The 142239-nt window shown below is 51.5% G+C and overlaps 1 protein-coding gene and 1 long non-coding RNA gene across 21 annotated transcripts; one reads left to right on the forward strand and one right to left on the reverse strand.

Moving 5' to 3' along the window:
* The first annotated feature begins 21787 nt into the window (after window positions 1-21787).
* Window positions 21788-78313, forward strand: DISP3 (dispatched RND transporter family member 3). Of its 20 annotated transcripts, none has more exons than XR_014805102.1 (21): window positions 21788-22021; window positions 42031-43132; window positions 44053-44272; window positions 56158-56294; window positions 57204-57338; window positions 57774-57934; window positions 59349-59488; window positions 61591-61739; window positions 61984-62148; window positions 63372-63533; window positions 65583-65696; window positions 66486-66622; window positions 67771-67955; window positions 70300-70430; window positions 70508-70680; window positions 71688-71814; window positions 72315-72460; window positions 74828-75238; window positions 75335-75652; window positions 76088-76254; window positions 77070-78313. XR_014805102.1 is itself a non-coding variant. In XM_005664991.4 (21 exons), exons 2-21 carry the CDS (start codon window positions 42034-42036, stop codon window positions 77430-77432), a joined length of 4185 nt encoding a protein of 1394 aa, XP_005665048.2. In that variant the 5' UTR covers window positions 21788-22021; window positions 42031-42033; the 3' UTR covers window positions 77433-78313. The 20 variants fall into 20 exon arrangements, 4 of the variants coding, with proteins under 4 accessions (XP_005665048.2, XP_003127614.2, XP_084815067.1 ...); XR_014805105.1 differs by having other exon boundaries at window positions 71693-71814; window positions 74828-74987; window positions 75539-75652; XR_014805112.1 differs by having other exon boundaries at window positions 67829-67955; window positions 74828-74987; window positions 75539-75652.
* LOC146402558 (uncharacterized) lies at window positions 45002-54428 on the reverse strand. Its single transcript, XR_014805118.1, has 3 exons — window positions 54357-54428; window positions 48318-52944; window positions 45002-48016 (listed from the first exon to the last, which is right to left on the reverse strand). It is a non-coding gene; the product is annotated as an uncharacterized LOC146402558 (long non-coding RNA).
* Window positions 78314-142239: the final 63926 nt, after the last annotated feature.

Genomic DNA, 142239 nt, shown 5'->3' on the forward strand with positions numbered 1-142239 from the left:
GGCTGTGAAGCTTTAATTTATTTAATCAATTCCAGCCCCCAGGCTGGGGAAGGAAAACTGCAGGATATTAAATCTGTCGCTCGCGCCAATCTGTCACAGGGATGTGGGGCGCATTGATTTCCCTCCGCCCGCCTTTATTAACTGCCTCCTCCTGGGGCCGCTGGCTCCACCAGGCTCAGCCTGGACCCTGCCCAGGAGCGGGGAACAGATTGCAGGTGGGAAGGAGGGGGCACAGGGACCTTTCGGGGGACAATTTTAACAAGAAAATGTTTAGAATTGGGAGGCAGGGTCCTTGAAGAGCATTTATCATCCAAATACTTCAGTTTATGGATAAGAAAACAGAATCTCCAAAGCAGGGGGGCAGTTGCCTCAAATAGTACAGCCAGTTGGGGGCAGGACTGGAACCGGAGTCCAAGAGTCCTGATGCCCGGGTCAGGGTTCTTTTTATTCATTGAATCAACATATTTTTCTTGGGTGACTGTTAAGTGGTGACAGTATTGACTGTTCAGCAGGCACTGTATTGGGTTCCTATTATTGCTGTAACAGATCACTACAGCTCAGTGGCTTAAAACAATACAGATTTATTACCCTGCAGTTCTGGAGGTCAGAAGTCTGAAATGGGGAGTTCTCACCGTGGCTCAGCAGGTTAAGAACCCATTGAGTATCCATGAGGATGTGGGTTCGATCCCTGGCCTCATTCAGTGTGTTAAGGATCTGGCGTTGCCGTGAGCTGCAGTGTAGGTTTCAGATGTAGCTCGGATTCCTCATTGCTGTGGCTGTGGCATGGGCTGGCAGCTGCAGCTCCGATGCAACCCTTAGCCAGGTGCAGCCTTAAAAAAAAAAAAAGAAAAAAGGTTTGAAATGGGCCTCATGAGCTAAAGTCAAGGTGGTGGCTGGGCTGTGTTCCTGGAGGCTCTAGGGGAAAGTCCATCTTTGGGCCTTTTCCAGCTTCTCAAGTCTCCCTGCATTCCTTGGCTTGTAGTCTCCTTGCACCTTCAGAGCCAGCCATGGTGGGTTGAATCTTGCTCACACTGCATCACCTTGACTTTGACTCTCCTGCCTCCCTCCTTCTAATGCTCCTTGGAATTATTTTGGACCCACCTGGATAATCCAGCTTCATCTCTGCATCTCAAGGTCAGTTGATGAGCATTTCATTTTATCTGCAAATTTGACCCCCTCTTGCCACATAAGGTACCACATCCACAGGTTCTGTGAGCTTAGACCGTAGACAGCTTTGGAGGCTTTTATTCTGCCCACAACAGGCACATCCTCATAGACCATGCACCGGGCTGAGCATTTACATCCAGCCCCCACTTCATTCTTATGACAATTTGATGAAACCATGGCTAGTTTGTCCTCATTTTACAGAGGACAGAGCCTCAGGAGGTCAAGATTTGTTAAGCCACACAGCTGGTTGGTGGTGGTGCTGCAATTCAGACCTGGGTCCAGTTGAGCCCAAAGGCCCCTGTTCTGCTGCTGGTCGGGGTGGGGGGTTGCAATATGCCACCACCTAGGGAGGGGTAGCTTGGGACCACCTGTTGTGGGTCCAGGCAAGGAAGGCAAGACCCTGCAAGAACCTGTCACTTGCCGTGGCCCACAGAGCCGGGTGAAGAAGCCACACTTTGAAAGAGTGGGGACGTGAACATCCCCCCAGACTTTGGGAGGCACTTTCTGTTCTAAATAATTGAGTGTCCTGCCTGCCTCCCTCTCCCCAGCCCACTCTCTCTCATATGATTTATTTGCTCATAAAATTGAAGGCCTTCTTCTCTGGTACCATTTTCTATTTAGCTTAGACAAATATTTAGCATCCAGACCTGACTGTAATTCCCTTAAATATCAGGGACCCTGGAAGATGGAGAGCCTGCCCAGTGGGTGAGGACCCCAGTAAATCTGGGATGTGGATGCTGCTACCCCTTCCCCGGGGAAGGACCACGTCTCCCTGAGACCAGTCAAGTGCATGGCTTTTCCCTCTTCACCCCAGTGCTCAGGTCTCCCCACCACTGAGGCTGCAAGAAGAGGTGGGATGCAGGTGGCAGGGTTCCAGCCGCTCTTGGTGCCCGTTGGAGCTGGCATTCTGGACCAGGGTCTCTCTGTCCAGGGGCGATGGGGAACCCTCCCCTGGAGAATGTGGGCTTGGGGAACAAGGAAAGGGGAGATGCCGAAGGAAGGGGCTGGGGGGTCTCATTCTGGGGCTGCTGGAGGCTGACCACGCTCATGTGTCCCCTTTTCTTTCCCACACATTCTTTGGCTTATTTCATTCATTGAGATCGTTGAGAAATGTTTCCTGTGCTGGGCCTGGGGAGCAGAAATACAAGTCGAGCGCTGCTTTGCAGGAGCTCACGTCCCGAAAATTGGCCAGCGAGAGGAGGTGTACAGAGTCCTGGATGAAGTGGGGCGGGGAGAGGGGGAAGGTCAGGCTGTCCTTATAGAGGTGACCAAGATGAGTCCAGGAGAATGAGCTCAACAGGCTCCTTGCAAATGGCTACATGTCTGAAGGAGGACACGGGGCCCATAGGCAGCAGGGCTGGGGATCCTGGATGGGGTCCGGGGGAGATGGGGGGGAGGCGGAGCTGGAAGGAACAGCTGGGAAGCCAAACGGTTGGTGCCATCAAGAGATAGGGGCCCTTGGGGTTTATTCTCAGATCCTCCCTCTGAGGTCAGCTGCGAAGTCTGCTTTCCCCTTGCCCGCCCTGCCCCCTCCCCTGCCCCTTCTGTTCTCCCTGTTTGTGTAAGTGGGGCCATTAGGGGAACAAGGTATCTGCAAGCCAGGGGACATGGGGCCGGCCAGCCATCAGGGGAAGCCAGGGAAGAGGCACGGAACAGCTTCTCCCTGAGAGCCTCCAGAAGGACACACTTTGGCCAATGCCTCGACTTTGGAGGCCTGGCCTCCAGAAAGGTCAGAGGACGGATTTCTGTTGCCTGAAGCCACCCAGTTTGTGTCGCTCTGTTACAGCAGCACCAGGAAATGAACGCACCATTGTCGTGCTGCAAAAACTCTGACCCTGTGTCTGGGTACACAGTGGTGCTCACTATCTCCGGCTCCCTCTGGTCTCCTTGGCACTGACCCTCCGCCTTTACCATCTCCTCCTCCTCTCCTGCCACCACCCGCCTCTCTCTGGGCTTTTCAGGCCAGGCCAGTCTGGCCTGGGGGGCGACTCCAGCTGCTGGCCCCACAATGAGGCCCGAGACACCTCATTATCAGTGGAATGCAACGCAATTTCACCCATGGACAGTGCTGAAAGCCTGGCCTTTGCTGGGGTAACGGATGGGCCCGAAGCTGCTATTGGTGGCTCCTGCCCCCCTCCCAGGCCTGGCAAATCTCTGAGGCACCCAGGAAGCTGGCACGCAGCACGCTTCACAGCTGAGGCGCACAGATAAACCTCAACAGAGCGCTGGCTGTTTGGTCCTGGACCTGCAGCAAACGTCAGGAAATTAATGGGTCTTTCTGTGGACAGCGCCCCTTGGCCGCCCTGCCCCAGGCTGCACGTCCACTCCCACCCTTGCTCATCTCCCCCTCCAGGTCTTTCCTTTTCTTCTTTTTTCTCCTTTGTTTCCTGTTTGCGATAAAGATGATTCATGCCAGCCCAGCTGGGCCCTGTCACCCTGCCCAAGGCCAGCTGTATATCTCCGTGATGAGCTGCTGTGGCTGCGGCCCGTCGTGGGCACAGCAGTGGGGGTCCGATGGGAGGTAGCACCAGGGGCGAAGGCAGGGGTGATGCGGGTGCCTCTGGCAGGCAGCGGGTCTCCGTGAGGGGCCGCTGAGCACGGGGCTCCTAAGGGGGACACAGAGAAGTAACTGCAAACAGGCCCTTGGGGATTAACCCTCTCCACCCCGACAGTGCTAAGTAGTTCGGCTCCTGCGTTAGTTCCTCAGGCTGCTGTAATGGCTGCTGTAACAAAGTATCACAAGCTGGGGGCCAAGAAACCCAAAAATGTGTGCTGTCGCTATTCTGGAAGCCCAATATCTAGGCATCAGCGGGGCCCTGAAGACTCCGGGGGAAGGTGCATCCTGGCCTCTCCCAGCTTCTGGCTGTGGCTGTGTGACTCCAGCCTTGGCCTCTGACGGCACGTGGCCCTCCCCACGCAGGTCTGTCTCTACAGGGCTTCTTCCCCCATGCCCATCTTGTCTTCTGATGTAGACACCGGGCATACTGGGTTAAGCCCCCCCCCCCGCCCCCCGACTCCAGGATGACCTCATCTTAACTAATTACACCGGCATTGGTCCCACATCCAGATACGGTCACCGTCAGAGGTAGTGGGTGTTTGGACAGCCGCACATCTCTCTGGGGAACAGGATTCCACCCGCAGAGGCTCCCAAGGGTCCCCAAGGTCTGGTCCCTGCCCCCTTCTCTTGTCACAGCCCCCCCTAACCTGACATCTGCCATCCTGGGTCACTCGCCATCCTCTAGAGGGGCCATGCCTCCATCTGGGTCATTCCTCGGCCGCGACGCCTAACTCCTGTCTAGATGCCCACCTGCCCCCTTGCCTGGCCAGGTGGTGAATGTCTCCTCACCCATCAGGATTAAGCTTGGCTGTCACATCTCCCGGAAGCCTTCGCTGACTCTCTGTCTCCAGGCTCTCTTAATGCCCTGCGCTTCCTTGCACTGCAGCCCAGGGCCAACAGGTGGTCTTGACGCATCTGCCACTGCTCCTCACACCCTTAGCTTAGGGTCCAAGTGGGTGGGGTCTGCATCTCCCCTCTATGTCCCCAGCACACAGCATGGGTGCCTGGCAAATTATTGCATGAAGACTCCTACCCACGAGCATTTACTGAGCACTTATGAGATCCTAATGCAGACACTGTCCTGAGCCCTTCCTTGTATTAACCCATTTAAGCCCCATCATGACCCTACATGGTACATGCTATTGTTATCCCCATTTTATGGATGAACAAACTGAGCTCAGAGCGGTTAAGCCACTTGTCCAAAGTCTAACAATAAACTGAAGAGGTGGAGAAGTGATTCTGGGAACACAAGACGGGACCCCAACCTTCCTGGAAGGGCCATGCAGATGAACAGCAGAGAAGGAGCACATATTCCAGGGTCCGAGGAAAGGCCGGAGCATGGGGGTGTGCTGTGTGCCTGGACTGGGGAGGTGCTATTTTTTTTTTCTTTTTAGAGCCGCACCTGCAGCATATGGAAGTTCCCAGGTTGAATGGGAGCCATAGCCACTGGCCTACACCACCACCAGATCTGAGCCACAACTGCAACCTAAGATGCAGCTTGCCACATCTGCAACCTAAGATGCAGCTTGAGGCAACACCGGATCCTTAACCCACTGAGTGAGGCCAGGGATTGAACCCTCATCCTCATGGCTGCTAGTCAAGTTCTTAACCCACTGAGCCACAGCAGGTACTCCTGGGAGGTGGTATTCTTACATGTCATCCTGCTGGGGGCCTCTATCTTATCCCCGAGACTGTGAGCTCCCTGGGGCAGGCTAGGGCTATGATACCCCTTGCATCCACCTGCCCCCAGCTCTGACAGAGCCCCGCCCACTTCACACGGGCAGAGCCTGGCATCTCCAGGAGTGGGTCCTGAAGAAGCGAACCTCTGTGTCCTCTGTGTCCATCACAAAAGTGGCCAAATCAGTGAGGCTCCGGGAAAGGCAGCTGCAAATTGCCCCAGCTCACCAGGGGAAGCAGGACAGCTTGGCCTTGAGGTCAGACCCAAATCCCAACGCTGCCAGGTACCAGCTGTGTGACCTTGGTGCAGCCACTTGAGCTCTCTGGGCCCTCAGATGTATAGTGGGGAAGCCAAGGAGGGAAACTGCGACAGACAAGCAGGGAGCAGGCCCGAAAGCCAGCAGGCAGGTGACGGCCATTCCCGCCTCTCCTAATCGCTTCCTCCCACGGGGCCCAATACTGTCCTCCGATGATGGAGGCTGCTCCCAGTGCCTTTGCGTTTAACTCGCTGACTTAAATTTTTAACATTTTCTTAAAAGAAATGAAGCAAAACACAGATAAACAGCCATTTAGAATCATGACTCCATAATCCAGGAATTCTCCTTCCGATGCAATCTGTTCAGCAATTATTTTGTGAAGCGGGAGGGAGCGCATTGTGGGAAACTGCAATATGCAGATTCCCAGGGGGCAGGGGAATGCCCAGATTCTCCCCCAGAAATGTAGGCATGTGTCTGGGTTTGGGGCTACGACATCTCGACATCTCAAGTCTCTGTGAGCCGAGTGGGGAGTGGGGGAAGGGGTAGACACGTTAGGACAATGGCTGCAGTTTTTAATCTTATTAAAGTGGCCGGGGAGTTCTCATGGCGCAGTGGTTGACGAATCCGACTAGGGACCATGAGGTTGCCGGTTCAATCCCCGGCCTTGCGCAGTGGGTAAAGGATCTGGCGTTGCCGTGATTGGTGGTAGGTTGCAGATGCAACTCGGATCCCACGTTGCTGTGGCTCTGGTGTAGGCTGGTGGCTACAGCTCCAATTAGACCCCTAGCCTGGGAAACTCCATATGCCACAGGTGCGGCCCTAGAAATGGCAAAAAGACAAAAAAAAAAAAAAAAAAAAAAAAAAAGAGCAGGGACTGCATCTCCTCCTCGCGCCCCACTGTATCTCTCCCACAACTGAACACACAGTAGGTGCTCAGGGTAGACTGAGTGGACCTCGCCCACAGCCTGGCTGAGCACAGCAATGGGAGGCGTACAGGTGGGCAGAAAGGGTGGCCTCTCCACATCCTTGGAACTGGCATTGACGTGTGTACCTGATGACAGTCCTGGCACCTATGTCCCCAGTGCTCTGGGGTCAATAATCTAACTGCACTGCCTCACTAACCTGCCCATTAGCTCCTTGCTGGAGACGCGGGTGTGTTCCCCTCCTCCCAGTTTCCTGGGCAGGAGTCAGGCCAGACGGGCTGTGCACGGCATGTCTCAGCACCATGCCAGGGCCAGCGCTGAACTCTGAGTGACAGAGGCTTGGCAGGTGGGAAGTTGGCCGAGACATGGTTGGATGAGACACAGAAAACACTGTGCCCAGGATGGTACTGCGCCCATGAGGACAACCTGCCCCTCACCACTGGGAATCTGGGTGCTTCATTCAATTGCATTTGACTTGAGCATTTATCCTTACTGGGCTGGGTGCTGGGGATCCTGCTGGTCCCTGGTTTCCAGGAGCCACAGTCCACTGGGGGAGGCAGATTATAATGGAGATGCATGATGCAGGTAGGCAGTGCTCCCATCTTCAAGGAAGCTCGGTGGTCCCTACCTGGAGGTGTGTGTTGGGGGGAGGTCATGGAGAAGGTGACATTTGAGCTGGGCCTTGGTGGCTGCATAAGATTAGTCTAGAAGAGGAGGCAAAGAACAGGTGGGGAAGAGGCTTTGCAAAGTGTGGAGGTGTGAAAGGGCATGAAGCCGGGGGCGGGGTCACCTGCCTTTCGATACATCTTTCTGGCCCATGTGATGCACCAGCTTCTCCATTTCTTAGAACTGGTGGATGAGGAGAGCAAAAGCACCGGTTCCGAAGTCTGAGGCCCCCATCTGCCACTGACTTGGAGATGGAGGCGTTCTCAGGGACCAGGCAGCATATGGGACCACAGAGAGAGGTTAATTTCAGTGCCAACCCAGACCACCTAGGAGGGCTGCACTCCCTGCAGGGCTCTGCTGAGGAAAGCCCTCTGGTCAGCCAGGGATCGGTGGGAAGCAGTGCTGTGATCGATTAGCAATGTCTGCCAGGGGAACACCGGTGGGAGGAGGCAGCCCTGACCTGATCCCTCAGTTTATACTGTGTGGAGACAGAAGCTCAAGGACTCACGGAGCCAGGGGACACACACTTCCTCTCCCAATCCAGGGTTACACCAGTGGTTCTCAGTCTTGGGCATGCGTAGGAATCAACAGGCAAAGCCTGTTAAACCATGGATTCTGGGTTCCACTGCTAGAGTTCCAGATTCTGAAATTTGCTTTTTTTTTTTTGCTTTTTTTTTAGGGCCATGTCAGTGGCATATGGAGGTTCCCAGGATAGGGGTCCAATAGGAGCTCTAGCTGCCAGCCTACACCACAGCCATAGCAACACAGGATCCGAGCTGAGTCTGTGACCTACACTGTAGCTCACGGCAACGCCGGATCCTTAACCCACCGAGCAAGGCCGGGGATCAAACCTGAAATCTCGTGGTTCCCAGCTGGATTCGTTTCTGCTGCGTCACAACGGAAAGTCCTGAAATTTACATTTCTGATAAGCTCTCAGGTGATGCTGCTGCAGTCTGGAGACCTCACCTGGAACACTCCCTGCTCCACACCAACCTGCTGGGTTGAAAAAGGAGAATAACCTCTTTTCTGAAACCATGGGGAGAACCACACCCTCCTGAGCTCCTAGGGCCATGGTAAAGAGCCTATGGGGTCACGTGTAGGGGTGACTCTGGAAGACGAAAGCAGTAGTCAGCCTCGGCTGCACATCTGGATCACCTGCTGGACATGAGAAAGTCCCACTTGAAAAGAAATGGCATGATGGAGGTGTTGGCTGATGTCACAGTGGCCATCACTTTGCAGCATACAAGCGTATCAAGTCAACACACTGTACACCTTAACATTTCATAACGTTAGGTGTCAATTATATCTCAATCAATCCAGAAGTTCCTGTTGTGGCTCAGTGGGTTAAGAACCCAACTTGTATCAATGACGCTGCAGTTTCAATCCCTGGCCTCCATCAGTGGGTTAAGGATCCAGCGATGCCTCGAGCTGTGGCATAGGTTGAAGACACTGCACGAGCCTCGTGTGGCTGTGGCTGTGGCATAGGCTGGCAGCTGCAATTTGACCCCTAGCCTGGGAACGTCCATATGCCACAGGTATAGACCTAAAAAAAAAAAAAAGATCTGGCTGTCCAGGCCACCACTCAAATCAATGAAACCAAAATCCCCAGGGTAGATCCAGGCATGGGTGTTTTCTGAACCTCGCCTGGTGATGAAAACGTGTGGACACACCCTGAGTAAGAGTGGGGGACCTTGTTGAAAATGCAGCTTCGTGGAGTTCCCGTTGTGGTGCAGTGGTTAACGAGTCCCACTAGGAACCATGAGGTTGCGGGTTTGGTCCCTGGCCTTGCTCAGTGGGTTAAGGATCCGGCGTTGCCGTGAGCTGTGGTAGCTTGCAGACGCGGCTCGGATCCCGTGTTGCTGTGGCTCTGGCATAGGCTGGGGGCTGCAGCTCCAACTAGACCCCTAGCCTGGGAACCTCCATATGCCGAGGTTACAGCCCTAGAAATGGCAAAAAGACAAAAAAAAAAAAAAGAAAGAAAATGCACCTTCACATTCAGTAGGTCCAGACAGAACTGAGAATCATTTTTTTACATAAATGCCCAGGTGTCGCCAATGATGCTGATCCATGGACCACGCTTTGAGAAGGAAGGTCCAGAGGAGAGAAAGAACCTGCTGTTATCATCTCTGAGGCTAAGCACATTTTGGGATATTTTAACTGGACAGTTAAGCGTTCATCCTCACGGGTACCGCCCCTCCCTCCCCGTTACCAGTGTTAGTAGCATGCCATCCTGACTGCACTGTTTCCATCCTTCCTGCAGCCCTGATTGGGGGGGAGGTGGGAATGCTCCAGAGCACATTGCCAAGTGCAGCCCCTGCAGGCCCCAAGCTGCTTCATCAGGCAGGAGACAAGTGCTCCATCCGCCACCCCTCATTTCCTTCATCCCCATTCTGGTCTTTAGCAAACAGTGTCAGATATGATAGATTCTTGTTTGCAAACCCAGCCTCGGGGCTGGAAATTGACATCTCCCTCTCTCCTGATGCATCGTTTGTGTCCTGCCGTCTTTTTGCCCATTATACCTCCTTGCCAATTGTCCACGGGGTATTTCAGCCAATTCACGCATCAATTGAGCACCTACTCTATGCAAAGGGAATGACAGTTTACTCTGACTTTGAACGAGTCTTTTACTTATCCTAACTGAGCAGCTTAAGGGTCAGGACCTTATTTTAGTCACCTTGGTGTCCTCAGAGCTTGGTACAATGCCCGGCAAGTCGACTGCTCAACCAGTGTTTGTTGAATGGATGCTACTGAGTGAATGAAGTCGGGACCTCTCGGGACCTTGGGGTTTTTGCCTGTAGAATGGGAGAGGGGAGGCCTGTTTCATAAGAGTATAGTGAGGTTCCTCGTTAGTGGGGAGGCCTCCAGTTTACAGGTAGATAAACTGATGCCAACATGGACAAGAAGCAAATGCCTGGAGGAAGCGAAACTAGAACTCAGGTCTATTATACTCCAGAAACTTCATTCAGGGCAAAAGAGCCATTTACCTTCCAAGGAAGAGTGGCCAGACCAGAAGTGAAGCTAGATCCAGGAGTCGTGGCCAGGCAGGAGGCCCTTTGAGCCAGAGAGGAAAAAGCCAGTGGCAGCTTAAGCCCTGGCAGAGGAAGTGGTCCAGGAGTCAGCCCAGCCCCTTGGCACCTTTGAAAATTGTCTCAGCAGGTAAGGAAGTCATAGGGAGGTGTGAGCCTTCATTTCCTTTCCTGAAATATCTGCTCAGAAAGGTCAGCCAGCAAGAGTGGACACTGATGCCAAACCAGAGGTTGGCATACTGGGGCCTGCCTCCGGGCTCAGAGGAGTCCAGTCCGGGCAAGGCTTCACTGCCAGCCAAATGCAGCCCTTCCAACGCGTGTCCTCGCCATCTACTTCGCCTTCTGAGTATCCTTGTGCTTTCCAGACACTTGCTTGTGTCAGCCCCTTCCAGCACCCCTGCATGTTCTCCTTAGATGCAAGAGTAAGAGGTGCCACATAGGAACACAACCATGAAGGGCTACAGGTTGCTGTCATTGCTGAGACCAGGAAGCCAGGATTATGCATCTCATTGCACTCAGCTCACCTAAGCCAATCCAGCCTAGTGCCTGGTGCTGCAGTAGCTCCTGGTATAGAACAAATGTGCCAGCTCCAGTTGGGGTGCATAAAAGCATCTTGGTTCATCGTCTTCTGCACCCATAGCTCTTGGACCCTCCCCATGTTTGTCTGAGTCATGCTTAATGTCTAAGAACTTCAACTCTCTGAGATTCTAAAACAAATTTATGACTCTAAGCATCCTTGGCTCTAGGTGTCCAAAATTTTATGATTGAAAAAGTTCAAGTTTACTTGGACTCTTTCAGTTGCAAGTGACAGAAAAACAATTCCACCTGGTCTCATAGCTGAAAATTCCAAAGGTAGAACAGAACGTCAGGCATAGCTTGATCCGGGAGCTCAAGTCAGATCTCTAACCCTCAGTTCATGGTGACATTGGCAGTTTTCTTTTCTAGGGCCATTCCCACGGCATATGGAGTTTCCCAGGCTAGGGGTCTAATCGGAGCTGTAGATGCTGGCCTATGCCAGGGCCACAGCAACGCAGGATCCAAGCCGCATCTGCGACCTATGCCATAGCTCATGGCAATGCTGGAACATTAACCCACTGAGCAAGGCCAGGGATCGAACCCGAAACCTCATGGTTCCTAGTCAGATTGGTTAACCACTGCGCCATGAGAGGAACTCCAAGGCACATTTTTTTTTTCTTGGAAATGATGTGGTGGCATTGTGGCTGCTGGTCAGACAAAGCCTATGTCCCCTGAGTTACAAGTCCTTCAGGGCCAACAGTCCATTCCTGGCTTCCTCTAATTCCTCATGTCAGGCCCAGGAATTCTACAAAAAGCCCAGAACTGAATTCTCTTTGGCCTGGGTTGGCCATGAGTCTCTCCCTAAACCAATTCCCATAGGCGAGGGGATGATGGGATACTCTGATTGGCTTAGGCCTGGGTCACTTGTCAATGCCCCCTCACCCAAATCATGTGGCCTGAAGGGGAATGGTGGTTCTCTACTGAAAACTAGTGGACAGCTATCAAAGCCGGAGTGAACAGATGCAGGAAGGCAAATATTAAAAGTGTCCCCACACTGAGATTCTGAGGCTTTACAGATGAGTGAGCCAATGGGAAACTGACTCAAAGCTTTGAAGAATCCCTAAGGCTCACCTCTCAGGTTTGGGACAATGGGTGGGGCCAGGCAGTAGGGGTGAAGGCAACTCTCCATTCTTCCAGGTCAAACAAACTGTGTGCACCTTTATTCTCCCTTTATAGTCAACACATGGAGCCTGGGTGTTCTCTTTACATTTCTTTGCTGTTCCTTTGAAAATAGCACGACTACGTATCTGATGGGGAAGATGAAGAGTGAGCTAAGGGCTCTGTGGGTAGTGGCTGCAGGGAAGGAAGCTGGGAAGACCCTCCTAGTGGCTCTGGGGACAGTCAGTTATTCTCAGTTTGAATCTGTAAGGGGAAAGCACAAGAAGAGCACAGAAGACTGAGTCATTGGCCTCAATTCTTCATTCTCCTGGAGGGACAGCTCACATTCCCTCCCTCTGTGAACTGAGTCTACTTCCTCATCACATGACCTTGAGCTTGGTCAGGTGACTCACTCTGGCCAATGAGACAGTAGCAGGTATAATTAGAGAAGAGGCTTGCCATGTGTCTACACGGTCGTGCTTGCCCTCTTGCACTCCTGCCGTAGCAGGAAAAGGAACTTAACCAGGGTAGCCACAGCCCCAAACATGACGCATGGAGCAGACATGAGCTGGCTCACAACCAAAAGTCGAGCTCTCCAGTCCACATGGAGACCTGTGAGCAAAATATGTGGTAATGTTCAATGCCATTGAGATTTTTTTCCATCCCCCCACTTAATTATTTTGTATTGTTTTTGGTAGTGATAACATTTAATATCTACTCTTTCAACCATCAGTTACATAATACGGTACTCTTCATGATGGACAGCAGTCACCACGCTGTACACCAGACTCCCAGATCTATCCATCTCCTACTTGGAATCTGCTACCCTTTGAACAATATCTTTCCATTTCCCCCATCACTCCAACCCCTGGAAACCACCATTCCACTCTGTTTCAGGAGTTTGGCTGGTTTAGGTTCCTTATAAAAAAGGAGGAACAACGTTGATGGACTTGAAAAGCATTGTGCTGAGTGAGAAAATCTAAGCATGAAAAGATAAGTACTATATGCTATCTATTGTATGTGGAATCTCAACCAGACATTGAGATTTGGAAATGGTTTGTGATACAGCCTTATTGTGGCAATAGCCGACTGATAAAGGTAGCAGGGAGGACTGGAGGCTTTGGGTGATAGAGAGAGTGCGTGCAACAGCCTAGCCCTACACCTGGGACTTTAGAGACCCCAGAGGATTAGGAATTGGGAGCCCAGGGTCTACAGTCTTCCCACAAAGTGCCATAGGATCATGGGAAAGTCATCCCTTCAATGAGCCTCAATAGTCCCATCTCTAAAAGGGGAAGAAGAATGTCTGACTCTGACTTCTGACCTCAGCATCCAGGTCCTGGAGAAGATGGTCCCAGAACTCCAGGCTCTGCTGCTGCTCATGATCTGCCCCTGGCTGCTCCCCCGTCCTAGCCTAGGAAGTGGCCCCCCTGCAGAGTCTTCATGCAACCTCACACTCCATGCACTCTCACACAACAGACTCTATATAGAAAACAAGTCAGACTGTGACAAGTGCAGAAATAGATGTGTGAAGTCGTTCTAGGAGCAAAGAGGAGAGAGAGTCGAAGACTCTTCAGGGGAGGGGGCGGGGGTAGAGCTGGGGATGGCTTCATCTTGGAAGGGATGAGTTGGGCATCAAGGATGAGTAATATTTCAGCTAGTAGAGAAGAGAAAGAGCATTTCAGGCAGATGGAGGGACGTGCGTAAAGGCTGAGCAGCACGAAGGAGCCTGATGTACTTGAGCGATGAGGGGCTCAGTGAGCAATGAGTTGGGGCTGCTGGGGGTGGGGAGGTGGGCTGCCAGTTGACAGAGTTGGAGAGAGGCCATCGAGTGCCACATTCAGGGTCAGGACTGTGTCCTGCAGATGGTGGGGAGGAGTGGAGGCACGGCGCACGGGGAGCAGCAGACCCTCCTGCAGGGAAAGTAGGCATCATCAAGGCTTTCTGGGTGCCCTGGGGGCTGTCCTGGCTTCCCCCCAGCCCCTCATTCCAGGCCTGGGATTGGCTGACCAATATACATTGGGAAAAGAAGGATTAGAAGGTACAGAGAATTTAACAACCCTGGGCGGGGAGATGAAATCAGCTTAAAGTTTCAGAGGAAAATCAAGAGGGAAAAAGCAGTTGCCAATCAAACCACCCAAGGCCAAAAGAGAATGGATTGTACCACCTCTGGCCTTCTGGCCCTACGCGTGATGGGCTACTGCCCCCAGCAGAGCAGAAGGACAAGAGAGTGTGGACTCAGGAGCCACCCGGGCTTTACAAACCCTGACCTCACTGAGTCATATTTTCCTCAAAAGGGAGATGATTACTCTCCAAGGGCTATTGAGAAGATTAAAGAGGATGATGCATGTAAAACACTTGCTATGGGCTTGTCACACAGTAAGTGCTCAATAAATGTTTACTGCGGCCATTATCTAGGAAAGGAACACATGTTAAAGGAGGGAAGGTGGGGAGTCTGGGGACAGACAGGAAAGAAAATAAAGAGGAGGAGAAAAAGGGAGGAGGAGGGTAAGGGAACATACCGTCGGCCCTGTCCCCAGGCACAGCCAGCCATGCTGGCTTGGCTCAGGCTCTGCCCTTAATGGCCATCAAGACTATTCATGCATTCCTCCTGCATCCTCCTGCATCCTCCTGCCACATCTGTCAGATATGGCTCCGGATGCCAGCAAGAACAGCTGTCCCCAGACGTGCCCAGCTGCAAAATGAGGACCAAGTGGTGTCGTGAAGGACACAGAGGCCTTGGAGGGGTGGCCAAGAGGACAGTTCTATCAGGAGGCAACCATACCACCATGATCACTCTGCTGGCCTCAATCTCCCCATTGGTAAATGAGCAGCTTGGAGATGCCCTGGCATTTTGTGTCAGGGGATGCCAATCCCACGATGTGGCCACAGCCAGAGGCCTTGGTCCCTACATCCGATGCTAGAAGATATAGGTGTGACCTTGCTCTCCTGGGTCTGGAAACCACCCTGCCATTTTGCAGGATGGCCCTTCTAGGTTGCGTGGCCGAATCTCATCAGACAAAGCCATTCTAAGATTGGAATGTAAGCTCTGTCTTAGGAAGTTTCCTTTGAAAGACTGAGGCTCAGAGAGAGAGAGAGAGGTGCAAGGAGATAAGTTTAGCTGTGTTTTAGGTCTAGGATGAGACCTAAGTGCCACAGCTCTGAGGGTGGGCATTCAACAGGGACCAAGGTTATCAGGCAGCAGTAGAGTAGAACAGATGAATATTCAATATCAGGCAAATCTTTGTTTGAATCCTCTCCATTGCTGACTCTTTCTGAAATCTTAACCAAGTCCCTTATCCTCTCTGGCCCTCACTTTTTCCACCTGAAAGGTGAGAGTAAAGATGTAGTAAAATAACATCTTGGGCTCTGGAATCTAACTGCCCAGGGTTGAGTCCTCAGTATTTACCTGCTATGTGACTTAAAGGAGCTTACTCTTTGAGCCTCAGTTTCCTAACCTGGAAATGAGGATGCCAGGAGAACTCCCCTCATGGGGTGAGTTTACATGAAGTGATGCATGTAGGGGACCTGGTACTCAATAAATTATAGCATTTTTATTGGTATTGATGTCCTTAGCAGGATCCCTGGATACCTAAAATGTGTTTTAACTGCCTGGGCACTGATGATCTGTCTACCAGCCCTGCAGTCCAGGTTGAGGACCCTGGCCACAGAGTTCTCTGGCACAGAATGTTCCTCGCCCTACCCCCACTGGATGTCCTAGAATAAGAACTGGCACTGGGGCAGCCCATCAGAGCTGCACAAATTCCTGACTGGGAATATGCCAGAAAAGCTCTTTCTTGTTGTCACTGCAGAGGCCCCGATGGAGCCTGGTGGTCAGGGTTAAAGCTGGCCTGCCTCCTGGCGCCAGCCAGCCAGCCAGGCTGGCGGGGGTAGGAGGAGCTCCTGGCCAACTTGTGCCTGGAAGCCGAGGCCAGAGGGACAAAGGGGCAGGGAAGGGCAGAAAGACGGACTTGCCACTCCATGCTGCGTCATGGAAAAGCTCACATACAGGCAGGTGCACCAGGAGCCTTAGGAATTCCTGGTGCACCTGCTAATACATGACCCTTCCCTCCAATGCTTGGGCAGCACTACTGGGCACTCAGAAATCCCCACCAGGTGTAACTGGGTGATTCCTGAGCCTCAGCATTGCTCACATCGAGCATCACAGCACCTCCATCTAACTGAGCGGTCAAAACATCCCTCGTCCCTTTGCCCTTGTCTCAATTATGGCCCAGGTGCTTGGAAGATGGCACCAGCCATTGTCCATGGTCCTGAAACAGCTCCCCACACCGGACTGTGCCGGGGACTTTTACTCAGACTCTCCCAGGAAGTCTGAGCCAGGCAATGGTCTTTATTTCCAGCCTTGATCAAAAGCATGTGGTTTCTTTCACTGATGCAGAACCAATGGACTCCAGGCTTGACTGTTCATGTAACAAGTTTCAGGTATTTTGGCAGTTCCACCACATTTACCATTGCTGCTGCTCCCCCTCTTGACAAACTGGGAATTCCGTATTCCCCACAGCTTCCCACCACTCTAAATGCATTCCCTCTCCTGGAAGGTCACAATTAGAGGAGCTCTAGAACTCATCCAACCTCATGAGTTCTGGGTTGGAACAAGAGGCGGGGGTGGAAGAGGCACCAAGAGCACAGTGTAAGTTACAGCAACCCTGGGGTCAGCATTCAGAGCTCCTAACTCCCCTTCTGTCTCACTCCCCTTGCCTCACACTTCACCCCCCTGCCAAGGGAAAGGGGACCACAGGAAGCATGGACTCCCTTTCTAGAGCTCTTTCCATATAAAACTCAAGAGCTGCTATTTATTTCCTACTTGCTTTCTGCCACTTGTTGTCCTACTGTGTGCTTTTCCTTGTCTTTTTAGGGCTGCACCTGCAGCACGTGGAAGTTCCCAGGCTAGGGGTTGAATTGTAGCTACAGCTGCCGGCCTACACCACAGCCACAGCCACAGCAACGCGGGATCTGAGGCATGTCTGCGACCTACACCACAGCTCACAGAGATGCCGGATCCCCAACCCACTGAACAAGGCCAGGGATCGAACCTGCATCCTCATGGATACTAGTCAGATTCATTTCTGCTGCACCACGTCAGGAACACCCCTACTATGTGCTTCTGCAGCATCTCCCTGCTTGGGAAGGTGTGGCCATTGTCACCAGTTTGCAGGTAAGGAAATGAGCTCGGAGGTATGAAGGGACTTTCCCAAAGCCACATCACCAGTATGCAGCTGAGCCGAGATTAAAACCAGGTCAGGGGGTATATCTGACTTCTCCCTTTCAAGCTAGTTCTAACAATAAACCAGTGGGGAATCTACTTAAAACCTTCCACCTGGAGGCTTACTCTCTCCCCGACAATGAGACAGTCTCTGGCTAATGCCACGGTGTCCAGATCTTTGGCAGGGTCCTGTTCTTCCCTGCCAAGTGCTTCAGTCCTGCCATGTCCAATGCCTCTTGGGGTCTAACCCCTCATTGACTTTCCCTCTTAAAGGCTTTTGCTTGGTCTTCTCCACATGTTCAAGTCAGAGCAAAGGCCCCTAGAACCGTGGATAGGGAACGAGGGGACCGTCGTGTTGGGAGAGGATTAGGCGGTAGCGTGAATATTGATGATGCTGTAATTGGCTCCCTCTTTCAGAGCCCGGGTGTCTGCAGGCCCAGGCGCTGGGGCTAATTGTTGCAGGCAATTAATAACTTGGATCATATTCACTCTGGCACAGGCTGCCTGCTTCCTTGGAGGAGGCAGGCGAGGCTGGGAAAGGAGTGCTAAGCCTGCTGCTCGCGCAATTCTGGAGGAGGCTGGAATGAAGGGCTGCCATCTGTCCAACCTCCCCCAGGCCTTGTCTGCCGTGCTCCCACCCCAGTCTGGCCCTATCACCTTTCCCCAGACCTCTTTTCCTTCTCTTGGACTATTGGCCCCTCTATCCTCTTCCCTGATAAACTCACACTTCCTTCCTGAACAGAACTTCAAGGAGAAGGGGGCCGGGGAGAGGAAAGATGGTGGCTTGGGAGCAGCTCGAGACTGAAACCTGGAGGCCTGGACCCAACCCAAACTCTTCCACTGACTTGCTACATGACTTTGAGTTGAAGAGTTGTTCACCATGAACTTGGGCAAGTTTCCTCAGCTCTTTTGCGTCCGTTATATCACATGATGTACAATCAACCTTGAAAGCCATGGAAACAGGGATGGATCATTCTATCCTATGGCTCTCTCTCTCCAACTACAGTAACTATATATAACTATACATATGACTAATTATCAAATTGTTACCTATAAATCTGGGCCCCATCTCAGCTGAAAAGATAATTGCAGGCATATTACAGGCAGAGCTCATTACAACTCCCATTTTGCAGTGGAGGAAAACTGAGTCTCAGAGGAAAGGAAGTGACCTGCCCAAGGTCATTGCAGTTAGTAAAAGACACACAGGAAAATCAAACTCTGTTTCCTAAATCTGTAACTCTTTGCAGCATGCCCTGGTTCACTTGTCTCTACCCAGCGGCTTCCTGGGAAATACCTCTACTCGCACCTTCTCTAATCTCTTTGGGTTGGGGCCAAGATCAGCATGTTACCAGATTGAAGAGGGAAATGCTTACAGATGTAATGACTCTATTCCCTGATGTGGGGACAATGGGGAAACTATTTTAATCTACTGCATTTAAAAAAATAAACAACAACAACAAAAAAAAACAGCCCCATTCCTCCCCATATACTATTCCCCTTAGCTGCTCATCCATCTAGCAGTAAGACTTGATCTGTGCCCAGTCCCCTTCGCCAGGGGTGAGGAGAAGCAGTGAGAGGTATTATGGTCACCGCTAGGTCATCTCTTTCCTAACAGGTAAGAAGAAGAAGAAGGAGGAGGAGGAGGAGGGGAAGGGGAAGAAAGTGGAAGGAGAAGAAGCGGAAGAAAAAGGAGAAGGAGGAGGAGAAGAAGCAGTTAATATTTATTTGAAGCTTGGTTTGTGCCATGCCTTCTGCTAAATGCTACTTTTGCACTGAAATGCTCTCATCTAATAAACCCTTTAGAGTCACTTCTGTGAGCTAGGTACTTTTACCATCCCCACTTTATAGATGGGGGTTCAGCAAGGTGAAGCGACTTTCCCAAGGTTGCATAGCTGGCAGGGGTAGAACAGAAATACGGCTTTACTGGGAGTCGTGGAATCAGAGGCTGGGCTCAGAGGCCCTGCTTCAGACATGGTTGGAGAGAAAACAGAAATAAAGGGATAAGAGCTAAGGACAAAGCAGCCCTTTATAGCACAAACTCCTTACCAAAGAAGGCTTTTCAATTAGTCGTTAAGACAGAGAACCGGGGAAGCAGCTTATTGGCACCAAGAGGCATTTAAATCAGACCCTGGAAGAACTTCCAACACACAGCGCTGAAGTGGCGGGGGCAGGGAAGCCTAGACCCTCATTCTCTGCTGCCTTGTGTTTGGGTGGGTCATTTGACTACTGGAGTCCCTTATATTAACGTCTGGAGTTAAAGAAGTCTTCACAGAGGTGGCCTGGGGTTGGGCAGGGATCTCCGAGTCCAGCATTCCCAGGTCCCGTCAACAAGCACCCGATGCTGCAGGCAAATCGTGGTGCAGAGGGAACAAGTCTCGGGCCACGGCTTCAGCAGGAGGTTTCTCATGACTTTCCACACCCGTGCCAGCTCCTGCTGCCACCGCCACTTCCACTTTATGGCAGGCATATTTCAAAGGCCCGGTTCCATTTGCATTTTTAAAACCCTGCTGATGGCCTGAGAAAATTGCCTCCTTCCAGTGTTCCTGGGTACCACAATCCCTACCTCCTCCTTCCACTCCATGGGGCCTCTGCCTCTGTAATGTCTGTTCCCAGAAGATTCCCCCATCAAGGGCTGAGCAAACCCAGCTCCCACTGGAGATCATCTGGAGGTCCCAGGAGGCCAGGGAGGGCTTTAGGAGGGTGTGGCTGGCTATGGCCAACTAGACAGCAGGAAGCTAAATCCACTAAAATTAGCTCCCAAGAAGGTGAGAGCTGCATGACCAGGCATGGGCTGAGGGTGGCACAGGGGGCACATCGATGGCACTGCCTGTGGATTTGTCAGACTGGGAAGAACAGCACAGGAACCTTGGAGAACTTTGAGGTGGCTCCTGGAAGCACCTTTCCAACCAATAGAAAAGCGTAAGCCATTCACCCAGCAAAGAAAAAAATCCTCTGCTCTCAGCCGGCACATTTTGTGTCGCCCCTCTTGCTCTCTTAAAAGCAAATATTTTCCTTGTTCTCCGTCCTCCCACCCTCTCCCATGGCGGCACTTCTCTGCCCTCCCTCTGGGATCGTGGCGACTAGGGGTTTGTGGGGCCAGGCTGCGTCTGCTCCTCTGTGCGCATGTGTCAGATCTGGCCTCTGATCTGGGGGCACTAACACACACACTCCCCACTTCTTGGGAGAGGTCACCTGTCTCTCTCCCCTCTCATGGCTCAGGGTGGCACGCTTCACACCGGCGCTGTCCTCAACCCTAATGTTTTCAAGGCCAAATGGGACCCCTAGGAGTCCCCCGATAGACTTGGCCAGCCTGGCAATGACTCCCATAACAATCCTGAGTACATAGGAAGTGAGTACTGGGGTACGAACCCTGACTCGAGCCATTCACTTCTGCGTGGAAGAGCTCTCAGGGCACCCAGAATCACAAATACCAGTGTGTCCAGTTGGCAGCCAGCCAGTGGGTACAGCTCCCAGAGGCTGAACCCTAGAGAGACAGCAGGAGTGGCAGGTGAGGAACGACCAGGAGCTCCACTCAACACTCTGGCCTTAGAGGTGCTCCCAACTCAGTTTTCCTCTTTTAAAAAGAAGGGCTGCGGGAATGGAGTTGAGCCCTAGCATGTGGGAATGGGGCCTGGTGTTTCATTTCAGTGCTCAGCCGTGTTTTTATCTGCCCCATAAGCTGGAAACTTCCTAGAGGCAGGGGTTGTGGTTCACCCACCTCTCTATTTTCTCTGTTCCTCTCTCAGCACACACTCTGAGGATGTATGATCAACTCCTGGCTCACCCTTCACTCAGCAGTAGCAATGGCCTCCCTTCTTTCTAGCTTCTATAAGTAAAACCCCTCTGCTCCTCGGCTGGGGCTGGCAGCAGGTCTTCTTTCGAGGCATCCCCCTTGGCTCTCCCTGAGTGACACCCATGCCAATATCTTCTGAGAAATGAGCCAAACAATAGCCTTGGCTCTCTGGCCCATCCTCCTTGTGGTCCCCGAACCAGGGGTATAGGCAGACCGGTAGTAAAGCTGGAGGGATGCCCAGTCCCAGGGGCTGGCATGTCTCTGGGCTCTGGTGCCAGAGAGGTGAACGGAGGAGGACGGAGCAAGGGACGGCGCCAGGAGCCTGGGCTTGGCAGCTCCCTCAGGAGGAGACCCGGGGATGCCCTCGAGTGTCCAGGAGGCTGGTGGCCTGCCAAAGCTGGGCAGACAGGGAGAGGAGTGCAGGCAAGAAGAAGGGAACCAAGGAAAGTAGGGGGCGGGGCAGGGGGGCCCGGGGCAGGGCTGTTTGCAGAGTCGGGGGCTGACCCCCAGGGGTCGCTGCGCCGCTCGCAGCCCCCGCCCGCTGGCTTTGGGAGCCCGGCTGTACCACCGCGCGGCTCCCGCAGGGGGAGCGGCGGCCACGGCGGCGCCTGGCGGCCGGCTTAGGAGACAAGAGTGCGCGGTGGCGCGCAGGCCCTCGCCGGCTACTGACGCAAGGCCCGCCGGCGCGGGGACGGGCGGCGCCAGGGGCTGGGGGGCGGTGTGGCTTCTGAGCATTTCCCGCACACCCCCACGCCCCATGGTAGGAGCCCAGACCCAAACAAAGGCGGGCGGCGAATAAAAGGCGGCGGCGTCGCCGAGTGCTCCCGGGTTGAGCGCTGGGGACCAGGGTCCGCGCCAGGCAGTGTGCGGTCTGTGCACTCTGGAGCCGAGCGGGGAACCTGGGCCTCCTGCGGCTCGGAAGAGCTTTTCCCAGCGACTCCCGCGAGGAGACAAGTCCACACGGCAGGGCGGCCGCAACCCTCAGCCCCCCTGGCTCACCTCCCTCCCGCGCCCGCGGCTCAGCCAGCTCAGCTTGGCCAGCCCAGCTTGGCCAGCCGAGGTGAGTGCGACGGCTGCTGGGTACTATCCGGGTCGGGACTGGGGGATGCATTGCTCGGTGGAGAGGGACAAGTCCTTTGCGCCGCCCCCACACCGGCCTGCGCGGGGCTGCGTATGAAGTTCTCCTGCTGTCCAGCCAGCCCGGGATGCGGGCCTTGCAACCCCCCTCCCCACCCCATCCGGGGAAAGCTGACTGGTGGGGAGGCAGAGCTCAGAGCTAGCCCCCCGCGGCCGAGCTCCGGCTCCGCACCAACTCCCCGCGGGGCCCGAGCAACCTCGGTCTGCACCGGCCAGTTTGATGTCCGAAAACAGTGTGGCTTCCGACCTCTAGCCCCCTGCTAGTCCCCGCGGGTGGATGACTGATTCCGTAAAAGTTGAGCATCGGTCTGAAGCCGCCTGGACTAGAGCGCAGAGAGGGGACTGGAGAAGATTAACGACCTCTCCATCCGCTCTCTACCTTAGCACACTCATGCTCTCGGTGGGACATTTCTCAAGTCCTGAGGCCCAATTAACCTGGCAGCTGGCCCAGCTCTGGAGCAGACCGGCGGGCGATGGAAGCTGAGCGCGAGAGGGTCCCCAGACCTTGCTGAAGACGCTAGTGAGGGTGGAGGTGGTGTGGGCAAGCGAGCAGTGGTCGGGGGAAGATTCCTAGCGCGAGTGGCTCCTGCGAGCCAACCCTGCCGCCGGGAGAACTTTTCCCAACTCCCTGGGGGCCCTCAGCTAGGCTAGGAAGGCACCACCTAGGAGGCGTCTTTTCTTTGGCCCCCTTTGCTCCATAGTTGGCCTGAGCTTCTCGGGGTTCCTCCTGAGCCTGGGCTCAGGTCCCCGCCCATCCGCGTTTGGGGTCAGCACCGCGGACAGCGCCCAAAGGCGGCCCTGGGGACCCACAACCCCCGCGCACGCGCACCTATGGACCCAAGCACACACAGACCCACAGTCCACGCGCACACTCACAAAGATCTCCCGCAAACCACAGACCCGCAAACAGTCCCCACACAGATTCATAGCCCGCTCACGCAGCATACATCCATGCACACCCCACACAAATCCACACACAGAGGAACGATCTACATGCACGTGGACAAACACAGATCTCCCCACAAGCAGGAGCAAACCGGGCAATATCTCACTGAGGTCCTGCTGTCTCCGGACATCTGACTAAGCCCCAGACTCCAGAGCTCACCTCTGGATAAGCAGAGGGATGCCCAGTGACTCACAGAGCCACTCAGGCTCTCTCCAGCAGACACTGCCCCCCTCCCCAGGCACGTGCGCACAGACCCTTTGGAGGAAGCAGCGGGTCACAAAGCAAACCCTCCCCCCATCCCAGTGCAGACCTGGCAGCAGAACCAGGCCAAATGGAGGGAGTCGCCTGACCCAGTGGAAGCTGCAGGCAGAAGCCCAGCCTTGCAGAATCTTGGTATCAGGCTCAGAGTCCATTTTGCTCAGCTTCCCACCCTTGTGCCTGTTCCTCTGTCTTACTCCAGACAAATCTCCTACCACCAAGGCCCACACCCCAGCAACGTTCTTTCTGTGTCTTTGTTCCCCTATTCTCTTACCCTCCCCCACATTTATCTTTCACCCCCTCTTTTGTCTTTCCCAATTCCTCTTTCCCATCTGCCTTCACTCTCTCCCCAACTTTCCTGCAGCCAGGGCCTGATCCAGTAAGTCTTTGCTCCCATGCGGCTGCAGCTGACCCTTAGGGGGAGCTGACTCCATTCTCCTAGCAGACTCCATGCCCCCATACCTCTCTCTTTAGAAGTCTGGGCCCCCCTCCCCAGGGAAATCTGCAGGCCAGATGCCCCAGATCCCTTGCAGTGTCTCTACGGGGCTGGGATTCCTCACTTCTGGAATCACAGTAGGCCCCCGCCCCACTGGGGATTTTGAAGGATTTGGTATTCATGCCCTTCAGCACCTCCCCCACTGCTGCCTTTAAAATCCAGAAACCAGGTTGAGTCACAGAGGGATTTGGTGGAAGGAACACTATGGTGAAAGGTGTGTGTGGGGGGGTCCTAGTCCCACGTTGGCCATAGGCTCCCAGTGTGTCCATGGGCAAATTCCCTTCTCTGAGCCTCAGGTGTCCCCATATGGACAAAGACAAGGCCGAGGTGACCTTCGAGGGTCCCTATGTGGCCCTAGTAATGCAGGATGCTGGCTCTTTCCTGAGTCTCTTGAGTGTGGGTGGGAGTGGAAATTGTGATTCTAACCCCAGAGTTTGTGGCACCTTTTCCTCTTTCTCAGAGCACCCACCACTGGTGAAGCCATCCTGTGCCCTGAGCAATGGAAGTTCAGATGATTTCCTTTATGGGACCAGAGATATCAAGTAATTTTCTAGAGGTCACATCACTGAAATGCCGTCTCCATTGAGATAGGCATTGATTCTCCTGTCAGTGTATCCTCTGTGTGAACCACTGATTATCCTGGTGGAAGCTTGGTGAATGAATGAATGAATGAATGAATGAGTAGAAGAGTTGGGACTAAAACTGGCATCTTCAGAACCTCAGAATCTTGGAATTATGGTTTAAGCTCTTTTCTCAGATGCTTTACACTTATTTCCCTTATCTCCTCATTTCCCCTTCCACTCACCTGGTCCTTTCAAGGCAGATAGAGTTGTCTGAGTTAAGACCCTTCCTCCCTTAAGACAGATTCTGGGCTGGTTGCAAATGGCCACAGAGAAGAAACTGGCTTTTAGAGGCCATTCTCGGTGGGTAGTGGCTTGGCCATTGGCTCCAAGTCCCTAAGATTTAACCATGTGGGCTGTTTATGGGAAGCTGGCCAGGATCTGAGGCTGGGAGCAAAGATAGTCATTGCTACCATTTGGCCGAGAAGCCACTTCTCGCAGCCCCATGAGCTGGGTGCTGCAAAAATCACCTTTACAGATGAACAAAGCAAGATGCTAAAAGAGGAGGTGGTTTCCTTAAGGGCAATCAGCCAGCCCAGTGTCGGTCATAAAAATAGGCTCCCTAAAGCAGTGGTGGTGGTGGTGGAGGATAATGACATTATTTGTATTGATAATGATGTGATGATGGTGGTGATTAGAAACTCAATGATTGATTGGCCTCTTCCATTCCCTTTCCTCTCTTTGAAATTGTTCCCCACTTGAAACTCTTATATACTCTTCCCCCACCCAAATATGGAGAAACTGCGGGCTGGGACAGTGAGGCAGGGGTGTCTGATCATCTGTCACTCCTAGCTGAGAAAGAAGGCTTGTCATTTGAAATCGGCCTCCTGCCCCTCCCCCCCAACCGCAGCATGTCTTCTGCCAGCGGAGCCCAGAGCAGCGTCAAAGTCTGTCAAAACACCCGTCCAAGCTGGGTTCCAAATGCAAAGCCCAGGGAAAATAAATAAAGAGGGCAGTGTCGGCCCGAAATAGAAACAGGCAGCAACTCACAAATATGCATGTTTTCCAAAAGTCACATTTCACGGGCAAGAAAGACAGTGTGGCTCATGCTCCAGCTGCACCATAAAGGCTAGAGGCAGGGGTGCTGCCAGGACTGGTCCAGGGAGGGAGCGGAGCCTCCCCAGTGAGCTCACTCTCTGCTGGGTCATAGGGAGACCAGCTGGCCATTCCCGCTCCTCACCAGCTGGAAGGCACACGGGTGGGAAGACTGCGACGATGAATGAATGTCTGTGTCATCAGAGCTCTTTGGAAACGGGCACCAGACAAGGCTGATGGCCTTGGCTCCTCTGCCTTCCAGCAGGAACCGCAGGCTTATAATAACAGTCCTGATAATAATAGCTGCCATTTGTTAAGTACCTACTATGTGCCAGGTATCAAGCATTTACATGCACCATCTCACTTAACCTCGAAACCATCTCATGGCATGTGGAGCGTTATCCTCATATAATATCTGGGGAAACCAAGGTTCAGAGAAGAGACCTGCTCAAGGCCACACAGCTAGAAGGGACCAAATTGGAGTCCGATTTTAAAATGGAATTTTTTTCATTGAAATATCATGGATTTACAGTGTTGTATTAATTTGGGGGTCAGAGTTTGATCTGAATGGCGCAAGAGCCCCCATTTTGCCAAGTACTCTGCATTGTTTCTGCTATTCATTCATTTATTCGATATGTATTTTTTGTTAAGACACCCACTTATGTGATGGTTTTCAAAGGGATGTTCATTCCTCTGCTGTCTGGGTCAGGAGTAAAGGCCAGCACTGCCACCTGAGCTTAGCTCTGGCCAGCCCTCGGTGGCTCAGGATGGGTACCCAAGGTTTCTGGGCTGGGGCTGGGAGTGCATCTTGGGCTCTGTCCTCACCCTTGAGAGCCCACACCTGTCTGTCTGGGGGGACGGGCTCAGGCGGGAGCCCCACTGTGAGGCTTGGACTAGGAAAGCCTGTTTAACTCCAGAAGAGGTCAGGGCTGCCTCTGCAGCTGGGGAACTTATTTCAGAGAGGGCAAGTGAGTTGCCCAGCACCACACAGCATATTGGTGGTAGAGCCTGAATCTCAGAATCCCAGGCCGGCATGCCATGTGACCAGGCTGGTCTTGAATGTGTGCGAAGTGTCCAAATGGTTCCAGGGAAGGGAGTGGAATGGATGCAGGCAGTAAACCTAACACTTCCCTTCCAAGCACAGAGGTGAATGCACCCGGGTTTCACCACCAAGTCCTTGCCTCCCCCCTCCCCCATTCAAGAGGGACCCTGCTGACCTCAGGTCCCCACATTTATCACTGTGAAATACAGCACTGGCAGATACAGAGCACTTGCCTTGGGTCAGGTGCTGTACCAAAAGCTTTATGGGCACTAATTGATGTAAATCCCCACAACAACCCTGGAGGCAGATGTACTTATTCCACTTTACAATTGAGGCACCCAGGCTGGAGAGGTTGACTCACTTGCCCAAGGCCACACAGCTAGTAAAGAGGCAGGTGGAGCCCTGCAGAGCCCCGGCTAGCAGGTTTACTCTGGGGATGAAGGGGGAGAAGGTTTGGCACAAAGCCAGGGGAAGGAGGCGCGGATGGGCAGCAGCAGGCTATTTCTATTACACCTCCAGGCCTCGTCACGCTTGCTGGCATTGGTGCCAGCAGAAGCTGAGCCTCTGCCAAAACCTGGAAGGAAGAAGCCCAGTGCAGGGTCCTGGGAACAGCCCCTGGGGTATGTTAGTGGAGCATAGGTTCTGGGTCTGTTTCTTCCTGAGCTCAGGGGGAAGAACCCATAGACATAGGGGACCCCCAGAGATGCCCTTAGTTCCAGCATCTTGCTTTCTCTCCTTGTTCCTCCCTCTGAGGGATCCAGACGAGGAACCTGGACAATTTGGAAAGGGTGTTGGGTGGCAGACTAGGGTCTTGCTGTATCAGTGAGCTTGACCGTTGGGAGTGAGGAGGTGGTGGGGACTATGGGAGGGACTGGCTTTGATTTAGATGCCTGCAGGTGCCATCCAGGTCTCTCATATGGGGGTGCTCCTAGGAACTAGGGACTGATGCCCTGAGAGACAGTATCCAGACAGTATCCAGAAAAAAAAAGCCTTCTCTTGAATCCCCCATCCCACGAGGTTCTGCCTGAGCAGTCCCACTGTGTGCCAGGCATGCAGAAGTGGAAAAGCCTCGGTCTCTGTCCTCGTAGAGCTCACTAGAGTCTCCCATCCCTGCCCCAGCTCCTCCTGCCTGGACCAGAGTGATAAGTGATAAGTGATAACCCACCCCCGGGTCCCTCCAAAGAAGTAGAGGAGGGACCCAGGTGTCCTCTGGGGCTCAGAGAACGTGATCCAGGCAAGTGGTCATTCCAGGGTCCAGAGGACAGTTCCTGGGGGCGGTGCCTACAGTGCATTTGGGTGCCCTCCCCAGCCTGATGTCTTGCTGGGAGACGGTGGCGGGGGCGTGGCTATAGGGAAAGCTCATGCCTGCCCAGCCGTCTGCCCGAGGTATCTGACACACATACTGGCACCTGGATGACGCATCCTTTGCCAAACCTTGTTAAGAGAGGAGACACGACTGCCAGTTGGAAGCCACTCTTGTCAAGCAGGGGAAGGTGGTGATCCTCTGATCTCGGGGGGAAGGCAGCTTGAATGGAGTTGGAATGGTTGTGGCAGACTGGTTTCCTGGGATGTTTCGGGGAGGAGGGGAGGAGTGGGTGTTTTGCCTTCCCTCCCCGCACCGTCTTGGCCTTTGCTCTGTCCTGGGGGACTTCTCGTGTTCTTAGTCGGAAGAGTTCTGCAGAGCGATCACCCAGATCCCGGACGGTCACGATGGTCATTAATGGCCAACATATTTTGACTGTTTACTACCTGCCAAGTACTGGGCTTAGGGCTTTATAGGTACCATCTCATTGCTCCATGAGAGAGCTACCATCATTATTCCACGTTAAGGATGAGACATATGAAGCACAGAGGGACTAAACGGCTGGCTAGTAAGCCACAGAGACAGGACTCAGACCCAGCCTCGATGCTGCGATCACACCCTCATAGGATGGTTGAGGCCCACGCGTTGGCCTTTATATTAACTCGATTTGGGTCTTTACAGGTGGGTGTGATTGAGGTCAAACCACCTTTTGGCTCCTTTAGTAATCGGGGTAATTTGTACAGTGGTCTCGGGCTGCCTTCTGGTGGGCAGGGTGATGTGGGTTGGCCATTTGCTTCTCGACTGCCAATCCACCAAACAGATCACTTTTTTGGATACGCAGATGTGGGCAACATCTGGCAGACTGGCAGGGCTTTTCTGGCTTTCATGCGGAAGTTTCCCCTTTTCCTCCCACACAGATGCAGCTGGGAGGTGCGTCCTCCTGGACATAATCATATCGTGACTCTCTGAAAAATATGTGTTTGTCTTAAAGCATCGTCGTGCGACTTTTCCAAGGCAGGATGTTGGTTTCGGTTCCTCTCTGCGTTCCGCTGAGCTGGAGAGAAACTAGGCTTTGGAAGCATGTCAGCAGCCAGAGGAGAAAAATCCCCCCTTCCCTTCTCCAAGCAGAGAAGCTGGGAAGAAGCTGGCTGGGGAGGAATACTGCAGGCCAGTGGCTGCTGCGTGTATCCCCTGCAGAGGTTCCTGACCTTGTGACCTGGTCTGCCAGAGGCTTTTTGGAGTGGATGATCCCTGAGTAACGGAGCCCGGAATTTGTGATGAACAGGGACGTGTCAGCCAAGAGGCACTCTCGGGCATTGATTAATTAATTTATTTATTAATTAACATGATAATAGATCTAGAGTGGGAAGGCTCATGGAGCCTTCGGGAGATATGGAGTTCAAGACATGCCAAAGTTAAGATAATGATGACTTAACATTTTATTTTATATAGCAAGTGCCAACCAGTGAATGAATGAAGACAATGAATGAATAAATAAGAGAATGCGTGTGTTATGTAGAATTAGTGAGAGGCTTAACATTTTATTTTATATAGCAAGTGCCAACCAGTGAATGAATGAAGACAATGAATGAATAAATAAGAGAATGCGTGTGTTATGTAGAATTAGTGAGAGGGGAGCTGATGGACACTGATGGCCACGGCCTGGATTTCGCAGAACCAGACCCAAGGAATTGCCAAAGTGAAGAATCCTGTTCTTGTCCCCTGGATCACCCTTTAGCTCAGGGTCGGGGAGAAATAGTCTGAATCCTTGAACCCTGCCCTCTCACTCCATACCCCACCCCAGCCCTCTTCTGTAGGACCCTCTGGTCACTGGGCTCCTCTGGCTCCTGGCTGAGGCAGGGACTAGAACTCAGGAGACTGCAAAGCTGTTGGAGGCTGCAGCCCAGCACCCTGAAACATCCACAGCCCTCTTCCCCTTCCCAGCTGCTCTTCTAGCCCTAAGCCATCCCATCTTCTCTGTGATCACACCCTGTGTCCTGGTCCTTCGAGGACATCACAAGACAGTAAACACCTGAAAGCACACTGAGCCCAGCCCTCCCATTTGATGGAAGGGTAGACGGAGGCCCAGGGAGGGAAAAAGACTTGTCTGAGGTCATGAGCACATGGGAGACCAAGCCGCTTTATGGTGGGAGGATTTGTGGGGGGAGTTCCTACGAGACTTCAGACAGCGCTGTACCTCTGAGCAGAGTGGAGGTGGGGTGGAAGGGGTCTGAGATTCTTGAACCCAGGTGGCTTCATTGGGTCTTTCCTGGCCTCTCGGACCAGAAGTGGCAGTTCTAAGTTAGCTGGGATCCTGAATCTCCCAAGAATTTTATGGAAAAGGCAGCAGAGTTGGGGAGGCTGCTACTGGGGTCTGCTTGGCATCTTGGACCCTCTGTCCCAGCAGCTCAGCCTTGACCCTTGATTCCCTGTCTCCGCAGACAGCTGCACCCTCATGGAGGGCAGGCTGAGGCTGACGGCAGTGTCAGTGCCCCACCCTGTCAGTGGCCTCTGTGCTGGCCTCAGGGGTGGGTTGGGGGGTACTGAGTGCACCTCCCAGACTGTCTCCCCCCTCCCTAGTATAAGCACCTGAGCTGTCAGTCAGCAGGGTAACCAGAAAGCCCTTCCCCTGCACAGGCACGGAAGCTGTGTTTCCATCCAGACACCCCAGATGATGAAGCTGGATGTCAGTCCCTCGTGCTTTTCCTCTCCTCCCATTCCTGGAGCCAGTCTGTGCCTCGACTGTGGCCAGAGTGACTTCCGGGGGCAGACTCTGGGGGCGGGGAACATGAGCACAAACGCGGGTGGGGCGCGGATTGGGAGGACTGACTCTAGAAGGCAGAGTTTTCCAAACTATGAGACTCAAATAAAATCTAATCCAGAGGGAGGAATGCTGAGCTTATCGGAAATCAGCTTCAAATAAATCCCGTCCCTTCTTTTAGCCTCCGTTCTCTTGTTTGCAAATTGGAAATAATTCCTGAGACTAGAAAAACCTATATGAAAATGATCTACAAGTTGTAAGTTGCTGCAGAGACACAATATTATTCGGTCCCCTAGGATAGGATGAGAGGATCAAGGACAGGATCAAGGCTCTGGCTTGGGGACACAAGGGGCTGAGCAGCCACCAGGATCTCCTTGCTGTGCCCTTTTTCATCTGGTGCTGTGGCCTCCTTGGTCTTCCACCGGTCCGGGGAAGCCAGGGCTGGGGCAACCCCGAGTTCTCAGAGATGGAGATTTGTCCTCAGGCTCTTGCTTTCTTTCCAGGCAGCGAGGCTAGGGCTCCAGCCCCTTCCTAGGGCTCCATCCCAAAACAGTCGCGGGGTTGGGATGGAAGGGGCCTGGGATTCCTAAGCCCAGGTGGTGGCCCCTCGGAGCATTTGAGTACTTTGCATCGTCTGCTTTTTATCTTTCCGCTTCCAATCTATCCTTAAGCTTCTCTTTTGTGGTATGGGACTGAGAAGAATCTTGCGACGTCCTCGAACCCACAGATGTGGTCTGGGTTTGCAGAGGAAAGGAGGAATAGAGGTCCCCGGAAGCTTTCCCCAAAGCTAAGAACTGGCAGGTTGCCACCTGCTATGACCCAGTGGAGCAGATGGCGCCCAGCCAGCACACGTCATTTGCCTGTTCTTGCTTCTTGGCTTGATGTTACATCAGGAGACACTCTGTGTGCCCCCGCCCCCACAGTAGCTCCTGAATAGCAATGAAGGGGAGCCCCCTCCCTGCCCTCCGCCTCCCTCCCTGGGGAAGCAGCTAAGACTCAGAGGTGGAGGGTATAGGAAACATCTCTCCCCACTTGCCATTTGACAGATGGGGGCCCACCCATCCAGAGATGTTAAGTGACTTGTTCCAGGTAACACAGCAGGCTGGTAGCAAGGCAGGTCCCTATTCCCAGCTCTCGGGGCCAGGGCTGCTGCCCCAGGCACCCATCACCTGCTGACACCGCCTCCACTGCCCCTGAGCTGGAGCCTGCAGGAAGAGCTGGCTGGAGCCTGAGAAGAGATGCAAGGGGAATTGTTTTACATATTTGTTAATCGGGTCTCTGAGAGAGAGAAGGGCCCTGAGCTCATCAGCCAGGAAGGAATCCAATTTGGCTTTTATGGCCATGGTTATTGGTCGTATTTTGTGGGAATCTTTTTATTTTTTATTCATCCAGTGGGCTGGGGGCTGGGGAGCTGATGGCCTGCTGGGTCCCCTGGGCCCTCCTGTTCCCACGGAATTCCAGGCAGCAGCCAGGACTTGGGACTGAGCGTGGGCCAGAGGTGGTGGGAGAGGGCGCCTTGGACAGGTTGGCTGAGGCGCGCCATGAGGGTTTTCAGGCACCTTCAAACCCTTTGGGCAAGGGGCGTCTGGGGGCCTGGCTGTATTTCACAGGTTCTAAGTATTGCTGGTTTTATTAAGCTTTCATTGCCTTTTTCTCAGAGGTGCACGCAGCCCTGATGGGTCTGGGCTGTGAGGTCTGAGTCGTTCCAGGTGGACCTGCATGGGGAGGGAGGGATGAGAGTGGGTCAGTTGGGTGCTATTCCTTCCGGCAGTAGAGCACAGCGCTGAGAAGGACTGGCTCTGACTCTGGCCTGCCCAAGCTCAGGCTGCTCCTGCCGGCTCTGCCTGCGGAGCTGAGGCTGGATCAGACAGGACATAAACAAGGAAAGCACCCCGTGTGGGGCATGCAGCTATGCTTGGTGGGTAGGAAGCTCCCTGCCTAAGCCCCGTGCATGGAGGCCTCATTTTCTTTCCACTGCCTGGCCCCCCCAGGAAGAGCTGGTTGGCGGATCTGGATGGCTCCTGTGTGTCTCTTCTCTGGACTTAAAGTCCTGTTCCTGGCCCAAATGCCATTATTTCTCTCCCCCAACCCCCCCACCCCTGGCTGGAGGCAGAGATGCTTCTAGGAATGGTCCTGGCCAGAGATCCCCAGGGCCAGAAGGAAGGACAGGCTTGAGGAGAGGCTAGTGCGAGCCCCAGAGGGGTGAAGGCCAAAGGAAGCTGCTGAAGGAATCCATGGGGAACCAGGGAGGGTGACCAGGGCAGCAGGGTCTTTCAAAGAGTAGTCCTGGACCACCTGAGCACCTAATTGACAGGATGTAGTGTCTGGTTCAGGAGTTTGCATTTTAACAAATGCACCCAGTGGCTGATCCATATTAAAGTCCAAGGGCCAAAGTAGCAGAGAATAAAGAAATAAATAAAATAAAATAAAAACTAAAAAAAAAAAAAAAAAAAAAAAAAGCTCCAGCCAACTGGTCTACCCTCCCATGAGCAAGGGCCCAGGTGTGGGGCCTCTTCCCACCTTAGAAGCTCATCATGACTATACACCTGCTGTGCCTCAGAAAGCGGAGGGTCACCACCCCATTTTATAGGTGAGGAAACTGAGACTCATCCAGGACACTCAGTGGGTGGCAGAGCCAGGGTTTGAAGTGTCACTCCTCCTTACCCCCTAAGCCCAGGCCCTGGTGCTCTTAGTACCTGACATCCCCATTGGGGGACCAGTTCTGTTTCCCCGGCACACACACACACACACACAGAACGCACAGAATGGGGGAAATTTAGGCTAGGCCATGGTGACCATTATGTTGCGTTCCTCTGGTGCTGGCTGGCACGTTCCCCGGGAGCTATATTGACAAGACCAAAGCTTGTTTGCCTGATATATATTGAGCTGTTGGGCTTACGAGTCAGTGCCCACAGTTTCCTTGCCAGCTGTCAGCCTGCGGAGGCCAGCCGTCCTTCATGTGCTCCATCGCTGCAGCCTGGCCTTCTCTGAGAAATTAGGGGCTTGGATGGGCTCACTAGAGAGCCTCCCCTCTCTCCCTCCCGCTTCTCTCTCCCACCTCACCCAGGCTCCCAATACTTAAGCCCCGATTTTCTTTGACGGGAGGAGGAAGTGGTCATACGTATCCCTCTGAAGTTCCTGCCCTCTGCTGGCAAATTTGGCCAAGGGGGATGCTCTTTGTTGGGGACCAGAAGGTCTGATGCGAAATCGGTGCAGGTGTTTGCTTCAGCTGTAGCGGCAAAGCCAGTTTTCCTCTGGACTGGGGTAGGGAGGCTGTGGCTGGTAGACTTAGGATCTGCTTGCTGGGGGAAGGGCTCAGACAAGTGCTGCAGGTCACCCAGCCACACCCCTTCCTCTGTGGGTGTGAAGGGCGTTCCCTGGCTGTGTTGCCATTTTCATCTGAGCTTCCAGACAGGGCTTGGGGCTTCTTGAGAGAAGTCTCTAGAAGGGTCCTGGGATCCAGCTGCCAGGCTGGGGCTCCCTGCTTCACCCCCACTTTCCCTCTAGGGAAATTATAATAGTGAGGGTTCTACAGAGAAACAGAAATAATCGAACATAGATTAGATAGGTAGATGGATGGATAGATAGATTTCTTATAAGAAATTGAGGCATATGATTGTAGAGGCTGAGGCATCCCAAGGTCTGCAGTTGGCAAGCTGGGACCCAGGAGAGCTGATAGTGTAGTTCCAGTCTGTGTCCAAAGGCTTGAGACCCAAGGGAAGGGAAGCTGTAAGTTTCTGTCTGAAAGCCAGCAGGCTCAAGATCCAGGAAGAGCCAGTATTTCAGTCCAAGTCTGGAGGGCTGGCAAAGACCAATGTACCAGCTCAGGCAGTCAACAGAAAGCGTTGCCTCTTACCCAGCCTTTGTATTCCATTCGGGTCTTCAACTGATTAGATGAGGCCCACCCACACTAGGGAGGGCTGTCTGCTTTACACAGTCTGTGCATCCGGAGTCATGTTTGGTCAAATGTCCGGGCATCCCATGGCCCAGTCACACTGACACATAAAATTAACCATCACACCCACGCTCTCCTTTAAGGCCAGGCTTCCAAGGTTGGTGGAGACTTCCTTTGCATCATGCCCTGAGCTGCCCGTCACCTACTGAAAGCAGAACTGCTGAGACCTGAGTGATTTGCAGGCTTGCTAAAGGACAGTGGGTTTCTTGAGTGAGTCCTGACACCCCAGCTCTCCAGGAACTCCAAGGCTGCTTGGAACAGCAAGAAGAACATAGGCTTCTGAATTGGCAGACCTGAGGTTCAAATGCTAGTTCCACCCGTTATTAGCTGTGTGATCACAGAGAGTCACTTAACTTCTCTGATTGTTTGTTACTCTGTAAAAAGGGGTTGCTTATAATGCCTCCCTTGCAGAGCTGATGGATGAGAGAGGTTTCTTGCATATGACAGGTGCACTGCTCATTGTTATGATTCTCTTCCTGGGTATCAGTTTCTGCATTGAGCTAGTTGGGCTTTGGGGTTCACTCATCTGTGTGATTTTGACCCAGTTTTACCATGTCTCCAGTGTTTCTGCAGCCTCCTGGTCTGAGATGGAATACCCAGGTCTCTGAGAAGAGTTTGGAATTCTGGAGAGCGGGCCCATAGCTGGGGCATGCGGAGGGTGGCAGACTCTCAGAAGATGGGGTGTTCGGATTTAGGACAGTGACACCAGGGAGGAACTAGGCCCTCCTCTTTCTGCTCTTCTCCACCTTGGATGAGCTAGGGGCAGATCTGTCCCCCACTTCAGCACATCAGGAGGAAATGGAGCTGTTCAGCCCCGAATACCTCCTTTGGAACTTCTGCCCAAACCTCTCAGCCCAAGGGTGGGAGAATCAGAGACCCCAAGACATATCCAAGGACTACAGCTGAACCAGGGAAGCAAAACTCCCCAAGACAAGAAGAAAATGCTGATTAGCTCCTAATTGCCGTTAAATTATATATACATATATGTGCTTTAAGCCACATCTGCATGGCTAATGTGATTTTTTGATTACATTTTAATAGTCTGGCTGGGATGGGAGAATGAAGAAGGAAGGGTTCTATCACCCTTCGCCAGAAGGAGGGAAGTTGTAAACAGGGCTCCAGGCAGGCGCAGGCATGGAGCCACGTCCCTGGGAGCCGTCCTGGAGGAGCGCAGGGCCCAGTAAGGAGCTGGGATGTCTTTGAGGCAACACTGCCTTCCACCGAAGCGCCATTCTGTCCTCATGCGGAAGACCATCTGGCCTGTGGCTTGAAGAATGCCTCTCTCTAGACCTTAAAAATGGCTTCCCGGAGTTCCCTGGTGGCTCAGTGGATTAAGGATTCAGCATTGTCACTGCTATGGCTCGAGTCACTGCTGTGGCACAGGTTCGATCCCTGGCCTGGGAACTTGTGCATATTGTGGGTGTGGCCAAAAAAAATAGCTTCGCTATGTTGGCTCTTTGGATCCATGTGTCATCTTCCCCAGGCCTGGCTGTTCCCTGGGACTGCCAAAAACTGCACACACACTCCTGCCCAGAATCTGGTGATGGAGCAGATAGAGCACTCCTTTGCACCAAGAGTCCTGGCTCTGCCATTGAAATATGCCCTTGGGTCATACCCATCACTTTGCTGGGCTTAGTTTCCCCAGCTGTGAAATGAAGGGGTTGGACCAGGTGTGCTCTGATGTCCCTTCTTGGGTCCAATGAGCCAGGATCTATTTCCTGATCATTTTGCAGACCCCTCCTTCCATCTCAGGGACATAGAAGGTTCCACACTCACCCGCTGGGCATTTGCCACCACCCATCACTCTCCCCAGGTCCTTCTGCTTGCTAACCAGTGTCTCTCTTGCTGCAACTTGAGCCAACACTCCTTGTCTCCTGTCCTAAAGGACAGAACCCCCCCCTCCCCGGTCTTATTATGGTAACTCCTCAAAGAATTGAAGGCTCTTAGCAAAATCCCTTCTTCACACATACACACAGGTTCTATTTTTAAATAACATTTATTTCTGATTTGAAAAGTCAGGCTGTACCTGATCATTGTAGAAAAACTGGAAATAGGCAAATATAAAGATGAAAATAAAAATCACCCATAATCCTCCCAGACAGAGATAACCACTACTAATAAGTTTTTTTTTTAATGCATATATAGAGAGAGACTTTTTCTGTTATAAAATTGGGATTATGCTGCAAATGTGGCCTTGGGATGCCCCAAGCCTGGCCCTTGAAACTGGGCCAAGTTCTTTCTGCCAAGGCTCCCCGGGGTTCCCTGTTTCCCCCTTTATTTATTTATTTATTTTTGTCTTTTGTCCTTTTAGGGCCGCACCCGCGGCATATGGAGGTTCCCAGGCTAGGGGTCGAATCAGAGCTACAGCTACCAGCCTACACCACAGCCACAGCCAAGCCAGATCCAAGCCGCATCTGCGACCTGCACACAACGCCAGATCCTTAACCCACTGAGCAAGGCCAGGGATCGAACCCACGACCTTGTGGTTCCTAGTCGGATTCATTTCCACTGCACTACGACGGGAACTCCTGCTGTTTCCTTTTAGGTGGCTGCCTCATTGGCTTTTCTCAAGAGAAGGGAGACCCTGTTCCATGAATGTGTGTCCACCTTGGTTCACGGGCTCCTGGAGGCCAGAGTTTGACTTTGACTCTTTCTGATTTGTGTGTGTGTGTGTGTGTGTGTGTGTGTGTGTGTGTGTGTGTGTGTGTGTATGAGAGAGAGAGAGGCAGATGGAGAGAGAGGGAGGGAGAGAGCACTCTTGCTGGTCACTGAGCAGAAGCACCCTAATGGGAGATCACAGTCCCCATGATCACAGTCCCCGTGATCATAGTCCCCCAAGATCACAGTCCCCATGGTCACAGTCCCCATGATCATAGTCCCCCAAGATCACAGTCCCCATGGTCACAGTCCCTATGATCACAGAGGCATGATCACAGTCCCCATGATCACAGTCCCCCATGATCACAGAGGCATGATCACAGTCCCCCAAGATCACAGTCCCCCATGATCACAGTCCCCATGATCACAGTCCCCCATGATCACAGAGGCATGATCACAGTCCCCCAAGATCACAGTCCCCATGATCACAGTCCCCATGATCACAGTCCCCCATGATCACAGTCCCCATGATCACAGTCCCCCAAGATCACAGTCCCCATGATCACAGTCCCACTTTGTCTGGGCCAATGACAGGTATCGAAGGAACTTCCCTTATGTCCTTTCCACGGAGCAGCTGGAGCGCTTCACTAAGCCAATCAATCCCCATCATTTGAGAAAGGAAAACAAATTTGCAACATGAGGCCCATACTGGGAAGGGATGCTGAGGCTGTGCTTGCCAGCTGAGGCTTTGGTCTCAGACCCCACCTGCCAGCTGGGCCTCCCTTGATTTGGCGGAGTCTCTCGGCTTGCACGCACCCGCCTTGGCCTGCAGACTAGGGCTTCTCAGAGATTTTTTGGGGGGAGGGTCACAGCTGGAGGGACCTGGGTTTTTACAATCCCACTGCCTGCTGGCAGAAACAGGGCACCAAGAGGGCATGAGACATGCCCAGGGCCACATTAAAAGTTGCAGGTGAGCTGGATCTGGGGCCATGTTGGTCGGACATCGGTCTGGTGATTTGCCACATGACAGCTTTTCTTTCCAGGGGTGGACTGAGAAGGTGGCTGGGGTGGGGGGTGGTGATAGGGAGAGAGAGTAATAGAAAACTCGTCAGGTCCATTTCCTGCTCATCCATCTCATACCCCCTGTGACCCTTCCCACCCCGGGCAGAAGAAGCCGTACTCTCTGTCCTACACTTGGCTTGTTTGGTGTCTGACTCTGTCCAGGGGAAAGTTCTGCATAACATCTAACCCAGCTTCTGCAGGGATCCCCTTCCCTTCCTCATTTAACAAATAGCTGCAAAGCACTGGGCCCCCCTCCCCCCAGCCAGGAGTATTTTAGTCCAAGGGAAGACAGCAGGGAACACAACAGCCAAGTCCTTGCTCCCTTGAAGTTCATGTCTGCGGGGCTGAGGGTGTCTCATTGGGAGGCAGAATGGCTGTGCTCAGTTTTCTGGTCACTTAAATCTAGCAGGTGCAGTCTGCAGGGCATGGAGTCACATACATGGGACAGGGGTCTATTGCACTTGTTCAGTTACTGTTGCTATGGAACAAACTGTCCCAAACTTTAATGATGAGTGACAATGGCTAGATTATGTTCATGGATTCTGTGGGTCAAGAAAGGGCACAGAAGAGGGTGCATGAGCTCAACTCCACCGTACTTGGGCTTCAGCTGAGAAGACTAGAAAACTGGGGGTTCCCTGATGGCTGGGGCCCCAGAACCACTGGAGGCATCTTCACTCACATCTGTGGTTGATGCTGGCTGTCAGCCAGGTTGTCAGCAGGAGCTCCTGCCTGCAGTCTCTCTGCCTGGGCTGCTTTGGGCTTCCTCATTGTGTGGCAGCTGGATTCCAGGGACGAGTGTCCCAGGAGAGCCAGGGGGAAGCTGCATCTCCCTTATGACCCAGCCCCAGAAGTCACTGAGCACCACTTTAGTGTGGTCACGGCCCACCCAGATTCAAGGGAAGAAATGCATTGTTTCTCGAGGAGAGAAGGCTTAAAGTCACCTCACGGGAAGGACCTGTGAGATGGCGGTATTGCTCTGGCAAATACAGTGGGCCACGTGCGCGTTTTAGGACATGACAGCTTTTGTGGAGAAGCGGAGTATAAATAAATAGTAGCTGTCATTTCCCAAGCACTTAGACCTACCAGGCCCCTGTGATCAGCCAACATCCTCTGTGGTGAGTACTATTAGACCTGTTTTGCAGATGGAAAAACTGAGGCTCAGAAATGTTACCCTGCCTGCCCTGAGTCACACAGCCAAGATGTACCCAAACCCATCCAAAATCAGGGCTCTTGGAGTTCCTGTTGTGGCTCAGCGGGTTAAGAACCTGACCAGGATCCATGAAGATGCAGGTTCAATCCCTGGCCTCACTCAGTGGGTTAAGGATCCGGTGTTGCCACAAGCTCTGCAAGTTGTGGTGTAGGTCACAGGTGCAGCTCGGATCTGACATTGCTGTGGCTGTGGTGTAGGCCGGCAGTTGCAGCTCCAATTCGACCCCTGGCCTGGGAACTTCCATATGCTCAGGTGTGGCCCTAAAAAGAAAACAAAGCAAAACGAAAAACCTATGGCTGCTAACACTCTGCTACACTCCTTTCCCTCCCCATCCCTCAAGTAATTTTACCCCCCAAAGCGTGGTGAGAAGGTTAGACAAGTAGCAGAGGGGGTGTGTGTGTTCAGATCTGGGATGGCTTCTTGGCAGAGGTGACACTTGAGCAAGGTCTTGAAAGGTGTCTTCAAGTTGGACACCTGGGGAAGTGGCATTCCTGGTGGAGTAGCAGCGGGATGGAGGGATCACCCAGGGAGTGCTGACATGACTCAGGACCCTGACCTTTGACCTGCTCACACACCAACACATTGTAAACTGTACCCTGGGCAAGGCAGGCTGAGGCTGGGGGCCCGTGGATGGTCTTAGTCCCAGAAGAACATGCAGAAGCGGCCCCTGGCCCTCTCGGCTATATCGTCACCATCAGCTTCCTCCTTCAGTGGCTAGGAATGGGATGAAGGCTCCCCCCACCTCACACAGGCAAACTTGGGTTTCCCCTTTGGAGACAGGGCGAGCTGCCTCTTGTTCACTCCCAGGAGTTTTCTGCTAAGGCAGATTGGGCCTCAGGGCAGGTAGGCGCCCTTTGGGCCATCCGAAATGGGAAGTTTCTTTTTGCATCCCCAGGGATCTTGCACATCACAGGAGCAGCTCCTGCCCCTTCCTGGCTGCTCTCCCTTTCCAGTCTTCTGTTCTTCTCCCACCCACTCTCCGCACCCCTCACTCACCCTTCTGATTTTTCTCCTCCATTGTTTCCCTGTTTGCATCTCAGTCTCCAACCCCTGCCCCCTAACCCACTCTCCTCTCCGTCTCTCTCCTGTGTTCATCCTTCTCTCATATCTCCCATGTCCCGTTTCTCTGTCTCTGTTCCCCTTCTCCCCCTCGTCCCTCTCTTCCTCACTTTCTTTGGGCTGACGGCAGCCCCCTCTTCCCGGACAGGCCATCTAATTGAAATGGAGCATTCTAGAGAATGTTAATAGGAAAGGCAGCCTTAATTAGCTAGCTCTGGCATAATTAGCTTCCTCCTCTCCCGGCCTGGCGTCTCACTGGGTAGTGAGTCTTTCTCCATCCAAACAGAGGGCAGGGAGGACAAGGGGACAGGCCATGCCCAGGGATGCCAGAAGGCCTCCTGCCTTTGGGCCACCCTGTGGGAGTCCTCAGGCTGCCCTCTCCTGCCAGGCCCTCCTGCTGCTTGAGCCCAAGACTTGGGGAGACAAATGCCCGGCGCCTGCCTGTGCCCAAAGCTTTGACGTCCCTGGCGTTGCATATTAAGTGGTCCAAGCCTGACGAGCAGTGGCTGCAGCTGCAGGGTCCCAAAGAGGGGGTGGGGAGCTGTTGAGAGGTCTTAAAGAGAATCATGACAGGCACCCAGCCCTGGCAGAGCCTCATGGACAATGGCTGAGCACATTACGGTCCCCAGAGAGAAGCAAAGAAATTTGTTCATGTGACAGATCATAACTAATATACTACAGAGGCTGCAGAGAGCTTCCACCCATGACCCTTCCCACAGTCATGAGCGGCAGGAATGGTCACCTCTGTTTTGTAGATGAAGACTCTGACGGTCAGAGAGGTTCACTGCCTTGCCCATGTTCACGCTACCAGGATCCCACACAGGGTCTGTCTGAATCCAAAAAGCGTGTTCTTTCCCTTCTACCCTTATACTTTGGGAAGGTACTTTATAGGTGCTCATCCAATAAAAGTGACTGCAGAGTTCCCATCTTGGCTCAGTGGTTAATGAACCCGACTAGTATCCATGAGGATGCAGGTTCAGTCCCTGGCCTCGCTCCGTGGATTAAGGATCTGGCATTGCTGTGAGCTGTGTTGGAGGCCGCATACTCAGCTCAGATCCCGCGTTGCTGTGGCTGTGGTGTAGACTGGCAGCCGCAGTTCCAATTCGACTCCTAGCCTGGGAACTTCCATATACTGCGGGTGCGGCCCTAAAAGGCAAAAGACAAAAAAAAAAAAAAAAAAAAAAGTGATTGCAGTGAAGTCGCACCTCACACTGGCTTTGAGTTCTAAAATCAGAGAATGCAGCAAAAATTGGGAAATCATGCATAGTCAAAATTCCCCTCAATGTCTCTTACACAGGGAGGAAAGAGCTCTTCTGTTTGCTGCTGGGCTCTGAGTCTCCTTTTTGTGCGGCCTTGAAAGCCCTGACCTAGTTGGGAGGTGTGATGAGCAAACAACAGGATTTTTTCTTCCTTGTGTACACATGTGGTTGAATTCAGTTGAGTTAAATGTCTGCTTGATGTTAAGTATTTGCGGTATTTGTCTTGGCTAAGAGGGGGCAGGGCTAACGCTCAGGGCTGGGCCACTGCAGCTACAGGGCACCACCATCTCTCTCTGGGCAGCCTGCTGACCGTCTCCCTCTCCTGTAGGCTATGGACTCGGAGGATGACCCCTTGCTGCAGGATGTATGGCTAGAGGAGGAACAGGAAGAGGAGGAGGAAGCAGCGAGCGAGGCTTTTAGGAGGGCCCAGAAGCCGGGGCCCCAAGCTGGGGCTGGGGGGCAGTGTTGCTGGCGGCGCTGGACCTTGCCTTCCGGGCCCCCAGCCTCGGGCTTCTGGAATACCCTGGGCTGGGCCTTCACCAATCCGTGCTGTGCGGGGCTGGTGCTCTTCCTGGGCTGCAGTATCCCCACGGCGCTGTCGGCCTTCATGTTCCTCTACTACCCGCCTCTGGATATTGACATCTCCTACAACGCCTTTGAGATCCGCAACCATGAGGCCTCCCAGCGTTTCGACGCCCTCACCCTGGCTCTCAAGTCCCAGTTTGGGTCCTGGGGCCGCAACCGGCGCGACCTGGCTGACTTCACTTCCGAGACACTCCAGCGCCTCATCTCCGAGCAGCTGCAGCAGCTGCATCTAGGAAACCGCTCCCGGCCAGTAGCCAGGGCCCCGCGTACGTTCCCTACAAAGGCGCAGCTTGGCCCAGACTTGGCCTGGGACAGCCCCACAGCTCGGAAGGCAGCCGCCCATCGGAACGGACGTCTTCGGCGTGAGACTCCGCCCCTGGGGGGCCCGGCTGCCAACCAGAGTGAAGCCCGGCTGAGCCAGGGGCCGGCCAAGAATGGGCGGCGCCAACTCAGCCCCCCACCCCTACCCTCGGCCGCAGCCAATCAGAGCCGTGCCCGCCGGGGCGCCTCGCATTGGGACTACTCACGCTCCTACGTGAGCGCCAATACCCAGACGCACGCGCACTGGCGCATCGAGCTCATCTTCTTGGCACGTGGCGACGCAGAGCGCAATATTTTCACGAGTGAGCGGCTAGTCACAATCCACGAAATTGAGCGCAAGATCATGGACCACCCTGGCTTCCGGGAGTTCTGCTGGAAGCCTCATGAAGTGCTCAAGGACCTGCCGCTCGGCTCCTACTCCTACTGCTCCCCGCCCAGCTCCCTCATGACCTATTTCTTCCCCACTGAGAGGGGTGGCAAGATTTACTATGATGGCATGGGCCAGGACCTGGCCGACATCCGGGGTGAGCAGCCCTAGGTGTGGCTGGGGCAGGGCCTTAGGGACCCAGTCTGGAGGAGGCTGGAGGTGGGACTTGCAAGGGGTGGAGCCTGAGGGTAGGTGGGGCTTCTAAGGGATGGCATTGGGGCCGCTTAATAAGGCTAGGGTCTGGGCTTGGAGGTTGAGGGAAGGCTTGATTCTTGTTTAGGTGTTTTACCCGTTTGTAGGAAGATAGGGTTGAAACTGGTGGAGTCTGGCTGGAACTGAGGGCCGGGCAGGTCTGGGGGCCATTCATTGAGGAAGGGCAGGGGGTGGGATTGGGTGTGAGTTGGGATCTGAGGGAGGCAAGAAGGGCTTTGGGTGCACACCTAGAATGAGAGAGATTGGGAGTTGTACTGTGGCCAGAGTTAGATAAGATTTAGGATGGGACTTGGGTGTGAGGCTGATTAGAGGGAAGCTGGGGTGTGGTTATGGAGAACTGGACATTTGGAGAGAAGCTGGGGTTGAAGGAAGATCAAGGTGGAGTTAGGTACATTTAGGATTTGAGAAAGAGTGGGGCGGGGCCAGAGGCAGGTTGTAGGGGCGGAGCTTGGGTGGGAACTGGGCGGGGTTCTAAGCAGATGAAGGAAGGACTGGAAGGGGAAGGAGGTACATGATTGTAGAGCCTGAGCCTTGGAATTAGGTGAAGTTCAAACTGAAATGAAGATGTCAGTGTCGGGGGCGCCACCTGCGCAGATCGGGGCGGGGGCAGCGCCTCTTAGACAGCTGTGATTTCTCCTAACCATCCCGCTGTCCTACTAGAGACAGTTGGAGGCAGCCCAAGCTGGGACAGTTTCCCCGCGGCCTAAAGAGGGGGTGAGATGTTGCGGAGGACAGAATGACTGATGGAGTGTTGGTGGGAGCTGACCTACTGAGCTCCTTGGGCCCCCACCCCTGCCCCTGCAGGCTCCCTAGAGCTGGCCATGACTCACCCTGAGTTCTACTGGTACGTGGACGAGGGCCTCTCCGCAGAAAACCTCAAGAGCTCTCTCCTGCGCAGCGAGATCCTCTTTGGAGCACCCCTGCCCAACTACTACTCGGTGGATGATCGCTGGGAGGAGCAGCGAGCTAAGTTTCAGAGCTTCGTGGTCACCTACGTGGCCATGCTGGCCAAGCAGTCCACTAGGTAGGAGGTCCAGCTGCATCCGGTGTGTGCCTGCCCTTGTTTGTAGGAGGAAAGGGAAGTAACTGGGTAGGAAATGGATTTCCAGGTGCTCCTTTCTCATCACACCCCAGATCCCCTTCCCTGCAACCCTTCCCTAGAAAGTCTGTCTATTCACATCAGGGGCAGAGCCAGATACATCCTCCTCATCACTCTGACAGATGAAAGAGCACTTTTCCTGATCAGTGCTAATGGTTAGTGAACCTGACGGCTTTGGAGGAACGTCTGCCCTGGAGGTCTTGTGTATTGAGATGGTGTTAGAAGGCTTTCTGGAGAGAGTATTGACCAGGGAGTAAGGAGTTCCTCGCTGCCTCTCCTATCCAGGGAGATAGTGGGCAAGTGACTTCACTTCTCTGGGCCTCGGTTCCTGGTAAAATGGAGATGAGGAATCCTGCACTCCCTCTGCAGTCCTTAGGAGGAGAGGAACTAAAAGATGGGAACGAGCTTTGGGGCAGTGGGTGCTTTGGTTGGCCTCCAATCCTTGGGATGTGTGTCTGAGAATACGGCTGGGCCCCTCCCCAGAAAAAGAGCACCTATCAGTCCTGCAGGGCAGTAATTCCTATGCCTTTTGGTCTCCCGCCTGGACAAGCCAGCCCCTGACACAGGCGGGATCCTTCTTTCCGAAACACCCTCCTTCCTTTATTGAGTAACTGCTAGAATAATCAGAGCTAACATTTATTGAGTGCTTCATCTGTGCTGCACACTGTTCTAAGCCCTTTATACATACCACCTAACTGAATTCTTACACCAGCCCAATGAGGCTATTAGGATTCTTTCCATACTACCGTTGAGGAAACCGAGACACAGTATAATAAAGTAAGCTGTCCAAAATTTTAAGGCGTATAATTGGTGCAGTGGGATTGAAAATCCAGGCTTTCCAATCCAGAGCCCTCACCCTGTGTGTCTTTACTCCGGTGGCTGCACTAAGAGCCTTCTCCCAGCCCTGCTCCATTGCCAGGCAAACCCCTGTTCATCCATTAAGATGCAGCCCAGGCAACTTTTACTCGAGGCTGCCTTAAATGACCAGCCTTCCCACATCCACAGCCCCTTTCCTTCTCTGTAAGGGAGAATATACACAGGCTTTGGAGTCAGGCATATCTGGCTTAGATGCTGGTTACCCCACGTCATTGTGGGAGTTTCAGCGAGCTGTTTCACCTCTCTGAGCTATAATTTTGTCATAGCACTTGTCACTGTATTTTAGTTTTTAAACTCCTTGTCATTCAAACCACAACTCTTGAATCAGCATCACCTTCACCTGGGGTCTTATTAGAAATGCAGAATATCAAGCCCTGTCCTGGACCTACAGACTTTGCAGGTGACTTGTTTGCATATTAAAGTCTGAGAATGTTCTAGTTTAATTATGTCTCAGTGGAATGTGAGTTTTTTGAGGACTGGGATTGCTCCTGCTTCTTTTCTGTAGAACTAGCCCCTAGCACAGTACCAGGCAACTCTTAGTAGGGATTTATTTGGGGAATGGATGGATGGGTGGGTGTTCAGGTGGCTAGATGGATGAATGGATGGATAGAGGATGGAAGTACTCCCAGGGAAAGGTACTTGGCTGGGTTGGGAATCTGGGAGGGGCTGGCTATAGAAGGATCTTTAAGGTTTCAGATACCAACAATTACCTCTGCTTGATATGTTCAGCTGCTGAGACAGAACCCCTGTCCTGGGTTTAAAAAAAAAAAAAGCAAACAAACAAAACAACTTCTCTTCCCCTTACCATCCCCCCATAACTTCATAGGAGTGGTGACAAGCAGGACCTCTGTAGACTTGCTTCAGTCCCTTCTTTTGAATTAATGAGTCTTTTTTGTCCGTCTTTTATTGGTTACCTGACAGATGGCAACATGCACCTTGACTTATTTCAGAATAATGCAAATTGTATCCCTGATATACTAGAATCTTAGAACTCATTCATTGCATTTATACCCCTTCAGCCTTTTGCATTTTTGTTGCACGCATGTTAATTCTATATATATCTTTTTGGCTACGCACACAGCATGAAGAAGTTCCCAGGCTAGAGGTTCGAACCTGAGCCACAACAGTGAGAATGTCAGATCCTTAACTACTAGGCTACCAGGGAGCTCCTAATTCTACCTACATTTTAAACCTCATAAGACATGAAATTATTTTACTGATTCAGGATCCATTTATACTTACTCACAAATTTACATTTCTGCTGCCTTTCATTACTTTATGCAATTTCATATTTCCCTCTGGGATCATTTTCCTTGTATTTGAAGAACTCTCTTTAGTATTTTTTTTTAATGCAGACTTAACTGGTGATAAATCCTCTGCTTTGTTTGCATAGGAATCATCTTTATTTTACTTTCATTTTTGAAATATATTTCTGTTGGTATAGAATTATAAATTTACAGTTATTTTCTTTTAGTACTTTAAAGATGTCAATCCATCGTGTTGTGACTTCTATCATTTTTGGTGAAAAGTCAGCCATAAATCTTTTTTTGCCCCTTTGAAGAATTGCTTTTATTCCTCTGGCTGCTTTTAAGATTTTCTTTGTCTTTGGTTTCAACAATCTCACTATGATATATATTAGTGTGGTTTTCTTAGTATTTGTTCTGCTTAAGAAGCTCAGATCTTCTTTTATCTATGGATTGATAACTCATCAGTTTTAGGAATTTCCTGGCTATATCTCTTCAAATATTGTTTATACCTCATTTTGTGTCTCCTCTCCTTTTGGGATTCTAAGTACACAGATATTTTCAGAATCCCATGTGTTTTCTTTTTAAATATATATATGTTTGATAATAACAGGTGGAAGCTGGAAAGGTAAGCTGAAGAGTCTGGGTAATTGGCATGCTGCTTTCTTCATTTAAAAATGTATTTAAAAAATTTAAAGGTCACACTCCATTTACAGATATTATAAAATATTGGCTGTATTCCCTATGTTGTACAGTGCATTCCTGTAGCCTGTCTTACACAAGTCCCATGTGTTTTCAATGCTCTTTTCCAAGTTTTTCTATTCTAGCTTTTCTTTCCATGTTTTGGTTTAGATATTCCAATTCATTGGTCCTGTCTTCCACTGTATCTAATCTTTTTTATATTTTTTTATTTTAGTTTTTTATTTTTATTTTTTATTGTTATTTCCCCCAACACAATTTTTTTCCCACTGTACAGCATGGGAACCCAGTTACACATACATGTATACATAATTTTTTCTCCCATTGTCATGCTCTGTTGCAAGTATCTAGACATAGTTCTCAGTGCTACACAGCAGGATCTCATTGTTAATCCATTCCAAAAGCAATAGTTTGCATCTGTTAACCCCAAACTCCCAATCCATCCCACTCCCTCCCCCTCCCCCTTGGCAACCACAAGTCTGTTCTCCAAGTTCATGATTTTATTTTCTGTGGAAAGATTCATTTGTGCTGTATATTAGATACCAGATATGAGTGATATCATATATGGTATTTGTCTTTCTCTTTCTGACTTACTTCACTCAGTATGAGAGTCTCTAGTTCCATCCATGTTGCTGCAAATGGGATTATTTCATTCTTTTTTATGGCTGAGTAGTATTCCATTATATGTACATACCACATCTTCCTAATCCATTTGTCTGTCGATGGACCTTTGGGTCGTTTCCCTGTCTTGGCTATTGTGAATAGAGCTGCAATGAACATGCGTCTTTTTCAAGGAATGTTTTATCCAGATATATGCCCAAGAGTGGGGTTGCTGGATCATATAGTAGTTCTATGTATAGATTTCTTTTTTTTTTTTGTCTTTTGTCTCTTGTTGTTGTTTGTTGTTGTTGTTGCTATCTCTTGGGCCACTTCCGCGGCATATGGAGGTTCCCAGGCTAGGGGTTGAATCGGAGCTGTAGCCACCGGCCTACGCCAGAGCCACAGCAACGCGGGATCCGAGCTGCGTCTGCAACCTACACCACAGCTCACGGCAACGCCGGATCGTTAACCCACTGAGCAAGGGCAGGGATCGAACCCGCAACCTCATGGTTCCTAGTCGGATTCATTAACCACTGCGCCACGACGGGAACTCCTATGTATAGATTTCTAAGGTACCTCCATACTGTTCTCCATAGCGGTTGTACCAGCTTAATTCCCACCAACAGTGCAGGAGGGTTCCCTTTTCTCCACAACCCCTCCAGCACTTGTTATTTGTGGACTTATTAATGATGGCCATTCTGATTGGTGTGAGGTGGTATCTCATGGTAGTTTTGATTTGCATTTCTCTAATAATCAGGGATATTGAGCGTTTTTTCACGTGCTTGTTGGCCATCTGTACATCGTCTTTGGAAAAAAGTCTATTCAGGTCTTTTGCCCATTTTTCCATTGTTTTTTTTGCTGTTGAGTTATATAAGTTGTTTGTATATTTTAGAGATTAAGCCCTTCTCAGTTGCATCATTTGAAACTATTTTCTCCCATTCTATAAGTTGTCTTTTTTGTTTTCATTTTGGTTTCCTTTGCTGTGCAAAAGCTTGTCAGTTTGATTAGGTCCCACGGGTTTATTTTTGCTTTTATTTCTCTTGCTTTGGGAGACTGACCTGAGAAAACATTTGTAAGGTTGATGTCAGAGAATATTTTGCGTATATTCTCTTCCAGGAGTTTGATGGTGTCTTGTCTTATATTTAGGTCTTTCAGCCATTTTAAGTTTATTTTTGTACATGGTGTGAGGGTGTGTTCTAGTTTTGCTCTATCTAATCTTAACGTCTACTGAGATTTTGATGTTACTTTTATGTTTTTCTGTTGAGAATTTCCAATGATTCTTTATTATATATCTAAATTCCTTGTGAAATTTTTCAACACCTAGTTTATTTTGCCCATATTCTCCTCTATGTTCTTAAGCATATTAAGTTAACTGGCCATTATGGATAACTTAGGGATTTATCTCTGTGATCTGTTCTTTCACTTGTTTTTTTGTCACATGGTCCTGCCAGTGAGCATGCCTGGTAATTTTTACTGAGCAATGAACATAGTGTATAAAAACATAGAGGTCCAGATAATGTTATTTCTTCCAGAGAAAGTTTGTCTTTCCTTCCACTAGGCAGATGGAATTGTGGCTTAGCACTTAAACAGTTAGCAGTTACATGTAGTCAAGGCTGGTTTGTAGTCCTGAAAAGTCTCAACATACCTTTAGTTTGCCCTTCGTTCTCTAGGATTTTCAACTGAAAGCCTTGTGTATTCTGCAGCACCCCTTCCCCTGACACATTCCAAAAACTAATCTTTGTCTCTCAAAACTACTAAAAATACCTCTACTCTGCTTTTTCAGAGGCTTCCTGCTTAGATTTTTAGCCTGATACCACACAGGGCCCCAGTACTTGGCAGAAATGCTGAGCAAGAAACTGGCTTTATGCTATGCTGGTCTGCAGGTCTCTGCCCAAAGCTCAGCTAGTCTTTCTAACTCCCAGCCTAGATTTTTAGCTTCCTGCTTGTGTTCAGAATCAACAGCTGCCACCAGGGTAAACACAGCTGTAAATGGGAAGCTTATATTCTGTAGATTCTTCCCTTTCTGGAGTCTTAGCCCTCTAGATCTCATTGCTTCAGGAAGTCTCTAATGTCCTCAAACAGATGATTTCTCAATTTTATCTGATTTCTTAGTAGTTCTAAGCAGGAGTATTGGTCTTGCATGAGCTATTCTTTTGTACTTGAGAGTGAAAATTTGGATCTGTGGAGTTCCTGTCGTGGCTCAGTGGTTAACGAATCGGACTAGGAACCATGAGGTTGCAGGTTTGATCCCTGGCCTTACTCAGTGTGTTAAGGATCTGGCGTTGCCATGAGCTATGGTGTAGGTTGCAGATGCGGCTCAGATCCCGCATTGCTGTGGCCGTGGCATAGGCCGGCAGCTACAGCTCCAAATAGACCCCTAGCCTTGGAACCTCCATATGCCGTGGGAGCGGCCCTAGAAAAGGCAAAAAGACAAAAAAGAAAAAAATTTGGATCTGTGTCTTTTTAAAGCCAGTAACTAAGATAGGACCTGGAGTCTAGAAGGCATTCTATAAATGCTATATGAATGAATGAATGAACAATTGATTGAACTTTCAGTTTTCTACTCTAATGAAAGATCAATTAACCCATTTAATTCAACAAAGTAGCTAATCCAAATATCTTTTCTACTTAAATATCTGGTTTTTTTTATCCTGTCTGGTTTTTAAAATAGCTTCATTGAATTATAGTTGACATACAACCAACTGCATGTACTTAAAGTTCACAATGTGATTAGTTTTGACCCATTTGTACACCATAAAACCTTCACCACAATCAAGAGAGTGAATGAACCCAACACCCCCAGAGGTTTACTCATGTTCCTTTGATAATCACTCCATCCTGCCTCACCTTTCCTTCCCGCTGCCACCCCAGGCACCACCTTCTGTATTCTATCGCTCTATACTGGTTTTCATTATCTGCAGTTTTATATACATGGCATCATTACCATGCACAATTTTGATTGACCTCTTTCCTTCTGCCTAATTATTTTGGATTGTATCCATGTTGTTGCATGTATTGATAGTTTATTCTTTTTAAATGTTGAATAATATCCACTGTCTGGAAACTCCACATTTTGTTCATCTACTCACCTATTTATAGATATTTGGGCTGTTTCCAGGTTTGGTTATTGCAGATAGAGCTGCTATGAATATTCATGTATAAGCTTTTGTATGGACTTAGGCTTTCATTTGTCTTACATACATAGCTAAGAGTTAAATGACTGGGTCTTATGGTAGGTGTGTGTTTAACTTTTTAAGAAATTGCCAGACTGTTTTCCCAGTTGGCTTTACCATTTTACATTCCCAGTGTATGAGAATTCCAGTTCTTACACAACCACTCTAACACTTGGTATGGTCAATTTTAAAAATGTTATCTATTCAACCAGGTGTGTAGTGATAGCTCATTGTGATTTTTGGGGGGGAGGATCCAGGCCTGTGGCATGCAGTAGTTCTGGGCCTGGAATTGAACCCGAGCCACAGCAGGGACAACACCTTACCAGCTAGGTCACCAGGAAACTCCTGGTGATTTCATCATGATTTTAATTTGAGTTTCCCTAATTCCTATTCATGTTCATGTGCTTATCTGATATCCATTTACCTTCATTGGTAAACTTGGTAACTGTTTATTTAGATCTATTGACCATTCTAAAATAGGGTTTTACATTTAGTTCTGTGGTATTGTATTTTGAAGTAATTTTTCTATATGGTTCAAGGCATGGATTGTATATGGTCTAAAGGGCTGATATTTATTTGTTATTTTTATATGGATTTCCAATTGTTCCAGCATCATTTATTGAAAAGATCACTTTTCTCTACTGAATAGCCTTTGTATCTTAGACAAAAATCTTTTGTCCATATATATATGAATCTGTTTCTAAACTCTTCTGTTCCATTGATCTAGTTTTTTATTCACACACCAATACTACACTCTCTTGATTATGGTAACTTTATACTATGTCTTGTCCTCCAAATTTATTGTTCTTTTGCAAAGTTGTTTTAGCTATTCTCGATCCCTTGCCTTTCCCTATGAATTTTAGAATCAGTTTGTCCATTCCTCTAAATAAAAGTCTGCTGGGATCTTGATTTTGATTGTGTGAAATACACAGATCAGTTTGAAGAAAACTGACATCTTTTTTTTTTTTTTTTTTTTTTTGGCCCTACCCATGGCATGTGGAAGTTCCTGGTCTAGGGATTGAACCTATGCCACAGTAGCGACCCAAGCCACTGTAGTGACAACACTGGATCCTTAATCCATTGAGCCGTAAGGGAACTCTGATTATCTTAACAATATTGAGTCTCATGACCAATGAATATGGCATATCTGATGTCTTTTACCCCATTTCATATTCTTACGTTACTGTAAATTTTTTAAAATTTTTATTTGCAAATTGTTAGTAACTAATACATAGAAATATAACTGATTTTGGATACTGCAACCTTGTTAAGCTTCCTTATAAGTTCTAGACTTTTTTGGCAGATTTAATTTGATTTTCTCTGTAATTAATTATGTCTTTTGCTAATAAAGACAGGTTTCCTTCTTTCTTTCCAATTTGGATGCCTTTTATTTCTTTCTCTTGCCTGAATGTACTGGCTAGAACCTCCAGTACAATGTTGAATAAAAGTGAAAACAGCAGACAAACTTGTATTATCTCCCACCAAAGTATGTAGGTTTTTTGTAGATGTCCTTTATCAAGTTAAGGAAATTCCTTTCTATCCTTAATTTGCTGATAGTTTTTTATTAAAAAAAATCAGTCATGAACATTGGATTTTCTCAAATGCTTTCTGCATCTGTAGGGAGATCATACATTTCTTTTTTAGTTTAATATGGTGAATTACATTGGTTGTGTTCTGAATATTAAACCATCTTTGCATTCTTGAAGTAGATCCTCCTCAGTCATGATAATTATCCTTTTTATATAATGTTAGATTCTATTATTACTTTTTATTGGCTTATGTTCTTAATGTATACTGTTTGATTTTGGTATCAAAATCAGGGTAATTCTGGAGTTCCTGTTGTGGGTCAGTGGGTTAAGAACCTGACTAGGAACCATGAGGATGTGGGTTTGATCCCTGGCCTTGATCATCAGTAGGTTAAGGATCTGGTGTTGCCACAAACTGCAGTGTAGGTTGCAGTGCAGCTCAGATCCTGAGTTGCTACAGCTGTGGTGTAGGCAAGAAGCTGCAATTCCAATTCAATCCCTAGCCTGGGAACTTCCATATGCTGCAGGTGCAGCCATACAAAGAAAAAAAAAATCAGGGTAATTCCAGTATTACAGAATGAAGTGGGAAGTATTCTCTTCTCTTCAGTTTTCTGTAAAGTTTGTGTAGAATTAGTGTTATTCTTCCTTAAACGTTTGATAGAATTCACCAGTGAAACTGGATCTGGAGTTTTCTTTCTGGGAAGGTTTTCACTACAAATTAAATTTTTAAATATACATGTAAGGTTATTAAAGTTATTTATATATCCTTTCACAAGCTTTGGTAGTATATTTCATGAAATTTGTCCATTTCATTTAAATTGTCAAATTTGTTGGTACAAAGTGATTAATAATATTCCTTATTATTTTGAATATTTATAAAAACTGTAGTAATAGCTTATCTCTTTTTTTCATGATCAGTCTGGCTTGAGGTTTATCAATCTTATTGATCTTCTCAAAGACCTAGGTTTTGGTTTCATTGATTTTTCTTTATTGTCTTCCTCTTTGTTTACTTATACTCTGATCGTTATTATTTCCTTTCTTCCACTTACTCTATGTATAATTTTTTCTTGTTCTATTTTCTTGCAGTAGGAGCTGACATCATTGATTTAAAACATTCTTCTTTTCTAATACAGGTGTTTATTGCTATAAAATTCCCCTTAAGCATTGTTTTAGGACATCCCACAAGTTTTGACTGTTGTGCTTTCATTTTCATTCAATTCAAAATACTCTCAATTTCCCTTTTTGATCTCTTCTTTGATCCTTGTATTATTTTAAAATGTGCTAGTCTCCAAATATTTAGAAATTTCTCAGATATTGTCTTGTTGCTAATTTTTAATTAATTAATTTTTTTATTTATTTATTTGTTGCTGTTTTAGGGCCTCACTCACGGCATATGGAGGTTCCCAGGCTAAGGGTCTAATTGGAGCTGCAGCTGCCAGCCTACACCACAGCCACAGCAACACCAGATCCTTAACCCACTGAGCAAGGCCAGAGATCAAGCTTGCAACCTCATGGTTCCTAGTCAGATTCATTTCTGCTTTGCCACGACGGGAACTCCTTAATTTATTTCTTTGGTGGTCAGGGAACATGCTTTGTGTGACATAAGTTTTTCTGAATTTACTGAGTCTAGACTACAGTCTGGCTTGGGAAATGTTGCCTCTGCACTTGAAAAGAATTGTATATTCTGCTGTTGGGTGGGGTGTTCTATAATTGTCAACTAAGTCAAGTTGGTTGAATGTGTTTTTTAAGTTGTCTGTGTCCTTTACTGATTTTTCTGTCTAATTGTTCTAGCAATTATTGTGAAAGAGGTTTTGAAATAGCCAACTATAATTGCAGGTTTGTCTATTTCTTTTTTCATTTCTATCACTTTTTGCTTCGTGTATTTTAAAACTGCAACTCCAATTCAATCCCTAGCCTGGGAACTTCCATATGCTGCAGGTGCAGCCATACAAAGAAAAAAAAATCATTTTTAAATTACTTTCTTCATCTGTAGTAATACTCTTTTCTCTGAAATTTACTTCATTTGTTCTCAATATAACCACTCCATCTTTTTTTTAAAAAAAATTCGTGTTAGTGTAGTGTATCTTTTTTTATACTTTTGTTTTTAACCTATTTATCCCTGTATCTAAAATGAGTTTCTTGTAGGCATCTAATTCTTGATTCTTTTAAATTTAATCACTTTCTGACTTTTGGTTAGGGCATTTAGACCATTTATAGTTAATGCATTGTTACTATAGTTAGACTTAAGACTGTATTATTTTATTCTCTTTGTCCTATATAGTCTTAGTTCCCTTTTGCCTTCTTTTGGACTGAGAATTTTTTATTAATCCATTTTTACTTCCTTTGTTAGTTTTTAAGCTATGACTATTTCATTTAGTGATTACTTCAGGGTTTATAGTATACATCTTTAAATTACAAGTATACCTTCAAATGATGTTAAACCACTTCATGTATGAATAGTATACCACCATTTCTTTCCTTCTTGCCTTTATGCTATTGTGGTCATACATTTTATTTTCATATATGTTATAAATCCCTCATTACATCATCACCATTATTATCATTTTTGTTTAAGTGGTCAGTTATCTTTTTAAAAGATATATATAAGTAATAAGGAAATTTTATGTATTTATTTATATTGTTACTGTTTCCAGTCCTTTTTGTGCCTTTGTGTAGATATATATATATATATAGTTCCATTTGTTATCATTTTCCTTCTGCCTTAAGGACTTCCTTTAACATGTATTGCAGGTATACTGGAGATGAATTCTTCCGGCTTCTGTATACTGAAAGAGTCTTTATTTTGCCTTTGTGTTTTAAGTTTATTTTTGCTGGATATAGAATTCTGGGTTGACTTTTTCCCAGTAGGTAAAGGATCTTGCTCCATCATCCTCTTGCTTGCATTATTTCTGAAGGGAAATCTGCTGTCATCCTTATTTTTATTCCTCTGTAGTGCATCTTTTTCCTCAGGCTGCTTTGGAAATTTTCTCTTGGGCACTGATTTTGAGCAATTTGATTATAATGTTTTCATCAAGTTTGGAAAAATTTTCAGCCTCTTTTGAGAAGTCCAGTAACTCATAGCCCTGGAAACTCTCAAGCCAGTAAGTCAAGGTAACTATAGAGCACATTTTGTTTCTCATCTCTCAGAGATCATCATTCTTTGTTGGCTCATGTCCAGAGTCTTATTTTCATATATTTTCCCCTTTTTTGTTAGTTTTACTGGGAGGTAAATCTAGATTTCGTCTTGTGTTACTCCATCTTGGTCAGATGCAAATCTCACTCCTGTTTGTATTTTAAAACTCAACTTGACCAGCTTGGTTATGTTTTTCTTTTAATAATAACTTCTGTGAAATGCACACTGAATAGCTGTGTACAACTGAATATCTGCAAGCTGGTTTGAATTTAGAATTTTGCTGTGAGTAATTGAGAATTGGAAGGTGACACAGAGTTTGACTCTAATTGGTTGTTGTCTGTGTAGAGCAGTGGTCTCAACCTCACTGATGATTTGGCCCCACCCCAGACATTCTGACTTAGTTTGTCTAGTGCGGCCTGGACATCAGGGTTCTTGGAGGCTACCAGGTGATCCTAGTGTACTGCCAAGCTAAGAGTCTCTGGTGAGGTGGATGTCTCCCAGTCCTCCTCCATCTCTGATCCACTCCGTCTTTCCTCTTTCTGTATCCTCCCTCCCCCAGCAAAGTCCAGGTTCTATATGGGGGGACGGATCTCTTTGATTATGAGGTGCGCAGAACCTTCAACAACGACATGCTCCTGGCCTTCATCAGCAGCAGTTGCATCGCGGCCCTCGTCTACATTCTCACCTCCTGCTCAGGTAGGGCTTCTCTGAAGGCCCCACATGGAGCCAGCCCCTTCTCTCTTCCCAGTGTGCTTCTCTCTGGACAAAGCCTTCCTGCTCAGGAATGCCAGAAATGGTCTTGAAACTGCTGTCAGGGGGAGGGGTGCTCAGCCATCATCTCCTAACCCCAGGCAGGTAGGCTGAAGGTGCAGAGGTGGGTGGGACCACACCTAAGGGCCCCCATCCAAGGACCTCCTACAGTTGAACCTTTTGCCCTTTGACCATCTTTTTCTTGCTGATAACCTTGCTGACAAGTTTTGGAGAGTATAGGCTATCGGACACCTTAGGGGTTATTCCATAGCCTGTTTTATAGTCCCAGGCCAGCTGCCCTTAGTGGGTCAGTTCACTTTTCCACCTCCATCTCCCCATGTGCCCTAGCTGCTTCTTTCTGTGTATACAGTAGGTACTGTTTATTGCCCATGTGAATGAGAGATTGGTCATACCTTCAAAAATGAAAAAGACATTCATTCATTCATGTCACAAATTTTAACTGGATACCAACAATGTGCCAGATGCTCTAAGGTGCCAGAGGTCTAGAGCTGAGCATCACAGACATACTTCCTTCCCCCGTGGAACCTCTAGGCTACTTGGGTGACAGGCATTAAATATATAATAATTCCATACTAGCACTTGAGGTAAGTTCTGCAAAGATGAGGGCCCATGAGCAACCTGCCTTACTCGGAAACAGCTTCATCTCCCACTCAGGCCTCCTGCCCGGCCCCTTCCCTGGGCATAGACAGCTGTGCTGGGCACAGTTGGGGTGGTGAAGATGCTCCCTGGAGGTGGGGGTGTGTGAGGCAAGACCCAGTGGGGGTCAGGGCCACTGAAGGTGTGTGTTCTGCTGGGTCCCCCTGCTCTATCCCCTGTGCCTCTCGCCCTCCCCAGTGTTCCTGTCCTTCTTCGGGATTGCTAGCATTGGCCTCAGCTGCCTGGTGGCCCTCTTCCTGTACCACGTGGTCTTTGGTATCCAGTACCTGGGCATCCTCAATGGGGTGGCTGCCTTCGTGATAGTAGGCATTGGTGAGTCACCTCCATTGCCATGGTAATGGGCCTCTCACTTGGGAACTCTGTCCCCAAAAGGACCTTCTTCCAGGATGCAAAGCCTGGCTTCCATGGGGATTCTAAAGCATCCCCTCTCAGACCTCAGAGCCTTGGAGTTGCCGGGGGGTTGGGGTGGGGTAGGGAGTATGAATGGTGGGAGATCCTTGGCATATGGTGGATGGAGCCCCCAAGGGATAGAAGGAAAGGGGTAGATATGTCTGGTGGAGGTTAAGAATGGTGGGGAAAGTGTTTGAAGGGGGCTAAGGTTTGGAGGAAGGGCCTAGTTCTGGGGAGGCAGTGGGACCCAAGAGCACGGAGGGTGGGGCTTGGATTCTTGGCTCAGGTCGGGTCTGACCCTGGAGACAGCAGAGTGATCCTGAGTCGCCCCCCCTGGCCTGGGACTCCCTCCCGTAGGCGTGGACGACGTCTTTGTGTTCATCAACACTTACCGCCAGGCCACCCACCTGGAAGACCCGCAGCTACGGATGATCCACACCATCCAGACGGCTGGCAAGGCCACCTTCTTCACCTCTCTGACCACAGCCGCCGCCTACGCCGCTAATGTCTTCTCGCAGGTGGGAGCCCGCCCTCTGCCCTGGCTCCGCCTCCCGCCCCGCCCACACACCCCTGGCCGCTGCTCATCCCACCCACCCCTTCTCTGAGGGCGCCGCAGCCTCTACTTCCGGGTACTTGCCACATCCCTAGAGTCCATTTTTGTTACTAATTGTTATCACCGGAATGTAACAAATGGGAGAATGATAATAATACAAGTAGTGTTGATTAATAATAATAATAATATTATTATCAGCTGCTCCTGCGGCATGTGGAAGCTCCCAGGACAGATCCTGAATCCGAGCTGCCCCTACGACCTATGCCACAGCTGCAGCAATGCCAGATCCTTAACCTCTTTGCCGGGCTGAGACTCAAACCTGCACCACCACAGAGACAGCACTAGGTCCTTAATCTGCTGCACCACAGTGGGAACTCCAAGTAGTTTTCATTATTGATGCTCCCTAGTTAAAATCCACCCTCTGCCTAGAAGGCCATTTGGCAGATGGTCCCACAGCTGGCAGTGGTGAGCCTGCTCCAGTCTCCTGGCCCCAGTCCAGGGCCCTCTCGCCCACCGGCTTCATGCTTTGTTGTCATCCCCCACACTGACTGTCCTCTCGGGGGTCCCACCCTTCTTCATGTCTCTGAGTTGGGCTCAGGAGAAGGATCTTAGGCCAGGTCCTCAGTGTTGACAGAACCTAAAAGGCAGTGAGCCTGCCTGAGTTTGAGAGCTTTTATGAGCTGGGCTGAGGATCCTGCCTAGAAACCACTAGATACTTTGTGATTCTCCAGGCCTTCTACAGAACCACATCCAGAAAATAGACAGCCCTGGGTTCAAATCCCACCTCTGCCATTTTTCTGGCTGTGTGACCTTAGGTAGGTTCTTGAACCTCTCTGAGCCTTGCTTTCCTCATGTGTGGATCCTCAGGAGCTGAACTGAGACAACCAGGAAAGTGTTTCACAGGGAAGGCCTGTCTGCTTGTTGACTCATTTCCTTCTGACTGCCACCCCGGCACACAGGTCCCCGTGACACTTCTGGAGCACAGCCCTGGCTCCTAGGCCCCCGCCTCCCTGTCTCCCTCTCAGCAGCTTTCTCTCCCTTCCCCGTCGCTGACACAAGCCTGCTCTCACAGGGTGTGCCTTCCTCCGTCCTCCAAGTAAGAACAGTTATGGAACACCTGCTCCATGCCAGGCACTATCCAGGCAGAGGCTGCCGTGTAGACCAGAGGCGGGATCCTTCCCCCTGCCATGCTCCTGGCACCAGCCCTTCCCTTCTGCCGTCCTTCTAGGCCAGTGCCTCCATTCCAGCAGCCCCAGCCTCCTCGTCCTGCCTCAGTTGGGGGTGGTCCAGGGCCCTGAGGGCCTTGCTGCAGAGGCCCTGGACTCCCTGAGCTCCAGGCCTGACACCCTACATCCCCCCATGCCCCCCCCCATCGCCAGATCCCCGCCGTCCACGACTTTGGCCTGTTCATGTCTCTCATCGTGTCCTGCTGCTGGCTGGCTGTGCTCTTCACCATGCCTGCGGCCCTGGGCATCTGGAGCCTCTACATGGCACCGCTGGAGAACACCTGCCAGACCAGGTAAGCCAGGCAGGCAGAGGGGCAGGGGCCATGTCCTCCTCTTCGGAATATCTATCAGGTCCATGGGGGGCCATTCAGCATGCCACCCTTTCCCCCCAAAGCTATGATCACTGGTGAGCACCTGCCTTTTTTTGGCCATCCTGCGGCACATGGAACTCCCAGGCCAGGGATCAGATCCAAGCCTCAGTCACGACCTAAGCCGCATCTGTGGCAATGCCGGATCCTTAACCCACTGTGTCGGGCCAGGGATCGAACTTGCGTCACAGCACTCCCAAGATGCCGCCGATCCTGTCGTGCCACAGCAGGAACCCCTCTATTGAGCACCTTCTGTATGCCTGGTCCTATGCTGGGCACTGCTGGGGGAGCAAAGGCAAAAGAGAATTCTGTCTGGTAGTTAGATTCGAACACCTACTATGTGCTGAGAACTGGGCACATGCTTTTGTACAAGTCTTGCTCTCACCACCCCTGCCCCCAGGACCCTGGGAGCTGGTCCTCTTATTTCACCCATTTTACAGACGAGGAAATGAAGGCCTGGGGAGGCTGGGCAACTTTCTCAAGGTCACCTGTTTAATAGACAGCAGAGCCAGGATTGAGAGCCCGTAATCTGACTCAGGAGCCCACGCTCTTGGCCACCATGTTAAATGTCCTTGGGGTTGTCATCCCCAGAGAAAAAGCAATATTTAGACGCAGTGAGCCATGTGCAGGGTTGAATAGATCAGCCCAGAGCTGCTACTGTGGGTTGAGTCTTGTGGGCCAGTTGGTCGGGGGAGGAGGGAGGGTGGCCACATGGAATCATGCCTGGGGGCTGCCTGGGCTGGGAGCCCTGAGGAATGATGGAGGGTCTGGGCTCCAGGCAGGGCACGCACAGGCAGGAATATCAGGGGTCCGTAACAGCGTCCACCTGACCATGGTGAGCCAAGGAAGGGCGGGAAGGAGATGAGAGGTCAGTGGGGAGCTCAGCCTTGGGCCCAAGATGGATGACTCAGCTCTCCTGTGCATACCCTCTTCAGGGCTGCCACACATGGTGGTACAGGTTGGGCACTGCACAAGGCTGAGGTGCAGCCATCTGCTCCATGGACATGAAGATTCAACTCTTTCTGGGAGTTCCCGTTGTGGCTCAGTGGTAATAAATCTGACTAGTAACTGTGAGGATGAGGGTTCGATCCCTGGCTTCACTCAGTGGGTTAAGGATCCGATTTTGCCACGAGCTGTGGTCACAGACACAGCTCGGATCCTGAGTTGCTGTGGCTGTGGTGTAGGCTGGCAGCTGCAGCTCCAATTCAGCCCCTAGCCTGGGACCTGCTGTATGCTATGGGTGCAGCCCTACAAACAAAGCCAAAAAAGAAAGGTTTGACTCTTTCTATGACAATGTTGTGATATAGAAGCAAAGTGACTTTTAGGCAAAGGGCTCCTCATTTCTAATCTTGACAGAAGCACCAACTCAGCCCCACCCCACGCCCAGTCTGGGGCAGTGGTTGCAGCAGTCTGCTCAGTCTTATCCAGACTCACCCCCTTTGCCTGGCAGCTTTGGAACCAAGGGCTTGTTACTTGACCTCTCTGTGTCTCAGTCTCCTGTTCTGTAGAATGGGCGTAAGGATTCAGTGAGAGTATCCACGGGCGGCCCACAGCTCACGCCTGGCACGTAGCACTCAATAGGTTCCCCGTGTCCATCATTCTTGTCCCCAGTCCCTAGAGCAAGTCCTGGGTCCCACATTCAGTCCAGCCCAGGACTCCGCTGCAGCCTCAGCCTCAGCACAGCCCCGCTTCTCCATCCTCCCGGTGTCAGGGCCCCGAGGCCACACGACAGAAGAGGCATGACCCCTGCTTTGGTCCCCTTGATGTCTGGGCAGCTGCGTGTCATCTTCCCTCTCTCTGGATAACAGCTGCTGTCACCCTGTGTCTCCCAGAAGAGGCGTGGTACCCGAGGCCCTGGGGGAGATGCTGTGGAGAGCTGTCAGGCGCAGGTTCTTGGCAGTGTGTGATGTGTGTCCTATGTGAAATGTAGCCACCCTGTGATCCTTGAATTCACGTGAAGCCAGGGCCCTGCCCCGCCCACTCATGAGATCCCCGGCACTCATCCCTGCCCCTGACTCTCTCCATAGCTGCCACCAAAAATGTGGCCGCAAGAGCTCCCTGCACTTCCCAGGGGACATGTTTGTGACTCCCGAGCCAGCGGGGGGCAGCCCTGCACAGGGCCCCATGCCCTACCTGGATGACGACATCCCCTTGCTGAACGTGGAGGAGGAGCCAGGTGAGAGCTGGTGCAGGCCTGCCCCGCTGAGCCTGGCGAGACCGGGGACCGCCTCCAGGGATGGGGGCCGGCTGCGGGGAGTAACCCTTGACAAGGTGGCTTGAGGACAGGCTGGTCCTGAGCTGGAGGCTGGGTGAGAGGGCTGTGGGTATCCCCATCAAGCTTCCCTGGAGAGGCTAGAGGCCAGGTTGGGCTCTGACCCGCTTCTGGGCCAGCCCTCTGACGGGCCCCTGCTCTGCCCCAGCAGTGTCGCTGGAGCTGGGAGATGTGTCCCTGGTGTCCATGCCCCCCGAGGGCCTGGGGCCAGCTCCTGACAGGGGCAGCCGGGGCCAGCTCATCATCCAGCTGCAGGAGCTGCTGCACAACTGGGTCCTGTGGTCTGCCGTCAAGAGCCGTTGGGTGATTGTGGGTAAGTGAGCTCTCCGCTCTCCTGCCCGCATCTTACAACTTCTTGTTGGGGACAGACCCCCTCAAAGGACATGCAGGCACTGGGAGCCTGCCCCCGTCCCACGAATGAGCTGGAGCTCAGAGGCTCACTCTCTTGGAGCTTCACCTCCTACCCGTGTAGAATGAAGCTGGTCCCACAATAGCTCTTGCTTCCTGAGCACCTACTGTGTGCCAGTCATCGTGCTGGGCAGCAGAGCAAAGTGCCCAGTGCTTGGGCTCTGGCGTTAGACCAACTTGGCTGAGGTGGGATCCTTTTTTTTCAGGGCTGCACCCACGGTAAACAGAAGTTCCCAGGCTAGGGGTTGAATTGGAGCTGCAGATGCCAGCCTATGCCAGAGCCACAGCAACTCGGAATCTAAGCCGCGTCTTCGACCTACACCACAGCTCACGGCAACATTGGTTCCTTAACCCCCTGAGTGAAGCCAGGAATCGAATCTGCAACCTCATGGATCTTAGTCAGATTCGTTTCTGCTGAGCCACCACAGGAACTCCCTGAGTTGGGATCCTAATTCTGCCACGTACTAGCAGTGTCACCTTGCCTAGGCCAGTTAGTCTGAGGCTCAGTTTCCTGTCCTGTAACGGAGGACAAGAATGCTGTCTGATAAGGCAGTTGTGAGGAAAGCCATAGTGTGAGTTCCTGCTGTGGTCCAGTGGGTTAAGAATCTGACTGTAGCAGCTCCGGTTACTGTGGAGACATAGGTTCAATCCCCTACCCAGTGCAGTGGGTCAAGAATCCGGCGTTGCTGCAGTTGCAGCTCAGATTCAACCCCTGGCTTGGGAACTTCATATGCCATGGGTATGGCCATAAAATAAAATAAAAAAAAAAAACTTAGCCCAGCGTATGGCATGCAGTAAGTGCTCAATAAAAGTTAAGTGCCTCTATCATCATCATTATCATTAGTGTTTAAGGTTGTGTAAGATCAAGTGGGGTGTGCCAGCTGCTTATGCTAACTGGCTTGTAGCTTATATCCTGACCCCCAAATGACACACCTAACAACCGGCTCCTACCCCTGGAGGACCAATAGGCTGGGGCGCCGTACCTCTGCCCACTCCCTTGGGGTACCTGCCTCCCCGCCCTCTCCCACCTGCGTAAAGGAAGCCGCTCTTTCCCTGGGCCCTGGAGGCCCCGGTGATGAGTGTGCCGCCCAGACTCAGCCCCCCGCCTCGCCTGTCCTTTCCTTGCAGGACTCTTTGTCTCCATCCTCATCCTATCCCTGGTGTTTGCCAGCCGGCTCCGCCCTGCCAGCCGGGCCCCGCTGCTCTTCCGGCCTGATACCAACATCCAGGTGCTGCTGGACCTCAAGTACAACCTGAGCGCTGAAGGCATCTCCTGCATCACCTGTTCAGGTGAGGGTTTCTGGTATGGCCTCCTGTGGGGCCTCTGCCGCCTTTGGAGTCTAGATCTCAAAGATGAAAGATGCAAGATCCAGGCTCCCCGTCACTGTGTGACCTCAGGCAAATCCTCTAAGCCTCAGAATTTCCACATCTCATTGAACAAATATGTTCTAGGTGCCAGCTGCGCTGGTGCTGGAGAAACTGCAGTGGGCGAGACAAGCTTCCTGAACTCTCCGCATTCATTCCGCTGCTGAGGCGGCTCTTATACTAGTAGATCTGGTCTGTAGTGGACCAAAAGCAGGGAGCCTGGGGAGCCGAGCATCATGGAAGGCTTCTTGGAGGAGGCAGCGTCTAAGCCAAGACTTGTGGAATGGGAAGGGCTTAGGCAAGCTGGGAGGGGGGAGAAGGGATGTGGTCTAGACAGAGGGGAGCGCCAGGGTGGAAAAGACCGGGGTCAAGTTGGAGAGAGGGAGTTGCAGGAGCTAAGGCTCCCCAGATGGGCTGGGGCAGCACCTGCTGGGTTGAAGTGAGGAGTCTTGATTTTATTGCAATTGTCACTGGAAGCTAGTAGAGGGTTTTTAAGCAGAGAGGGGCCATGATCAAGCCTCTCCTGGTGCTGTGTGCTTGGTGAAACGTGGCTGGGAGACCAGGTAGGAGCCAGTGTGGTCACCTAGATGAGAGATGGTGGGGGCTGTGGCCGGTGTGCTGATGGTGGCAGTGGAGTCAAGAGGGTTTTAGGAGGTGAAATCTACAAGATGGTGATGGAGTGCGAGCCCGGGCTGAGCAAAGAGGGGAGATGAAGATGCCTCCTTGCCTTACACTTAGTCTGATCCAGGCTCTCATCTTCCAGAGGGGAGCCTGAGGTCAGGGTTGGGGGCGGGGGATGTCGAGCCAAGGTCATACCGCTTTGCTGGGTGGTTAGAAACCAAATGAGAAGATGCTTGGGTGAGTGCTTCCAGCTCCTGGGGGAAGACCCACTGACTGCTGTAATTGCCTTCATCTAATTAGGGCGGTGTTCAGATTAACCTGGCCTTCCCCTTGGTAATGGCATTAGCCAAATGCGTGATAATAATCGGCTGCAGCTCAGAAAGGTGCTCGGGAGCCCCTCCTAAATTGGAGGCAGGCAGCCCCGCTGCTTTTCCGGCTCCTCTCCCGCCTGCCTGTGCATCAAATTCCAATCCAGTCTCACTGTGCTGCCAGTCTTCCCATCATCCCTCAGGGCCTGGAGGCAAAAAGCCGTACCTACTCCCATTTCACAGATGGACAAGCCCCAGGATGATCCCGAAGCTCCTGGAAACATTTGAGGAAGGGCCTGGACCCCAGCCAGAGTCCAGCCCCCAACCCCTCTCTCTCTCAGCCTCTGAACTGCCTCTTAAAGGGACCCTACGCATTGTAGCAGAAAGAGCTTCAGCTTTAGGGACAGACAAGATTGTTCCTCATAGGGCTCTGCCTCTCACGGCCCCTGCAGGTCATGTGACCGCCCTGAAACTCTGCCTCCTTGGTCCGATGGGGTTAATAATAACGACCTCTTAGGATTATTGTGAGGATCAAATTTTCGGAGGTGTAAAATTTCTCTCATTAGAAAACTAAAAACAGGAGTTCTCTTCGTGGCTCAGCGAAACGAACCCGACTAGGATCCGATAGGATGTGGGTTCGATCCCTGGCCACACTCAGTGGTTTAAGGATCTGGAGTGGCCGTGAGCTGTGGTATAGGTCTCATATGCAACTTGGATCCTGTGTTGCTGTGGCTGTGGTGTAGGCCGGCAGCTGTAGCTCCAATTCAACCCCTAGCCTGGGAACTTCCGTATGCCATGGGTGCTGCCCTAAAAAGACAAAGAAAGAAAGGAAAGAAGGAAGGAAGGGAGGGAGGAAGGGAGGCAGAAAGGAAGATAGAAAGGAAGAAAAATAGGAGTTCTCACTATGGTGCAGTGGGTTAATGATCTGGCTTGTTTTTGTGGAGATGCCAGTTTGATCCCCAGCCTGGGGTTGTCATTGTTCCACTCTTGGCCCTGCCCATCCAGGGAGACCCTTCTGTCCTAACATGGCTGGGGCGGGGGGTAGGTCTGTTCCAGGAGAAGCCCCACAGCCTACAAAACAACATCCGGACATCCCTGGAGAAGAAGAAGCGGGGCTCAGGGGTTTCCTGGACTGGCCGGCCTGAGACCACCCTGCAGGGTAAGTGGGGCATGTGGCCTGGCTGGGTGGGGTGCCAGGAGGTCCTGCCTGGTGCCGGGGGGGAGGCTGGGGGGAGAGCAGATTAAATCCAGTCTTGATTCTCCTGCCAGCCTGGGTTCCCGGGTCACTGTGGAAGGATCACGTGGGGGAGGGGTGAACTTGAGACCTTTGCCCTTCGTCCCAACAGCTCCACTCGGCCAGAACAGGGCAGTCCCCTCCTGCCACCATCCCAGCCTGGCTTGTGGTGCCCCATGAGTCTGCCTTGTGTACCAGATCCATCCTGAATGTCTGGGGGAGGGCAGGGGCCGCCTGAACGCAGGAGGCTGGCATGCCTTCTAGGGTCTCTGTCAGAGGTGGAATGCTGGGATACACATGGGAATTAACCCCCCCACAGGCGGAAGTTCCATATGCCCTTGTCACCCCATGGCCACCAGCCCCCCTCTGTGCTCACCATTGTCACCACCAGCCCAGCCTCACCATTCATGTCAGTGAACGAATCCCCACCATCCCCATCACTGCCGCGACCCCCGTCCCTTCTGGCACGTCTTCACCACGGCTTCCACCACCCCTGTCCCTCCCTCCGCCTGTGCCGTCACCCCGTCCCAGTGTCAGCTCCTCCATCACGGCTGTGGGCTCCGTCCAGCAGAGAGGAACAGAGCCAACATTCAGAGATGAGCCCAAGGTCAAGGCCAGGTCGTCCGTCACCAGACCAGAGGCTGGGCTGCCGCAGGGTCAGGGGAAGCCAGGCGAGATGACTGTCCCCCTCCTCCACCCCTCGTTTGTCCCTAGACTCTGCAGGCACTGTGTACATCTCCAAGGTGAAGAGCAGAGGCCACCCGGCTGTCTATAGGTTCTCCCTCAATGCCAGCCTGCCTGCCCCTTGGCAGATCGTGTCCCCCGGGGACGGGGAGGTGCCCTCCTTCCAGGTGAGCCCGGGCCCTCATGCAGCGAGCTGTCGCTACCCGGGGAGGGGGCCCTCAATGCCATGCTGGTGGGCACTGGCCACCCTGGGGTCTGCAAGGCTGAAGCTGCTACTGGCAGAGAAGGACTGCCTCCCACCGTCAGCCGGGTCTGCAGCAGGGACCGGCAGAGGGGCAAGAGCGCGGGCTGCTGAATCAGCCAGACCTGGGTTCAATTCTGGTTCTGCCATTTATGACCTGGGTGTCTTTGGGAAGATGACGTTATCTCTCTGAGCCTCAGTTTCCTCATCTGTGACCTGGGGATGTGAAAAGTACCAGCCAAGGTTGTGGGAGATACACCAGCCAAGGCCTGTGTGTGTGTGTAACATCTAGAACTTCCTAGGTGCTCAATCAGTGGAGCCATTTGTTACATTGTTGGGCTCGGCAGCTGGTCCAGTTCCCCAGAATAGAGCCTCACAGGGCCACCCCCCGGGCCCCAGGATTTCCCTGTCAGGACTGGCTTGTATTCCTCTACCCTGTTACCCCTCCAGGCTGACAGTTACACATGTCGACTCATTTGTTCGGGGTTTCTATTTCCATCTGAAAGACGAGGGTCTGTGAGGCGTTCCCTGGCTCTGACATTGTGTGGCGGTTCCCGCTGCCTGGAAAGCTTTTCTTCCAGCTTACATGCAGCGGGCTCCTCATTCGGGTCTCAGCATAAAAGTCACCTGCTCCTGGAGCCCTGGCCTGCCCTCCTGCTCTGTTTGCCCTCCTCTGCTGCTGCCCCACTCACCCTGTGTCTTATCATCCTAATACTCGATTCAAAGCCCTTAAAAGACCCTGAAGCCATCACAGTTGGCAGCTCCGGGAGGACAGGGACGAGCCCATCGGGCTGGCTGCTGTATCCTCAGAGCCCAGCTCCGGGCCTGGCTCAGAGCAGATCCGCAGGTGAAAACTGAGGCTCAGAGAGGAGGGGAGGACTCGCCCCATCTTGAAGCTCGAACACTGGCCTCCTGAGCCTCTGCCCGGGGCTCCCTCTCCCACTCCGAGGGGCCGGAATAGGGGCAGGGGACAGGGAGCACTCCAAGGAGGGAGGGGGCAGAGCCTGAGGCCGGGCCCGGGCCGAGGCAGCCTCGCGGAGTCACCTGTCTTGTCTCTGTCGATCCACTGCTTAGGTGTATAGAGCGCCTTTTGGTAACTTCACCAAGAAGCTGACCGCTTGTGTGTCTACAGTAGGGCTGCTCCAGGCGGCGAGCCCCTCCCGCAAGTGGATGGTGACGACCTTGGCCTGCGACGCCAAGCGGGGCTGGAAGTTTGACTTCAGCTTCTACGTGGCCGCCAAGGAGCAGCAGCACACTCGGTAACAGCCTTGAGGATGAGCCTGGCCCGCGTGTTTGCCCCGACCCCCGACCCCCAGCCCTGGTCTGCGGATAGACGTCCGCAGGCACTGTTAAGAAACCCCTGTCCGTGGGAGTTCCCGCTGTGGCTCAGCGGTCATGAACCCAACTAGGAACCATGAGGATGTGGGTTCAATCCCTGGCCTCCCTCAGTGGGCTAAGGATGCAGCGTTGCCGTGAGCCTGTCGTGTAGGTTGCAGACTCAGCTGGAATCCCAAGTTGCTGTGGCTGTGATATAGGCCGGTAGCTGCAGCTCTGATTCAACCTCTAGCCTGGGAATTTCCATATGCTGCAGATGTGGCCCTAAAAACAAAAAAAGAAAGAAAAGAAAAAAATAGGAACCCCAGTCCATTTCCACACATCTGTTGAGACATTCCTCTGCCCAGGATTGGGGGACACCAAGATCAGATGACAGTCAGCATCCCCATCTGCCCTTCTCCCTCTGGCCTGCTCTGCAGGAGGCCCAGTGGCCATGGGCTGCCCCTCAGCACACCGAGCCATCCATCTCGGAGCCTTTGAATCTGCCCTTGGCACAGCCAAGCTCCTCCTGACACTGACTTCTTTGCAGGGTTCCGGTCTTCAACCCAGATCCCCACCCACACCCGCCCAAGGTCGTCCCTGACCAGAAGCCCTGGCCTGTCTAAAAGAGCCATGTCGATCTCTCCCCCTGCTCTCTTTCTGGCTCCCAAAACCCCCTGGAATCACACCAACCTCCTGGTTTATCATCTGTCTTGCCTCAGCAGCACGTAGACACCCGCAGGGAGCGCCCTACCGCTGTTCTGCACTGTATTCCACGCCTGGCACATAGCAGGTGCTCAGGAAACGCTGAAGGAATGAATGAATGAATGAATGAGCGAGCTCTGCTTTCCTCTCCAAGGCACTGCCTGCGCTCTCAACACATACGATCCAGAAATTATGTCCTGAATGTTCCCCCTCCCTCAGACCGTAAGGTGACAGGAGAGGGTCTGTGTGTGTTGTATTTACCTCCTGTATCCGCACGCCCTGCCTAGAGCCTGGCGTGGAGTGAGTGCCCCCGAAAACCTGATGAATGACTGAGCTCTGTGCCTTGAGGGGCTCCGGGCCAGCGGGGGGCAGTTTGTCCCAGGCCTTCTCCCCCGTGTTCTGATCGCTGAGGCTGTGTTAGCTCAGGGCTACTCGTTCATTTAACAAACACTGAGCACCGACCGTGAACCTGCACGGGGCTCGTCCCGGGGATGGTAAACAAGGCAGATGGGACTTCCGCCCTCCAGCCGACTAGCGGGAGGCAGCAGCTAACAAGTCAAGCGCAGTGTCATGACAAGTGGCGATACGTGCTCTGAAAGAAAGAGCCCACTACTGCAACAGTCCAGAGAACAGCCTCACGGGGCCTGCACTGGTGACGCAGGGGAACCGGGTCTGTGACAGGGCCTGGCCTCGGGACGGGGAGCAGCCGCTTGGGGCAGGGGGGTGACCAGAGTGGGCTCACTGGGCCCTTTGGCCTGACACACCTTGGCTTGGGGGCTTGGGGTCCCTCTGCCTGCACTCCAGGGCTGGGCACACTCCTCACATAGGCAACAATCACCAGGGTCAGGCTGCCTGGATGAGCTTAGAACATTCTAGAAAGAACCTTGAGCTACATCAAGTCCAGTGGTAAGTAAGCTGACTGTGGAATCCTTTCTTCAAACAGAATCTTGAGGCTACCGTTCAGATTAAGGCCAGGCAGGGGCTTCTGGGCAGCAACCCCAAGGCGGGCTGTGGGGCTCTCTGAATTCTTGCACCTCTGGAGGACAGTTTGGAAACTGCTAGTCTTTTCCATCCTGCAAAGAGACTTAAGGAGAGAGGGGAGGGAGTTCCTGTTGTGACTCAGCAGGTTAAGAACCTGACTAGTATCCATGAGGATGAGGGTTCGATCCCTGGCCTCACTCAGTGGGTTAAGGTTACAGCGTTGCCATAAGCTGTGGTGTAGGTGGCAGATGTGGCTCGGATCCTGCGTTGCTACGGCTATGAAGTAGACTGGCGGCTACAGCTCCGATTTGACTCCTAGCCTAGGAACCTCCATATGCCATGGGTGCGGCCCTAAAAAGCAAAAAATAAATAATAAATAAATAGGGGACAGGCACTGAGAGGACTAAATAGGTTGGGTCTTGGCAAGGGCTGGCCTTGAACTGGCCCAAATCCCAACCCTGAACCTAAGATTAATCCTATGCTGGGGGGGCCTGAGTCCATCCCCTGTGCTCTCCCATCCCCCACCCTCAGCCGCCTTTGCCTAGCCTCCCCAACCCCTCCTGGCCTTCCCAGCCTCAGTCCTGGCCTCCCTTGCCTCCACAGGAAGCTATACTTTGCCCAGTCCCACAAGCCCCCTTTCCACGGGCGCGTGTGCACGGCACCTCCCGGTTGCCTGCTTAACTCCAGCCCCGACGGGCCGACCAAGGGCTTCTTCTACGTGCCCAGCGAGAAAGGTACATGTGGGGAGGCTGCCGCGGGGCCTTTGGAGGCCGGGCCCCGCCTCCCCGTACAGCTTTGACTCCCTCCGCAGTGCCCAAGGCCCGCCTCTCCGCCACCTTCGGCTTCAACCCCTGCATGAACACAGGCTGCGGGAAGCCGGCAGTGCGGCCGCTGGTGGATACGGGCGCCATGGTCTTCGTGGTCTTTGGCATCATTGGCATCAACCGCACGCGGCAGGTAGACAACCATGTCATCGGAGACCCGGTACGTGGGCCCACGTTGGGCAGATGCCAAAGGGCCCGGCCACACCAGGCCTGCAAACAAGTACGAGCCCAGAGGCCACCAGCCCAGCTCCCTCCCCACGCTGCCTCTTGGCTCCTTGACTGCTCTTCCAGCCCAGATAGGTCCCCGTGGACTCCTGGGACACCATTTCTCTCGAGGACTGAGCAAGGTTGAGCTCTCAGAATTGCCCAGGAATCTGGGCACAGTCAGGCCTGAGCCGGCTGCCCTGCATCACTAGGGCTAGAGGCGAGGTGAATACAGATGTAAAACCTCCCCGCCCTCCTCCTGCAGGAAGCCCTCTCTGTGCCCAGAGCCCTTGCTGTGTCCTTGGCTATGGTGCCCTTGCTCGGGCTGGTCTGCCTGGTGCTGGGCTCCTGGGAGTTGGAGGGGAGGAGGCTGCTGGAGCAGTGGGTGGCCCCGGGCCTGCCACGTGGAGGGAAGGGTCATGGACGTGGGTAGGGTTGGTCCCTGCCTTGGGAAGTCGGCCAGGCTGGGGGTACAGGGTTTGAGACACAAAGTGATTTGGTAGCCAGGCGGGGTCAGAGGCGATCAACACAGTCTGGCCCGTGAGTCTGCAGGTGTTCAGAAGAGGCGTGGGGAAGAGGGGAGGCAGGTGCTGGAGGACAGACGGGAGGTGGCTGTGTGGAGGGAGGGGACAGGCAGGGAGCCCAGGTGCAAAGGGAGGGGCCAGGCAGGGAGCCCAGGTGTGGAGGGAGGGGGCAGGCAGAGACAGGTGCACGCATAGTGAGTAAAAGCAAGGAGCGGGGACCGAGGGGGCTCACTGGGGTGGGCAGTGATGGGAGGGGAGACACTGCGGGGAGCCAGGTAGAGCGGCCTGGGCCAGGACCACGGGCCACCAAGCAGAGGGTCCTGAGCACAGCAGTGGGCGACGGAGGGGAGCTGCCGGCAGTTCCTCCCCAGGGCTGGGGCCCAGGACTGAGTTCCCGACTCACTGAGCAGCTGCGCCGGCTTGTGTCTCCTTGGGAAAGGGCAGCGTCATCTACGACAGCAGCTTTGACCTCTTCAAAGAAATCGGGCACCTGTGTCGCCTCTGCAAGGCCATCGCGGGCAACTCGGAGCTGGTGAAGCCGGGCGGGGCCCAGTGCCTGCCCTCAGGTGCGAGGGGAGCCAGTGCCTGGGAGGGAGGGTGGATGGGGGCACGGGGTCCAAGAGTGGGCAGCTCTGAGGACACACGTGCCTGGCATGAGCATGGCTGCACACCTGTGTCTGTGCTTGACAATATCCAGTCCTTCATCAAGGGTGTGCGCATCTTCCAGAGGAGAGCAGGTGCGTGCCTGAAGGTGAACTGGCACCGAGCCACACGGGCGTGGGGAGGTGTGTGGCGTGTAGGGCTGCACCTGCAGGAGTAGCTTTTCCATGACTGAGAGTGAAGTGGGGGGCTGCCCGCTGGTGATTACCTGGGACACAGCAGGGCTCTCCTGATGACATTGCCAGGGGCTCCAGACATTTTTTAAACTCAAAGTTTGGGGGAAAGGCGTGTGCCCCTTGTACACCTGCTCCCAGATGCGTGAGCACACATGCATGCGTGGGATGGGGGGGCAAGAGTTGCTCCCATCCTGGGTGCCCCCCCGACCCACCTCCCCCTCTCCCCGCAGGCTACAGCATCTCCTCCTTCCTGCAGATGTTGCACCCCGAGTGCAAGGAGCTGCCCGAGCCCCACCTGCTCCCAGGGCAGCTGTCACACGGGGCCGTGGGTGTCAAGGACAGCCGAGTGCAATGGATCTCCATGGCCTTTGAGTCGGTGAGCCCCGGGCGGGCCGCCAGGTGCAGGTGGTGCTCTGGCCTCACAGAGTGCTCTGTCATCGCTGGTCCCCACCCCCACCCCGGAGCAGAGCAGAGGGGTTGCTCTTTGGAGGGGATCCTGAGACCCAGAGGGGTGAAATTGCTTTGCCCAAGGTCACAGGGTTGGTGAGTGTCAGTCTGCAGGGCTAAACAAGGCCATCTGGTCACCGAGCATGGCCGTTGTGCTACACGGGATGCCAGCCAGCTCCCACCACCTGCCTCCCCACGGCCTGGGGCCCACACCCTTTTGCTGGGACAGGTGACAGTTCGCAATGCTCCCCTCTGCCACTGTGCTGGGCCTTCCCGGGAGAGATTAGAAGCTAGGGGACAAGCCAGTCTGCACCTCACTGCTTCCTCTCCCACCCCTGATGCTCCCTAGGCTCTGCCCAGGAGACACCCATGCACACACACCCATGCATACGTGTGCACACACATGCATCCCCAACCTGGCCACCGCAGCCTTCTCGGCCCTGGCACTTGGCGCTGTAAGGCTTGCCAGCTCTGCCGCTGCTGCATCCGAGCTAAGCCCCAGTCCAGTCCTGGCTCTGATGCTGCTGTGGTCTGTGTCCTTGAGCAAAAGGCACTCGTCCCCACCCGCCACCCCCAGCCCCCAGTTCCTGCTCTAAAGATGAGTGTCTCAGTTCCCTGCCCGCCCTCTGGCAGTCATCGAGAAGCTACAGTGACATCACTCACATGGAGGTGTTGGGGACGAGAATAATATGACAGGGTGACAAGTGGACAATTCCTGTTCTCTGGCCCCGGTCCCACCAGCTGTGTCACTCACTGTGTGAACAGCCAAGCTGCTGGCCACCAGTGAGGAGGCCTGGACCCCCTCCCAGCCCTCAGAGAGCCCCAGGGTAATGCAAACCCCACTTCAAAGCCCAGGCAGATGTGTTTGTTTTGGTTTGGTTGGTCTTTTTAGGGCCACCACCCCTTGTGGACGTTCCCAGGCTAGGAGTCGAATCAGAGCCACGGCCACAGCAGTGCGGGATCTGAGCTGCGACTGTGACCTATACCACAGCTCATGGCAACACTGGATCCTTAACCCACTGGATCCTTAAACCCACTGGATCCTTAAACCACTGAGCGGGGCCAGGGATTGAACCCTCATCCTCATGGATACTCATCAGGTCTGTTACCACTGAGTCATGATGGGAACTCCCCAGGAAGTTTTAACCATGGTAATATAGACATAATAAAATTGACCATCTTAAGTTTATAGCTCAGTAATGATCCATCTCTAAAGCGTTTCACCTTGCAAAACTGGAACTGTCCCCCTTCACATGGACTCCGCACGCCCCTCATCCAGCTCCAGCTCTGCTTTCTGTCCCCATGGATTTTGTTGCAGAAGTGGAATCACACACCACTGTGTGATTTTTGTGATTGGTTTATTTTACTCATTCCTTCCTTTTTTTTTTTTTTTTTTTTTGGCTGCAGGCATGGCATATGGAAGTTCCCAGGCTAGGGGCTGAATTGGAGCTGCAGCTGGAGGCCACAGCCACAGCCACAGCAATGCCAGATCTGAGCCATGTCTGCCACCAATACCACAGCTCAGAGCAACGCCATATCCTTAACCCACTGAGCTGGGCCAGGGACCGAACCTGCTTCCTCATGGGTACCATTCCGGTTCGTTTCCGCTGAGCCACAATGGGAACTCCCATTCCTTCCTTTTTAAGGTGGAAGCTGCAGGCAGTTTGAGAGAGGAAAGAATCCCTGATCGGGCTTCTCCACATGTCAGGACATCACTTCCCAGCCGACCCCCACCAGCACTCAGACACACACCTGGCAACTCACTGTAAAGTGGGAACTGGACAGGCCGCCTGCCCTCCTGAACTCACCATCCAGGCAGGAGAGAGGCAGGCAGGTTGCGGGGCAGTGATGAGAACTGTGATGGAGAAGCACCGACCGAGGGCTTACAGAGCCCAGAGGATGTCTGTCTTGGGGCATCAGGGAAGGCTTCCTAGAGGAGGCAGAACCCTAAGTGAGCCTTGAAGGAGAAGAGGGAGCCAGCTATGCAGGCAGAGGGAACAGCATGGGCAGAAGCTGGGACACAGAGCAGGGGCCCGTCCGTGGGGTGGAGTGGTTCAGGGGTCAGAAGTGGTTCTGTTGGAAAAGGACAGGGACTTTGGTGGCATCAGGACCTGCTGCTGCTGCTGTGAGAGTCACACGTGTACCCGGACAGGCTCACCCTTCCCTCCATGAATCACAGGCTCTGTGTGCAGGTGGCCAGGGGCCAGCCGCAGCTGACACAGAGCAGACCAGTGTCACAAGGACAGGGGAATGGGCCATGGCCACCCGCCTGTCTCACTGGCTCCTGTCCCCGCAGACCACGTACAAGGGCAAGTCCTCCTTCCAGACCTACTCGGACTACCTGCGCTGGGAGAGCTTCCTGCAGCAGCAGCTGCAGACGCTGCCTGAGGGCTCGGCCCTGCACCGAGGCTTCCAGACCTGCGAGCACTGGAAGCAGATCTTCATGGAGATCATAGGCGAGCGGCAGCCCAGCCCCTCACCCTCAGGGTCCCAGCTTGCGGGGGGAGGGGGGGTGGCAGTGGGGGGCATGCAGAGGTGACCTGGCCTGAGCCACACTTGTCTTCTCAATTCTGACCAAGAGCCCCGGAGAAACTGGGATGACCCAGGGGCCAGGAGCACCAATCAGAGACCAAAGTGTGGGGCCCCTCGTGCCCGGGGGCATCAGGCCACATTTGTGATCCTGAATTTGGCCACCTAGAAAGCAATGGTAACGACCGTCATGGCAGCCGTCTGTCAAGATGAGCCCTTCTTGGTGCCAAGCCGGGTGCTGTGCCCTGACCTGTGTTATCCCTTTCACCTCCAGTTGAGGCCTAGGGAGCGGGTGCTGTTACCCCATTTTACAGATGAAGAAGACATGCAGGCTCAGAGCGGTCAAGTGGCTCACCCAGAGGGACACGGCGACAGTGCCCACCGGCCTGACCCCAGGACCTCCGAACCAGGAGGGTGAGGGGGCTGTGGGTACCCCTCTGTGGGGCCCAGCTGAGGGCCCTCTTCTCTCACCTTCCAGGGGTGCAGAGCGCCCTGTATGGCCTGGCCCTCTCCTTGCTCATCTGCGTGGCTGCGGTGGCCGTGTTCACCACCCACGTGCTGCTCCTGCTGCCTGTGCTCCTGAGCATCTTGGGTAAGTGGGTCGGGGGCCAGGAACGGAGAGGGGTCTGACTGGTGGCCTCAAGTCAGCAGGATTCCCTCTGCCCTTAACTGTCCTCTCCGGTGAAGGTGTCCCGACCACCCCACCCCCACCCCAGGCAAAAAGAGCCTCTGTGACAGTCACCCATAGGACTGTGGGCTTCCGAGGGGAGCCAGATGTCACCAGGTGTCACCAGGTGGGAGCTCTCAGCCCAGAGACAGGTGTTGCTGTGCCTGTCCCCTCTTTCAGGCTCCCCCAGCTCTCTCTGGTCCTGTCCCTCCCCGTCCCACCTGTCCCCAGAGGCAGGGGCTCTACCGTGGACGTCACTGCATTCCCCAGCGGCCTTCTGAAATGGCCCACCACCCCTCCAGGACTGTATGGATGGGGTCGGGTCCAAGCTGCCTCCCCGCCACCCCCTGCCCCCTGCAGGCATCGTCTGCCTCGTGGTGACCATCATGTACTGGAGCGGCTGGGAGATGGGCGCCGTGGAAGCCATCTCCCTGTCCATCCTGGTCGGCTCCTCCGTGGACTACTGTGTCCATCTGGTCGAGGGCTACCTGCTGGCTGGAGAGAACCTGCCCCCCCAGCAGGCCGAGGTGAGCACCCCGCCTGCCCCACCCCTCCCCACAGTGCCGCTAAGGAGCCCCTAAGGGTAGCCGGCCACCCCCCGCCCCTTTGCTCGACTCCAATCAGGATGTGTCCTAGGAGCCTGTTTCCAGGGCCATTTCTCTGTGCCCAGGAGGCTCAAGTTCTAAGGCGGCTCCAGCCAAGCATCGCCGTGGGCTGTGGGCGGGTCCACTCCCCCCAGCCTCTGTTCCCCTAAGTGAATGTGAGGGGGTGGACCAGAGATCATCCAGGGACCCTTCCTGCTTCTTGGGCCCCTGAGTCCGAGTCATTTACTAGTCCAGGGAGCAGGTCTGAGCCCCAGTCATGACCCTGAGGCTACCCCCTCCCCCAACAAGTGAGGCACGCCCATGTGTACTCAGTGCCAAAACCAGCTCTGGGCCCAGAGGGTTTCTGTTTTTTTCCCAGTTTGGAATTGTATTGGTGTGAAACATCCATAAATATGTCAATTGGTTATACAGTTAGCTGCTCTTGGTCAAAAGAAGGAAATCAGTTCCAATCAGGGCTCCTGTTTTTGAAGACCTACTGTGCAGATATTCAGTGTTCTGGTTGTCATGGCAACATTTAACACGCCCCCACTGTGTTCCCTGCAAGGGAACCGTTTCTTTCATCTTCACACCAACTCTGTGAGCAGGTGCCGTTATCCCCAGTCATGGAGGTGGAATCGGGCTGGCCTTGGACAGTGCGTGCCTGTTTACCCACAGTCCAAGCCCCCATCTCGAGCCCCAGGCAGGGAGGGATCCCCTCCGGCATCGAGGACCCCAGCTCCCCTCTCGCCCACACCCAGGATGCCCACTCGCAGCGCCAGTGGAGGACGCTGGAGGCCGTTCGGCACGTGGGTGTGGCCATCGTCTCCAGCGCCCTCACCACGGTCATCGCCACGGTGCCCCTCTTCTTCTGCATCATCGCCCCGTTTGCCAAGTTCGGCAAGATCGTCGCCCTCAACACGGGCGTCTCCATCCTCTACACGCTCACGGTCAGCACGGCCCTGCTTGGCATCATGGCACCCGGCTCCTTCACCCGGACCAGGACTTCCTTCCTCAAAGCCCTGGGTGCAGTGCTCCTGGCGGGGGCCCTGGGGCTGGGCGCCTGCCTCCTGCTCCTCCAGAGCGGCTATAAGATCCCCCTGCCCAACGGGACCTCCCTATAGCCCTGGCACTGCATCTGGACTTGCACCTCTTTGGTCCAGTGGGTGGGGACGAGGCGCTCATTCTCTGACTCCTGGGGCATTTCGTTCCCAGCTCGGTGTCAACTAGTTACGTTCCCAGAACTGGGCCAGATGTCCCCCACCTATGTGACCCACACTGCCTTTGTCACAGTGCCGGCCAGAGCTGGATGGTGAAGCCGGCAACCACCCCCAACCCCACGGGGCTGCTGGCAGCTGCCCTGGCCTCTCCCCGCTGGTGGAAGAGACCAGGCCTCCTCCCGTGCCTGGTCACCACAGGGGTAGCAGGTGATTTTTGCAAGGGGTTTCCCTCTCACACGGCCTCAGTGCTCACAAGAACTTTGTGCTCTGGGTGTTACAGGGCCCCCATTCTGCAGATGTGAAAACTGAGGCACCAAGAGGCAAAGTGAGTGGCCTGTAACTGGGTCAGCAGCACAGCCAGAGCTGCCTCCCTTGGGGACTTTGCAGGAAGAGCACAGTAGGGTCAAGGGCAGGGCCTCGCACCCCCTGCCCCCTCCTTCCCCATCAGCTTATGGCAACCAGCACTGGCTGGTCCTCTGGTCCTCCCTGGGCCTTTTGGTCCTGGCCAGGGAGAAGGAGGGACCAGCCTGGGGTACTGCATGACCCATCCCCGGCCCCAGCCTTGAGGTGCTCCTGCTCTCCGGAAGCCGTGGGGCCCCAGCACAGCCTCCCTCACAGATCTGAGCCCCCACCTCCTCCACTCGGCTCTAGGGGTGGAATTTGGGGGAGGGGGCAGCCCCAGGGAAGGGGCGCTGGCTACGCCTGCCGCCTGTTCACAGCAGGCGGTTCTTATCCAAGTGAAATGAAAATGCAGACTGCCGTCATTAACACGAGCATTTTAAGCATCGCTGGCTCCATCGTCTTCTTAAAATTGAAATAACTACGCATTTTCATGCTGCCCGGCCGGAGCGCGGCATGAGGGTTGGGGCTGGGCCTGGAAGGAGACAGAGGTGGAGTGGAAGGTGCCAGATCCTCCAGGGAGCAGGGTCACAGGGTGCTCTGTGGGCCCAAGGTGAGGTTGGGGGCCTCTGGGGGAGCACTGGGAGTGGGGCTCATCTGGATCCCCACTGGGGTGCCTGGTATCATGCTGTAGCTTTCTTCCTTGGGACAGCCATTGCCCACCGGGACTTTTGGAAGCTGGGCACAGGCCAAGCTGGGACCTTAGGGTGGGAAAGACACCCTGGAGGGTGGTCTCCAGGCCAGCTCAGCCCCAGTTAATATCTGTAAATATTAACCAGGGGACACAGTGTCCCCATCCACTGCGTGCCGGGCACCGAGCCGGGGCTCAGTATTTGCTGAGCAAACATTAGCTCCTAGACCTGCTGTCGGCGGTAAAGACAGACAACAAACGGATCACTAGCGGTCCAGGTGACCCAGAGCACCTACTGGGTCAGGTACTCCTCCCAGGGTTTGTCTTCATTTGCTCAGACTGCCTAACAAAGGGCCCCAAACTGGGTGGCTCGTCACAACAGGAATTCATTGTCTTGGTTCTGGAGGCTGGACGTCCAAAGTCAAGGTGTTGGCAGGGTGGTTCTTTCGGAGGTCCTGAGGGGAGTCTGCACTGCGCCTCTCCTGGCTTCTGTTGGTTGCTGGCCATCCTTGCGTTCTTTGACTGGTCCATACATCCTTCCAATCTCCACCTCCGTCTTCTCATGCCCATCTCTTCTCTCCGAGGGTCACATCACCTCTCCTCTCAAAAAACGTCGTATTGGACCCTAATGACCTCTTCTTGACTTGATCACCTGCGAAGTCCTTTTTCCAAATAAGCTCACATTCGCAGGGACCAGGTTCAGCTTCAACATATGTTTCAGAGTTCCTGTCGTTGCGCAGCAGAAATGAATCCAACTAGGAACCGTGAGGTTGTGGGTTTGATCCCTGGCCTTGCTCAGTGGGTTAAGGATCTGGCATTGCCGTGAGCTGTGGTATAGGTCGCAGACACGCTCGGATCCTGTGTTGCTGTGGCTGTGGCATAAGCTAGCATCTGAGCTCCGATTGGACCCATAGCCTGGGAATCTCCATATGCTGTGGGTGCGGCCCTAAAAAGCAAAACAAACAAACAAACACAACTTATTTTTTGGTGGGGATACAGTTCATCCCATACCAGGGCTCAACATGCAGCAGCTCACTGGTTAGCCTTAGGGAGGGGGTACCCAGGCCCATTTTACACTTGGGGAAACTAAGGCTCCGAGAGACTGGCCTGCCTGAGTCACACCGCTACTGCGGGGGAGCCAGAACTGGACCCCAGCCAGCCTGTCCCAGCGTGTGGGCTCCCCCTGGAGGGTGTACAGCCTCTCAGGGAGTCGTAACAAAGAGGATGGTGTTCCAGGGACAATGGATCAGAGGCCTGTTCTTAGAGCATCTGGAGTGGAAACCATTGAGTTTGTACCATCCTTGACCCTTAAGTGTTTCCCCATCAGCCGTGAAACCCAAGCCCTCAAAGGCAATGAGGGTTGTGGCTGAGGGGCCGTGTTGTGCTCTGGACCACACAGCCTTGAAGGGGCTGAGTGGGGATTCAGGCTGGTCAACGGGGGGCTCCGGCAGCCCTTTTGTGTATGGAGCGGGTGGGGAGTCCAGGACTGCAGGACTGCCCCTCTCCCAGTGACCCCCCTACTTCGGGAGGAACAGGCCAGTTGGCGGGGGGGGGGGGGGGGGGGGGAGGGGGTGGCTGGTGAGCTGACAAGACATCCCAGAAAGTGCTCAGAGAAAGGACTTCTCTCTCGGAGTCCTTGTCCCAAGACCTTCCCAATAACCTAGTTTTAAGGGTGGAGGCAGGATCATTTGCATATCATTTGCATGCAGTCCGAATAATGCCCATTTGTCAAGAAACCCTCACTTAGCCCATTTCCTTTGCTTTTAAGAAATAGCTCCTCTTCCTTCCCCTTGGCCTTTTTTCAGAGTGTTGTGGGGTGTTGGGCAGGCTGGTCAGAGACCAGGCCCTGGTGTCAACTGTCCCTTCCCCCCAGGTGACTAGGGCTCCCTCCATCAGCACAACTCTCTGGGGACCCTCATAACTCTCCTGGGAGCTGGGTTCCCATCTTACAGATGCACATGCTGGGGCCCAGAGAGGGGGAGGCAACTGCTCACAGCGCACAGCTGGGCTGCTTCTGCCCACCCGGGGTCTGAGGTCCTTGCCCGTCTCTGCCTCCCTGCTAGGCCACCCTCTGTGGATGGTATTCCCAACCTCAGAGCTTTATCTCCTCATCAGAACTGACCTGCCCTGAAGTTCTCAGTGTGGCTCAGCGGGAACAAACCCAACTAGTATCCACGAGGATGCCGGTTCCATCCCTGGCCTTGCTCAGTGGGTTACGGATCCAGTGTGGCCGTGAACTGTGGTGTAGGTCGAAGGTGTGGCTCGAATCCCACATCACTATGGCTGTGATATAGGCTGGCACCTTCAGTTCTGCTTGGACCCCTAGCCTGGGAACTTCCATATGCCACAGGTGGGGCCCTAAAAAATAAAAAACAAAAAAACAAAACCAAAAAAAACCCTGACCTGTCCTGGTCTCTTAGCCACGCATGGTGACTGTCCTGTCCAGCTCTGGGCTCTCCCTCTCTCCTGTCCAGCTGGGGAAGAATATGGGTAACTACTTGGGAATCCAGGGACTTTTAGCCACACTCTCGGCTGCCTCCTTGATTACAAATAAATCCCCCTTCCTCTTGTTTGTGAATATTGGCGCCACAGGGTCCCAGAGGCACTAACTCGTGTGAAAAGAACCTTTTGCCCTTCCTCTGCTGCTGATGCACAGCTCGTGATCTTAATGAGATTTTGCTGAGTGCCGGTGAGACGCCCTTCATTAGTCCCAGCACGGCGGCTGGCTGGGGTCTGTGAGGATGTGCAGGCATTTGGTGGGACAAGGAGGGGCAGGAGGTGCGAGGGGAGCCCTTGGAGAAGAAACCAAAGGTTTTGTCACCTACAAGAGTTCCCTGAGCCCCTGCTTCTCCCTCCTTCCCATGGAAGCCAGCAAATAGCCACGAAAGCCAGGTGTGCTGAAGGGCCTGCCGTGTCCCAGGCCCCATCCATGCATCCTTGGGAATTCTCAAAAAGAGAATGTTCCATTTCACTGCTAACAAAACTGAATCCCAGGAGTTCCTGTCGTGGCTCAGTGGTTAACGAATCCAACTAGGAATGATGAGGTTGCGGGTTCAATCACTGGCCTCACTCAGTGGGTTAAGGATCCAACGTTGCCATGAGCTGTGATGGAGGTCACAGATGTGGCTCCGATCTGGCGTGGCTGTGGCTCTGGTGTAGGCCAGAGGCCCCGATTGGACTCCTAGCCTGGGAACCTCCATATGCCATGGGTGCAGCCCTAAAAAGAAAAAAGACAAAAAAAAAAAAAAAAAAACAAACTGAAGCCCAGAGACTTGAAGTAACTGGCCTGAGGTCACACAGCTTGTGAATGTTAGAGCTGCAATTCCCCACCCCTGCTGATGGCTGCTAAGTATATATGCTCCTCTCTGATACAGCCTCTCATGTGCAACTAGATTTGACTGGAAGAGGTAGCCAGCCCTGGAGTTCCTGTCATGGCTCAGCAGGTTACAAACCTGACTAGTATCCAAGAGGATGCAGGTTCGATCTCTGGCCTCGCTCAGTGGGTGAAGGATCTGGCGGTGCCATGAGCTGCGGTATAGGTCGCAGACACAGCTTGGATCCTGAGGTGCCATGGCTGTGGTGTAGACCAGCAGCTGCAGCTCTGGTTGGACCCCTAGTCTGGGAACTTCCCTATGCCGTGGGTGCGGCCCTAAAAAGAAGAAAAAAAAGAAAGAAAGAAAGAAACAGCCAGCCCTGGGCCAGCTGGGCGGCCCTCCTTCCCAGTTGCCCCCACCCCCGCCTCACGCTGCTCAGAGAGGAAGGAGCACCAGACCCAGGCTCAAGAGGCCAGAATCTGAGTCTAGGCTCCAACCCTGCTTGGGCGACCTGGACCAAACCACTGAACAATCCCCTGCAAAGTGGAGCAGGGACAGCATGATGTCCAGGTCTGCCTCCGGCCATGGCTACGCTGCCAGACTTGAGGCCCTTAAATCAAGCTGCCCTAGTGCCCACCATCTGCGGCCGTCTTCTCCCGTGACTCTCTCCTGTTCTCATCATTGTTCACCTACACTGAAGCAGGAAGATGCCCACTGGGGCTGTTGTCTGTTCAACAACAATTTATTGAACACCTACTATGTGCCAGGCACACTGTTCCAGGCCTCGGTGATCCAAGGGAATACCCCCAAAAAAGACCCAGCCCTGACCTCATGGACCTTACAGTTGAGGTGGGGAAAATTACTTTAATAAAGGAACCCCTCAAATACATAACCATAAACCAGAGAGCTGCAGGGGAGCAGAGTGAGGGGTAGGGGCCAAGCCCTGTGGCCGGGACTGGCAGAGGGGTCCTCAGGGAAGTGGCTTCTGCACTGAGATTTAAAGGATGAGGACCAGTTCCCTTGCCTCTGGGGAGCTGGTGCCACCAGACACAGGTCTTCTTGAGCCACAGGACAGCCTATCACAGGCTGATGCTAAGACTTAAAAGAAAGGAGTCCGTGTATCTTAGTGGGAAAACACCAGCATTCCCTGGGGCAGTGGACAGGGAAGGTGGAGACACGCTGGGCTGGGAGAGAACATGTGGCTTTTCAGGAGCTCAGAGCTGCCCTGCCTCTGCCCCCCTCCCCCGCTGCCCCCGCAGTGACCGGGCAGAGAGGAGTCAAGTACGTTTGTACACGTTTCTCAGGCCAGCCCCGGTCACCAAAGAGAAAGTTGCCCAGAAGAACGGGTTTCCAATTCCTCCTGGGCGAACAGGAGTTCAGAGCAGCTTTCATGCCTGCTCCCGCAGGCTAAAGACCATTGCCTTTGGCATTCAAGGCTCAGGGGAATCCTGTGAAAGGCCAGGCACTCCAAACGGACTTAAAATATGAGCCCAGCAGCTGGAAGCTGTGGGTGCACACACCACCATGCCTGGGGCGTCTAAGGCTGGGACAGGACCTGATGTCTTTGCCTTGCCCTGCTTGCCAGGGCTGCCGGGACTGGCCCTAGAGCCTAGGTCTGCAGTTTCCACCAGGGGACAAGGATACAGCAGCAGGTGTGGTGCCCCTCCCGGCCACAAGGAGGCGCTCAGGTCCCCCCACCACACACCTTCAGAGAAGGAGCTCAAAGGTAGCCTCTTACTGTTCCCTCATCCTCTTCCCGAACCCTACAGCCTCCCCTTTGGGTTCCTCATCTTCAACTGTCTCCCATACAAGCCCATCCTTCCCTCTTACGGTCACTGAACATTTATTTTTCTTTGGGGATCTTCCCATAACCCAGACCTTGTGATATAGGCCATGTGAGGACACCCCCCAATATACAGTCCCCCAAGTACCCCTTTACCATTACCCCTACCATTCTACCCCTCCACCACGTGGGTAGGCATGTGACCCAGGCCTGGTCAATCAGTGCCTTCCATCTTCCTGGCTCTAGTGACTGGTTGAGGAATGGGCACCTGACCCAAATCAGTCCAAAGAGGGTCTTCATGGAGACTTGCCAGAATTATTAGGAAAGACCCACTCTCTTTTGAAGAATATTTCTAGACTGTGGGAGGAAAGACTGGCGCCTGCCCAGGAATGAGGCAACAGAGAGGACAGCAGATCCAAGGATGAAAGACAGATTTCTGATGACATCACTTAAGCCCCTGGATCCAGCCATGCCTGAAGCTAATGTATCCCTAGATTTTTAAACAAGTCAATAAATTACCCTTTTCCTTAAGGCACTTTGAGTGAGATTCTCTTTCACTTTAAATCAAGAGTCTTAACTAAACAGTCCCTCCACCATCCATTTCACACACCCTCTCAAAAGCCTTCATTGAGCTCCTGTCACTTATTGGTTAAATCCCCAACTCTCTCAGAAGATATTCAAGGGCCATGGTGACCTGGCCCCAACACCTCTCCGGGCTCGTCTCCTTCTAGGTCCTCCAGCCATCCTGAGCTCTTCTCCATTCCCAGGCATTTTCCATCTCCTTCCTGGTCTATCCATACATGTCCCCTCTCTTTTCCCCCACTGTCACACTCTGACCTGTCCCTGAAGGCTCAGCTCAGAGGCCACATCCTCCATGAAGGCTCCCTCTCCTCTTTCACGGCTCTTTGCTGGAACACCGACTCCCATGCTTTAGTGAGCTGTGTCCACATCCACTTCCCTGATTGACCAAGAGCCTCCAACCAAGGGCAGGGCTGTGCACACCCCCACGACTGCCCGAGGCAGCTGGACTCTATGCGAGGGGAATGGAGGTACAATGAACGTGTTTTAGAAGCAGAACACCACTGTATGCCTGTCCAATGGGTAAAAATCCAAATATTTAAGAACACACAGTTGACAAGGCTATGGAGAAACAGGGTCTCTTATACTTTACGGGTGGGAGTGTAAACTGGTTCAGCCACCATAGAGGGGAATTTGACAACAACTATCAAAGCCACCGTGGCGGGGTTCCCGTTGTGGCTCAGCGGGTCAAGAACCCACCACAGCGTCTGTGAGGATGCAGATTCAATCCCTGGCCTCGATCAGTGGGTTAAGGATCTGGCATTGCTGCAAGCTGCAGCATAAGTCACACATGCGTCTTGGATCCGGTGTTGCTATGGCTCCGATTCAACCCCTAGCCCAGAAACTTCCATATGCCACGGCTGTGGCCATAAAAAGAAAAGTTTAAAAAAAAAAAAAAAAGGAAAAGGGGAAGAACTCAGCCACTCACCTTTTGATCCAGCAATCCTACTTCTGAGAATTTATCCTATAGATAAACTTACACTGTCCAAGCATAGAAGTTATTCACTGAAGCCTTGCCTGATAGAGTCCAGGTCTGAGAGCTCCTAAAAGTCCATCAGCACAGGGACCAATGCAATCAGTTAGAGTCAGTCCGTTCAGTCAGGAGGATACTCTGCAGCCACAAACAAAGAATGAGGATGCTTTCCAAAGGCCAATATGCAGAAAATCCCCAAGCTATATTACGTGAGGGGAAAGTTGCAAAAATGAGTGTAAAATATGCTGAAAAAAAATAGGTGAGAGAGAGAATACAGGTTCATTTTACTTGTATATGCATAAAGAAACTGAAAGCAACACCAGACAAACTAAGACAGTCATTACCTTTGAGGACGGGGGTACCAGGCAGATGGCAGGCAGCCACAGGAGGAAGAATTTTATTACCAATCTTTCACACTCTTGGATTTTTTGACTGCAGGAATGTATTATCTGGATGGATTTTTTTTTTTTTTTAAGCAGAAGAGACACGTGGCTTTCACTTGCTCCTTAGAAATCTCGCTCTGACTGCGAGGCAGAGGGAGGCAGAGAGAGCAGTGAGGAAGGAAGGAAGGAAGGAAGGAAGGAAGGAAGGAAGGAAGGAAGGAAGGAAGGAAGGAGGGAGGGAGGGAGGGAGGGAGGGAGGGAGGGAAGGAGGAAGGAAGGGGTGCCCCACCCGCTCCAAGGCATCAACAAACATCACCTGAAGCTCCCTGAACTTTCGTGCTACCAGGATCTGGTGGGACCGGTGCCAGCCTCCCTGCGGCCATCTCTGGAGCCAGAGTCCAAAGCAGAACCCTTCAAGAGTGATGGGGATGTGGCATTGTCTGAGGCCCCTCCCTTTCCTCCTTGTACTTGAGCAGGGGCTGCTTGGAAGGGGCAGCGCAGGCCAATAGAAGAGGGGCTGGAGTTGGGCTCTGCGACCCTCCCAGTTGGGAGTTCTAGACCCTGGGGTCTGCATCCTCCTTCTGCCTCCACTAACTGTGCGAATTGGGGCAAATCATTTGCTCTATTTTAACTCGTTTGCTCATCCATTAAGTAGAATAATATGTCATGCATGGTTGTTTTGTTTTGTTGGTTTGGTTTGCTTTTTGGTTTTTAGGGCCACACCTGTGGCATATGGAAGTTCCCAGGCCGGGGGTCAGATAGCCACAGCAATGCCGGATCCGAGACTCGTCTGCGACCACAGCTCACAGCAATGCCGGATCTTTAACCCACTGAAAGAAGCCAGGGATTGAACCCACGTCCTCATGGAAACCAACACACTGATCCACAACAGGAACTACAGTTGTTGTATTTTAAGTGAAGGCATAAGGGCTTGGCCATAGCAATAGCTGCTCAACCATCATCACGCCCATGGTCATTGTTACTAAGCAGAGTTCTCCCAACTCAGGGTAGCGTTTACATGCCTGGAGGAGCCAAGCACTTCAATAAATAGGAACTAATCCATCTCCTACTAGTTTCTCTCCCACTTTATGTAAAATAGGTCTTCTTGTCCCCTTGGTGTTGGGTCTGGCCACGTCATGTGATTTGTCCACTGGGATGCAGACAAGAGTGAAATAAGCGAAAGTTTGAAATGTGCCTGTCAAGGGGACTTGCCCTCTGAGCTTCTGCCTCTCCGTGGGAAGAACATGCCCCTAGGGAGCCCACTGGTTCCAAGAGCTTGAGAGACACATGGAGCAGACTTGACCCAAACTGTAGCCTGGAGCCAGGCCCGGATGGTCCTGACATTGCTCACCTGACTCAGCTGACACTGATTAATGGGTGTTCTTTTAAGCCCCTGCATCTGGGAAGATTTGTCCTGTGGGATTATTGCAGCAGTGACTTAAGAAATCGTTTCCGACTTCCATGATGAAGTCGGAGATTCTTCCCACAGCCTTCAGTCCTTTAGGGTCTCACTGACAATCCCCCTCTTTTTGTCTGATGTTACTGCCTCCACTTTGCTTCCAACCAAACCAAACTTCTTTTGGTTGCTGAGAGCACAGTGCTGTGGCTCACCTCCCGGCCTTTGCCCAGGCTGTTCTCCCTGCCCAGGCGCTCCTCCTCGCCCTACTGCATCTTCATAGCTCCCGCTACTCCTTCAGGCCTCAGTTCCTCCAGGAAGCCTCGACTGGTGCCTCGAGTCTGGGTCGGATGTCCTGGGATGTCACCTCGATGCACGACGTCCTTCCTGTGTCCTGTATTTTTAATGACATCCCACTTGCCTCTCTCGCCGCCAGGGCACACCCTGCGAAGGCAAAGCCAGGGTGCCTCCAGTTCCTGGCATATGTATGTTCATTGTAAATGTTTATTGACTGAATAGCTTCCCTACCCCTACAAGCCTTGATCTGACCCCCTCGTCAAATGGGAATGATCACATTAGAACTGGGGCAGAGGAGTTCCCATCATGGCTCAGCAAGTTACAAACCTGACTAGTATTCATGAGGATGCAGGTTCGGTCCCTGGCCTTGCTCAGGGGGTTAAGAATCCAGTGTTGCCATGAGCTGTGGTGTAGGTTGCAGAGGCAACTCGGATCTGGCATGGCTGTGGCTGTGGCTGTGGCCAGGACCGGTGGGTGCATCTCCAATTTGACCCCTAACCTGGGAACTTCCATGTGCCGCAGGTTTGGCCTGAAAAAGCAAATAAAAATAAAAATAACTGGGGTGGAGCCATGCCTGTGCCTTGCTTCCCCCTTCACTCTCCAGACACTTGCACCTGCTCTGTGCCTCCTGCCTCCTCCCCTGCCTCTTCTCAAAGGGACACGAGGTAAAGAACATGGATTGTCAGCAGAAGATCAACGAGGCCTTTGTCCTTCACGAGTCTACCTCCCTGATGGAGATGCTGCTTGTATTTACGTGGTTTTGCTCTGGGAGAGGGGAAGGGCTTCTCACTGAGCATCCCCGTGGACACGCTGCACTCTGCCTGCCAGAGCAGCTTCAGGACTGACCTGCCTTGTCTTGGTGAGAAGAGGCCAAAGTAGGGCAGGCGAGGGAGGGATGGGGGGAAGGAAGCTGAGATCTAGGGTGTCTTCCACATGCCTTCTCTCCACCTATAAGCTCACTTCAACCCCACAACTTAGGCGTTCCCGTCGTGGCTCAGTGGTTAACGAATCCGACTAGGAACCATAAGGTTGCGGGTTCTATCCCTGGCCTTGCTCGGTGGGTTAAGGATCCAGCGTTGCCGTGAATGGTGGTGTAGGTCCCAGGCACAGCTCAGATCCAGTGTTGCTGTGGCTCTGGTGTAGGCCAGCGGCGGCAGCTCTGATTCGACCCCTAGCCTGGGAACCTCCATATGCCACGGGAGCGGCCCAAGAAATGGCAAAAAGACAAAAAACAAAAAAAAAACTACCACTTACCTTGGAAGAAAGGTGTACCCTTGTTTCTCAGAAGAGAAAAAGACTCAGCCACCTTGACCCAGCCAGGCAGGCTGGCTGACCCCAAGGTCAGTCTCTAATGCAACGGCCCCCATGAGAGCAACGATCTGGAGCACTTCCATGTTGCAGGTAGCATCAAAGGGGCCAGGGAGCATCAGTGACATTATTACAATAAAAACAGAGACTTCCTAAAAAGTGCATAGCCCTATGCAATTCACAAAAGGCCGTCACATTTACAATCTCAGGGGTTGCCTCACAACTTTGCAAGGCAGACTTATTACCACCCCCATTTTTTTAGGGCCACACCAATGGCATGTGGAGGTTCCCAGGCTAGGAGTCGAATAAGAGCTACAGCTGCCAGCCTTCACCACAGCCACAACAATGCAGGATCCAAGCCATGTCTGCGACCTATACCACAGCTCACGGCAACACCAGATCCTTAACCCACTGAGTGAGGCCAGGGATCAAACCCACAACCTCACGGTTCCTAGTCGGATTCGTTCCCACTGCGCCATGATGGGAACTCCCCACCCCATTTTACAGAGAAGAAAATTGAGGCTCAGCAAGGGGAAGTGACTTCTCCCAGGGTCTCAGAGCAAATTAAGCTGAGGCAAGACTCCTCCCATCTCATCCACGGGGGTCACTGAATTCCAGAGGTCCCACTTAATGAGGCCCTTATCCCAGGAGACTTGGAGGAACCTGACACCCTGGGACACATCCTTTCCCCAGGGTGTGGTAATCAGATCATCAGGCTGCCTGGGTCCCACCTATAGCTGTTCGACCTCGGGCAAGCCACGCCACCTCTCTGAGCCTCAAGATGCCAGTTACTTACTGCTGTCTAACAAACCTCTTCAAAGTCTGGTGGCTTAAAACAACAACCATTTATTTAGCTCATGATTCTGTGAGCTAATTAAATTAAGCTGGGTTCATCTGGGTGGTTCTCCCGATCCTAGAGGGCTTATGTATGTGTGTGCAGTCAGCTGTGGGTTATCTGAGTGGTTTTACTTTGGGGGCTGGGCTGGCAGGCTGGGGGGACAGGGATCACGGGGCCATGTGTCCCTCAACAGGCTTGTTCACAAGCCAGTGTCAGGTTCCTGGAGAATGAGTGGCAGTGCACCAGGCCTCCTGTTATGAGTTGAATTGTGTTCAACCCTCCTGTTATGGGTCGAATCCCAGAAGACAGGATTATCAAGATTTGTTTTAGAAAAAAAGAGAGAAAAGTAAGGGTGGAGGGGAGAGGAAGGACACACACATTTGCCAACCCCAAAACGCAATTTATAAAATGAAAATCTGGTGTGACATTCAACTAAATTAACAATTTATAGATAATTCACAATGCTCATACCATTAAGCAAATGCACTTTAAATTGATTTCGAATTAGTAGGCTAATGATTTCCCCCAGGTCCCATCTCCGCCAGCCCCCAGTGCATGGTTTTTATAAGAGGTAGGTGTGCAGTTACAGCCTCTTTATTCCATAATTGAAGCCATAATTGAACTTGAGGTCATAGTCAAGGGCCCTATTGATCTACAGAGAGAAGGAAAGTGCTGACAGTGACCATCTTCAGGCCAGAGGGGTGGGCTGGGCCATGGGAGAATCCTGCAGCTCTGGCAGATTCGGAGATCACTTCCTGTACGACCCGCAGGGAGCCTTGATGGCTGATGGAAAGTGAGAGAACCTTGAGACACAGGCAGAGCTCCCAATTCCAGTCCTGCAGGGACTCCCTTAAGTCACATCAAGGGGTCTATGTGACTCTTCAAAATTTTCAGGGCCCCTGGATTAATCCTGCACCCTCTCCTGTCCCATGGTGCTGACCTGACCCCCAACACTCAAGGCCAAGGAAATCCAAGCCAAGGTACAACCACAAATATGTTTCTCTCTCCACCTTTATTCCGAGGGTCAGTCAAAACCTTTAACCATCAACCCAACCAATAGCTCCCCAATTCCCACTTGGGAAGGCAGGAAATGGAGCATGACCCTGTGGTCCTTCCCCTACCATGTCCTCCACCTGCCTTTGGTCTGTGGAAAACTTTAGCCAAAGGATACATTTAATCAGAGAAATGAGAAAGTGCAGAAGCCAAGGAAAACAGTCAAACAAAACCAAGTTATAGTAGTTTAGTCATTAAGCAAAGTCAAAGACATTTAGTTTCTTCTCAAAGGCTATAGATAACATACTGAGCAATGTCCTGTGAGCTGTCTTATAGATACTGAAACTCCCACCAAGTGGAAGACTTAACGACATTACAACCAGACTATTAGCCATGACATAAGCTGCCACAATTTTGAGAACAGGCTTTAAGGAAATGGTAGCAAACTGACCCTGGAATGGGAGAGTAACTGTTCTTAAAACAATCAAAATGATGCCAGTTAGACCACTGCATGACCAATTTCAAGATGACCATCAGAGCTGACAGTGCTGCTTTTGCCTATAAAATCTCTTGATTGTCAGCAGGAGGCATAGTCCCCCCCTTCCCCAGTTGCTGGGGAAGTTGAAAACTTTCCTTTCCACCAACCTTGCCTCTTTATTGGCTTTAGAGCTGCAAGCAGCTGGACCCCACTTTTGGTAATAAGAGCACGTTGGTTCTTGTTGGCAGAGCCCCAACAGTTCTCATTTCATGAGGCACAAACCATTAACCATCTCTACTGCTGTCTCTAAAAGGGCCATGAGAAGTTTTGACTCCATCGCAAAAGAGCATTGAGGGGGGCTCATTTTATTCTTCACCAGACACTTTGGCTGTTCTGAGTCCAGAGATCCTGCCTCCAAAGAATATGCCAAACAAGTGGAAGTAGGAGATGAAGCAGAGAGAGAGAGAGATTTTACAGAGTAAGTGTGCCCTGGGAACCCCATGACCGCAGTGTCAGAGAGGACAGTCAGGAGGTGAGTGGACTACGAGCACTTGGTCTCCTACTAAATGGAGCAATGTTTGGGACAATTTGTAAAGTGCTCCATGTATGCTCTTGAGATTGTTGAGCTGTCTATAATACAGTCCACATCTGAACCCTAAAATTATCTGAACACTGTATGTTAGCAGTAGATACAATGCTCCCCCCAAATCTCATAAATTTTGGAAAAGGCAAGAGGGGAGAAGAACAAAGAAGGACCTTGCCCTTTTCCCTGCTACCTGCCCCCATCCCATTCTTGGAGCATTGAGCTCCTTGCAGATTTTTCAATTGACCTTCGAACGTGTGGAGCTCCCCTGCTTCCTCCACTGGCACGAGGGGTAAATACCATGCTCCGAGCTCTCCTTGGCTGGATTTTTCTCTCAGACATGTGGTAGCCTGGGAGTGGAAGAAGAAGAGAAAATTACTCATTCTCAACTTTGCATCATCTGGTTCAGATTCTATTACGGGAATCAGTCATGGTGATAACCAAAGAGAAGAAGGGGGGGTTGTCTTGTTTTTTTTTTTTTTTTAGGGCCACTCCTGTGGCATATGGAGGTTCCCAGGCTAGGGGTCCAATCAGGGCTGTAGCTGCCGGCCTACACCACAGCCACAGCAACGCCAGATCCGAGCTGTGTCTGAGACCTACACCACAGCTCATGGCAATGCCAGATTCTTAACCCACTGAATGAGGCCAAGGATCAAACCTTCGTCCTCATGGATACTAGTCAGATTTGTTTCCACTGAGCCACAATGGGAACTCTGAGAAGAAAGGTTTGAGGGAAGGTCTCTGGTTTCTAGCAAGAGATTAGTAGGGAATAGTCATTTAATCGATATTGATCAATAAGCTGTCCCAGAAAAATCTAAAGCCACATTATTTAAACAGAGCCTTCCCCAAAGCATCTTCTCTGCTGATCCACAGAATGCAGAAAAGGCAAAATCAGGAAGGAGGGATGGCTTTTTGTCAAAAACTGGCTGTAATTTGATACAGTCATTTTGGAAGCATGTGTATATTCTATGGCCAGAAATTCCACTTCCGGGTACATACCCAATGTAAATGAGAGTTTTGTCCTCAAAAGACATGCACAAGAATGTTCAAGGCTTTATTTACAACAGCCTCAAGTGTTAGTGATATAGTGATGAGCATATATGTCTTCAATAACAGCCTCAAACTGGAAATAATCCAAATGTCCATCAACAGGAGAATGGATCAATAGGTAGTGCTTTATTCACACAAAAGAGTACTAAACAGCAATAAAAAAGAATGAACGACCGACATGCAACAGCACGGATGAATCTCAAGACAGGGTGCTGAAAGAAGAAAGCCAGACACAGAAGAGTGCCTACTGAATGATCCCATTTGTATGAAGTTCAAGAACAAGAAAAACTGGTCTATGGTGACAGATGTCAGAATAGTGGTACCCTTGGTGGGAGATGGCACAAGGAGGTGGTGCTGGAAATGTTATGTATTTTTATCTAGATGGTGGTTGCGCACACACACACACACTTTTAAGATTTATGTACATTATATATTATACCTCAAACATTTTAAACATATATTTTTAAATGGCCACTCTGACACTCCAAAATTTAAATCATCATGTGTCATTTATTTCTCAAGGGCCATGACATTGACAGAGATTGTGCTTTGCTTTCTGCCTTAAGGGAAGTAGGAACATACCTGCCCATATCACACATGAGAATACTGAGGCATGGAATTTCCAGGTAGAGACAACATTACAAACCATACAGCCTAAGGCTGGACAGACAGGTACCATGATGAGTACAGACTGTGATCCATGATCTGTGGCACCTCTGTCCTTTCTCATGGCATTATTGATGTGGTTCACAATGCCCAAGGCTGGACATGCCCCTCCGAGCTGCCAAAGGATCTCATCATCCCATAGTCCTGCCATTCTCTCTAGAGCAGAATAGGATGGCTGTTGCAGAAGCTCCAGGATGAACTTGAAGAGATGCCAAATGGACATTGAATCAGAGCCCAGCCTTGCAGTTTCCAGCTGCTGTCACTGCAGTGTGACCCAGCTATGGCAGGGCAAGGTGACTATGCCACAGGTAGCTTCCAGGGGCTCTTTCAACACCTTGGACAGAGGTGCCCCTGCTCGAAGCCCAGGCTCCCAACTCATTCTATTGTTTCAGCACCAGGGACAGCAGTTCATGCATTAAATGAGTATGGGAAGAGACTGGGGTGGCAAAATCTGTCTGTGGAAAGCAATCTTCCCACGGTTTGCTATTTACACACAACGCTACTGCTTCCAGCTTTGTATAACAAATTAAATTCTGACAGCATTAAAAATGTATGCGTGATGAGAAGATTGGTTTGGAAAACACACAGCACTTACCTCCCTTCCACCTCCACCTCCTTCCTCCAATCCAGGTGTTTCCCAAGGGAGCTGCACTTCAGGGAACACCCAGTTAAATAGGGTGTCTCATATTTAGAATTGCCAGTGGAGTGCCTGGGTAGGACAGAACCCCTGGGACCCAACTTACATTTGTTCTGAAACCTAGATGAAAGAATACATTTGCATGGTGAAAGGGGAGGTTGTTTAGAAATCTTTCCTTTAACATATGAGCACCACAGAGTTCCTGTTGTGGCTCAGTGGTTAACAAGCCTGACTGGCATCTATGAGGACATGGGTTCGATTCCTGGCCTCACTCAGTGGGTTAAGGATCTGGCGTTGCCGTAAGCTGTGCTGTAGGTTGCAGATGAGTCTCGGATCCCTAGTTGCTGTGGCTATGGTGTAGGCTGGCGGCTGCAGCTCCAATTCAACCCCTAGCCTGGGAACCTCCATATGCCACAGGTGCAGCCCTAAAATAGCAAAAAAAAAAAAAGGTGGGGGGAAGAGGCCAGTGTGGCTGGGGCACAGCACATGAGGAGACGGCACAGAAGAAATAAAGTTGGAGATGTGGGAGGGGATTGGATCACATGGGCCATGTTGGTCATATAAGGAGTTTGGATCTTAAGCCTGGGAGTAATACAGTCTGAATTGTTTAAGATAACCTGCTTTTTTTTTTTTTTTTTTTTTAGCTGCTATGTGGAGAATGGACTGGGGGCGGGACTGGAAGGGGAAACTAGAAGACCAAGTTAGGCTGATGCAATGGTCCACTGAGAGATGATGGTGATGGTAGCCACTCTTGACCTCCCTCCACATGTAATTTTATCTCCAAAATTAAGGATGGGCTTCTCTGAGTCATCCCTGCTCCCTTCCTCCAGTCCCTCCTGTAAGCGATGCCGCACATTTGTGAGATATGATGAGAGAACATGCACAGGGTCACATGCTATGTCTCATGCACTGTTGAAAGAATGAATGAAATGGTGGCTTCAGAACCACTTGGCTCATTTAGAAATAGAATCTATTGCCAGTTTTACACCAATTCTTCTCAAACTCTTTCAATTCATGGGCTACCACCAGGGAGGAAGCATGCATTACACTTAATCCACTCCTCATGGCTCATCATCTGAGAAAAAAAACCTCACCTGATGGGATGCTGAGGGGGGAACCATAAACTATCAATTACGCAGTGAGCAAAAGCCTCGAAGTATAGAATATTTAAAGCATGACTACAACAGAGATACCACTTCCCAGACTAGCCAGAGGATCCAAAGAGACCACAAATGCATAGTAGGTAACAGCATTTGCTGGCCACCTGGGCTCACCAGCCTAATTGGGAATTTGTACTCATATGACAACCAGGATGGGAGAAAACTGAACAATTAGGGGAAAAACAAAGATCGCTTGGCTTAGTATCAGAGCTTCTGTTCCTTGGTCTCATCTCATTCCCTAACACACTTGAGGATGTCAGGCAAATCCCTTCCTCTTCCTGGGCCTCATTTTTCTCAACTGAAAAATGCGGGGGTTTGCTTGAACTCCATGATCCTCCAGCTCAAGAAGTCTGTTAATCTGTATATGATTTAGGATCTGCATTTGCCACACTTTTGTATCTCCTTTGGTCCTCCCCAAATTCCCCCAATGCACAGAAAGCATGTATCGTTATGCCCATTTTCCAGGTTGGGAAGACTGAGATCTTGAGGTCACAAGGACTAGTCCCACATTGACAATCTGAGCTAAGAGAGGATTAGATTCCATTACCACTCACCCAGGTAAAACCTAAATCTAAACAGGGGCTGACAGCAGCTCATTCTGCAAGGGCCTACTCCCCGACTCTCCAGATCCATTCTCCACAGCCCTGTCCAGCCTCTGTTGGGCCCTGGCTCTCCTGCAACCTCGCTGGTCATCATCAGGTTTGCTGGGACTACAAAGACGCCCATGCTCTACACAGCCTCTCCGCATGGATTACTATTTCAATATCAAGGCCACCCGCAAATCCGATCACAGCCGGGTCCTTCCACTGCGCTCATAATTGGAATCCGTCAGCTCATTAGCATAGGGGAGGAGAGGAAGACACACTGGGCTTTATCTACCGGCCCTGATTTAGTAGGTGTTCCCTTTGCAGCTCCTGGGCTTTGGAGGAATCTGCATCCCGGCAGTGTGTGCCTGTGTTTGTTATGGAAATTACCATCCACCTGTACCTATAAATCTGCGAGAGAGCCTCTGGCCGTTTCTAAAGTTCTGCAGGCTGTGCTGCGAGAAGCCTGCGCAGAACTGAGGCTTTCTGGAGATGCTGAGACCTCCATCCTTGGACTAACCTCAGAGGAATCTTGACCACCCAAAGAGCTCAGATAACAGTTTTCAGTCCTCAAGAGTTTGCAGCATGCCCAGCGCAGTGCTCAGGGTTTCCCATGTACCATCTCATTTAATCCTCATAAGAACGCCATGATATTTTTGTTGCGAATACTAAAGCTAGGACAGATTTAAGGGATTTTCTCAACATCGCAGGAATGGGAAACAGCTACCCTTAATTTCCCAACGTCAAGGTCCTCTCCATGGTCCTTTTTTTTTTTTTTTTTTCCTGTTTATGGCTGCACCTGCGGCATATGGATGTTCCCAGAATAGGGGTTGAGTCAGAGCTGCAGCTGCTGGCCTTAACCCACTGCCACTGCAACACCAGATCTGAGCCACATTTGCAACCTACACCACAGCTTGCAGCAAGACCAGATCCTTAACCCACTGATTGAGGCCAAGGATTGAACTGGGTCCTCATAGACCCTATGTCCAGATCTTAACCCACTGAGCCACAATGGGAATGCCGTGATTCTCGGAATCTTTGGGGAATAAAATCATGGTGGAAAGAGAGGAAGGAATGGGAGTGTTATACATCATGGAAGGTGAGGACCCCCCCAAGGCAGTTTCCCAGCCCCAACTATGTCCCCCTGAAAGGTGATCTGCCTCCCTCTGGAGGAAGCTTCTCCCCCAGAGAAGGAGACATGAGGCTCAAAATCTTTTGGGTACAAACCATCCCTCTCTCCCTTGCTCTATGATTAAGAATTCTCTTAGTTGTGCCCGAAACATGGAAATCCTGGACGAGACCTGTTTGGGGGCACGACTCTACCCACAGCTTGACAATGCTGTTAGAGCCCTGTTTCTCGCCAACTCGAAGGTCTGCCTGTGTCTGCTTGGAATCATTCTGCAAGTCAGCTGCCACAGCTGATAGCCAAGAGGGTCACCACAGCCCCAGAATCTCATCCTTCCAGGAAATTGCTCTACAAATCCACAGATCAGTACCAGGGAAAACTCTAATGGCCCTGCTTGGGTTGCACAGCCACCCTTGAACCTTATCCCGCTGTTTCCAGAGGGATGGCAATCCAATTGACAGGCATAAGCAGGGTGATCGCTCCCAGAGGAACAAGAGGGACGTTGCACTCAACAACCACTCCAAGACTGCGTGTATGTGTGTTGTGGTTTTCCACACATGACCTTCAGAATAGCTCCCATCTCACATACTCTTAGACTGTGATACCGACACCCCTCTTATCTCATGGCCTCATTTATGTCCCTTCCCCTGGAATGGGGGCATCCTCTGTGTCTGCCCTGACCCATAGAATATGTGAAGGGGACGCTGTCCTCGTTTCCAGATCCAACCCTTAGAAACTGGCAGCCTCCACTTCTTGACTCTTAAGAGACTCACCTCTGAAGTCCTAGGCCCCCATTTAAGAAATTCAAGGCTACCAGGTTGTGAGGAAGTCCAGGCCACATGGAGAGGCCAAGGGCAGGTGTTCCGACTGCCCAGTAGGGGTCCAAGTGGACAAGCGACATCAACCACCAGACATGTGAGTGATGATGCCTCAAGATGACTCCCGCCCCAGACCGAGTCTTCTTCCCTGAGGCCCCAGACATCATGGAAGCAGACAAGCCATCCTGCTGTGCCCTTCCACAATTTCTGACTCAAAGAATCTGTAATCCATGAGCATAATCAAATGGCTGTTTTCAGTCACTAAATCTGGGGGTAATGGGTTATGCAGAAAAAGATAACTGGGAGCTCCCTGGTGGCTCATTGGGTTAAGGACCTGGCTTTGTTACTGTCGTGACGCCAGTTCAGTCCCTGGCCTAGAAATTTCTACATGCTGTAGGTGAGGCCAACAAAAAAAGAAAGAAAGAAAAAGGTAACAAGGACACATATGCGTGTATACATACATGTATGCATGTGTGTGTGTGCACATGGTATGTTGGGGAGGTTATTTCCCACAGGAGCTAGAATAAGGGGGATGGGCATGCAAGTTAGACAAACAAGCACAAGATCTAACACCTGAAGGACAGCCCAGAGTGTCCCCCATTTTTCATGCACCAACTTTCATTGCTGGGAGGAGTGATTTATGAGACAGGAGATATACAAGTTGGTCCATTCCAACTACTGAGCCTCCCATTGCTCGATTAGCTTGGCAGAGGTTGCTAAAGCACTTATTAGGCTCTTCTGTATGCCCTCTTGTCTCCTTCTGTCCAGGAAACTAGATGTTCCTCTAAACAAAATGTCCCCAAGCAGGGTCTCCACGCAGCCTGAGCCCAAACTTTTCCACTCACCACACCTTCCCTGTAAACGATGCCCCCCATCAAAAAAAAAAAAACACCCTAAAACAGAAAAGGGATGGATTGGGTCTGATTAGGTCTAGGAGCCTTCAGATAAATGATACTCTCTGAGTGGCACCATGCCAGTGGCATTGACCTTGAGGCCCCTGTCCCTTTCACTCACCAGACCTAGGCCAGTCATTCTTGCAGCCCCTCCAGCCCTTCCCTGGGTCCCTTCGCTCCCCTGCTCCCCTGCAGCCTCCTAGATCCTGATTCGGGAGCACGCTCAATTCTCGCTCACCTACTTTCTCTTCTGTGCTCATTCCTTCCTTCCAGGCTCTGCAAAACTGCTCTGCCTCTGAGGTTTTTCTCTCTTCTTTTCTGAATACTGATTCTCCAGCAAGCCCCACTTTCTTCATCCTCTACTTCCCAGAGTCATCAGGCCACAGAATGGAATGAAACTGCCCTTCCCCAGGCAGCACAATAACAGGGCTAAGAGTGTGGGCTCAGGTCAGCCTGCAGCTTGAGCTCCCGGCCCTGCCACCTGCCAGCTGTGCGTCCTGCAGCAGGTGAGTCACTCTCACTGTGTCCTGCTATCCCATCTATAAAAGAGAGATGACAATAATGCCCATCTGGTGGGGTTGCCATGAGGGTGAACAAGATCTCCCAGGTGAAGGACTCTACACTTCGCACTTGGTAATTGAAATGAGGAGTTCCCGTTGCGCTCCAGCAGGTGAAGAACCCGACTAGTATCCGCGAGGATGCAGGTTCGGTCCTTGGCCTCGCTCAGGGGGTTAAGGATCCAGCACTGCCGCAAGATACACCATAGATCACAGACGCGGTTCGGATCCAGCGTTGGGGCTGTGGCTGTGGCCAACAGCTGCAGCTCTGGTTCAACCCCTGGTCTGGAAACTTCCATGTGCCACAGGTACGGCCCAGAAAGAAAGGAAGGAAGGAAAGAAAAAACAAGATGAGGCCTCTCAAACTCCTAGTTTAAATACAAATCCCAGCAGTCTCGTGTTTCGTTCAGGCTCATTCACACAGGAGAAGAGGCAGAGCCCCCCACCCATCTTTGGTTGCACAAAGAAACTCACTAACAGAAATATTCATCTAAACGTGATGACTTGGGTAATAAATGTATTAAATAGAACAATCCATCGGAATTCATTTTCTTTTTCTCTTTATAAGTAAAAACTGTTTACCATGGAGTACCACAAGCACTGCTGAAGTCAGGGTACAACATAAACCTCTTTTGTTAGAAATAACATTTGCAAGGAGAGGGTTTTGAGACAGACCAGAATCTGCTTTCCTATAGCTGCAGGGAAAATGGAAAGTTTTTTTTTAAAAAAACATCTTATCTTGCTGAGATTTCTTCCACCAGAAGTTATAGAGCAGACCGTTTCAAGATCCAATAGTGGAAGTCTATTAGTCAGCACGGAGGGGGGTGGGGAAGCAGGCTTGAGGAGGTCAAAACTTTCCATATGAAAGAATAAGACAAAATAGTGTTATTGGATTTCCTGTCGTGACTCAGTGGTTAGCGAATCCAACTAGGAACCAAGAGGTTGCGGGTTCGATCCCTGGCCTTTCTCAGTGGATTAAGGTTCTGGCATGGCCGTGAGCTGTGGTGCAGGTTGCAGACGCAGCTTGGATCCTGCGTTGCTGTGGCTCTGGCGTAGGACGGCGGCTACGGCTCCGATTCAACCCCTAGCCTGGGAACATCCATGTGCCGCGGGTGTAGCCCTAGGAAAGGCAAAAAGACAAAATAGTGTTATTAATGAAATGTGGGGCACTTGATAATTTTTATTCATACATGGTACAGAATAACATTCGGTACCTGTTAGCTATTATTTTTTGTCTTTGTCCTTATGACACGTAGCCCTCCTAAAGCTATCACCCAAATGGTCAGTGTCACCGTGATGGAGACACACAATCCCACAACCAAAAAATTATTTTAAATTCTGCAGTTGCCTATCTCAGGCCCTTTGAAGGGGACACAGGTCAGAACACTTCCCTGTTTCCTCGTCTCTCCCAGCGACGCCTCTACATCCCTAAAGCCTTTCACTCCGCTGGTGCTGCCTTCCTGCCAAATCCCCTGCCATGGCTCCAACTCCCGAACTGCAGGTTTTCAAGCGCCTTCTCCCTCTTCTCTGGGTTGTATATTCCAAAAAGCCAATAAGCCAATCTGATAACACTAGGCCCGTCCCCCGAGTTGGGGGGCGGGGGGGGGGCGGGGTAGGACTATGTGGGGTGGAAGAAACTGAGCAGACAGGCAAGAACTCTCTTTAGGGAGCAGGACAGGGACAGGCTGAATCCTTTTGTCCTGTGGCACCCCCGTTAGTGTGATAAGGACCCTCAGTGGCGAGTCTCTCTCTTCTTTCCAGCAGCATCAGCATTCCCCACTTGACTTTACCATACATCACCCGACTCCAATCCTCCTGGGGGTGCAGCAAATCACAGAGTGGGGCGGGGAGGGGGGGGATGGGAGGAAGAAGGTTTGGCTTCTCGCAGCCCAGGCCATTCACAGCACCAGGCCTAGAACCCTGGGAACCAGCCCGGCTATGTGCTTCATCTCAATCCATCAGCCAGGAGGCTGGCCCTGCCGCCAACGCCTAGTGCAAACAGGATGAGTCACTGGGGTCTCACTGGCCTGCCCTGCCTGGCCCAGATCCGGGTAAGGCCTGAACAAGGTAGCACTTTGAAAGTCACCTTCCCTTTTCCCAGCTGGATAGCTCTTCCCCACCCACTGAACCACAGCACCCAATAAACCCATGGCTCTGCTTCCTTCTTTGCTTTAAAAAAATTGCTTCTGTGGGAGTTCCCATCATGGCTCAGTGGTTAACGAATCCGACTAGTAACCATGAGGTTGCGGGTTTGATACCTGGCCTCGCTCAGTGGGTTAAGGATCCAGCATTGCCGTGAGCTGTGGTGTAGGCCGGCAGCTACAGCTCTGATTTGACCCCTAGCCTGGGAACCTCCACATGCTGTGGGAGCAGCCCTAGAAAAGGCAAAAAGACAAAAAAAAAAAAAATTGCCTCTTAAACTTTCCCTGAGAGCAGAGGCCCTTTGGCACTGGGGTGTGGGCTTCTTGACCCTAAGAACTTTGTCTGGTGCATAGTAGGTGTTCAATAAATACAGGTTGAACGCATAAATTAGCACCTACTGAGACAAAAGCATAGATTAAGTTAGATCACGCTACTGGCTGAAGCCTGGCAGAGAGCAAGCTTTTTTCCTGTTTGTTTGGTTGGTTTTGCTTTTTAGGGCTGCGCCCATGGCATATGGAGGTTCCAGGCTAGGGGTCCAATTGGAGCTACAGCTGCCGGCCTACACCACAGCCATAGCGATGCCAGATCTGAGCCGGGTCTGCTACCTACACCACAGCTCATGGCAACACCGGACCCTTAACCCACTGCACAAGGCCAGGGATCGCACCCGGGACTTCATGGATACTAGCCAGATTTGTTTCTGCTGAGCCACGACAGGAACTCTCGAGAGCAAGTTTTTGAAGAAATTAAATACAAGGGTTATTCATTCATCCACTTGACAAAATCCTGGTTGAGTCCATGTGCCAGGCACTGTGCTGGGCACTGAGATGCAGGTGGACAGGGCAGGAACCGTCCCCAGTCTGCCCTGGTTTGTCATCAGGACACCCCTGCCCCACATCAGAGAGGAACTTCCCCACTGGCCTGGCCTTTTGTCCAGGGAACCAGCTCTCTCCAGCTCCCCACCGACCCCACAGGAACCTCACAAAATGAGAGACCTGAGGTGAGGGAGTGAGCGTCACTGAAAACAGCCATTATCTTATTAGACAAACCCCATGGCCTCTGCCAGCGCTGCCCACAGACCAGCTACCAATTTACAAGAAGGGAAAGCCTCATTCATATTTCATCTCAGGTCCTCAGCCCCCTTCACTGCCATCCCTTCCTTCTGGGGGCCCATTTTATGCCCCTCTGCCGTAGGAAGTCCCTGGACCAAAGGGGACACACAGATCCTGAGCCGACAGTCTCTTTGTCCAAAGCTCCCCCCGCCACCATGTGCTGTGATGGGCTCTGGTCCCTCTCTGAGCCCACCCCCCACCTTCCATCCCTTCCCACGGGCCACAGGAACCCTCCTCTCATCATGCCCTCCCCACCCCATCCCAGCCAGGTCTCCCCTTCCCCCAAGGGACCTGGTCTTGCACCTGCCACAAACTCAATGGCATCAGCAAATCAGCATGGGTGTAGGGGTGGGGGGAGCCCATCTTAAGTCCCTGCAGGCAGATCTAGGACAAGATCAGGGATTTTCAAGCATGAAAAGGACCTCAGAGATAAGGGAGCTGCTATTCATTTTCTCCCTTCACCAACAGAGTGATGGGCATTTGCCTTTTTTTCTCCCTCCTTGCAGAACCGAGTAGAAACTACAGCAGCCAGAGGGCTTGGCAGGACTCAACAGTCTATGGAAACTGCAGGGTTTGATTAGCTTGACTGTTGGACAGGCAGGGGGAAGGGGGAGTCGACTAAACAGTGCAGGAGGTGGGGAGAAGTCGGGGGCTCACGCTGTCCCCACCCTAGAACACAGCGCAGCTAGGAGAGGAGAAGAGCAAATAGGAGTGGAAGCGGTGAGCCTTCAGGGACACAGGGCCATGAGTGAGGGGTGGGGGAGCCATACTCTAGTTCAGCTCTGCTCTAGGGACCTTGGACGGGTCTCTTCCTCTCTCTGGACTCAGCTCACTGAGCTATAAAATGAATGGATCAGATCATTCATTTTTCTAAATAAATCATTTTTATTTAAGTTGGCATTTAACAGTTTTTTTTTTCACTTTTGTATTGATTCTAACATGTAATTATGTATATATTTTTTGTCTTTTGGGGGCCACACCCATGGCATATGGAGGTTCCCAGGCTAGAGGTTGAATTGGAGCTTAGCTGCCAGCCTACACCACAGTCACAGCAATGCGGGATCCGAGCCACATCTGCGACCTACACCACAGCTCATGGCAACGCTGGATCCTTAACCCACTGAGCAAGGCCAGCAATTGAATCTGCATCCTCATGGATCCTAGTTGGGTTCGTTCGTTAACCACTGAGCCATGACCGAAACTCCCCAGATCATTAATTTTAAAGACAGAGGGAAGAGGACACACCTCTCCAGAGTGGCTGGGCCATCAGGGTTCAAGCAACACCACGCTTGAAATAAGGAGGGACCTGGTGAGCAGAGCTTTGGCGGTGTCCCCTGCCTAACCCAGCAGTTCCCAGAGCCACCTGATCATGGAAACAAATGGGCCCCACCCTACGTGCTAAGCCCTGCTCTTGAGGATGCGGAGCCTGGGAATCTACATTTTCCATGAGCTCTTCCGCTGAGTTGAGCCATGGACCAGGTTTGGAGATGGCTGAGCTGGAGGGTGGGGGGAGGTGGGGTGGGGACCTTCCGAGGCTTCCAAAGCAACGAGCAAAGGAGCATGAGGGGGCCGAGGCTGTCTAGAGGGCACCCCCACAGCCCCCGCAGGGAGGGCGCATGCAGGGACGCTGGCTCTTGGGCTCAGGAGAGGCCAGTGCAGGATGGATATTATCTACCTCCCTGAAGTCTTCTTTGCTGTACAGATGCTGCGTCTGTGAGCCCCACCGGGGGCTCCCCTGGAGCACCGGAGTGTCTGTTTACAGTTCATTAGCTACTTGACAGAGAGGCTCCAAGAGGGAGAGACATAAAGAGGAAGTGTCAGGGCCCGGCCTGCCGCAGATCCATCAGAAATGAAGATAAAGCTGCTGGGAGATCAGGGCATCTGACGGTGGTGACAGCAGCTCCAGCCAAGCGCCTGGCCTCTCAGGTGGCCAGTGGATGCAGTTCAACCTGCCTGTCGGAGGCATCACCCTCAACCTCCCTGTCCGGCCTGGACTCTGTACCCGGCTTCCCCAAAACCCCCGCTGCCAAGTCTGCTGGCTCCCCTGGTTACTCATGTTCCAGAAATAACCAACATGTCTAGAAGGAGGAGCTTGGCCATGGAAATGATGCTACAGCCCCTTAGGAGTATTATCTGGCCATTAGAAGTTACATGTACAAGGAATTTGTTGTTACATGGGAAAATATTTACACGCTAGAAGAGGAAGTGGGGAGGAGCAAGGTATAAAACTGTATAAACAGTATCAACCCTGTGAAATGAAAATTACACATAGAAAAAAAAAAAAAAAAAACTACTGGAAGGAAATACTCCAAAACACCTTGACGGTGGTGGCGGCTCACTTTTCTACACGTCCCAAATTTTCTGTACTGAGCATGATTGCTTTTGTAACAGCAGCAACAAACTATATTTTTGATACAAGAAGCCTCGAAGTCAATTCACCTTCGTGGCTTCTTCCATGACGCAGACCGGCCTGGGTGGGCTTCAGGGCGTCCCAGGTTCCCCTGCCCAAGACCCGGCCTCTTTAAGGCCCAAACTCATGTCTCCTGCCCTGAGCTGGGGGCCTGGGCCCGTTACTCACCCTGGAAGCCCTTGCTCACCCAGGAGCCTGCATTTCCACACTCACCCCTCCAGCCATCAAGTTGGGAGGATAGCTGGGCAGCGGTCCAAGCGCATCACCTCATACCCGAGGACATCCGCTATCCCCACACGCACCAGCAGAGGGAGCCTGTGTGCGGTAATGGAAGGTGGTGGAGCGACCTTCCCTCTTCCGCCCCTGAGACCCTGGAACAGAGACACAAAAGATAAAACTCTGATCCGGGTTTTCAAGAAGAGAGGCGGGAGTGGGGGTTGGGTGGGGGCAGCTTCCCTGAGGGTTTTTCAGCAAGCAGGCTTGATCATGGTGACAACACAGCACTGCTGAGCCCTTTGATGGGCTGTAGTGGATTGAATGGTGGCCCCTAAAGATGTGTCTGCCTGGATCCTGCGAATACGAACTTATTTGGGAAAAGCCTCTTGGCAGATGTCACTAAGCTAAGAAGCCTGAGATGAGATCATCCTGGATGAACTGGGTGGCCCTATGTCCAATGACACATGTCCTTATAAGAGGCAGAAGGGACACAGACACTCAGAGGTGAAGGTGACACAAAGATCCTGGCGATGAGTGTGCACAAGCCCAGGAACATGAGGAGAGATGGCAGCCAGTCTAGACTCCTGACCTTCAGAACTGAGAGATAATAAATGTCTACTGTTTATGCCACCCAGGTCATTTGTTTTAGCAGCCCTGGGAAACTAGTATGTGGCTAAGCCCTTCTCATCATTTGTCTGATGAGATAGGCCGTGCCTTTTGGTGGGGGGGGTGTTGGTTTTGGCCACATTCACAGCAAGCAGAGGGGCTCCAGGGCCAGGGATCAAACCTATGCCACAGCAATGACAATGCTGGATCCTTAACCCACTGAGCCACCACCAGGGAACTCCTGAGATTGGCTCTTCTATCATTCTTATTTAACAGAAAATGAGATTCAGAGTGATTAAGTAACTTTCCTAAGGTCACACAGCAGTGATCAGGGGGCTAGGACTGGAGCCCAGGTCTGTCATCTTTCTGAGTCCCTAACAATACCAAGAACTCTGTTAAGGCTTGACACTCATGGTCCCCAGCTCTGGACTTGGGCCTTAATGTCCCTTAGGGGCTGTGTGATCCCACACAAGTTAACGTCTCTGATCCTCAGTTTCCTCACTTGCACACTGGAGGGAATATCAGAAGCTATCCACAGGGTGGCCATAAGGATTTGAAAACTAGCGTGAAGATTTGCACCAGGTCACCTCCCCAAGCAGAGGATACCCTCGGTAGTCTGTCTGCTCCCAAGAACCCCCACAGCCTCCGGGAGCCCAGCCCCACAGCCAGCGGGAGGGAGCCCAGCCTTCCCCAGCTTGCGTACTCCAGACGCTCACAACCTCCAGCAAACCAGGGCAGCACCGCTCTAATGGCAAAAGCAAATTATGCTCGTAAATTAGGGTTCAGCTAATTGTGACTTTATAGACCAGTGGTAGACATTCTTTAAACCCCCATCTGTAAACACACAGCGGCCCTGCTGAGCAAGTGCCTGGCTGCATAAAAACTCTTTTAGGCAGAAATATATGGGCTGTGGTAGCTGACTCTCCAGGATGGCGTCCCATTCGTTATGTTTTTTCCTCCTCCCTGTGCTAAATGGTGCCACGCGCAGCTAATCCACCAGCGAGGCTCCTACTCACTCGGTCCCATAAATCCCTGTCTTGCAGGTGCCCTGAGCACGGCCACCTGCCAGTGGCACAATGACACAGCAGCGACTGGATGGGGGCTGCTGCTCCTTGCCTGGCCCCGTCTCAGAAAGCGTGAGGCCCCACCCTCTTAAGGGAAGTCACCTGGAGTCAGGGGGCAGCGTGGGGGGCAGAACTCGCCTGCAAGGCGAGACCCAGATACTTCTTAGTACAAACTCCCCCTGCGCTCCCCAGGCCCCATCCTCACCGGGAGAAGTTAGAGCTGAGCTGGAGGGTTCAGCAGAAGCACATACACTTTTTTTTTCCTTTTTAGGGTGACACCTGCGGCATATGGGAGTTTCCAGGTTAGGGGTCAAATTGGAGCTGCGGCCACAGCCACAGTCACACCAGATCATGGCTACATCTGCGACCTACACCACAGCTCGTGGGAACACCAGATCCTCATCCCACTGGGTGAGACCTGGGATTGAGCCCGAGTCCTCATGGATACCAGTTGGGTTTTTAACCTGCTGAGCCACAGCGGGAACTCCAGAAGCATGTACACTTTTGAAGATAAATTGCGTGGGAGTTGGGGGCAGGGTGGTTGTGGGCAGGTCCCTGGGGGAGGGGGCTGAGGGGAGTGGCCTGCAGGCCGGGGGTGAATCTCCTGCTTTGCTCCCCCCCAACCACTTCTTTCGGGAGTCAGTGACCTGGAGGTTTCCCCAAGGCTGGGCAGGAGTTTCTTGAAGGGGTCGGGGAGGGAAGGCCACTGCCCTGCCATCCACAGGAGAAAGAGTTCTGGCTTCAGACTGCCTGGGTTCAAATCCACACTGGCAGAGTGCCAACTACATCCCAGGCACTTTCTTTTTTTTTCTTTCTTTTTTTATTTTTGGCGCCCCACAGCATGTGGAGTTCCCCGGCCAGGGATCTGATCCAAGCTGCAGTCGAGACCTAAGCTTCAGCTGCTGCAGCACCAGATCCTTAACCCACTGGGCTGGGCTGGGGATCGAACCTGCGTCCCAGCACTCCCAAGCCTCTGCTGATCCCGTTGCACCACTGTGGGAGCTCCCCCAGACACTTTGCTGGCCCTGCTCATTCCATACTCACCGTGCTATGCAATAGGCATGATGCACAGTCTCCCCATTCTGCAGACAGGAAACTGAAGCACAAAGACATTGTGCAGTCTGCCTGGGGTCCACTAATCAGCGGCAGAGACAGGATTCAAATCTAAGTGCCAACCTCTTAACCATCACATGTCCTCTTTTAAACTTGAAGGAATTCCCGTCATGGCTCAGTGGAAACAAATATGACTAGTAACCATGAGGAGGCAGGTTCGATCCCTGGCCTTGCTCAGTGGGTTAAGGACCCAGCATTGCCGTGGGCTGTGGTGAAGGTCACAGACGCGGCTTGGATCCTGAGTTGCTGTGGCTGTGCTGTAGGTCGGCAGCTACAGCTCTGATGGGACCCTCTAGCCTGGCAACTTCCATATGCCGCGGGTGCAGCTCTAAAAAAGATTAAAAAATCAAAAAAAAAAAAAAAAAAAAAACAACCTTGAAGATGGCAAGTCAATCATCCTGAACATTCGTGCATCAATCTAGCCGCCCCCTGTCCTTGTAAATAACGTTTTACTGGGATGGGATCGTGCCCAGCTGTTTATACATCATCTAGGACCATTTTCATACTGCAAGGGCAGAGTCGAGCAATTACCGGCCAAGCCTGAACTTTTTAATATCTGGTTTTTCAGGGAAAGGTTTTGCCGACCTCCTCCCAAGCCTCAGTTTTCTCATCTGTTCAATGGCGGCAGCGGCAGCAGCGAGCCTCCTCTAGGGGCTGTTTTTTGGATGAACTGAGATTACCTGCGCCCAGACATAGCCAGGCTTGGGGAGGTCACTCCCTTTCTTTACCTTCCTTTCTCCATCTTCACCCCACACCCGCATCCCTGGCTGCCACCGGGGCTCCCTGCTCGCCTTCTCCCAGAGCCTGGATATAAGCTTGGGGCAGGGGCAGTGGAGGGGGGGGGGGCGTGATGAAGAGCACTGGGCTGAGTTTTGTGACTCCAAATCACGAGGGAATCCAGACACCAAGACTTTTCCTCTTCCCCTTCCTGCCCACCCTACACCAGCCAGCCAATTATCCTGAGCCCCAGCCTCAGCTCAGTGGAAAATATTTCACTTTAAGAATCGAAAGCTGTTTTAAAAAAAGAAGTGTTGTTATTCTATTGAAGCTAAATCCCCAAATGAGCTGTCTCCAACCGTGCAGCCACACACCATGGAGAAAAGTCACTAAATAAACAGTCACTAATTTGCACAGGATCCAGCCCCGACCCACTTCTGGGTCTTGCCTTTTTGAGAGCCTCTTTATAGTTATCTGTTTATCAGCCACCCAGTTCTCTTCCCTTGTTCCAAAGGTTGGACTCTCCTGGCCCCAAGCAGACACTCGGTTTGTTATTTAAATTATGAAGTTTACATATTTGAGCATTTGAATTCCATTTTATTTACCACTGTAGTCCGTTAACAAATAAATTGTGTGCGAAGTGGCTGTGTACAGCTGTACAGGCTGCACACTGCACAAGTCTATGAGGCACTGCTCACACTTGGTTCTCAGATTTCCTTGTGTATTTGCTTGACTGTCTTATCAGAGGGCAGTAGAGTATCTTGAGGAAGGGGCTTCTTTTTTAAATTTGCCCAGAATCCTGAGCTGGGTTCTGAGGAAAGAGCAGTAAACAGCACTTGGAGTCCTGGTCCTTGAGAAGCTCAGCGCCCAGTAAGAAAATCGGACATCAAAGAGGAAATGACAAGGGTGACGGTGAAAGGAGAGGGCTCTGGAGGCGTGCTGCGATCTCTGCTTGGGGGGAGTGGGGTGAGAGGAGTCAGCTGGGTGACGGGGTGCGGGGAGCCGAGGGTAGGAGAAGTTTCCAGGCAGAGAACATCAGGTGAAAAGGCCTGGAGGCAGTGCAGCTCGTTTTCTGCCTCCAGGAAAGAGCGTTGTGTACTTTCCCCGAACATCCATCCCCGAGTGAAGCTGCGTGTCCTGCCTTGATGAGAGGAGCAGGGAGAACATTTCGGCTCGTTCTGTGGTAATGACCTGCGTAGCAGAACAAGGCCAATTGGTAAGTACACTCGGTGCTTCAGGCTCAATCACAGGCGCCCGTGACCCAGAACACACTGTGTCTGGAAGAACAGCAGTGGGAGGCAGGTGCAGGCTGAGCAGGCAGCTCAGCCAAGCAGCTGGGCAGCCAGACAAGCCAGCCCCAGATCTGGTCTCAGCAGTCTGTGCCTGCCCCCATCTGCAGGAGCCCACCGTGTGCTGGGCCTCCTCCCAGCTGAACAGCAGGCCAGGCCAGGGTAGGACTGAAGAGCAGAGGCTGCTGGTGTTTGGACATAACCTCTGCGTCCCTGAGCTATGTGACCATGGGCAAGTTACTAAACCTCTCTGAGCCTGTTTCCTTATCAAATGGCATCATAAGAGTACCCACCTTGGGAATTCCTGTCGTGGCACAGTGGAAACGAATCCAACTAAGATCCATGAGAATGCGGGTTCGATCCCTGACCTCGCTCAGTGGGTTAAGGATCCGGTGTTGCTGTGAGCTGAGGTCACAGACACAGCTCGAATCTGGCATCACTGTGGCTGTGGTGTAGGCCACAGAGGCTGTAGCTCTGATTCGACCCCTAGCCTGGGAACTTCCATATGCCGTGGGTGCAGCCCTAAAAGAAAGCAAAAAAAAAAAAAAAAAAAAATATATATATATATATATATATATATATATATATTAACAGAGTGCAAAGTACCAGGAACCTTCCCTCACTGAGCTCAAGTGTCTTGGGAAAACCCAGTAAGAAAACCCACAGGCAGAATGCAACACAGACTGGCTCACAGGAGGCCTTGTGCTGATCTGCTTGACCTTATTCCTCTTTTGTCACTGTGCTGCCCAAAGACAGAGGTGGCAGCAAATCTGGGTGTGGCCAGCGTAAGCAGAAGGGAAGTTCTAGTGAATCAGGGTCCAGCTGCCCTGTGCTGGGATTCTGAGGGTTTGCAGGTGGCGGGGGCTGAGCGATGTGGGGGACTCGGCTCCTGATGGGAGTGGAGAGGGTTTCCCCCTGCTTCAGCATCAGGGTGGCAGGATGATGCACTGGGATGCTGAGCTCTGTGTGGCCCCCCACCCCGACACACACGCATATTAAGTTAGGCTTAACGACCCCTGGCCTGGGTGGGCAGTGGGTTTACGAAGGAGAATGCAGAAGCCTTCACACTTTGGGGAAAATCTTCAGCCCTTAGAAGAGATGATGCCCCTGATGAAATGGGAGCCAGGATCTTTTAAGCCAAAAAAGCGAGCGATGGGAATGAGATGTTCCAGAGGGGAAAAGATGGAGGTCCCCAAGGACCACCCTCTCCCACACTCTGAGCCCATGGGCCCCTTCCAGGCCCTACCCTGGAGCCAGAGGTGCAGCAGGGGACCCAGGTAAGCACATAAGCCAAGCTGGTCAAAGGGTTAATTCCATCCTCTTGGCCACTGTGGTCCATGGATTTGAGTGGCAGCTGCTGGACCTGGGCCTTGGAAGATGTGAAGCTGAAGCTGCTGGCTGCCACGTTGCCACCATGAAGGGAATTTTGAAGCCAATAAGTGGGGCGAGAACTGGGCACTGGAAGCCACGGGTAGCCCTAGACTTTACTGTTAATAGGACCAATCCATTTCCTTTGAGACGTGAGCCAGACTGAACTGGACTTTCTTTCCCTGACTGGCAGCGGCCACTGGGAGCTTGCTGTTGAGAAAGATGCTGCCGTGTGACTAGGAGCAGTGGGAGGGTTGCCATGAAAGTTTTTGGGGTCTACATACACGTCTAAGGGAAAAGATGGGAGCATTCACATCACATGTGGGCCACCCCTGGCCTGGAGGCACCAGGCAGAAACAATCAACCCCTGGGGAAAAACAAAGATGCAATTCAAGGTCAAGAGATAGCCAGTGGTGACTCTCCAGACAGCAAGTGGAAGGGTCTAGCCCGCTGGCTCCAGAACTGGATTCTCTGTGGGTCCAGATTCCAGTTCTGCCTTTTACCAGCTGTGGAACCCTGGGCCATTCACTGCATCTCCCTGTGCCTCCGTTTACCCATTTGTGGAATGAAGATAAAGAAAACACAAACTTACTAGAGTTTTGGAGAAGAACTAAGTGTGTTCTCAGGAAGTGTTAAATTCATGTTAGATTGCGGTAATGTTAGTTGAATTTATGAGGATATAAAGTCCTGCTTTCTCTTCCCTACAAATACACACACACACACACACACACACACACACACACACACACACGCCCTCTGTCTAGCCTTCTTTTTTTTTGCTTTTTAGGGTGTTTCCAGGCTAGGGTTCAAATCAGCACTACAGCTGCCAGCATATACCACAGCCACAGCAACACTAGATCTCAGCCACATCTGCGACCTACACCTCAGCTCATGGCAACACCAGATCCTTAACCCACTGAGCAAGGCCAAGGATCGAACCCACATCCTCACGGATCCTAGTCGGGTTCATTACCCCTGAGCCACAACAGAAACGCCCCCGGCCTCCTCTTTAGACACAGTGGAGAACTGCTGGGTGATGTTGGCAGACGTGTCCTGGAGAGTTTGCATTTGCCATCATGCTTTTCAGCACCACTAGCAGTGGTGGTAGGGACTGGCCCTGAGCTCCTGAGACTGTCCCTTAGCCCGATCCAAGCGGCCACAGCAGGGGCTACATTTGCCTGGAGCTGGAGCTAGGACCGCACAGAACGGAAAATATCCTTAAAAGGAGCCCACCTGCAACGCGGGTTAACAGGGTGGCACTGGTTCCCTGGGAGACAAAGGAAATGACAAGCTTGAAAAGATTAGGCGGCTGCAGGTTGGTGGGAGCAGTGACAAAAGTGCTTTCTTCTGGAAGACCTGGCGCTAAGCCTCCAGCCCCGCACACTCAGCAGCTCTGGCCCAGGCAGGGGGCACCAGCCTCGCCCTCCCGCCCTTGTCACCTCCAATTTAGCGATTTTCATGTCCAGGGACCAAAGGGCCTCTGAACCCATCACCTGAGATGCTCTAAATGTTCTTGGGGGCAACTCTCACAATTAAAAAACCAATCAATATTCTATTAGTGTATGGTAAGGTGGTTTAAATTTGCTCTCTCTTTCCAAAATTTGTGTTTCATTCTTTTGTGTTACTTTGAAAATAATCATAGGTGTTCCCACTGTGGTTCAAAGGGATCGGGGGTGTCTCTGGAGCACTGGGACACAGGTTCAATCCCCCGCCCAGGGTTGCTGCAGCTGCAGCGTAAGTAGAAGCTGTAGCTCAGATCTTACCCCTGGCCCAAGAACTCCATATGCTCAGGGCGGCCAGAAAAGAAAAGAAGAAAAAATAGCTAACATTTATGTTGTTCTTCCCATGAGCCAGACACTTCACCAATATTGATCCTTGAAACCCTCACAACAGATCTCTGAAGAACCAGTACAGGTAAGGGGTCTGAGGCTCAGAGAGGTTGAATAACTTGCCCAGAGTCACACAGCTAGAAAGCGACAGAGACCAGCTTAAGCATCAGTGCCCCTGACCTCTCGTCCACACGGCCTTGCAGAAACAGGACAGCCTGTCTTTGGGCTTTATAGGTGACTTGTCACCGCTTCCAGCCACATGCCCCCTCACTGCATCTGAAGACACAGGGAGAGGATGGCCTCTCAAGCCAAGGAGAGCAGCCTCAGGAGGAGCCAGCCCTGATGAGCCCCTGACCTTGGACTTCCAGCCTCCAAGCTGAGAGAACACGCGTCTGTGGCTGAAGCCACCCAGGCTGTGATCCTCTGTTCCGACAATCCCAGGACCCTGATGTGATGCTGGAGACCCAACCCCAACCGAACCTTCCTGGCTCACAGGCCCTCCCACAGGGCCAGGCTCAGAAAGAGCACAGGAACAGTGGGGCTCAGTATTTTTCCTCCTTCGCTCTCCCCACAGCCCTGCCCTTGGAAAGCAAGTGCTCATATTGCCCCCCACCCCGAAGAAAATCCTCCCCAAACGAGGCATTTATTTGTTTGTTTGTTTATCTTTTGGGGACCTTACCTACAGCATATGGCGGTTCCCAGGCTAGGGGTCCAATCGGAGCTGCAGCTGAACAGCCTACGTCACAGCCACAGCAATGACAGATCCGAGCCTCGTCTGCGACCTACACCACAGCTCCCAGCAATGCCGGAGCGAGGCCCGGGGTCGAACTGGTGTCTTCATGGATACTGGTTGGGTTCATTACCACTGAGCCATGAGGGAAACTCCCCAAACGAGGCATTTACTAGATAAAAGAACTGTAGCTAAACACTTTCTCACACGAGAGGGTCAACTCTGAGGCTCAGCCACATCTGGATGTTTCCTAACCTCCCTTCAATTCCCCCCGGGCCCCAGCTCCCCCCCCACCCCACCCCCAGCATGAGTCAGGTGCCTCTGTCCCTGGCTCTGGGTACCCTCCAGCACCGTGCACCTGCTGGTGTCTGCAGGCTCTGAGATGGGTAGGGCGAGCTCAGGGCGGGATGGGGAGAAACAGCTGGCTGGCATTCTTTTCTTTTTTCTCCCTGTTGAATTTTTTTTTTTTTGAAGTTTAAAGTACATATGACAAAATTGCCTGTGTTCAGTTCAATAAATTTTCTCAGGTGACAGATCCAGACAAACAATATCCCAATCAAGATGTAGAAGACAAGCGTTCCCATCATGGCTCAGTGGTAACGAACCCGACTAGCATCCATGAGGACGCAGGTTCCATCCCTGGCCTCACTCAATGGGTTAAGGATCCTGCGTTGCGGTGTAGGTCGAGGAAGTGGTTCGGATCTGGTATTGAGGTGGCTGTGGCATAGACCAGCAGCTGTTAAGCTCTGATTCGACCCCTAGCCTGGGAACTTCCATATGCCACAGGTGAAGCCCCGAAAGACCAAAAACAAACAAAAAAACCCCACAACAGATATAGAAGACAAACAGAACCCCAGAGGTCCCCCTCCTGTCCCTTTCTAGTCAAACACCCCAAAGAGAGACCTTGGCAATACACATCAGACCCAGGAAGGGTCCTGTGCCTTGGGGAGCCTCACACTTGGGAGAACTTTCCTTGACGTTCCTAGCCCCCCATGGTGGCGGCAGTGCTTTCTGAACGGGTCACTCTGAACCCAGACCTAGAATCCCATGGGCCTGGGGCCCTAGTTCTCCTTTGATGTTCTCGCTGGCCCCCTACCCTGCACATGGGTCAAACAGACATCTCAGGTGCTCCCAGACTCACACCTAAGTCTGGGGCCCCATGGCATGCAGCCCATTCCTGCTGGTCAGAGTGATGTTTCTTTGTGAGACTGTGCAAGGTGGGGCCACGAGACTGGAACTGACCTGCTGATTCAGGGTGACTCACTCACCCAGACACGGAAGGAGCTCAGGGGCCTGGGCTACTATTGGTCCACAGACCTACCTCGGGCTTGAGCTGTGTGTCAGCTCTTGCCTCCTGGCTGCAGTGCCACCTCTGTCTGCAGCACCAAGGTGGCAGGGCTGGCGGTAAGCATTCTTGATTCCTCCAGCCCCTGGCACCAGGTCAGTCCCCTCTTCCCCTCCACAGGACTCCACGTGTCAGGTGCACCTCTGGGGGTGGCTGTGCCCAGCTCCTCCAAGGGATTCTGGGACCTTTGCTCCACGAGGCCCATCAGAACTTCTTGTTGGTGTCCTCTCCTTGTCCATCAATGTAGTGACATTGTGCTGGACCGGCCTGAAGCCATGCTGGACAAAGGACGAATACTCCTTGCGTGAAAGGGACCTCTCCTCTTGCTTAGCCCCCAGCCCCCACCTTTCTTCCAGCTGCTGGTGGTATGGAAGGCAGGGATACGGTCAACAGCAAAAGAGATTACATTCTGGGAATGCAATGATTATGGCCTCAAATTTCTTTCTTTTTTGTCTCTTTTTTTTAGGACTGCACCCAAGGTGTATGGAGGTTCCCAGGCTATCGGAGCTGTAGCTGCTGCCCTACACCACAGCCACAGCAATGCCGGATCAGAGCCGAGTCTGTGACCTCCACCACAGCTCATGGCAACGCCAGATCCTCAACTCACTGAGCGAGGCCAGGGATCGAACCCGAAACCTCATGGATACTAGTCAGATTCATTTCTGCTGAGCCATGATGGGAACTCCTATGGCCCCAAATTTCAAGAGGAGATGTATTTGGAAGATGTGCTGTTCTGTCCGCCTGCTACCAAAGTCCAACTGTAAGCCTATCATTTCCCCCAAATGCATTGTCAGGCACACACTGGGTTACACCTGCCCTTGTGGTCATTGTCACCCCAGCTCAGTAACAGCCTCTGAGAGTCATCAGGAGTCGGGATTCAGAGGCAACACGATGGATGATGCCGCAGCATGAGTGATGCTCTGAGCAGCATGGTATAAATGGCTCTAAGAAAGGTCTACACTGTTTCATTAACAATGGCTTCCAGACAGAGCCTTAGTGCTGTGAACCACAACAGCACTGCTACCCTGTCCCTCCTGGTGGAGAAATGAAATTAGCCAGAACTGGCACATTTGATGGTAAAAAGACCATGAAGTGAAGGTTTCTGGATCTAAACAGAAAGATAGCGCCTGGACGCTATGAAGACACTTCACCTGACAATGAGGAAACTGACCAGGAGTTCCCGCTGTGGCACAGTGGGCTAAGACTCTGACTGCAGCAGCTCGGGTTCCTGCAGAGGTGCCGACTCAATCGTCGGCCCAGCACAGTGGGTTAAAGGATCCAGTGTTGTCACAGCTGGGGCTCGGATTCCATCCCTGGCCCTGGAACTTCCATATGCCATGGGTGCAGCCATAAAAAGAAAGAAAGAAACAGGCCATACAATAAGCAAATGTGTAAGTAACTCTTCTCTCTCCATTAATCTAAATCTTCATCAGTAAATCGCCATGGACCTCGTGTGAGCCCATGAGGTTTTCTGTTTGTTTGTTTTTTGCTTTTCAGGGCCGCACCACTGGCATATGGAATTTCCCAGGCTAGAGGTAGAATCAGAGCTATGCTGCCAGCCTACACCACAGCCACAGCAACACAGGATCTGAGCTGCGTCTGCAACCTACACCACAGCTCACGGCCGGATCCTTAACCCACTGAACGAGGCCAGGGATCAAACCCACATCCTCATGAATACTAGTTGGATTCATTTCCACTGCACCACGATGGGAACTCTAAGCCCATGGGTTTTGTCATGTGTTTTTTAATAAAATTGTTTGCATAAATAACAGACGGCCAACAAGCACATGAAAAAATGCTCAACATCCCTCATTATTAGAGAAACACAAAATTAAAACTGCCATTCACACCAGTCAGAATGGCCATCATTAATAAGTCCACAAATAGCAAATGCTGGAGGGGGTGTAGAGAAAAGGGAACCCTCCTGCACTGCTGCTGGGAATGTAAATTGGTACAACCACTATAGAGAATGGTATGGAGGTACCTTAGAAAACTATATATAGAACTACCACATGATCCAGCAATCCCACTCTTGGGCATATATCCGGACAAAACTTTCCTTGAAAAAGGCACGTGCACCCGCATGTTCACTGCAGCTCTATTCACAACAGCCAAGACATGGAAACAACCCAAAGGTCCATCAACAGACAATTGGATTAGGAAGATGTGGTATATATACACAATGGAATACTATTCAGCCATTAAAAAGAACGGCATAATGCCATTTGCAGCAACATGGATGGAACTAGAGACTCTCATACTGAGTGAAGTAAGTCAGAAAGAGAAAGACACATACCATATGATATCACTTATATTTGGAATCTAACATACAGTACAAATGAACCTTTCCACAGAAAAGAAAATCGTGGACTTGGAGAATAGACTTACAGTTGCCAAGGAGGAGGGGGAGGGAGTGGGATGGATGGGGAGCTTGGGGTTAGTAGATGCAGACTACTGCCTTTGGAATGGATTAGCAGTGAGATCCTGCTGTGTAGCACTGAGAACTATGTCTAGTCACTTATGATGGAGCCTGGTCATGGGAGAAACAAGAATGTACACATGTATGTGTAACTGGGTCCCCTTGCCGTACAGTAGAAAAGTGACAGAACACTGTAAACCAGCTACAATGGAAAAAATAAAAATTATTATAGAATGAAAAATAAATTGTTTGTATAAACAAGAGTCCTACAAAAATGTATTTCCCTGGTGTCCTACCCACCAAGCAGGGGGTGACCTGGCATCACGGGGTAGCATTGCTGGGTCACATTGTTTTGGTTTCAGGAGATTTTCCTAAACTGTTCTACCAATCTCCACTCCTACCAGCCATGTATGAGTTCCTGTTGTCAATACCTGGTATTGTCTTTTTCCTTGTTAATCATTCTGGTGGGAAGTGCAGGAGGATCTTACTATGATACGTTCCGCATTTCCCTGATAATTCATGAGGTGGGCACCTTGCCATGTTTTCATCCGCCGTCTGTGATAGCCTCTTTCTTTGTACCAAATTGTAGGTGTTCATGTATTCTGGATTAAGTTCTCAGGCAGGTGCACATATTTCAGATCTCTTCTTCCATCCTGTGGCTTTCAGCTAGGACTCCTGACCTTCCAAGGGTCCTGGGGCTCACGTTCAGCAGTCACATGTGGACCTGCTTAAGAATGGGAGATCCCCAGAATTCCCATAATGGCTCAGTGGAAACTAATCTGGCTAGCATCCATGAGGACGCAGGTTTGATCCCTGGCCTCGCTGAGTGGGTTAAGGATCTGGCGTTGCCATGAGCTGTGACATCGGTCACAGATGCAGCTCAGATCCAGTGTTGCCTTGGCTGTGGCCTAGTCCTCAGGTGCAGCTCTATCCAACTCCTAGCCAGGGAACTTCCATATGCCGCAGGTGTGGCTAAGAGAGAAAGAAAGAAAGAAAGAAAGAAAGAAAGAAAGAAAGAAAGAAAGAAAGAAAGAAAGAAAGAAAGAAAGAAAGGAAGGAAGGAAGGAAGGAAGGAAGGAAGGAAGGAAGGAAGGAAGGAAGGAAGGAAGAAAGAAAGAAAGAAAGAAAGAAAGAAAGAAAGAAAGAAAGAAAGAAAGAAAGAAAGAAGAAAGAAGAGGGAGTTCCCGTCGTGGCGCAGTGGTTAACGAATCCGACTAGGAACCATGAGGTTGCGGGTTCGGTCCCTGCCCTTGCTCAGTGGGTTAACGATCCCGCGTTGCTGTGAGCTGCGGTGTAGGTTGCAGACGTGGCTCGGATCCCGCATTGCTGTGGCTCTGGCGTAGGCCGGTGACTACGGCTCCGATTCAACCCCTAGCCTGGGAACCTCCATATGCCGCGGGAGCGGCCCAAGAAATAGCAACAACAACAACAAAAAAAAAAGACAAAAAAGACAAAAAAAAAAAAAAAGAAAGGAGAAAGAAAGAAAGAAAAGAAAGAGAAGGAAGGAAGGAAAGGAAAGAAAGAAAGGAAGGAAGAAAGAAAGAAAGAAAGAAAGAAAGAAAGAAAGAAAGAAAGAAAGAAAGAAAGAAAGAAAAGAAAAGAAAGAAAGAAAAGAAAGAGAAGGAAGGAAGGAAAGGAAAGAAAGAAAAGAAAGAGAAGGAAGGAAAGAAGGAAGGAAGGAAGAAAGAAAGGAAGGAAGGAAGAGAGAAAGAAAGAAATGGGAGATCTCAGCATTACCCTGGGATTCCTGAGAGCTGGAGGTGGAAGAGGAAGCAGTGTTGGGAGGAGGAGCGTCTGGGAGATGCTGTCCTATAATAATGTTGGTGGCAGCCTACAGGAGGCTCAGACCATGGCCCCAGCAGACCTGGGTAGGGTCCTGGCCCTTCCAGCTGTCAACCGTGTGATCCCGGGCAGTCATCTCCATCTCAGCTCCTGGTTCTTTCGGCATCAGAGTCACCGGGAGGCTCATTAGAAGGCAAAGGGCCAGAGCCAGCTCAGGTGAGCATTTGCACTTCTAACAAGTTATGCTGAAGGTGATGGTCCAGAGACCCCACTTGTAGTGTCATTGCTCTAAGCCTGGTGGCCTGCACACCCCTGCATCAGAGCCAGAAGGGAAATAGAAGCCAAGCTATTGACACATCTGCTTACCTCCTGGTCTGAATCTGAGAAGGGCATCAGCTCCAGGATGCTAGCTGTTTGGGTCTCGCTGTTCCCAGAGACCCCACTATAAGCCCTGCAGTCGGCCAGACCCTGGCATCTCACTCCCTCGTGGGCGAGTTTGTTTGTTTGTTGTCTTTTTGCCTTTTCTAGGGCCACTCCTGCGGCATATGGAGGTTCCCAGGCTAGGGGTCCAATCGGAGCTGTAGCCGCCGGCCCACGCCAGAGCCACAGCAACGCGGGATCCAAGCCTTGTCTGTGACCTACACCACAGCTCCTGGCAATGCCGGATCCTTAACCCATGGAGCAAGGCCAGGGATCGAACCTGCAACCTCATGGTTCCTAGTTAGATTCGTTAACCCCTGAGCCACGACAGGAACTCCCTCATGGGCGACTTTGGACAAGCAGCTGCACCTTACAATGTCCTGTCTGCAATCTGGCCACCACCTCAGGACCTGTTGGGAGGCACGAATGCGGTGGCACATAGACAGTGTTCAGCACAGCCCCTGGCGCTGAGGAAGGCTCCCTAAGCGGTGGACGCCCCCGTCTTCCTCTTCCTCATCAGCATCGGTTCCTGAGCTCTGGCTCTAAAGAAGAAGGGGGCGGGGCCAAATAATGAGCAGATCAGATGGCGCTTTTTCTCTCAGAAACAGTAACCTCTGGTGGAATAGAGAAGAAGCCAGTATTCAAATCTGCCCCCTCCAGGGTGTGCACACACATACACACACACACACAACCACACACGGACACATAAGCACACACACAGATCCACGCACGCAACACACACACAAACACACTCACTCCCACATACACACAGATCCGGGTACACTCGCCCACACACCTGCTGCCTCAGAGTAAATCTGAGACCCTTTGTAGCTGAGTCGTTAACAGTCTGACCCCCCTCCTCCACACAGGACAAATGCAGCATGCTCTTGCATCAACATGCCTGCAGGAGAGCCCTGCATGACTCCTGGCAGTGGCAGGCAGACACACACACCCCTGCTAACAAACTCTAATTCGCTTCCAGCCCCTCCTGTTCCTCCTCCTACCCCCACACTCCCCACCTGTCCTCGGTCTGTCTGAGATGCGGGGACTTGCAGAAAGTGGGCTGAGGGCGTCATAAGGGATAAGAACAGAGAGAAAAGGCTCCCACTGGGTGCCACGTGCTCTTCATCCCTTGTCTTAGTTAATGCCAGCATCAGGGAGGGAGGCAGGAAAGAGGACAGTTTTTGGAGCCGGACTGCCCTGGTTTGAGCTGAGCCTCTGATGCTCACATGCTATGTGACCTTGGGCAAGGTACTTAACTTCTCTGTGCCTCGACTTCCCCATCTGTAGAGGGAGAATGATAATTACATTTCCCTATAGAATTGTTGTGAAGAGTGAGTTAAGGTGCCTAGAGCATGTCTGTCGTAGGCCCATGATAGATGTTTGCTGTTGCTTTTATTCCCATGACAACCCACATAGAAGAGGCTAGTGCCCTTTGAATCTGGTGAGGAGCTGTGCTTGGAGAGTTAAACGTGCAGTCAGGAAAGTAACAGGATGAAGGTTCGGGCCCAGCCCTTACCACCTACCAGAAGCTTTTCCTGCTTCACCTCAGCGGGCCCTGCTCCTGCCCAAACTTACAGCTCCTGCAGCCTGCCCTATCCTGGTCTGTGGCAACCCCATCCCTCCAGAGGCTCAGGCTAAAAGCCTTAGTGTCATCTCTAACTTTGATCTTTCTCTCTCACCCCTCAACCAACCGGTCAGCAAGTCCCATCAGCACCACCCTCAACATGCATCCAGAATCTTCCACCTGCTCACCGCCTCCCACGGCCACACGGCCCAAGCCTGGAGTGTGGCCATGTTCCCCCCTGGTCTCCTGCCTCCTCCCTTCCAGCCCCTGCCGCTCCTCTCCATAATCAGCTGCAGAGGGAGCCTGTTAAATCAAAGTCAAGTCATATCCCTGCTCCACTTAAAACCTTCCAATGGCTCCCATCTCACTCAGGTCAAGGCCAAAGTCCTTACAGTGGCCCCGAGTTCCTGCTGTTCCTCAAATACACCACCTGCTCCATCTCTTCTACCTGGAATGATCTCCCCTCCACCAACCCATATGGCTCACACCTACTCCTGCATCAAGTCTTGGCTCACAGGCCACCTTCTCAGAGAGGCCTTCACTGACCACTCTGTTTAAAATTGAAGGAGTTACCACTGTGGCTCAGCAGTAACGAATCCGACTAGGATCCATGAGGATGCAGGTTGGATCCCTAGCCTCGCTCAGTGGGTTAAGGATCTGGCATTGCCGTGAGCTGTGCTGTAGGTTGCAGACACAGCTGAGATCTGGCGTGGCGGTGGCTCCCCAACAAGCCCCCCCTCTTGCTTTGCTCTGTCACCATCTGCAAACCATGATTATATCCCACCGATTTGTTTATCTTGCTCTATTTTCTTTTTTCTGCCCTGGAATCGAAGCTCTATGAACGCAGGAATACTGGCCTGTCGTATCCTCAGTGACTAAAACAGTGCCTGGAACAGAGCAGGTGCTCAGTGGAAGCTTCTTGAATGGGCAGACGGTCCAGCAGAGCTTGGAGGAAGAAAAGCTGTGCTCAGCTTGGTCTTTGGACCATGTCAGGAAGGTGCCCACACATCTCTGCCCACAACAGCAGCTCAGTGAGTGGCAGTGAGATCTAGGTCTCCCTGCCCTTTGGGCCACGCCTATGGCATGCAGAAATTCCCGGGCCAGGGTTCACACCCACGCCACAGCAGTGACAACGCTGGATCCTTAACCCACTGAGCCACCAGGGAACTCCTCCCTGCCTTTTATTTTGTGGCTGGTTAGCGGTTTAGAACATCTTTTCTGAACAGTTTTCATTTTTGGAGCAGAAGGAACCGCAGTCCCCAAACCAGCCATGTTTGGGGGTGAAAATTGCTCCAGGCCATTGCTGAAATCGGGAAGGGTCGTTTGTGTCCAAGACAAGCCACAGGCAGAGAAAGGATGGAAGAGCTACAGCAGGAGAGAGAACAGAGGAAGAGAAGATAAATGCCTTTGTTACTTACTTTTCCTTGCACCTACCCTATAGTGAGAATAATGGAAATCGAAATAGAAGGTCGGAAAAAAATCACCCACAGGCCTGACGCACTCCACAAATCACCCTGTAACGTATTTATTTGTGATGAGAGGCCCTGGGCAAAGGCTGCAGGCAGTAATTCCAGGGACACAGAGCAGGGGACTGGGTTCATGGGCCACACCCCCCCCCAACCAAACCCCTGAGTTCCCAGCCTCACCGTCTAGGTGCCAAATGAGCCAGAGCTGAAGCAGGGCCGGCTTCCACTTAGGTCCCATCCAGAACATGGGACAGATAACTGGAACCTGTAAAACACAGAGGCCACACACTCAAGAAGAGGCGGATGCTGGAGAGGGAAGCAGACTGGGCAAGGCCTAGAGGCTGGGGCTCTGGCGTCAGATGAAGTCAATTTCAGCTCTATTTCTTCCTGGCTGGGCGACGTTGGGTAAGTTGCTTAACCTCTCTGAGTCTCAGCTTCAGCCTTTGCAAAGTGGGGATATACTTATCCTACAAGATTATCATGGAGATTAAATAAAAATATCTACATATTTAGGTATAATTGCATATCAAATATAGATTTTTTTTTCTTTTTTGGAGGGCTGCACCCGAGGCATATGAAGGTTCCCAGGCAAGGCGTTGAATTGGAGCTGTACCCATCAGCCTATACCACAGCCACAGCCGCACAAGATCCAAGCCACATCTGCAACCTACACCACAGCTCATGGCAACACTGGATCCTTAACCCACTGAGCAAGGCCGGGGATTAAAACTGTATCCTCATGGATGCTAGTCAGATTCATTTCCGCTGAGCCACGACGGGAACTCCCAAAATATAGATTTAGACTCTATAGAGCTTAGCACATGTATATATCATATTGCATATGCAGTAAGCCCTCTGTCAATGAAAGCTGCTATTTCTCTTACCACAGCTGCTACTACTACTATTATTCTATTAAAGGAAATAACAGAGTAAAGAGGGAAACGAAGTCAGAATGAAAATACTTTCCTTTGCTTAACCAGGGTTTGGAACCCTGTAGACAGAGAAGGGACCTTCTTTAGAACACAGCATTCTAAGTGCAAGAAAATTGCTGTTTTTCCAGGGTGGGAAGGCATTATAGCGAATCACACACGCACACATATTTTCTTTCATCAAAATCAGGCTAATGCGATCACCAAGCTTCCAAATGGGGCTCCCGTTCATTTTCCCTCCATGGGGCTTCTCAGGCAGAATGCACACCTCAGTGTCTAAAATCCTGCCAAGTGGGGAACCAAAATTGTAAGAAAATTGTAAGAACCCTGTGATTGAAAGAAACACACAGCGTGGGAGGTAAACGAGCTCTGAATTCTGCTTTCCCATTTCCTCACCCGTTGCCGCCCCACCAGGAGCCGCTGGCTGGAGTGAATGCCGCCCTATGTCAGAGGCAGAAGGTGCCCGGCGGACCCCACGGGCTCTGTGGTCCAAAGCCCAGCCCCCTCGCCTCCTGGGTATGCGTGGCCCCAAGCCCCTCCTTTGACATCAGCAAGCCTCAGTGTCCCCATCTGTTAATGGGGCCAGTTAGAGTCTCTCCTTCCTGGACTGCTGATGCGGACTAAATGAGATGCGGTGTGCAAATCAAACCACGTGATGCCCAGCACATAGGATGCTCTAGTGGATGATGTGAGGCCTTCGAGCTCACCCCCTCCTGCAAAAGCCGTGGACCTCTGCAGCTCCTTTCCTGAAGGCTTCACTCCCTGCACAAGCCCTTCAGCTCTCCCACGGGGAGGATGGACAGGGGTTAGTGGATAAACACCCAGCTTCTTTGCCCCTCACCTAAGGCAGCTTTAAGGTTGGCTCTAAGAAGCCTTCCGGAGGTTCCCCAGCAGTAAGCCCAGTGGTCCACAGCAGTCATCTGCTCCTTATCACACCAGCGTTTGCCTTCCTTCCCCTGCATCTTCCACCTCACTTCTCCCAGCCAGCATCTCCTAGGATGACCTTCCGAATAAACGACTGCCCTTGCATCTCCATCCCTGGGCATGCCTCTGGGGTAACTCAACTTAAGACAGTGCTCAATAAATGTCAGCGATTAAAATAAGAAGATCGGGCAATAATACAGGAGCATCTTCAGTCTGAGATGCCCGCAAAACATCTTATTAATATCCAGTCTAAAGCTCAAGAGGGGAGGGCTCGAGAAGACTACAGGGGCTCGTCCCAGAGGTGAGAGGGGGTTTCTGGGTGCTTGTTTGGTTTGGGGGGTTAGTTTATTTTATTTTGGTTTTTAGTTTTTAAATTTTTTTTGTTGACATATAGTTGATTTACAATGTAGTGTTAGTTTCAGATGTACAGCAAAGTGATTCAGTGTGTGTGTGTGTGTGTGTATACATATATATTCTTCTTCAGATTCTTTTCCCTTATAGTTTATTACAAAATATTGAGTATCATTCCCTACACTGTGCAGTAGGTCCGTAATGGTTATCCTTTTTGTTTTTTTTCTTTTTTTTTTAAATGGCCACACCTGCAGCATATGGAAGTTCCCAGGCTAGGGGTTTGAATCAGAGCTGCAGCTGCCAGCCTACATATGCCACAGCCACAGTAATGCCAGATCCAGCCACATCTGCAGCCTCCACCACCGCTCACAGCAACACCAGATCCTTAACCCACTGAGTGAGGCCAGGGATCGAACCTGCATCCTCATGGATACTAGTGGGGTTGTTAGCCCACTCAGCCACACAGGAACTCCTGGTTATCCATTTTATATGTAGTAGTGTGTATCTGGTAATCCCAAACTCCTAATTGGTTTTGTTTCAAAAGCTTTGTAGAAACAAGAGCAACCTGGGCAGATGCTGGTTCGAGGTGGAAACAGAACCGTTTTAGAGTGAACCAAAGCCCATCCCACAACGTATCATATCACGGAAGACCTTTATAACGAGATCTGTCCTCCACTTTCCCTCCATCGTTCGGGGGGATGCAGTTCCTAAGAGCTACTGCCTTGTTTTGTTCCCAATCTGGCTTGTGCTCCAGGGAAGCCGCAGGAAAGCACTTTAAAGTTAATTCTTCAAGATAGGACGTTCTGTTTTGTGCTCCCTGTGAACCTGACTGCGCTGAGCGTGAACAACTTCCCCTTAAGGTCATTAAGATTCCCACACATTCTGAGGATGGCACCTCCTTTTCTGGTTTGGCGTGTTAACTGGGAGTGTTCTGTCTCATTCATTTATGCATCATAAATGTACTGGGGGCCAAGGAAGGGAGGGACATATGTTGCGGGCTTTTTGAGTGGGTGTCAGCCAGAGGGAGATGGTAGACAGCGGTTTCATTCAAATTAACAAAGGGAAAAAATTTTTACAAGGGAATGTCTGGGAAGAAAAGAAAGGTGTTGAACAGACAGCTGGGAGCACAGAAATTTGCAGAAGAGAGGACGCTTGCCAAGGTTAAGAAGGAGGAGTTCCCATTGTGGCTCAGTGGTAGCAAACTCAACTGGTATCCATGAGGACATGGGTTCAATCCCCAGCCCTGCTCAGTGGGTTAAGGATCCAGTGTTGCCATGAGCTGTGGTGTAGGTCGCAGACGAGGCTCGGATCCCACATTGCTATGGCTGTGGTGTAGGCCGGCAGGTGCAGCTCCGATTCGACCCCTGGTCTGGGCACTTCCATATGCCATGGATGCAGCCCTGAAAGAAGAAGGAGGAGGAGGAGGAGAAGGAGGGGGAAGAAGGAGAAGAGGAAAGAGGATCCAACCAAGAGCTGGAAGAGATGCAGATGGGGTCACTGATCGAGTCAGAGGACGAAGAAAGTCAAAGACATGGAGGAGGGGTGAGGGGGGAAGATTTCTACCATCAAATCAGAAGCAAGTTGGATGATAACACCCAGTGTTGAAGATGCGGGGAAACATGCACTCTCCACCACGGATTGTGGATGTAATTGGATGTGGTGTTTCAGGAGGGCAATTTAGTCACGTGTATCCAAAGCCTTTAAAACACATACACCCGGGAGTTCCCGTCGTGGCGCAGTGGTTAACAAATCCGACTATGAACCATGAGGTTGCGGGTTCGATCCCTGGCCTTGCTCAGTGGGTGAAGGATCCAGCGTTGCCGTGTTGTAGTGTAGGTTGCAGACGCGGCTCGGATCCTGCATTGCTGTGGCTCTGGCTTAGGCTGGCAGCTACAGCTCCGATTAGACCCCTAGCCTGGGAAACTTCATATGCCACGGGAGCGGCACAAGAAATGGCAAAAAGACAAAAAAATAAAAAATAAAAATAAAAAAAATAAAACACATACACCCCTGGAGTTCCCATCATGGCACAGTGGTTAAGGAATCCAACTAGGAACGATGAGGTTGCGGGTTCGATCCCTGGCCTTGCTCAATGGGTTAAGGATCCGGCGTTGCCGTGAGCTGTGGTGTAGGCCAGCGGCTACGGCTCCGATTCGACCCCTAGCCTGGGAACCTCCATATGCTGCAGGAGTAACCCTAGAAAAGACAAAAAGACAAAAAAATAAAATAAATAAAACACATACACCCTTTCAGAGCAATTTTGCTCCCAGTCATTTATTGTCAGATTTCGCTCCTAATGTGCTCTTCATAATTTCGTTTCTAACAGGGGAAGATTCGTCTCAATCTACAGTTACATCCCAATGATGGGCATTTCGTTCAAAAAATTATGGTTTTATCCAGACTGCAAACTATCAAGGAGCTGCTCACCTTGCTGGTGTGAATGTTTATTGACATGAGAAAGAATTCAACAACATAGCGAATGGGGAAAAAAAAAATCATGGAGCCATGTGTGAGGGATGATCTCCATTCTTTATCCTGTTGTTAATACATATTGATTAAAAGTCTAGGAGTGCCCATTGTGGCTCAGTGGGTTAAGGACTCCATGTTGTCTATGAAGATGCGAGTTCAACCCCTGGCCTCACCCACTGTGTTAAGAATCCGGTGTTGCCACGAGCTGCAGCTTAGGTCGCAGATGGGGCCTGTTTCTGGCGTTGCTATGGTTGTGGCTGTGTTATAAGTCAGTAGATGTAGTTCTGATTTGACCCCTAGCCTGAGAACTTCCATACGCTGCAGGTGCAACCATGAAGAAAATAAAGTCTGTAATAACTGCACCTCGGTATCAATAGGGGTTCCTCTTGGTGACGAATGGTGAGGGCGTCTGGGATGGGGGATCGGCTTCCTATGGTCCTCAATGCCACCTGCAGGTGATGCCCATCCAAATGGTGCCAGCATCCTATAACCTCTGCTAATGAACCTTCCCTATTGCAAAGGTTGGAATGGCCTCCAAAAAACCTCACTATGCTCCCCAGGATCCCTCACAGCTCAGAAACTTCAGTGATCTTGCAGTTTAAAAAATACTCCTATGGGCTGAATTGTATCTCCCAAAATTCATCTGTTGAAGCCTTACCAACTCCCACCTCTCAAGCCCCCCAAAAGGTAATGGCCTTTGGAGATGGGGCCTCTGGAAGGTGATTAGACTTGGATGAGGTCATGAGGGTGGGGCCTGTTTGATGGGATTAGTGCCCTTATTAGAAGAGACACCAGAGAGCTTGCTCTAGAGTTTTCTGCCATGGGAGACCATAGTGGGAGGGCAGCTGTCTGCCAGGCCCCATCAAGAACCAAATCAGCCAGCCTCCTGCTCTTTCATTCTCAACCTCCACAACCATGAGAAACAAATATCGGTTATTTAAGCTACTCAGTCTATGGTGTTTTGCTATAGCAGCCTGAACAGAACACACCTACCATTTCTGTGTTTCATGTGGCGAGCCGGACTTCTGAAGTCTGATTCACTTCACTTCTTAAAGGTAAACTTCTTTTCTAAGCACTGACCTTCCTGGGGATTTGCCTACTTTGGTTATTTCTGCCTGGTAGCTATAGCCCTATTTCCATGCCGTTGTAGGGGCCTGGAATCGAGTGACCTGGCAGGGCTCAGGGCCCCCGTGCTGCTGGGGTGGGTGGTGGCACCTACATCCTGATTTAGCAGCTGGATAAGGGCGGTGGCCGAGCTGGTCATGGTGCCGTGGTTTGGAGTTGGAACAGGCAGCTATAAGAGCACCCTCCCACCACCACCGACTCCGCAAGAGGCTTTCTGACCACGGAAGAGACAGCCTCCTTATTGGTGGCCCAGTTCTGCTAAGTGGCTGTAAAAATCAATCATGAAAGCTCAAACTGGAGTCTGGGACTTAGCCCCCAACCATGCTATGACCACTGAAGACCCTGAGACACGTCCCTTCTCTGCTCTGAAACGAGCCTGAGCGTCCTCGTCTCATCACACATGGCAGATGGAGTTGGAGTTGGGCTCTCCTTTCTCCTCTGTCCTGTCTATTTTTATGGCACAAACTCCAAACCCAGGTTCCCTTGGGACCTTCCCTTCGATTCTCAGGAAGTCCAACAGTGACTCTTCCATCCATTGGCTCCTGCCATAATCAGTCCTAATGCAAGGGGATCTTTCCACCTGACCAGGATAGGATGTGCCTACAAGGACCTGGGGGGAGAGAAAGTCACAAAGACCGTATTTCGGAAGATCTAGATCCCTATATCTGGGTTTTTCTGGTATTCAGTAATTATCGTGTAAGCTTTTTTTCTTTTTCTTTCTTTGTTTTTGGTCTTTTTTAAGGCCGCATCTGCAACATATGGAAGTTCCCAGGCTAGGAGTCGAACTGAAGCTACAGCTGCTGGTCTACACCACACCACAGCAACTCGGGATCCGAGCCACACCTGCGACTTACACCACAGCTTATGGCAACACTGGATCCTTTACCCACTGAGCAAGGCCAGGAATGGAACCCACATCCTCATGGATATTAGCAGGGTTCATTACTGCTGAGCCACAACAGGAACTCCCTATCATGTACTATTGATATCATAACAGAAGCATCAGAGGAGTTCCTGTTGTGGCTCAGAGGTTAACGAACCCAACTAATATCCATGAGGACTTGGGTTTGATCCCTGGCCTTGCTCAGTGAGTCAAGGATCTGGTGTTGCCATGAGCTGTGGTGTAGGTCGCAGACGCAGCTCAGATCTGGTGCTGCTGTGGCTTGGGCGTAGGCTGGCAGCTACAGCTCATATTCAACCCCAACCTGGGAACCTCCATATCCGGAGGGTGTGGCCCTAAAAAGACAAAAAAAGAAGCTTCAGAGGAGTTCCCACTATGGTACAGTGGTGGGACCAGTGATGTCGGTGCAGCTCCAGGGCACAGGTTCAGTCCCCAGTCCAGCAAGTGGGTTAAGGATCTGGAGTTGCTGAAGTGTAAGTTGCAGCTGTGGCTCAGATCTGATCCCTGGCCCGGGAATTCCATATGCTGGGAGGTGACCAAAAAAGAAAACAGTGGCCAGGGGGAGCGTCAGAAACAAAGATATAACGTGAAGTTGAGGAGCTCCTGTCATGGCTCAGTGGTTAACAAATCCGACTAGGAACCATGAAGTTGCAGGTTCGATCCCTGGCCTTGCTCAGTGGGTCAAGGATCCGGCGTTGCTGTGAGCTGTGGTGTAGGTCGCAGACACAGCTCGGATCCTGCGTTGCTGTGGCTCTGGCGTGGGCCGGTGTCTACGGCTCCGATTGGACCCCTGGCCTGGGAACCTCCATATGTCATGGGAGCGGCCCTAGAAAAGGCAAAAAGATGACAAAAAAAAAAAAAAAAAAAAAAAAAAAAACCATGTGAAGGTGAAATCAGAGGCAGAAAGCTCTGCTGGACCCAAGAACTACAGAAATTGACTCCCTGAAAAGAAAAGAGGTGTTTGGGTTTTATCCTGGTGCCTGCCCTCGATAAGTGCCATCCAGCACTGCAGTCTCTGGCCACACATGGCAATTGAACCCTTGAAATATGGTTGATCCAAATGGAAATGTGCTAGAAGTTAAAACACACACCAGACCTCAAAGAGTTGCCACCCAAAAAAAGTAAAAGAGAATGCAAAATATCTCCTTGGTCACTTTTGTATTGATTAAAAGGCTGAAATGATCTCGGGTTAAGTGAAATGTATTATTAAAGCTAACATTAACTGTCTCTTTGTATGTTTTGAATACGGCTGCTGGAAAAATTTGAATTCTGTACGTGGCCGGCGTCCTAGTTCTCTTGGACGGCGGTATGGCCCTCGAGCCTCTGAGGGGGCAGGAGGGGCAAAAGCCTGAGTTTGGGGGTCGGGAAGTGAATATGTTAAGATGAGATAAGAGGGATGGGGAGGGGAGGCAGAGTTTTTCGGAAAGTTCACCGTCAATTAAAAAGGAAACTCGGACAAATGGCTTGAGGGGACGAGAGAGTCCAGGGAACGCGTTTTAGGAGGAGGGATCGGCAGGTGCCGGCAGGTGCTGGCTGCACACGAAGGTCCAAGAGAGGGAAGACAAAGAGATGTCTGTCTGAGAGAGGAAGACTGTATCGAGCCGGTCCCAGAGTGGGGACAGGGGACAGGGCAGACACTGAAACTCCTAGGCACAAGGAGCATTTTACGGGCATTATTCCCTTAACCCAAAAGACAGGCTGAAACAGCACAATGCGCAACTATACAGTATGTGCAATATACACACAGACAGAGGACCAAGAGTGAATCACTAAGAATGTTAGCACTTCCTGGGGAGGGGGTTGGCATTTTCTCCCCAGCGGATTTTTCTGTGTCTGCCTAGTCTCCGTCATTGTATGGCTGCTGATCTGGTAATTAGAAAAGCCAAAAATGTATATGATATTGGGTTAAATGCAATGTATTATTAAAGCTAATATATATACTAATCTATAATATATATGATTAAAGCTAATTATGTATATACATATACATGCATATACATACACACACTTTTTTTTAGGACTCCAAGAAGCCTAAGAAGCTTCTGGGTCAGAGAAGGACACACAGAAGGCTGTAGTTCTGAGCCTCCTGGGATTCACCCCAGATCCCACTCCAGGTTTAGGAATCAGAATCTTGGGGTGGGGACTCCGCAGCCATGTCAAAGCCAGCCTGGCTCGGAGCCTTCCTGGCTCTGTGGCACAACCCATACAGCTACCTGGAGGCACAATGAGACTTTGTAATACCCATGTGGGATTTGGTTCCAAGCCAAGTTGCCATCTACCTCTGAGATGGGTGGCCCCTCTCGGGGTTGCTGGCTCATCAGCCAGTTCTTGGGTCACAGCAAAGAAGCCTGGGGAGGAGGCCAGGGTTGGAGCTGGAGACCAGAGCCTCCCACCTAGGGGACAGAGTCAGCCACCACCCTGGCAGGTGCCCCAGCGTGCCTGTTACACTCAGTTCCTCGGGCCCTCTAACCTTCCATCCCCTGCTTGGCAAGGGCTGATTGGGGTCACGCGGTTCTACTTTGAGTTCAGGATAAAATGAGCTCGCCACTAATTTAGGGAGCACTAACCACGTGCCTGGAGCTGGGGAAAGACTGGACACGCCCCAGCCCACTGCCTCTGCACAACAACCCCACTGATGCTGACACCTATTAGCTTCCCATTTTACAGAGGAGGAAACAGAGGCTCAGCGTGGTTAAGCCATTTGCCCAAGGGCATGAAGGCCCAAGGCTGAGTCAAAACTCCAGGGGCAAAGTCATACCTCAAGTAGCACAGGAAAATCTCTCAATAGTTTGTAACAACCTACCTGGGAAAAACGAATGGATATATTTATAGGCATGACTGATTCACTTTGCTGTACACGTGACATTAATACGGCGTTGGAAATCAACTCTAGCCCATAAAGTTAAATTAAAAAGAAGAACTCAAGCCGAGGTGCAGTCACTGCGGAGCCCATCCTGAGCTTTCCTGCTTACCTGCCTCTGCCCTTGACCTGCATATTTGAGAATCTTGCTGAAGAAGTGTTTGGACTCCAGGGAGGAGCAGACTTTTGCACCACTCTCTCCATTATCCGCCAGAAAGGTGGACAGTGCCTGGGGCTGGCCTCCTGCACAGAGAAGTTCAGCAGAGACGCTTTCAGGGAAGGACTCCTTGTGAGGGGGCTGGGAAGGTATTATGTTCAATACGGCATCGTTTTCAACTTGTGGGAACTTGTCGAAAGATTACAAAATAAAGCCCCAAAGGACAGCATGAATGATTCATTTGAAATACAAAATAAATAGGTACATCCATGGTGAGAAGACAGAATAAATGGCATTTGGATGACATTTGGTTATTAAATTCAATGGTAATGAACTTGTGAGGAAGGCACCTAGGGATGGCTGGGGAGGGCGATTTTTTTCCCCCAAAGCTCCGGACTTCAAGCCCCACCGGTTCTCAGTTCTCAAGTCTGGGAACTCAGCTGGGGGACATGGGCTCTGGGATTTGAGGTGGGCAACTGGCCCACCTACCCCACCAGAAGCCAAGCCTGGAAAGCAGGGTTCCCCTTGCGCTTCTGGGAGCCAAGCCCATGCCTGTCGGTGCCAAGGGAATCTTCGAGATGTCTAGTCCATTTCTGTCATTTTACATCTAAGATAGCTAAAACCCAGAAAGGTCAAGACACTTGTCCAAGGATGACCAGCAGAACCAGGACGGCATGTCTCTTCAGCCTGGTAGTAAACTTGTCTCCAGAGATGGACGCCCCCCCTCCTCCCCGCCCCAAGTAAACTACCTCTCCTCCTCTTGAATCTGGACTTAGGGGTATGACTTGCATTTGACCAACAGGACATAATGCAGGCAATGCTGGCTGACCTTGAAGGCTAGGTCTTTAAGAAACCTTGTCACTTCTACCTAGGCTTCTTGGAACACTCACTCTGTATGATAGGCAACTGTCCTCCCTGCCATAAGGAAACACAAGCTGGCCGCGTGGAGAGGCTGCATGAAGAGGGGGAGCCCACAGCTCCTCTAGCATCTCAAATGAGGCACCAGACCTGCACGTGACGAAGCCACCTTGGACAACCAGCCCTGTCGAGCCCTTCAGGTGACTCCAACCCAAGCCACTATCTGGCTGTGATCCCATGAGAAATCCCAAGAGAAACCCATCCAGCTGAGTCTAGTCAACCCACAGAAATAGGAACAGTAATAATAAACTGTTGGAGTTCCCACTGTGGCTGAGCAGTAATGAACCTGCTTAGTATCCATGAGGACAAAGGTTCAATCCCTGGCCTTGCTCAGTGGGTTAAGGATCTGACATTGCCATGAGCTGTGGTATAGGTGGCAGATGAGTCTCGGATCCCGCGTTGCTGTTGCTGTGGTGTAGGCCAGCAGCTGTAGCTCCGACTTGACCCCTAGCCTGGGAACTTCCATATGCCTCAGGCGTAGCCCTAAAAAGCAAAAGAAAGAAAGAAAGAAAGAAAGAAAGAAAGAAAGAAAGAAAGAAAGAAAGAAAGAAAGAAAGAGTCCCACTGCAGTGTCTCAGGTTACTGTGGAGGTGTGAGTTCGATCCCTGGATTAAAGGAGCTGGTATTGTCCCAGTTGTGGGCAAGTCACAAGTGTGGCTGGGTGTGATCCCTGGGCATTTGCTGCTGGTGTGGCCTTAAAAAAAACAAAATAAAAGACTCAGTCATGGTACCAGCTAGATGGCAATACCTTGCAGGGCAGATGCAAGATTCTCAGAAGGCTGCACATGCTCTGCATCGGAGTCCAATATGTGATCCTGCTTCTCCACTTGCCAGATTCACGGTCCAGGCATCGAGGGGCGGAAGTGAGAACGATACCATCCACTAGTACCCCCTTCGTGACCCTCTAGCCAAATGTTTGTTTCCTTGTCCCATGACCGTCTGCTCTGCTGGGCTAGTGGTCTTACTTACAGAGGGACAAATGCTTCCACCAGGTGTCACACGATGATTCCTTTGATGGGGAAGCTAAGACGGCCACCTGGTCACTATGGGCTCCTCAAGCCTCTGAATCAGCCGGCAAATAAGGGAGTTATGGTGTTGGCTGGGGTGATGGATTCTGATTACCAAGAGGACATGGACCTGCTGCTCCACAGCGGAGGTAGAGAAGGTCTGGAATCCAGGAGATCCCTCAAGACATCTCTCCGGATCGCCAGGCCCTGTAATTAAGGTCAGTGGAAAATTACAACTAGTCCAGGCAGGACCATCTCAACTGGGGTGCTTCCTGCAGGCAAAGGGTATGCAGAATGCATAGGAAAGAAAGGTAGTTATAAATACCAGCTATGGGAGTCCTGCTGTGGCACCAGGGGTCAATGATCCAGCTTGTCTCTGTGGGGGTGCCAGTTCAATGACCAGCCCAGAGCAGTGGGTTAAGGATCAGGCATTGACCCAGGAGTTATGGCTCAGTGGGTTAAGAACCTGACTTGTATCCATGAGGATGCGGGTTTGACCCTGGTCTCACTCAGTGGGTTAAGGATCTAGCATTGCCACGAGCTGCAGCGTAAGTGCAGACATAGCTAGACCCCTAGCCTCGCAACTTCCACATGCCACAGATGCAGCCCTAAAAAGAACAAAAAAGTTAAATAAAAAAAAAATGCAGAACTTGGTTTTGGAGTTCCCGTTGTGGCGCAGCGAAAACGAATCCAACCAGGAACCATGAAGTTGCAATTCCTCCTCTCTCAGCAGGTTAAGGATCCGGCGTTGCCGTGAACTGTGGTGTAGATCGAAGACGCGGCTCGGATCTGGCATGGCTGTGGCTCTGGCATAGACCAGCGGCTACAGCTCCAATTAGACCCCTAGCCTGGGAACCTCCATATGCCTCGGGTACAGCCCTGAAAAGACAAAAGACAAAAAAAAAAAGGATCCAGCGTTGCTGCGGCTGTGGTGTGGGTTTCAGCTCTGACACAGATTTGATCCCTGGCCCAGGAACTTCCAGAGGGGCAGCTGCAAAAGAAAATAATAAAATAAAATAAAATATTTAATTAATACCGACTATGACCATGTGACCAGTTGCAAAACATCAAGAGCTGTAATTATGGTGACTATTTCCTCCTTAGTTGCTATGAATACATTTGTGTACTTATACATATATTAGGCAAATATCTTGGTTTTCTTTCCTCTCTTATTCCCTTATCACGTAACATAAAATGCGCTGACTCGATGTCAGTATTTACTAATGACATTGTTAATTTCACATCCTGGTATTTAAGGTGCAGGCCGGCGGGAGAGGAGGAAACATCCCGGAGACATCACCTCCGCTTCCAGGATGGGATCAGTGCCTTTTCGTTTGCCTGAAGCACGGTTCTATCATGTGACATGGAATGATGACTTTGTTGCTGCCTTTATTGAAGAGCAAGGGCGGTGTCAGGGGACCTGTGTGGTTGAGAGAGGTTGACTTGCGATGGTTCCTTTTACGTATCAGCGTGGCTGGACTAAGGGTGGATCCCAAAGCTGGGGAAACATTATTTCTCCCTCCCATGTCTGTGAAAATGTTTCCAGAAGAGAGAAGTGTCTGAATTGGTAGCCCGAGTCAGGAAGATCACCCTTCACCAAGGCAGGCGATCACGGCTCGATCTATCAAGGGACTGAATAGAACAAAAAGGCAGAGGAGAAGTTCCCACTGGGACCCAGTGGGTTAAGAACCTGACATAGTGTCTGAGGATGCGAGTTCCATCCCTGACCCCACTCAGTGGATTAGGGATCCGGCGTTGAAGTGAGCTGTGGACTAGCTCGCAGATGCGGCTTAGATCTGGCATTGCTGTGGTTCTGATTTGACCTCTGAACTGGGAACTTACATATTCAGCCCTAAAAAGAAAAAAAAAAAAAAAAAAAAAAAAAAAGGCAGAAGAAGGCACATTTCCTCTCTTTGCTCAAACCAAGAGATCCTCTTCTCCCGTCATGGACATCAGTGCCCCTGGTTCCAGGACCTCCTTCAGACTCAGATCAGGACTCACACTATCAGAGCCCTAATGCTCAGGATTTGGGACTAGGACTTACCCCATCAATATCCTCAGGCCTTCAGACTGCACTGAATCACACCACCAGCTTTCCTGGTTCTCCAGCTAACAGATGGCAGATGGTGGAACTTCTCAGCTTCCATAGCCATGTGAGCCCATTCCTATAATAAATTTTTATATATAATCTCCTCTTGGTTCTGTTTCCCTGGAGAACACTGACTAATCCAGCTACCAAGTCTGGGGGCAGTTTTTTACACAGCAGGTTATAATCAGCATATAACTAACTTGCGCAAGGAGAAAGCCTTGTCAGACTCCAGCAGTGGGAACCCAGGGCTGCAGGCTCCCCCTTCTGAGTTCAATGTGGGTGAAATTCGAACACTAACTAGATCTTCCACGAAAACCACCATTTGGTCCTGGAGAAACTGACCCTTTGGTTTATGTAGTCAACAAATCTGAATTAAGTTTCACCGTGTGAGCAGTAAAGATACAGCTGGGAGAAAAAGAGACATTGATTATGTGCTCCAGGAACTTACAGTTCGGCAGGGAAAACAGGCACCAATCAAGTAACCCTAAGGGTCCAGTTACAGAGACAAGTGTCCAGTCTCTATGAGAAGCAGCACGGGCCACCATCCCACATCCTCATCCAGCCCCCAGTACCTCAAAGGAGATGACTTGTGACAAGCCACCTGCTGAGGTGCCCTGTGTGCCTTGACCATAGCCTCACTGAGATGAGGGGTTAAACAAGAAAAATGTTCATAAATTACTCCTCGCAAGCGATTGATGCCTAATACCCAGTAAAGGGCAGGCTTTGCTTTTATTTTCATCATTACCATGATCATTAATAAAAGAAGCCATACTTCATGAGATTCCTCCATTTTTTCCCCCAAATTAATGGAGCATCTTCTCCTACTTTGTAACCTGTCTGCAGCAGCAGGATGCTCTCCAAGCCCCTGAAATTTAATGAACATCCCCAAATCTTCCATCTCTCCATCTTTTACCCAATGCTGCTCATCCTGGCTTCCTGGCTCTGCCAGTGGCTCCTGTATCCAAGGCTTGGGGATACTTAGAGCTAGGAGAAGGGCTGGGGTGAAGGGAGCTCAGGAAGAGTAGGAAGACTAGGTTTCCAAGCCTAGGAAAACTGATGGACACCCCATATCTACAGCCCATTCAAGGGTCCCTGACACACCTGCCATCATCTTCCTGATCCAGGAAAAAAATTTCTCATTTGGAAATCAGGCAAGATCTCACTTTTCTTTTTTTTTTTTTTTTTTTTTTTTTAAGGGCTCTACCCATAGCATATGGCAGTTCCCAGGCTAGGGGTTGAATCAGAGCTGCTGCGGCCAGCCTACACCACAGCCACAGCAACTCAGGATCCAAGCTGCATCTGTGACCTACCCCACAGCTCACTGCAACAACAGATCCTTAACCCACTGTGTGAAGCCAGGGATCAAACTCACCTCCTCATGGATGCTAGTCTGGTTTTTGACCCACTGAGCCACAAGACGAGCTCTGTGACTTTCAGATCTTGGTCATAAAAGGTAAGACAGCCTTACCTTACCTTGGTTCTCTTGGGATGCTCACACTTAGAATCCAGCCGCCATGCTGTGAGGAAGCCCAAGCAGGCTGCACCTGGAGAGAACATGAACCCCTTGACCCATCCCAACGGGTCAGCCAGCACCAACCCATCAAGAGGTGAGGAGCTCCGACCCTGGTCCAGCCTCCTCTACTGATGCCACATGGAGCAGAGATGAATTGTTGCCCCCCGAGCCCAGCCCATATCAAGCAAAATTACTACGTTGTTTTAAGCCACTTGGTTTGGGGTGATTTTGTATGCAGGAACTCTACAGACACAACGCCAGAGAGACCTCCCCACCACACAACCTGACTGCTCACCAAACCACCACAAACACTTTGCAACTTTTTAAAAATAATGAAAGCTCGTTAGCTGAATTGTTACTACATCTCAGGCACCATGCCAAGTATTTTATATGTGGTTCCTTATTTCATCCTCCCAACAACCCCGTGATGTGGGAAGTTTTCTTTTTCAGCTGCACCCGTGGCATATGGAAGTTCCCAGGTCAGGGATCAAATCCCAGCTGCAGCTGCAACCTACGCCACAGCTGCAGCCACACTGGATCCTTAACCCACTGTGCCACAGCAGGAACTCCTGCTCAGAGCAGTTCTGTAATTTGCCCAAGGGCACACAGCTAGTGAATGGGAAGGGCAGGACTTAAACCCAGGACCGCTGAAATGACTCCAGAGGCTTTCTGCTTGTGGCTGCCTCCACAGTCTCCCAGCACAGGCAGAAACACGCAAGAGATGCTCTGAGATGGTCCTGATTTCATACCATTGCCTGTTTTCAATAAAGGCGATTGTGCAAATGTAGCTGTACCTTGGTCTAATTTTCACACTTAAGCTATTTTTCCATAAATCACCATCAAATACTATTGCAGTTCCTGGAGGCAGCCTGCATTTGAATCCTGGCTGTGCCCCTCACAAGCTGTTCGACAGTAACCTCCCTGTGCTTCAGTTTCCCCATCTGTAAAATGGAAGATTAGAGTGGTGCCCACACAAAGGATGGTGGGAAAATGAAATGAATTGGTAATAACATGCAAAGCCCTTAAAACTTCCAGGTCAGCAATTTGCTCAACAAGTGCTAGATATTGTTTCAGTTTCCTCCCCAGGGGAAATGGCTTCAGCACAGAAAGGACTGGCTGGTCAAGGCCGAGACCAGTGGTAGAATCTGTTTCTCTCTTTCTGCCACTGGAAGACTGGGTCCTGGCTCTCCCCGACACACACCCACCCCCACTATGGTCTTGGGCACCTCAGACCACTCCCAGGTGGGCTGTGGGGGTCCCTTCCAGTGTCCCAGGCCTCTTGGCAGAGAGGTGAGTGAGAAAGTTCTAGAGAACTACAAACTGTGGAAATAGCACAGCTGCAGAAGTGAGGCTCCCTGGTCTCCTGGCCTCCCGGCCTCCTGAGTGGAGGCTAAGCAACTGGAGCCTCAAGTAGATGGAAGGGCAGGTGGAGGCAGGTTCAGGGAAGATTCCAGAATATCTGAAATTCCACCACCTTTCCTTGCCCCCTGCCCCCACTCCCGTCCCTGCATAGAGATCAGGTATTGCTGGCTCTAGACCTACAGGGTGTGGCGTGTGCAGAAGTGGGAGGCCCATCCTGCCCAGGAACCATGTCCCTGCAGCTCCAGGGGGTTCCAGAAGACAAACCGGGAGGGAAGCCACTGTGAAAAGGAGCGGCCAGTGTTGCCAAAACTCGGCCTCTGTCCACCGTAGTGGAATAGAAACGCCAAGACAAGAGTTTTGGGTGAAGGAGAAAAGGGGGGCTTTATTGCTTTGCCAGGCAAAGGGGACCATGGCAGGCTCATGCCTTCAAGACTGTGCCCCTCTTTGGGAGAGATTAGGAGGTGGTTTTTTAGTTTGGGGAGTGGAAAAAAAATAAATCAGGCTGAAGATAAGGACGGGGCAGAGGCAAGCTTGCAAGCTTGCCTTGTCTTTCAAAGCTGGAGTTTGGTGACCTCAGGCCTGGTTCTGGTGGTCCTTCTTCCCAGAATGAATGCTTGGTCAAGTAGTTCTCCCTTTTGTTGGGGGTTTTAGTTCTGCAGAAGGATTCAAAGATATTGTTATGTCTATTCCTTGAGAAGCCAGGACCCTGCCCCAAGGCTGCACAGTTGTCTCTTGACGGCTCCTCCCAGGTCTCTGCATCCCCTCCCTTCCCTGATTAGCCCTTTGGAACTCAGGGAAGTTGGCGGAGGCTGTTTTATTCCCAAAAGCAAGAAGTGGGAGACCCAGAAATGCTTGTGTCCAGGAACCCCAAAGCATCCTGCCCAGTTATACCAGCACACAGGGGCGTCCGGCTCACACCCTGCCCTGAGGCCCAGGCTTCCTCCCTGTCCACAGCCGGCTCGCTGAGGGAAAAGGGAGACCCCCAGAAGGAGCGGCCACATCCAGGGGTGGCCACAAAGAGGGAGCTCTCAAGGCCCCTGATAAGTGACAGAGCTAGGAGCTAGGGCGCAGGCAGAGGGTACGGGGCCTCAGCCAGACTGAAACTGACAGCACCAACAGCCTGAACCTAGCCAGAACCAAGAGTGGGACTCGAACCCAGCCTAAACCCAGATTGGGACTTGAACCCACGGTTTTAAATTAAATTCATTCACCTGTGTTTGGACTTACTCAGGTCCAGGTTCTTTGTGTCTCAGCACAAATAAGGAATTCAGCGAGAGACAAAGTGATAAGCAAGAAATAGATCTATTAAGATAGGACGCTTGTGACATATGCCAGCAGGCAGGCAAGGAGGCTCTGCCTCCAGGATCCAGCGGGCTACAGTTTTATCCTCCAAGGGGTGTGAGGGTTGGAAAAGCCCGCCTCTTCCTTTCTGGGAGTAGCAGCTCCTCCTTGGTACCCGGTAAGGTGTGTATTCAAATCAGCAGAAGGGTGGTCCTCAAACTCCTGGCTCTGGTGTGAATCTGAATGCAGGCCCCATCCCCTACCCAATGACCTGAGGCAGTTTTCATACTGCCTCTTGTCAAGCAAGCCCGCCTAGTGCTGATGGCTTTTTTGAGCAATTTATTAACTTACAGTCCTCTCCCAAAGTCCCCTAAGTCTTCCTCTTTATCTATGGTCCCTTATGGGGACTTCTACAACTGCCATCCCTATCAAGACCAGGGTTCAAATCCCTCCTCTGCCTCTCACAGGGTGTGTGACCTTGGGCAAGTCACTCAGCCTCTCCAAGCCTCAGTTTCCACCTCTGTGAAATGGGAAGATAAGAGTCAATCAAGATGACTCAGCATGTAGCAAGTGCTTTATTGTTATTGCTGCTGCTGCTGCTGCTGCTATTGTTGGCCTAGTGAGTCTAAAAAGGATGCGGGCTTGTCCCTCGATGGAAATTTCTCTCTCCCAGCCCAGGGATTCCAGCGACTCCAGCGACACACAGAACACTTCCCCCAGGATTTCCACCTCGGGGATGGGAAGGGCGGGGTTGCAGAAGAGGCCAGCTCCAGACAAGAGTCAAAGGCCAGGAGTCCCCCTTGTGGCTCAGCAGGTTAAGAACCCAACACAGCGTCTGTGAAGATGTGGGTTCGATCCCTGGCCTTGCTCAGTGGGCTAAGGATCCTCAGTGACCTGCGGCAAAGGTCGAAAATGTGGCTTGGATCCAGTGTTGCTGTGCCTGTGGTGTAGACCAGCAGCTGCAGCTCCCATGTCCCCCAAGCCCAGGAACTTCCACATGCAAGTATGGCCACAAAAAAAAAAAAAGTCAAAGTCCAGAGGCTCCTGGAGAGGTCATTCAGGCAGGAACTAAGGACACAAGTTTGGACATCTTCAAAGAGTTGAAATAACCTTTTCTTCTGGGAAGTTGGGAGGCCCTTGGCCCCCACCCCCACCCCCCACCCCCAGTGCCACATGGTGCACTTCCACCACAGTCCCTTCCAGCCACATGGCTCTCTGATAAGAGCCCTCCAGCAAAACCCCGGCTGTGGCTGCAGGGAAAGGCTGGGAGTTGGGGCTGAGGGGAGCAGCCGGACCTCTGCCCCAGCTTCTCCTTTGAGAGGAGGAGCTTTCTGGCCTCCCCTTTCCCCAGAACACCTGGAGGTTGCTGGGGAAGGAGGAAGAGCCAGCGGGCGGAGTTGGGAGCTCTCATTGTAGGTCTGTCTCCACCTGCTGAAGGTGACATGGTTACAGTGGCGGTGCTGCACCTGCCCCCACCTCAACGTGGGAAACTCGTGAGGCTAAAATCACATGATGGGGGGGAGGGCTTTCTGGGTTGGAGGCGTCTGCACTCAGGCAGGGTGCCGTTGAAGTGCCTTCTGTGATTTTAGATAGTCGTTCTGTGAAGGCACGAAGTTGTTAGCAACGTTATCATTAAGGTATTTTGTGTCACTGAACTGAACTCGCATGTCCCCCCCCCCCCAGGCCGCCGCCGCCCGCCCCCGCCCGCCCCCAATAGGAAGCGATTCCGGAGCAAACACTTGGGGACTAAGGGTCCTGCCTGAAGGACGATAGGACTTCCC

The sequence above is a fragment of the Sus scrofa genome, chromosome 6, assembly GCF_054392235.1.
Source record: "Sus scrofa isolate SSC_HxYL_T2T_F1_AM1 chromosome 6, Sscrofa_HxYL_maternal_Yorkshire_Landrace_v2.0, whole genome shotgun sequence".
Classification (NCBI taxonomy): domain Eukaryota; kingdom Metazoa; phylum Chordata; class Mammalia; order Artiodactyla; family Suidae; genus Sus; species Sus scrofa.

Excerpts from the sequence above, each read along its gene's own strand:
- DISP3 (XM_005664991.4), top strand. The coding sequence starts at position 42,034 with ATGGACTCGGAGGATGACCCCTTGCTGCAGGATGTATGGCTAGAGGAG. Across the intron at positions 44,273-56,157 it reads CTGGCCAAGCAGTCCACTAG|CAAAGTCCAGGTTCTATATG; the intron begins GTAGGAGGTCCA and ends TCCCTCCCCCAG. Across the intron at positions 57,935-59,348 it reads CCGCTAATGTCTTCTCGCAG|ATCCCCGCCGTCCACGACTT; the intron begins GTGGGAGCCCGC and ends CCCCATCGCCAG.